Source organism: Psittacula echo (genome assembly GCF_963264785.1).
Source record: "Psittacula echo genome assembly, chromosome: Z".
NCBI classification, from domain to species: Eukaryota; Metazoa; Chordata; class Aves; order Psittaciformes; family Psittacidae; genus Psittacula; species Psittacula echo.
The window spans coordinates 98698400-98842578 of NC_137742.1; the positions used below are offsets into that span (position 1 = coordinate 98698400).

The window sequence follows — 144179 nt, forward strand, 5'->3', positions numbered from 1 at the left end:
TCAGCCATTTGAGCTAGTTGAATAACAAAAGAAGTCTAACCAAAAATCCTTGAGTGATTTGCAGTAAAACCACTGGGGCTTCACGCTTCACATTAAGTATCCTACAAAATTTTACTGACATTTGTTTTGAAATTCAGGAAGTAGTTTCTTACCGCAAAAGACTCATTCTTTATTTAGTTATCCATCTGGGATTTGAGAGCCCAAAGAGCTCCTTTGAGCATAAAAAGAATAGAAGAAAATTTAACTGCTTGTTACTAAAACTGCAGTTCTGCCAGCCCCACATTTACTACTGAGAAATTATTTCCTTGGGCTATCTTTGGATAAAATTCTTCCACAGTTCTTGATGCAGAAAGTAGAGCATGAGTCCCTCCAACCTTGGCAGCCCTCCTAACTGATCTGTGTCATGTTCACGGTCTCAGTCCCTTCCAGATCTGTCTTTAAAGCCATGTAACAAAGCACTCATCAAGACCTGGGTGTCCCAGTGGTCTCTCCTACTGGTCCTGTGTTATACGTGAATACTATTAAAACAGATTTGTATCTACTTTTGTTTTGAATGTAGTGATTGTAAAGAAGTCCTTTACTTCAAATTAAAGATTGCAAATGCATTTATGCCTTGGGTTTTTTTAAGCACAATATTTTAATATAGCTTCCAGTCTGAAAAGGTGTTTCATACATATATATTTATGCTTTGCACTTTTTCTTACAAACCAAAGCCATCGCTCAGTTGTAAAAAGGTATGAAAATATGTTCCAAATTACATTCTCTAACTATGGAATATGTAGTGCTAGCATGAAAGCAAAATGAGTGCCAAGGCTTGTATCAGAACATGAGAATTACTGATACAATATAAAATTAACTAAAGTGGCATACAGTTTAATGTGAGTTGTTAGTCATTCTTTTAGTTCATGTGCAGTGATTCAGCATTTAACATTTCTATATTTTTGAATGCTCAAATAATCTGACTTTTGGTATTTAACATGTGAACATTTAACATTTATATAGATTTGATACAAAAATTGGTATTTAACAATTATAACCATATTGAAAAAATAATTAAAATTATTTAAAAAAGGATATGGTATCTATACTTGTTTACAGCAATGCTGTGTGAGGAAAAAACGTAAAATGCTCATTTCATTTGCAGGAGGTCAGTGTGTACTGCTCAGTTAAACTGAATGTCACTCTCACATAGCTAGAGTTTCTGCAGGGTTGAGGCAGGTATAGTTAGATGAGAATGTAAATATTCAAGAAAGGAATTATTTCTATTCAGCCTGTGCCTAAATCACATATATGAAATAGAAAATCTGGAGATGTTCTTGTCATTGAAGAAAACCCTCACATGAGTGCTAACATGTCAATACGTATGTGATGTATCTACAGTGATTCTATTTTTTTAGTAGGTTGCCATAGCAATGGAGTTTTCACAACAGTACACGTTAAACCATCTCCAGTTAAATAAAAAATAGTTATAGCAAAAAGGATTATTAGATAAGCCCGCTGTCCCTCAAACCTTCTATCTTCCCCAAATGTAATATAAGAAATTAGGGAGACAGAAAAAGGAAACACACTTGTTTGTGATCCCTTGCAGATTTCTGCAGTCAGAATGCTCACTTTGTGGGTGGGATTCTGAGTTTCAACATAAATTTCTTTATGCTTTATAATGTAAATTAAATTTACTGTACCGTTTGGTTGCCTGTTACTTAGTACTTCATATTAAGGTAGGTTTGGTTTAGTTTTCAACATGAAAAGTGCCAGGAAGAAAAGCATCCAAGTAATAATGGACCATTAATGAAGAATAATCATCCTGTTTGTTTGAATCTGCTTCAGGGTAAAGATTGTTCACTGGCTAGCAACAGATTTATTTTTTTGAGCACATTTACCTCTTCTTATCCTGAATTCTGTAATCCTTTAGACTGTCCAGTCGTGACCATTTATTGGCCTATGTCTGTCTTGATCTCCATCTATTATAAAGTATGTTTAGACATACATTGTATTAAGGATATACCTCTATAATTCATCCTGCAGCTGCTGCAGTGCTTGACTGCTAGCACAGCTGTTTTAAAATATGTGCATATCTATTCTTAATAAAGTGCTGGCATCCCCTTTTATGCCTATAGTAAAGTTTAGAACTACTGGTAACAAACAAGAACTATTCGTTAGAGGAAAGCTGAATTTGTCTTTGAGCCCTATGGTAGGTCATAATGCCCCTCCAGAGCACCGGTTAAGAGTCAGTTATCCAGCTGCTGAAATGAACAATTCCAGGCAAAGGAAGGTTTGAAGGATTAAGGACATCTTGATGTAAATCTGTATTCAGATGGATTTGTACATAGAAACAAACACCAGTAGAAAAGGGGTTGACAAATGGGACATTTAAATAGTGTTTATTTTATTCTCTCTTTTAGAAATAATTAATGAAACTATTTTATTTTTCCAATAGTTTAATTGCTGCAAATCTGTAGTTGGCATAAATCACAGTAATTTCACTGACCTTAGCACAGTTGTGCCAAAGGACAAGCTCTGAGGCTTCAGTTTATACTGCACACCTACTTTAACTGATAATGTAAATTATCTCAACTACATTTTGTCTTGCATCTCAAATTCATTATTCATTTCTTAACATTTGCATACAGGTGCTATCAATGGTTCTGCTTAATAAATCAGTACTTTTAAAGAAGCCTAAGTTTGTTTAGAATATTTGTTAGTTCTTAAAATATTAAGGTGTAATTCTAAATTTAAAAGCAACATCTTTTAGATCATCTACAGTATTGACTTGCCAATATTTATGTGAAACAAACTGACTAAAATGGGAGTGCTATAGTTCATTGCCAGGTTTCATGGCTAAAAATGGAAGTCATACAGAATGCATTATTTGTGGATTTCAGCTATTAACTGTTGATTAAAAATGCAGCAACTGATGAATTAATAACAAATGTAAATGAAGGTTCACCAATGCTTGGAAAACTGGGAATGCTGTTAGAAGAAATGAAACTGATGTTGTACACCTGGCATGAAATTTTTACTTAACTTGAAGAAAAGGTGTGTGCAATGGATGGAGCACATTCTCTACAATCATCAGGCTGAAAAAGGATGAAAGACAGCCGATCTGATTGAAACCTTTGTATCTGTGAGAGCCTGTTAAAACCTGGACAGAGTTCTAGAAGGCTGAAAAAAAAGAAAGATTGAGAAAAAAATTAGATTGGTTATTTGGATGTAAGAGCATAAGAGTTCTGTGATTAAGGAACAGAATCTATCATCTGATGAGGGGAAATAGCAGAGGCTATGGTTATATCTCCTTTCCAAGAAGGGAAAAAGACCAAAGGATTAGAAACTTACCTAATGTCAGGGAAGGGACGTGTGTCTGGTGAAAAGAAGGACTGAGCAGTCAGCAGCTCAGCAGAGCACTGCAGGAGGATGGCACTGCCAGGTGCTCCAGGGCAAGCCTTACACTGGCTGCTGTGTTCTGTGGGGCTGCTGGATATGGGGCTACCCAAACAGCATGACTTATAGCTATTTATTTAGAATGGGACTATATTCGAGCATCTCCTCAGCACCACACAACTGACCGCGTACAACTTTCTGGTTTGCTCACATTATGGCATCTGCAATGAGGGGTTTACCAAATAATTCTTCTGGAACTTATTCTAATGTGCTAGAAATAACAGTATTCTTCCAATTCATTCTGTCTGACTATACATTGATGGCTCAGCAACATAGAAAACATCGAAAGCCTGGATTCATGCTGCTTTTCAAGAGCGAATGAACAGCAGATCTCAAATATCCCTAGCCTGCCTGATTTACTCTGTCTTGCCAGTCCGGTATATGGCTGATTAGTGAAGTCATACAAACGGATAACTGGTTTTCTTAAGCCCTAGAAATGAGCAAGAAAAAGTGCTCTGCTAGGAAAAATATTTATCTCAGGTAGAAGTAAAAAATCTGTTCTGAGAACTGCCTTCCAAATACATTCCTGTTACTTAAAACTGTAATACTGATTTAGTTATTAGAATTTGCAGTGGTATTTACTCTAACTTTAACTAAAGATAACTAATTAACACAATAATTTAGGTACTACATAAAAAATTGCTCTGAATTTAAGAGCATCAGTCAACATCAGTCAACTGGAATGCTCCAGTAAAACTTTATTGAGTAGTGCCATTGGTTAGATTCTTCCCAGATAGCCCAGACGGGGGCTTGTATCTAATATTGCTGATCTGCTACCTTTTGATATATCCTTGGTCTTAACTGTCAGTATAGAGGCTTTTTACTCTCCAAGTTGTGTCTTTTATATCTGAACTGGTTATTCACAGATGTCCAAGCTGAAAGGTGAGCATTTTTACTAGCTTATGAGTGTAACATTAAGAAAAAGAAGTGCATTTAGAATTCAAAGAGACAAGCAGGGAAAGATGGAGGATAGTGAATGGGAACAAAATGGGAGAAAAGTTTCTTAGTTGCTTGAACTATTGTTACTATTTATTAATACCTACATTTGTGTCCAGAAGCCTTGCTGAAGACACAAGCATCCTTCTGCTGAATAAAAGCATAGGGAAATGTCCTGCTCTTGAGGTTTGCTTATTTGCAGTATCTGAAGGGGGCCTATAAGGATGCTGGGGAAGGACTCTTCATTAGGGACTGTAGTGATAGAACAAGGGGTAATGGGTTAAAACTTAAACAGGAGAAGTTTTGATTGGATATAAGGAAGAGGTTCTTTACTGTAAGGGTGGTGAGGCACTGGAATGGGTTGCCCAAGGAAGTTGTGAATGCTCCATCCCTGGCAGTGTTCAAGGCCAGGTTGGACAGAGCCTTGGGTGACATGGTTTAGTGTGAGGTGTCCCTGCCCATGGCAGGGGGGTTGGAACTTGATGATCTTAAGGTCCTTTCCAACCCTAACTATTCTATGATTCTATGATTCTATTAAGAAAAGTTAAGTTCAGAAAGTGTCTGGCATCAGAGGACAACCTTGGCTACATCCACAGAGGCAGAAATTCAGCTGTGTACGTTCTGTTGGCCACTTTGCACGTGGCAACTGTGCAGCCTGCAGCCTGATTTCTGTAAATATTAAATATTTCATTTACTTATTAAAAAATAAGGCTTATTAATCAGGACGGACAGATGGTTCACAATTTGGTGTGGTAGGCAGTTGTATGGTTCCCGGAGATGTATTGTGGAGCTCAGGGTATAAAGACATTTCAGTTTCATTTAGGCACTGTGAGTCAGATCTGCAGCTGGTGGAAATTAGTGCAGTTCCAGAGATGCTGTGATTTGTCTGCAGTGTGGAGCTGTCCATTAGAAAAGCAGGCATGGCAAATTCTAACTTTATTCAATACAGAAAATGGGCATCGTTCAAAAGCTTGAAGAAGTTTTCCTTGCATTCAATGAGACTGATCAGATAAACAGGACCAGAGCTCTTGCTGAATTGGTAATCCGAATTTTCTCCAGGGTGCCTGCCAGCATGAGTCCTTTTACACTTGCACAGAATTCAGTGTCTTTCAGCCATCAGGGACTTGGAGTCGTGCGCTACCTTGCAAAGGCAGACAAAGCAGACAAGCACCCAATTCCTTCACACCATCCTGCGCAGCAAAACCAAAACTTCTCACAATTTCTCTTGTAACGTTTCTGAAATTCTTCAAAATAATCATTGATCTTTTATTTCTTCTCTATATAATAAAACCTCATCTGGACTGAATTCCTTTACTTGGCTTTTTTAGGTTACATGCCTGAGAACAACAGACTGAATCCTTAGGCTTCAAGCTTTCACAGTAGTACAATGGGATGATGCACTTTGAAAACAGTCATAACATATGTCTAATCTCTTAAAGTGAGGGTTGTATCTTAACTAAATGCTTAGTTCATCCATCATTCTCTGCTTGAATCTGACAGCCCAGAAATAAGATACTGAAATGTTATCTTTTGAGAATACAGTATTTAAGCTTTATTTGAGGTTTTGGGGATGATTGTTGCTGGGGTTTTGAGGAAGGAGTTGGCACTTACTCTCTATGTATTTTTAAAGCAGGAGAAATATTGAAGGTAGAATTATTTCCTTTTTCAGATTTTTTAAAACAATTTTTTAAAGCAACGCCATGAAAACTCAGAGAGCTAGACTGTTCAAAAATGTCCTGGTTGAATCAAAGAGGACTGGAGAGAAAAAAATCGCCATTAAAAAATTTAGTGTTTAATTTTAGACATGAACTTGTATGCTATTAGAAAAACACCAAGGCCAAGAAGGACAAAAGTAAGTGACCTAAATGCTCTCCTGAAAGAACTCCTATATTACATTATTCAGAAGTCCTATCAGACTCAGTATTGGATAAAATTCACCCCAGTGTAAACTGCTTTGCACAGAATAATGCAAACCAGAAAATGTCCACTTAAGTACCTTCTTAAAATTAAAATACAAACATTCAGTGAACATTTCCCTGGGCTAAATGAGACTCTGTCATAAATATGATGCTTGTTTCAGGATCAAAAATCGGTCTGGGCACAACAATGTGACAGGGCTGAAAATGAGAAAATGATGGCGCTAACAGCTAAAGTCTGTAAGATGCTCTGATAAGACTATGGTCTGTACCTTTGTGCTTTAGCTTGTTACTTCTCATCCATCTTCCTTCTGGTTTATGCCTTCCTTATCTGGGCTCTATTTATTGCTGTAAGTGCCTCACAGTATTTTCTGACAGATAAAATATACAGTAGGTAAGAGAGGGAACATGAAAATAGATCCTTTCCAACATGAAAAAAACCATTGGTGATAGGTGTTTGCAGGTGGATGTTATCTATTTAAAATATATTATATTATATATTAATATATTATATTATATATTAAAATATAAAAATATATTCTATATTTTATATTGCACTTTGGACCTCAACATGCAGTAACCTCAACAACTTTATAATAAGGAACCCTTCTTTTCTATCTGTTCTTTTCCATCTTTTCTATCTGTTCTTTTTCATGGTGCTTTGTGTTTTGAGGGAGGTATTGGAATGATTATTTGTTTCGGAAGCAACATTATATACCTTTTGTAGTGAAGGCAATTAAAACTTAGTTGTGACCTGAGAATTCACTTAGATACGTCAATTATTTCAGAGCCCATAGATTTTTGGTGAGTGGAGCTATCCAAGTAGCTATACTATGTATTTCTAAAGGAGCATTCATTATCAAAACCTCCTGATTCAAAGACAACCTCAGCCTGGCTGTTATGTTTGATTGTCCTAGTTCTTTGTGTAAAAACAGATTTTATTGGCAAGCAGGTGATTCGCTGCACACTATCCAGACCCTTTTTCCTTTAATTGTAGTAGAACTTGAAGCCAGTTCTGGAAAGTTGCCCTCATCAGCCATCCTCAAGGTGAGAATGGGTAGGAGTGAGAAGAAGGGGAAGATGACAGTGACTTGACCTGGATTTCTGCACTGTCAGAAGCAGCTACACTCCTGTAATGGTGCCAGGTGAGGTGCTCAGAAGTGAGCAGTACTGAGTGGTACCTCACATTCCTCATTGCCTAGTTAGGAGGAGAGGAGGAGAGACAAAGGGTTGGGGGACACCTGCATTTGCACATATACTTTAAAAGCTTTGTGCTGGGGTAAAGATGATGCCGCTGCACACAGATATGTTTATTTAGTTGAGTTGTCATGACAACTACTTCATCTAAACTGCTACAGTGTCACTGGCACTTGATGGCTCTACACAAACGGTTATACGCTCCAACAAAATTGGCAAATTCTATTCAGTCTACTTAGAACTAGTTTCTAAAAATGTAGGTTTAATGGCAAAAAAACCCCAAACAACTACTTACTTAATAATTGCTTACTTAATAGGAGGTCACCACAGCTTAATTTTAGTGAGTTCAGCTTCAGGTTGGAAGCAGTCTTCTGGCCCATCCAGAACAGCTGGTATTTCATCTTGTAACCCATAAAATATGAAAAACCAGAATGTTCAGAACCTACAAAATAAGCCAATAAAGAATCGTAAGAGAATGATGATGCTCAGAAGAGCCTCTGAGTATATAATGTTGATGACTGACTGTTCAATGTTGAATACACTGTAACCTGAAGGGAAGATAGACCAGTTTAAATCTGAGTCAAGAAATAAAATTATCATTTTTTCACATGAAGTGAATATTGTTTCATTTACAGGGAGCTAGGATTCATTGTGATAGTGCTTACCACTGAACAAAGCATTTTCCTTTTCCTAGAACAATCTGCCAAGTATTCACAGCTGGAAATCCACATTCCTTGGCACAACTGGCACTTCTGCAGTTAGAGTCCAGAGCTAGAGAGCATGCAAAAAGGGGTGCTCATGGGGATGGTCCTTTTGTTAAGCAAAGTGGCACAAGTCACAGTGATTATTTTCACTTTAGAGTATCCTTGTCTTTGGGAGTGCTCCTTACTGAAGCCTATTCCCTTGAGTTTGAAATCTCAGTATCAATAGATGGACAAGTGCCTGAAAGGTAGAGGAAGAGCTGCAGCATCAGGTTCAGTCCTGGCTAAAGGGTATCTTTGTAACTGCAGAGAGAGGGAAAGTATTTAACAGCAAAGAATCCTGTACCTTTGCTTGTCCTCAGCTTGGCATAGAAGGTGACATTTTATGGAAGAGGGCCTGTGGTATTGTATAGGAAATGAAAAGTTCTGGGTAAGAGATCATTGAGTGAAAAAGTATGGAAATTGTTCTTCTAAGTTCTTCTTGCACTTTTTCTTGCAAACAAATCCACTCTTTCTGGACTAATAATGTGCTCTTTTCCTAACCAGCAGTGAGGTACAGTGTGTTAGGCTGGTTGAAAAAGAGTACCACACAGCTTAGGTGATCTGCGGATGTGCAAAATCCATTACAGCAGCTCAGATGGTAGGAAGTAACACAGCAAGGAAGGATATCAATCACAGGCATAAATCAATAAGAGAAGGACTGGAAGTTGTTACGTACGGGTTGATTTAAGCACTGTCACTGATCAGCAGCATATGCATACATAACATATATAACATACATAACATACATACATAAGATATACAGCAGAAGCACTTTCTTCTTAGATGGCATAATTCAAAAGAGAGCAATGATAAACGGGAGTTACTATCAGGATGTATCATTAAGCATATCCTGTCATTCTGCCAAGGAGCAGATACCTTCAGGATAAGGATATGCTGCTATTAGGCTGGACCAACCCTCTAAGAAGGGCTTTTTCCCGATGAAGGAACCTGCTGTTCTCCATTCTAGCAAAGTAAACCCAGGTTCTGGCTGAGGTGCTTGAGCCTGGCAGGAACCTATTCCTCCAGGCTATTCTGTCTGCTGCACAGCAATACTGGAAGATATGGCTAGATAAGATAAGTCACTGGTTTTGACATTGACATGTCTATGCCACAGTTTCCCAATTAAATGCCTCTTAATTTCTCCTTGTTTTAATGATGAAAGTGACCTCTTCCCTTTTAAATACAGTCATTCAATTTCTGATGTTGCTCACCAGCAGCATGGGTTGTGATCCTTGTAACTGTCCATCAGAATCTTTGCTAAAATTCTTGGCACTTCCTGCCAAAATTTGACAAGGCCTGGCTCTGTATTTTCATATGAGTAGGGCTTTGGTCACAAAACCCACAGCTGCCTGGTGATTCAGGAAGCTTGCTGATAGGTGTTCTGTGCAATTGGTTCTGTACAACTTCTGAAGTCTCCTGCAGAGGTCAGTCTTGGTAGCTGTGGAGCAGGAGCATCACTAAAAGTATTGTTCCATGTCCCTGATGGTCCTCCATGCAGTACCACTGTTCAGACCGCTGAACGCCCCTCCTGCTATGTAAAATATTTCTTGCCTATCTAAAAGGATAGGGTGTGCATTTTCAAGTCACCCATGAAGCGTTTTTGAGCAGCTTCATATGGATTTCTCTTTTGATGTCCTTGCTTCCCATGAAATGATACCAGACTCTTTTGCTTAGGTGTGTCTGTAGGGCACTGCCTTCTCTCTTCATTCCTTCGTGTTCTTATCCAGCCTTCTCTCAAAATACAGAAAGTTCAACACCCACCCCACCACCACCTTGTTAAATGTATTGTAATAAGAGGAAAATCCTACAATTTTTACTTTCTGGAGCACTGTTCATCTTTTCTGAACCTAGCTAATAATTGTAGGTAGGTTCTTGCTCCTCTTTCAACTTGATTAATTCAATCATAGCTTTATCTTTTCTAAACTGGAGAAATTAAACCCTTTAGTTAAAAACCTGAAAGTAGTTTAGGCCTCTTCTATCTTACTACTAAGGAGGTGACTTCAAGGTGACAAGAGGTCAGGTCTCGTACTGGAAAAATTCTTTTTTTCATAGTTTTTGGTGACTGCACATGCACGACAAGCCAAATCCAAGGTCCTGGGGAAATTTGGGCGACATTCAGCAGAAATAATTCTGATGCTGCAGCTTAACTAAGATAGGATTGGTATTTGGATCTGATTTAGTAACACAATCCCCCTTTTCCTCTACCTGAGGTTCCAGATACTAGTCAGCATCTCCACATTTAAAGACAGATGCTGGCTGGTTGCTTACCATGAAAGTACATTGCTTAGCTCATGGTTAAAATATCAAACAGAAAAGTTTCCACTTATTTTTCTTATGCAACAAGAAAAAAAAAAAAAAAAAGAAAAGAAAGCACTTTTACATTTGCACAGTACAAAATACCCATTTCCCTAGAAATCTCAATTTCTTTTCTCCTGACTTCATGCTCCATGTTAGCCCTTCCTGACTTCTATTTTGAGCTGCAGATGTAGGCTGCATTTTGAATTATTTCTTTAAAGAGTAAGGTAAATGCCAGTACTTTTGTAGTCCACCCTGTGCTGTGATTTCACAGAGGGACTCTTGGCTGCTTTCCAAACTCTTGCCTAAAATGGTTTCCAATTTTAATTTAAATCATCTGACATACCGACCAAGACTTTAGATATAAAATCATCTCAAAGTGAGGGGGAATCAAACTGCACGCTCAGGAATTAGTTGTGGTCCTTCCATTTTACCATGAAAGAAAAAGATTTATCCAGAGTGCACAAATTTTCTTGCTTTTTTTTCTTAGTCCAGACCAAAGATCAAGCAAATGATTGTTTACTTGGATATCTAATTGTGTTAGGTCATGCAGGAAGACAGCTTGTATGATTTAAAGCTTCCACATGCAAGATCATTTTGTCAGGACTTTGAAGCCCTTTAACGATGTCTCAAGAAGACAGAAATATTTGAAAGCAGAGTGCTCAGAATCACACCATGCATCATGGTAGTAAGCAGTCCCCCCTAGACCCTTTAGTGGTCTAATATCCACTGTGGCCAAGTCTTACAATTCATGTTTTCAATACTTTCTCTGAACACTTATTCCCGATGGTTCACAAGTTATCAAAATTGGAATCTATCTGCACAGTTTCTAGAAGGAGAACAGTATTTCTAGAGGGAGCAACAATATTTTGCTTCCCTTATGCAACAAGATACGTTGTCTGCCCTGAGTCTACAGCCACGTTCCACCCTGCTACTGTGTCTATTACAGCACAGGCCTAGTGACAGTGTAAGAAGTGTGAGAAAGCTCTAGGAGCTCTCTGCTCCTGATCTTTCTTTCCCCAAAAAGGTTCCAAATGCATTTAAAAAACATGGAGTTTGTTGGACCAGATCTGATTTCTCAGAAGACTGGAGCACTGATGAATCATTTATCTCAGTTGCTATGAAGGTTTGCTATGCAAGATTTACATTAATTTAGTCTCCAGAAATCACCTTTGTCTAACACTTAGATGATTATTATTATCATTGAAAAGCACATTAAAAATTAAGCCAATACTTCTTCAAAGCCCCTAAGAAACAGAACGGCACAGTCAGTCCTCTTCTGTAGCAATACTGGTGTCAGAAAATAGTCCCATTTCAGACTACAACACTTGTTTTTCAGTTATCTTCCCATACTATGAAATACAGCTGCAGACATAATAAGTCATAAAACTAGAACACTTAGTCTAGTGCTATTATAGTGTACAAGGCTCTTATCACTTTTATGAGCTTACCTAAAGTACTTCACTGGTATGCTTAACTGTAGTCTAAGGAACTACTTCTCCAGGTGGAAAAAGCATTAAGATTTTTCAGGTCTGTTTCTTAATTCACCAGCTGACCTGCTAAAATGACTATAAAAAGAAGAGAGCTGTCTTTTTGATTGTGTTGTGGGTTAACTCCAACAGGCAGATAAGCTCCATGCAGCTGCTCAATCTCTTCCCTGCTGTGGGGCAAGGGAGGGGATCTGAGGGTCAAAACAGAGAACTCAAGGTTTGAGATAAAGACATTTTTATAAGTGAAGCAAAGCTTTGCATGCAAGCAAAGCAAAATAAGGAATTTATCCACTGATTCCCAGGCAGGCAGATGTTTAGCTATTTCTGGTAAAGCAGGGCTTCATCACCCTGGATGTCTCCCATCTGTCCTTTCCTCCTGCTTTTATTGCTCAGCAATATGTCATATGGAATAGGATACCCCTTCCATTATCTAGAGGCAGCTTCCCCACCTGTATCGGCTCCCAATTTCTTGTGCCCCCCCCCCAGCCTACTTGCTGCTGGGCCAGCATGGGGAACATGCGAGGCCTTGAGGCTGTGTAAGCACTGCTCCACAACAGCTAAACCACCTGTGTGTCATCAGTGCTGTTGTGGTCACAAATCCAAAACACAGCTGCTGTGAAGAAAATTAACTCAATTCCAGCAAAAAAGAATATAGGTTCTAAACCTTGCCTTCAAACTCATATGTTTTTATTCAGAGAAAATTCATGTTTCTGCCACCCCAGGTGAGACCCAACCTAGCAGCTTTGTAATGAACAGTTCTATTAGCATTTTAGGAGCGCTCAGAGAAAAACAATCTCCTAATAAACTGGCATTTGTAGGTTTTGTTATGGGCCTTTTTTTTCTCCAGAAGGAAAGCAGAAGAGAACACAGCAGCACACTCAGTCGGTTTATTAAAATCAATGAGTTAGAACACAGTAACTAGCTATGGAACTGACGAGAAGAGACCATTAATAGCCCATGATAAAACACCCCATAGGAAATGCAATTATGCTAAAGAGCATCCTGTTCCTTTCTTCAAAAGGCCTATCACAGAGGGCACAGCCAGAGTGGTACTGAATGCTGCACCAAGAGTTTGTGGGGGAAAAAGAGATCTCTTTGCATTGTAAGCCCTACAGAAATTCTGTGCTGTGACAGAGCTCTTCAAGAGCTGCAAATTAATATCATGCCTTCAAATTTAAATTTAAGCTAGAAGCATTGCTGCTTACAGAGCACAACCTTAATGTTGCATGCTGTTGGACTGCAGCTTCAGAAATATGCAAAACAGAGCTCAGCTTAATAAACCTAAAAGCTCACTGTCGTTTTCCTGAGCAGATTCAGGGGCTACCTATATTATGCATATAAATACTTAATGAGAAAAAACAAGAGCCACAAAAAGGTAAAATAGTTTGTAATTTGTATAAGGCAACTTTGTTCAAAGCCACAAATGCATTATTTGGTGTAATTAGTCTCGAATATAACATTCACAGACAAATGTTCCTGATGATATTGTGTGCTGTATAGCAGCAGTGGATAACAGCTGGAGCTAACCAGTATAACTACTGGATATATCCAGTATAACAACTGGATATGCTTTTCAAATTTATTCTCAGTATTTAATTCATTAATTCTTCTTCTTTTGTACACCAGCTCTGCTGTAAAACTCAGAGACATTTTTCGCAAGCTTCTAACAAGTTACTCTGGATCTGTAATTACTGAGATCAAATTGAGTCAAAATGCCAAGCAGGACTATCCTTTCTCAATGCCTGGAGTCACACAGAGTGAGTAAGTACATAAAGCATCATGTGCATCCCCAGATATATAACAGCCTAGTTAGGGACCACAGTACTTTCAACAGGAGATTAACATGTGCAATAGTTCTCTGCACGTTGCATGAATTGCATGAATTGCCTTAAAGAACAAGGTAAGAATAATACCTTGAACCTGTTGGAATTCAGGGATGGCATTTTAATATCCTAAAAAAATCTAAGAGTACTTTGCGCTTGCACAGTACTATAAGTGAACTCTTAAGTAATATGCTCATCTACTGTAATTTTGCTCATTGTGATTTACTATCCATCTCTGTAATTGTTTTCTGGCCTTTTTCTTCATTTCTTAGAGCTGAGTCCAGAAAGAAAACATACAGCTTCAATTTTACTATCAAAAACAATATAAAAGTATTTTCTTTTCAATGTAAAAAATACCCAGAGCTTCCAGAAAACACATGATAAGTGTTAGAATGTGCAAAGAGCAGGTAAAGATGCTGACCAATAATTTTTTTTTATTATATTCCGTTAGCAGAACAAATGGATAGTAAGGCTCTAAAAATAAATATATAAGTGAAGCTTTGTTAAGGGAACTTATTTTGGTCTGCCCATTTTTTATTGATGACTACCATCAGCATGAGGTAAAGATTTCAAATCCATTTAAGTTGTCCTGAATTGTATTATTTCTTGATCAACAACAATGTGATCCATTTATTTAATTTCTATTGTACCCATCACTAAATTATCTGAGCACAATTTCCATGCAAGACAAACAGTAAAGTAATGAAGTAACACAGTAAATGAGCAGTCAATAGGATAACTCATATTGGCATCTTTTGGCTTAGCCAAATCCTCTGTGAATGCTTTGATTTCTTTTGCCCTTTAGTTTAAAACGTAACACACTGTCATTACTCCTGATGATTCTGAGGAGCTTTAAACTGCTTCTGTCTACTGAAGGGAAATGTAGAGTTCTTTTCAGTGTGACAATAAACAGAGAATTGCTTCACTGCTGCTGTAATTCTTATGTAGCTCCCACAGTAGGAGAAAGCCCCTGGCTAAAATAAAATAAAATAAAATAAAATAAAATAAAATAAAGTAAAATAAAATAAAACAAAACAATTATCTCAATGTGAGTTAACCTTAGGAAATAGAGGTCTCCTTTGTTTTTGAAAAGCCCAAATAGACCTAGCATCCTGTACTCTCAGAGATTCCTTTGGAAATGTCTTTGTTTGTTAATACATTCTACACATGGGTATGAAGACGGAAAGTCACTAAAACCGTTTTCCTATTGTTAAGAGATGTTGTGGACTATATGTTATAACAGAGTCTGAAATGGGAATTCTGAACATGCTCTCAAAACATAATACATAGGATGCATCTTCTGTCAAGCAATAGAGATGTTTTATAGCAGACAAATCTGTAGGGGGAAGATGTTGAATAAGATTGAAAAGTTAAGAGAGTCCTGAGGATTTTTCTGTCCCTGCACTAAAAACAATTTTGTAACAGTAGACTGTAAAGAAAACAATGTTTTGGAGCTGAATGTATTAAAAGCTGTCCCGTTTATGTGTTAAAACAGCAAGAACATATATCAATGTGATGTTACTAATGTAATTTGTAACTACTAGAAACATACATCATTTAGCTTTAAAATATTTTTAATACTTTATTCTCTAAGGCAAAATGTGATTTATGCCCCAGAGATTAAAAAAAAAAAAAAAAAAAAAAAAAAAAGCAAGCAAAATTCTCCATTCTAAGGCTTGGTTTTGCCATTTACATGTTACTTCCTTTGAGCAGAGTGATTTGCCATTATACAGGGGCTCAAATGTTGTTCCTGCTAAGACGGAAAACTGATGATACAATGACAAGAAGCCCTTCTTGAACACAAACCTCATTTTTCTTCTTCCAAAAACCCTCCAAATACAGAGTACACAATAAGTATCTAAGGCAGGATAGTTCTTTTCCACAAGGGTCCAAGGCTGGTTTGGTTTGGTTTTTTTCACCCTCGCACAGATTCAAACCTTGCATTTAACTCATCTACTTTAGGTTTTGATTGACCTTTTCCAAGGTCCATGTTTCCAGTAACAACTTCAATTTCTTCAGCTATTGTACTCCAAAAGAATGGCAACGCTACAATTAGATTTACCTTGAACGGCTGCTCCCTCCATGAAGTTCAGGCACGAACCCTCAAAACAATATCTGTGAAAGATGACTGTTTTGTCCCTGATGTAGTCATAGATAGGTTCTTTTGCTGAACAAATTATTATGTTCTGAAAATAAAGGATCTGAATCAGGGAGAGAGATTGTCTGTAAGTGCCAGCATTTATCCATGAGCACATTGTTCCATTTCCCTTCTTTTCTACATAGCATTTTTAAAAATTGCTATTGCAAAGAACAACTGTCACCTACTTGACCCGCAGATAAAGATGGCGACCAAAGAACTCTTCATTCCCTTTCGTTCAGGTTCTCACAGCATGTTCTTTAATATTGTCAGTACTTGACTACACCCATCAAACTTGAGTCCTAGCCCTTCACTTTTGCAATCTAATCCACCAGCATGGAAGTCAGTGGAAAGCCAACACTAGGATGTTTTTAACTGTAGTCTTAAGTTATATGAATGGCCACCCCACAGCCTATTGCTAGAGTGGTTAAATTTACAGCCAACTGTCAGAATAAATCCTGCTTTTACATCTTAGTGTAAGCTTCTGTACTGCATCATCTAATATTCTTAGAGAAGTGGTTATGAATTGAATCAAAATAATGGAATCAGGATTATGCAAAAATATCTGCTACATGTTACTCCAGCTGCCACAACAGATGTATGTAAGTACTGTTCTGCCATAAGCAAGACATTATGTTTCTACAAAATGCCCATCCTTCAGTCATTTTGACTTGCCAACAGTACATGGTTGAATCACTTGGGATAAATTATTTTTGGTTCAAGAGGATTAGAGACAGCTTTAAATCTTTATGGGCAGGGTCAATCACAAGTCTCCCAAGGCATTAGCATAAACAAGCATGACAGTAGCAAACAAACCAACACAAAATCAATGCAGCATAGAGGTCCGAATTCACTTCTTTGGGTTCTCCAGTCTGCTGGAGTGATGGAGTGAGCTGCCCCCCAGCTTTTTCATTACTCTGGATGTCACATAGGTGACACACTCTGTCGGCTTCCCTCTTCCCTCCACACTTTACCAGTCATTTGAGTTAGAACTATAATAAGATGCTAGCTGAGTGAATCATTTGGAGTCAAACGCACGTTACTCTTTATTCAGCTGTTGCCCGCCTGGTCCTGCATTCAAATGGCCACATCTAAAGTGACAGAACTCTGCATTCCCCATTGCAGCACTGAATTAGCCAAGGACAGGGAACAAGGAAGAGAATATTTGTAGTATTACCAGGGGAGCAAGGGAAGAAAAAAGCTTCCTGACCTTTAAAACAGTTAGATAGCTCTGCAAGCTGTTACTTAGAATGAATTGGATAGCATCACTTTAACACATCGCACAGAAAATTCTCAGTGGTGCTTAAGAGCTGGTTTTGAATCTGTGTCCAAAACATACTTTAACAGCAATGTGAGAGGTGTTTGAGGCATCAGACTTCACTTCTGATAAAATCAGTTTGAACTTCTGGAGATAGTAAAGCTAGTGGATGTTCCCTATGGCTAGTACTCCTCCTCTGCTTCTAACCTGTGTTTGTTTACTGCTTCATTTATGACAGGCTTAGACGAAAAATTCTCAGAAACAGGGTTTAAAAAATACTTTGTCTGCACATGTCTTACAGCCTAGACAGAAAATCCCCCAATGTATTACCTACAAAGTACAAAGAAATAAGAAAGCTCTACCCAGTCCTCTATCTCACTTTCTTTGTTAGCGTGAACGAAAATGTTCTACCCCATTACCTATCATAGCTAAGACATTTCCAAGGTTTTTTGCTTCCTGTAAATACAGTGCACTGAATACATAGCCCAACATGAAATAAACACATATTTTAGATGAAATAAATGCATATTGTGAAATTAAGGACTATCGATGAACTCAGACCCCAACAAATCCACAGCCCAAAGAGGTGGTGGTGATAATCCCTACCATAAGTCAGAAAGGTCCTGGAACTTCTGAAGCTGCTGCAGGGGGGTTGGTGAAGGAACTGCATTCACAAAGAGGTCTGCAGGAATGCTCACTAGAGGTGCATGGGATGCTGCAAAAAGTTTTGAAACTCCATATATAGGTGTGTAAAACTCCAATTTTAGGCTTGCAGTAAGGGGATTTATTTAGACCGAGGGGCCACCAGCAAACTGATGCAGGCACCTAATGCTGAAGTCAACAGATAAAGTTTAGACATCCATGGCACCACAACCACCGATCCCGCAAAATCCGCATTCAGCTGCCTGGGTCCTATCACCAGGAAGAAAACTACTGCATAAAGCCTTAGGTGTGCATTAGAGCAGACTTTCAAACTTGGGTCTCTTGCTCACAACTCATTCCCAGTCTGATCATCCTGATGCTGACAGCGTTCACTTAGCTGGCCCCGAGAACAGCTTCAGGACCAGGAATGATCAAGCCCTGATGGCACCTTAAAGTGATGATTTCAGCCACGATGCCATCAGGTGTGGGGAATGGAGGGGACCAGAATGTGTGAGGGAGGCCAGTCCAACGTGACAGCCTTTCATGCGGTCTAGAGTGCACACCGGCTCCGGGCTGTGCCCAGACCTAAGGTGTCAGCGTGTGGGGATTGTCTGGCTGTGCCCTGGCACTAGGGGCGGGTTTCAGCACGGCAGTGGCCCCCGTTGCTCCCTCCGCGAGGGGCGGCGCGGCGCCGGTGCGGCCGCGGCGGATGGTGCTGCGCAGCTAGTCGGTGCATTGCGGCGGCGGGAGGGGACCGCTGTACCGCTCCGCGCCCGCGGCCATTGCTCACCGCGCCTCGCACCGGTGTGGCGGCGGGAGCCAGCGGCACAGCTCGCCATGGCCAAGGAGGGAGCGCAGCGTGCGGAGGAGACGGAGCAGATGATCGAGAAGGAAGGCAGCAAGGAAGCGGGCGAAGGCAGCGCCGCCGGCAGCCTGCGGGCTGCGGACACGAAGGAGATGAGAGCCGTAGTGCTGTCTGCCTTCGGGGGGCTCAACAAGCTCCGCGTGTCCAAGAAAGCCATGCCGGAGCCGCAGGACGGGGAGCTGAAGATCCGCGTCAAAGCCTGGTCCAGTATCACCCCTTGTCCTCTCCTTGGCGCTGGGGGCGGGCGGGGCCGGGGGCTTCTCTCCCTGTGCTGGGGATCGGAGGGGCCGGGTGCGGGGTGATCGCGGGCGGGCGGCTGCTGCGCTACCACCAACTTCCCTCACTCGTGGCTTCCCCTCGGGGGGGAACCCCGCTCCGAGCTGCCTCCGCGGCTGCTGCCCTGGGCCGCCGAGAGCCCGGGTACCGGCTGATGCCCGGGCAGGGACTGGTGCTCGGCGATGGGCTCCGAGCCGCTTGGGCATGGGGCGAAGCCGGGGTTTGGGTCCTGTCAGTAGCGGCTGGGCAGGGAAAGAAATGTAATTGATGTTCACGGTACCAGCAGGTATAAATAGGGAAAACCTGTTTAACTACGCTTAGGGGTTTGTTGTTTTCTCTCTGAGAAATGTGGGAGCCAGCTTGCGTGTGGTGCTCAGCACCCGTCCCTTCCCCTTCTCATACGGGCTGTTATTTTTCTCCTGGGGATCACTCACTTCACTTATAATTTTTCTTCAGCGCTGGTGTGGCGGAGCAGTGGAGCTGGGGGTAACTCTTCAGTGTTGGATGCCTGTGACTGGTTGACAAGTGGTTGGAGATCTGGTAGCATCTTGCAATAAGCTTTCCTAGAAGGCTTATTTTTGTTTTCCCCAGACAATTGGGGCAGACTGTTCTTCCTCGATAGCTGGTTCTTATTGCACTTGTTTCTCATGAAAATAGTGTTGTTTTCACAACTTGATATGTACCAAACCCCAAATTAATCTAGCCTAGGCAGGGAATTACCTTTTGTTGTCCTTTTTCTGCTGTGTGAAAACATGGTGATTCTGGAAGATAAATTTAAAAGTGAAGGCCAAGTTGTTTATTTTGGAAGTAACTTCAGTTAAAAATGATACTGGTATGAGGCAGTGAGCTTGTTTTGAGGTATGTATCTAGTGGACCTTGAAACATCCTGGTAGGTTAATGTAGCCAAATATCTTGGCCTGTTCAGACATTGCACTTTCCATCTTGTACTTAACAGGAATCATAATACTTACACAAGTCACAAATGACCTGTGCAAGTATTTCTCCTCACCCTGAGGTGTTGTCTATAAAAAATGGTGATATCCATCACTCTAAATGAAGACTAATAGAGGTGAGGTGTTTTGCATTCTTATTTGATTATTTTTTTCTGTACTAAGTCCGAATGAGGAATGCAAGAAATTCCATGCTAAGTGAATATAAGCAATAATGATAACACAATAGCTGCTGGGTAGCTCATTTTTCTTTCAAGCGGGGCTCTAATTCCGTTTGAGAATAGACTGTGTTGTTTTCAATGATCTTTTTTCCCAGCTATTGAATTAAAGTTAACATGCAAAATTAAAATGTTCTGAGCACATGGACATATTCCTTTAAATGCGTGGGGGTTTCACAGCACTCTCTAGTACCAGTATGAATTACAGTTTCATCAAAGCAGTAGATAACGTTTGTATCACAAATAGCAAGTTACCCGCAAAAGAACACTTGGCTGTAAAATAGAAATAGTTAGCTGTGGTACAAATACAGTTGCTTTCCCAGGTTGCATTATCACTAGTGAGCTGTGCGAGTTGCACACTTGCTTTTTAGTACCAGCAGACCTGCTTGACTGCTTCATAGTTAACTGCCAGGTTGCAAGATGCCATGTGTGTTTTGGAAGCTCCCTTTCATGCCAGAAGAGCCTGTAGGCTGTATAGCATCTGTTTGCCATTCTATCTGCTTGGCACTCTGGACTGGAGACGGCCGTAGGGCTGAAATGCTATCAGGTCACCAAAGTGTGCTTCTAAACAAGGCAAAATCAATTTGCTGATCTTCTTGACGTGAGTCTGTAAATACGAAAGACTGATCAGGATGATGATGGACTTGCAGTCTGGTCTGGGAGACTGAGTGAGAAAAACAACTGTTGTCTCTGCCCAGTGTAGTGTGCAGTACACATGTAGTTCACATGTATGCACATGCTGAACGTGCAGAGATGGGCTCTGGTAAGCCATATTGATGACAAATAATGTTTTAGTTGAATCAGTTGTGTAGTTGACAGTCATTATAGATAATGATTATTTTTCTCCATTAACTTGTGGGGAAGAATAATCCTAATTACAAGTAAAATATGTTCATCTGTGATAAATAGTATATATGAATGACTAAAGCCCAAGTTTTGTGTGGTCTTTGTGTTCACTAGAGGGTGAAACCAGTTGAATCATATGTATACATTTTGTAGTATGGTACTGTAGATAGAGGAGAGGGAGGCTATGTTGCTATTCACGCTAAGACATGCGATGAATAATTCTTTTGAAGGTCCGGAATATCAATGATCCAACTGAAAATGTGTCAGCTGAGATGAGTCATGTGTTAGCCTCATTCAGTGACTAAGAAATGGAACAGCCATCGATGTCCAAGCTGAGTCACAGCTTCTGCGTATCTCCTGAAATAATTTTTGATTGATAATGATGAAGTAGTCAAAATTGCTGTGTTTGTGTGGTAATTTGCAATCTACAGAACACGGTGCGTAGTTTAAAATACTAAACAAGTAGCTAGAACAAACCACAGTATGTTTCAGGTAGGGGGTGTGAGTAAGGAATGGTGTTCTGTGAGTAAGGAATGGTGTCCTGTAATTAACTCCCTATATTTTTCTTTTCACTGTTCCAGTAGTTTCTTACCTGTGATACTGTATGTGTGCGTCATGAGGAATGAGGCAGAAGCGACCCTGCTGGCTGTGAGATATAGCACTTTAAAAAACTGGTAGTAAATAAAAGAAATCCTAGGTATACTAGAGTAGTGGACAGGTAGTGTATCTATTTTGTTCTTAAAAGCAATCTTGTTCATATACTGTGGATGTTTCTGAATAAAAAGCATGAGATCTGATAATTTTAAACCTTCCCATTTATTTATCTATCTATCTAATCTCTCTCTCTATCTGTCAAAAGATTGGTGGGCAATTTGCTGGCCAGGGGTAAGAGGAAGGATTTTAAGAATGTAAAACTCAGTGGTCCTCTTACTTGCTTTGTTGTGTTCCATTAACTTCAGTAACTAATTTCAGTGGGCTCTTACGGTGAAATAGGACTGATCAAAAGCAGCACCTTTCCAAAACAAAGTGTGGAAAATGGTCTCCCTGATTTGGTAGCTTGCAGTGGAAGATACTGGGCATCCTTGAGTGTGTGGGACAGAGCAAGTTGGACCAAACTGACTGTTGCTGGTCTGATGATGAAACAAGCCTAGAATACAGCTTTCTATCCACAGGACTTTCCACACTTACAGAAAATATAAATACGGCAAAGCTAAACCACAAATATAGAAAAATGATACTCAAGATCCTCAAAATTGGTGTTAGGGTGGAACGCTGCATATTTTGACAGTCTGATTTAAAGATACTTCCGTTTGATAAACTTTGCCTCCAGAGATGCGCAGATAATTCAGTCTGTATTTGTGCTCTCTCACAGAGAGTTTTCTGCAGAACCCCTGTGTCAGTGTATTAATCTTGGTAATTCATATCCTTCCCTATCTTCATTTTCATCTGGCTCATGATTTCGGATTAAAAATACAACTGCAAGAAACTGTGCACTTTTTTGTCACTGGATCTCTTTGCATTTACACTCCTCCTTCTACATATGCCCTTACTTAAAGTTCAGCCAGTTTCCCTGCCTGTGTGCCAGAACAGGCTACTCTGTTTTGTACTGATACAAGAAATAAATTGTGATTATTCTCTAAAACCATCACTCTTCGTGAGATATGTTTTCATGTGATGTTCTGTCCATCTAAATTTCCCTTTTCCTGTGTCAGCTGCAGGTTAAATCTCACTGGAGGACTGGGTAAGGTTAGGTATCTTGGAGATAATTACTGAAGTAGCCATCCATCTTTGAATAACCTCCAGATTATTGAAAGGGAAAAAGAAATAAACTACTGGTTTTGCTATGCAATGTAATTGTGCTTTCAGGTCTATTGGTGTTGATGAGGCTTATTCAAATTTGGAAGGTAAAATAAAACAACTTATTTCTGTCCTTATTTGAAAGGGGAGAAGAATGGAAATAAATGCATGCATGAGAGAAATAGGTGTATGACAACATGTAAACATATAGGAGATAAAAGATGATGTGAATGAGGAAGAAACTCCCTGAAAAGTTGCTGGAAATGATTTGAAATGGTGATCAACACTCTATGCTCCAGCTGGTAATTAAAATGATAAAAAGATATGATTAGGTACATACCTTGTGCAGTGTCTTTTCTTTCCTTATCGCACCTGTTCTAGTATCTAGTCTTGTAAGTTCATTCTGATAGAGATGAGCTCTCTTATTTTGTTTAACACTGCTGCCTTTTATTGAGGATAAAGACAGATGAAAGAGAAATGGAACTAGAATAGACAGAATTGCTAGTATTATGTCATTAGGTGCAAAACTGAGTATGTGCCCTTTCAAAAATTGTCTGGCAAGTTATTTTGCAAGAATGAGTATTTCTAGGAAGAGCATCAGTAATGTATTTGTAATCAAATGTCATTATCAAATGGCTATAGTCTTTTCCATATCCGTCTGTCTGCTTGTTGTCTGCTTGTTACAACATCATGGTTCGTGTTCCTACACAAGTTTTCACATCACAGTTCTGCCTTTGGCTGCCCTTTCTTGCAGGAGTGTAGGAAAAGTTAGCTGTAAAATGTGCGTGGTGTGAAAAGATGCATTAAAAGGATCGTCACTGAAATTAATGTGCACAGACAGTGGTTGCACCATGTATGGTGTGGGGTTTTCGGTTTTTTGCTGTGTTTTTGTTTTGTTCCCAAATGATGACTGCCTAGCAGGCATTTTGTTATTTGGGATTTCTCTTTTGTTATGAACGTTACAGTGGTGATGTAGGAGGTGGTCTTAGCCACTGGATAAGAAGTGACCTTCCTAAAATCATTCCAGAGTTCCCAACTTAATTGTGCCAAAGACCTCCTAACCTCTTATGTGGCTGATGTTACGAGCTCTGTGTATGAGCTTGTTAGGGTTTTTTTTGTTCCATTTGTTTTATTTTTACTTTTTTTCCTGAGTTTGTCAAGCTAGACTGTGCAAATCATCTTTTTCAAATATAATCCATAATCTTGCTTTTACAGAGCTTAGAGTTGTGAGCTCAGGTTGCTCTTAAACCCTCCACCACAATTACAAATATTTACATTTGGTGGAATTTCCTTCCCCCCTCAGTGACCTACATGTTATGAATGCCGTCCTGTCTCTGGGCTTACGTCGTCTGTCTACTCTGTCTTTTTGTTTGTTGGGTCTGTTCAATCTGTTTGCTTCATTAGTATCTGACTAAAGCTCTGTGCACATCAGTAATTTTATGCATCCAAGCAGTTGCCGGTATCATATGCGTGAGTAGGACTAGCTGTGTGCATAGCTTTAGAGAGTCGGGGGAGTTAGTATGCAGCAATTTTGGCTAACAATAAATACAGGGCTGTGTTTTGGAACAATGGATTCATGATAAAGCATTGGCTAGTTAGGAGTTTGAGGAGTTTTAGCTACATATGGCATTTGTGCCAGTAATCAGTACATATATATGTATATATAGAGTAGATAACGGTACCTTTTTTGGTTGTGTTTTTTGTGGCTGCCTAGAAAACAGCAAAATTTTACTTAATAAAGTTGGATGGTATGCATAAGACAAAGCAAAGATGCTTCAAGATTTTTGCAATATGGAGGCTACAGGGAAAGACCTGTGTTTTTTCTGAGCAGGAACTCTGAGGCTCCAAAGACCTAAATAACCTTTGCAAAACTGTGTAAAAGTGATCCAGGAGGAACAGTTTTTAAGCAACAGCCTGTCTAATACTTAATAAGTTCATGTCAAAGTGCGGACTCCTGCCTGGAATGAGCACAAGATTAATTCCTGGAGTCATACCAGAGGTTAGAAGAGTTGCATCAGGTTGCTTTTGGCTCAGAACATCTATAATGCATGATGTTTGGGGTTTTCTTAAATTGCACTGTGTTTACTTGCCAAGTAGTAATGCATTCATAGAAATCATAATGTTTCACTGTATTGACTTTTGAAATGCCCTTTGTGAATCTCTTCAGGTGACTTCTGAACAGTCTTGTAAGCTTTGGGGCTGATGTATGTGTGTTTTTCTTTCCAAGGCCTGTACAGCACAGTGTAAAGTCAGACTGTTCCACACGTGAAGAATGTGAATGCCTGCTGCATCCCTCTTATGCGGTGGAGCCCAGCTTTTTAACGATAGCCTTAAGTCTTCTGTCTTTCTCATCACTCAGATCAAGTTTTCCTCTTATATTATCTGTAACAATAGCGCTGATTTTATTTTTTCTTATATTTTACAGTGGTTTGAACTTTATTGATTTGATGGTGAGACAGGGAAATATTGACAACCCTCCGAAGACACCACTTATTCCTGGGTTTGAATGTTCTGGAATTGTAGAAGCTCTTGGAGATAGCGTGGAAGGATTTGAGGTAATAATTTCTTTCTTTTCAGAGCAAGAAGACTAAATAATCACTGGTTTACTGTGTATGTTGTCCCTAATCCCTTCTGGTCTGCCAGCGACAGCAGCCTTCACCACCCTGTTGAGATTTGAAAGGGCAATTTTTCCTTGCTGCTTCCCAAGCATGAGAATTACCTCTTGATTTAGTCTCTAAAGCTACCACTGTCATTTCCATCAAACAGTTCCTGAAAAATCACTTGTGCCATGTGTATATCTTGATGGAACTGGAAAGCATGACTTACATGCTTTGAGAAAGTAAAAGAAATTGAGTTAACTTGTTAAGTTTTCTCGGCCATGTTTGCTGTCGCTATTGCTCTGTCCCTCAAAGCCCATGTGCTGCTGATTCTAGTTCCTGCTTTTGATCTCGAGTTAACAAGACCGCCATTTACAATTAAATTTACATTAATTAAATTAATTAAATTAATTAAATTAACATTTACAGAATAGTGATAAATGACAAAGAGTTAATTTATGTAATAAAGCTTTCATAACTAGTTTTCATTATGTACTCTTTTGTATCTCTTATTACATATAAACAGCATTCTGTGCTGTCTGCTATTCCGTCATTAATGTTAAACATCTGTATTTCCCCCCAGTCTTGCTTTTTATTTCCTAAGTAGATAGAAAAATATCGAAGTAGAAACTGCACATCAATCCAGTCTTATTTATAGAATCATAGAATCATAGAACAGTTAGGGTTGGAAAGGACCTTAAGATCATCAAGTCCCAACCCCCCTGCCATGGGCAAGGACACCTCACACTAAACCATGTCACCCAAGGCTCTGTCCAACCTGGCCTTGAAAACCACCAGGGATGGAGCATTCACAACCTCCCTGGGCAACCCATTCCAGTGCCTCACCACCCTCTCAGTAAAGAATTTCTTCCTTATATCCAGTCTAAACTTTCCCTGTGTAAGTTTCAAGCTGTTACCCCTTGTTCTATCACTACAGTCCCTAATGAAGAGTCCCTCCCCAGCATCCTTGTAGGCCCCCTTCAGATACTGAAAGGCTGCTCAGGTCTCCACGCAGCCTTCTCTTCTCCAGGCTGAACAGCCCCAACTCTCTCAGCCTATCTTCATACGGGAGGTGCTCCAGTCCCTGATCATCCTCGTGGGCCTCCTCTGGACTTGTTCCAACAGTTCCATGTCCTCTTTATGTTGAGGACACCAGAACTGCACACAATGCTCCAAGTGAGGTCTCACGAGAGCAGAGTAGAGGGGCAGGATCACCTCCTTCGACCTGCTGGTCACGCTCCTCTTGATGCAGCCCAGGATACAGTTGGCTTTCTGGGCTGCGAGCGCACACTGCAGCCGGCTCATGTTCATTTTCTCATCGACCAACACCCCCAAGTCCTTCTCCTCAGGGCTGCTCTGAATCTCTTCTCTGCCCAACCTGTAGCTGTGCCTGGGATTGCTCCGACCCAGGTGTAGGACCTTGCACTTGGCATGGTTAAACTTCATAAGGTTGGCATCAGCCCACCTCACAAGCGTGTCAAGGTCCCTCTGGATGGCATCCCTTCCCTCCGGCGTATCAACCGAACCACGCAGCTTGTTGTCATCGGCAGACTTGCTGAGGGCGCACTCAATCCCACTGTCCATGTCACCGACAAAGATGTTGAACAAGATCGATCCCGACACCGATCCCTGAGGTGTGACACCACTCATTACCGGTCTCCAGGCGGACATTAAGCTGTTGACCACAACTCTTTGCGTGCGGCCATCCAGCCAGTTCTTTATCCACCGAGTGGTCCACCCATCAAATTGATGTCTCTCCAATTTAGAGACAAGGATGTCATGTGGGACAGTGTCGAAGGCTTTGCACAAGTCCAGGTAGATGATGTCAACTGCTCTGCCCCTGTCCATCAGTTTCGTAGCCCCATCATAGAAGGCCACCAAATTGGTCAGGCAGGATTTCCCCTTAGTGAAGCCATGCTGGCTGTCACCAACCACCTCCTTGTTTTTCCATGTGCCTTAGCATGCCTTCCAGGAGAATCTGCTCCAAGATTTTGCCAGGCACAGAGGTGAGACTGACTGCTCTGTAATTCCCCGGGTCATCCATTTTCCTCTTCTTGAAAATGGGGGTTATATTTCCCTTTTTCCAGTCATTGGGAACTTCACCTAACTGCCATGATTTTTCAAATAGGATGGACAGTGGCTTAGCAACTTCATTTGCCAACTCCTTCAGGACCCATGGATGGATTTCATCAGGTCCCATGGACTTGTGTACATTGAGTTTCTTAAGATGATCTCGAACCAGATCCTCTCCTATAGTGAGCCCAAGGTCTTCATTCTCACAGTCTCTGCATCTGCCTTCCAAGACTTGGGTGGTGAGATCAGAGCATTTGCCAGTGAAGACTGAGGCAAAGAAGTCATTAAGAATCTCAGTCTTCTCCAGATCCAGGAATCTGGATTATATAAGTCATGTCATCAAGTAATTGCATTTTCTCAGTTCTTACTGCATCTTAAGTAAGGCCATTGCCTAAAATATTTTTATTTAAGGGTAACATTTTTGCTCTTCTGGAAAAGATATAAAGTTTCTCAGTTGAGTGAAAGTAATGGCCAGTTTAGTTTCTTGTAGGATCTCAGTGATGAGCTCTTCTTAGGACATTTCTCTGTCATCCCCCTCTTGCCTCGTCTCTGCCTTGAAACAAGTCATAATCTTCCAGTAGTTTTTGTGACAAACAATAACTGAACAGTAACTTTGCTGCTTTTAAAACTCTACTGCTTCAGTTGTTCTACTCTAGTATCTGTGCTTTATATTACACTCCATATCAAAGAATTGTATATGAAAGGAGCACAGCCTCTGCTCTAGATCAGCAGTCTCATTTTAAAAGTCCCTGCTATTTTTAAAGGGCATTGTGAGACTATAGCGTGCGGTGCTTTTATGGATAATATTGCACCTGACTGAATATAGTGGATCTCTTTTCAAGTTAGGTCTTTGTTCTGACTGCAGAATGCATTTGTGCTATGAAGTACTCCCTGAAATGGAAACAAGAGTGGTTAGTTTTTTGCATGTAACCTGCGTACCTGTGGTAGTGTTTGAGTGATCTAGAAGAAGGATCAACCCTCAGAATAATTCTGCAGTGATATAAGCCCAGAAGCAGGAGGAAGTGCCACGGAGTAGATGCAAAAATGTTCTGTCAGTTTCTTTATGGATTTATTGCGTGGAATAGGAGCATGCCAGATTCTTGTTGTCTTCTTGACATAAGCTGTTTTCACTGTCCAGAGCAATGGCAGGAATGACAAAGATTGCACCCTACATCTTCTGACTTCCTTTCCCTTTGAAGATCTCTTTCAGTTGAAGCCACATTAAAGTGGGCATTTCATGCTCTGGAAAAATGTGCCTAGCAGGCCCTTAGCCTTTGTTACCTGAAATAGCCTGTAATACCTGAGATATTACCTAAGAGATTGCCAGCCCTTTCTTGTCTTGGTTTGCTGTGATTGTGTTATTGTATGAGAAATGTCAGCATTGAATGACTGTCCATTTTGACAGTGAAAACGTGCCTTCCAATGAAGTAAAGCCTTTTTTTGTGGAAGAATGGTGTAATGCCTATTCCTTTTCCCATGAAAAGGAAAAGCTGATTTCTGCTGAGCTCAACTGTATCAGACCTCGTTTCTCTAGTTGTGGGGATGATTCTCAGGAGCTAAGGCCTAATCTCAGATGATGACTAGGCTCTGTATAGTGTTTGTGGTAAAATAAGGTGTTTATTGTTACTAAGAAATCCCTCAGGAATCACCAAGAGGGACTTCTTTGCGTTCTTTTTGGTAGTCATTTATATTTGTTTGCAAGGATATAGGATGTATTAAAATCTTCACTAATAAATCCTAGCAGACTTTAGATTTTAGACGCTTCTCTAAGAGTAAAAGGGAACCACAGATGGTTACCAGTGAGGCACTACTAATATTTTGTCTTTTTCAAAAGGAGGAGGCATTTTGGTGAAAACTGGAATGTCAACTCTGTTTCAGCATCTTCATTCTGAAAGACACAAACCTTTCAGAACTGTCAGCAGAACCTTAGCTTTTAGCAAACCTGCAATAACCCAAACTAATGACAGGTACTTGGGAGACTAAAATGAGCTTGTGCTATAAATGCGTCTCTGAAAGTAAAAGTGCTGAGCTTTAATCCATTGTTGTGGAATATAGCTGAAGTAGTCCAAGAACAACCTATAGTATTTCTAAAACATTAGTGGGTATTAGTAGAATGTAAGATGCAGAATATCAGGCAGATAAGGTATTTTAAAGGGGCAGCTGCTGTTAGGTGTAGTTAAAACATTAAATACTGCTATGTATGATGCTATTCCTGCGTTATTATTTACACTGTGGCCCCACTGAAGAGCTCCTTTCGTGCTTAAGGATGCTATTTTTGTTGGTGTGTTACAGAAAGGCAAAGAAGTCTAAAATAAGGGAAAAGGTGTACAGGGTCTGCTGGTGACAAGCAGTTACTGAGAGCTTTGCCTGTGAAGGTTTGTGCACTGTGGCTCTCCCTACTATTGCCAGCAGACCAATTTCTGCTTTTACATGAGTTGCTTTCCAAGTCTGATTGTGCCTCTGCAGGAGCCTCACAGCTCCAATTGCTTTGTTATTATTCTTGCCCATCTGTGGGGAGTCACTATCTCCAGTTTAAAAACCTGGAGCTGCGATGAAGGCCATTAGACAAATGTATAGATTTGATGTGCCTGGAGGTTCTGAGAGGTTCCTAGGAGCAACCAACTGTATCTAATATTAACATAAAATCTTTATTTCTCCATAGTGAAATACCCTTTCACTATTATATATTTTCCAAAGAAACTGAGTAATGTCTCAAAAGAAGTATTTCATTGCTCCTTTAAATCCTGTCAGATTCATTTTGTAGGCTTAGTAGTGCCTTGGAATCCACAGCTATATTTTTTGACATTTAAGGTGGCTTATTTGAAGTTGTAGAATCAGATTCTGCTCTGACATGTGACTGGAGAAATTACAGTCATGGAAATGTATTGCTAGAATCAGTTATTAAGGTAATAAAAGTAGAAAGTGGCTACAGATAGTGTTATCTTCTAAATGAGTGGTGTCTGAACCCTTTCATGTACTCTGGTACCTGAGTGCAAGGCCTCCCCTTCTCGATCCACGGAGGGCAAAAGTAGTTCTAAATTACTGTTAAGACTGAGAAAGCAGAGTGAAAATTATCTTTGGTGTAATTTTGTTTATTCCATGCATCTTATAGATAATTAATAACCCTTTTTTCCTGGTTTTGGGGATCCTCTTTTCTGTAAGCAAATTTCCTGGTTATTAGTAAGAATGCTCTTTCCATTGTTTACAGCCACATTTGTTATTTAGGGACTCTGCTAGAAAAAGATAATCTGTGTTGGTGATGATGAAAGTCTGCTCCGTCAGAGAAGCTGTATAGGAAGAGAAGAGGTGGCTTTATTTGGATATTTTTGTTAAATCCAACCTTTTAAATAAATACAATTAAAACATGGCAAAAACCCAGAGCTGAGCTGAACTGCTATTTTCCAAAGATGGGGAGCACTATTAACTTCACAGTCAGTGACCCACAGCTTGAGCAGGAGAGTTGCAGATCTCACAAGTTGCTCTCTACAGTCTCACTCGCAGCCATATCCTCAACCTTTTCTTCCTTGTTTGTAGATTGGGGACCGAGTCATGGCTTTCATAAACTACAGTGCATGGGCTGAAGTGGTTTGTACCCCAGTCGAATTTGTCTACAAGATCCCAGATGACATGAGCTTTTCTGAAGCTGCTGCATTTCCCATGAACTTTGTAACTGCCTACATGATGCTCTTTGAAGTTGCTAACCTAAGGGAAGGCATGTCTGTGCTGGTCCACTCTGCAGGAGGTGGGGTGGTAAGTTGGAACTTTTCTTACTTTCCTGTCACCAGGTAACGGGAGCAGTCTGATACATCTCAGTTTCTGAAATGAGCCAGGCCCTACAGTTTCATTCGAGATCAGACTTCCCTATGGGAGGGATTACAGTGGAACTGCATCTGTTTTCCCTTCAAAACACTGATGCAAATGGTTGATGGGAGCTTTGGGTGAAATAAAAATGTTATGACAATAAACTCTACCCCAAAACCCCCCCCAAACCCCCTGACTGGTTGTCAGAGATCAAGAAGCAAGTGCTGTCCCAAACATCTCACTCCTGAACTTGTAAGAACCACCTTGTAGTTCTGTGTAAAAGAAGGCTGAAAGGAATGAAGAAATAATGAATGCAATAATGAAAGGAATAAATAAATCAATGCCCTGAACACACAGTATTTGTAGGTAACCATTATCCTCCTTGCAGTAAATGACCCTCTTGGAATACTCCTGCAAATGCTGTGTGTGTGTATGAGATGTTTTCTGTGTGAAATTCTTCTTCCGCTTTGTTGTAGAAGGATGGAAAGCAGTGAGAAGCAGTATTGTGCCAATCAATATACAGAAAATACACAGACGCTGAATCTCACTCGGTAATGGCTGCCACATGTCATAGTTTCTATCATTAGTAAGGGATTGCTGTGTTACATGGGCAAAGAAATAGTAGGATGAGTTTGGTGGAATACCTGGCCATGCAATTAAATAAGAAGTCAGCATTTTGTGTTACCAGTTTGTTGAACTATCTTTTACTAAAATCTCTCTCCTTTGGAAAGTACTTAAGCTTGTGCAGACTATCAAGATACTGTCAGGGGAGTTTGTTTATGTTTGAAATTATGCAGTGCTTTTCCATAAAGCAGCTTTCACAACCTGAGAACATTAGCAGATCTCAGCCTTCCAAACTGCAGTACCTCTTCTCTTTTCCTGTTATGCCTTATTTACACTACGTTGATATTCTGTTGTCTCTTGAGGTCTGGTGAGCAGCCCAAACACCTTATCCCTACTTGTATGCCCTTAGACCTTTTTTCGGGTTCTCATGTAAAAGAAGGCTGTAATCAAAGGAATAAATTCATGAGTTCCCGGTACAAAGTATTTTTAGCTAACAGTAATCCTACTTGCCGTAAATGGTCCTCTTGGAATACTTCTGTAAATGAATGGAATTTATAATCGTATTATGCTTTGGCACAGTACAACCTAGAGCATTATGGCTGACTATCGTTCCTTAATATTAAATCTTCTTATGTGGAATTTAGGGCTGTTGAAACAAGAGGCCACACAATCCTTGCTTTTGGCTGTTCTGTAGATATATATATGCATGTACCTACAGAAAATGAACTCCTCCTTATTGAGATAAAGTATCCTTGCTAAATGTCTTTATTTCTTTCTCTCTTCCTCTTTCTAACATAACTCACCTCTGTTATTTCTTCTTTCTCTTTCCTGAGCACTGTTAATGCTCTACCAACTCTCATGTAGGTGCCTTCACTAGTGCTCAGCCTCTGTGCTGGGCTGTGTCTGTAAGGAGCAGCTAGCTTCCTCTCTTCTATCACAGATGCTTAATGAGCAGTTTTTGACTGGTCCTCTGCTGTGACTGCTTGTGGATATTCTCTGAAAGAAGATGCAGAAGGATGAAGGATGCATCCTGTTTGGCTGCCAGGAGAACAAGGGTAACCAGATCCATCACATGCTAAATAGCTAAATAAAACAGAGTTTCCAAGGGAAGAGTACAGGAAGAACAGCCAAGTTGGCCAATATCTGATAAAGGTCTGTGTACGATCCATCAGAGGGAGACAAGGCTGGCTAGCCTGCAGGATGCCATGGTGGAGAGTGCCTCATGCAGGCTGTTGTTCCTTTTAAAGGAAGAGCATGTATAGCTAGAATTGAAAAGGAAGAACTTTGCCCATTGCTTGACAGGTCTTACATGTAAAATATCACTCCGGAGATGCATGGAATGTTTTCCTTTCTACTAACGAGACATAAAGATTTCAGAGGGGTCTGTGTTGCTCTTTAAACCTCTATAATAATCTGTGTGCTAATCCTTTGAAAAATCTAACAGCCTCAGATGAACAGTTCACTCTCACAAAGTTCTTAGTTAATAAAACAGAAAACTGGCGCTGAAATTTCTATGGGAAGAAGTGGGTTTTGTGCTATTGCTTTTAGTAGATTGAAGGCCTATTCCTACTTCAGCAAGTGGGAAACCTGTCCAGTTTGTTTCTAAATGTCATAGAAATTCCAGAACACTTTAAAGAAACAATAGGCTCCCTGTGGGACTAGAAGTTTGTAATTGTTCCTTTCTCATTATGCAAGATCATTATTTTAGCTCCTTCAGGCAGTTTATGAAAAAGAACTTAATGCTTCTAAAAGTGTTTGTGAGGTTCTTTGTCCTGGCTCATTCTCCTCTTCAGGAGGATCCTGCAGCTTTTTCAGTAGGTCAGGGGAAATTCTCTGGGACCTTTACTTATGTCTTGCCTCAGTTTATTTTTGTGGCTTTATTTTTTGTTTTAAATATTTTTAGTAGTTAGATAACTATAGCAATTGTCTTCCCATCTGTGCCTGGGGTAGGATTAGCATGTGATGGTAACCCTTAATGTCTGACAGGATGCTTTAGATAGGTCATTTTGCTTACTTACAGAAGTTCCAGGGGACACGATGTAGAGAAAAAGGAAATGTACCAAAATAACTTATCTTGATAAAAGTCTTACGTATCTGTCTCTCTTACAGAAACTTGAATCTTGCTCCATAAACCAAATGAGAACCACTCAGCTGAAAGGTCAGGGCATCATGTAGTCTTCCCTCTTCATGGTAGGAAATGTGGCTGCCTGTAAGGAAGCACCTTGTCTCTCTGAACCAGGATGTGGATGCTCACAAACTCTGCTTTCTGGCACTGTTAGTATATTCTAGCCTTCCATCTGAAGGGTAGGACTAGCTGCAGTGCTTAGAAGGGGGTTTGAAAAGAGAGACTGTATTTGCTTTCATTTCCTAGGGCTTACTTGTTGATTTGAATTGTTTGGAGGCTGCTTTGGGGGTTGGTTTGTTTTCCTATCTCTCTTTCCCTCTTGAGACAGGGGCAGTTAAGAAAGACTGACTTGTGAAGTAGGCTGGAGAAATTCTAGGTGCCTTCTAGGAAAGCAAGGTGCAGGCTCACAGTTGCATTGCATGGTTCAGTCAGATTTTGACAAGACCTTAATACCTTGCAAAGCATTCTGTTGTTATTTCTTGAGCTGCTACTGACCAGGATTGTACAAGGACAGTAGCTGTCGTATGCTCCCTTCAGGCTTCTACTTGGCAGGGTGCTTAACACGTCTCTTTAATCCATTACATGGAGTTGCAGGGCAGTTTGATAATTAACAAAAGATATAACTGTGTAATGCAAATAGAGCTTAAATACTTAATGCTACAGAAATGTCTGAGTGTTCTTCTGAACCGATACCTAAATTGTGGAGAAAGTCAGCTAACGCTGAACTTCAAACACTTCCTATTATACATACATAGAAATTAATGCTTAGAAATACGATTTTTGCAAGAACATATGACTTACTGTAGCACATACATTGGCCTGTCTTCACTGTACAACCCTGCAATTAGTGTTTGAAATGACTGTAAGACAATTGTGGAGTAACTCCCTTCGCAAATATACTCCTAGATCTTTCTTTTCAAGTGAAGCAAAGTGGCAACTGAAGAAAATACACTGAGAAGACTGAGCAGTAGCGTGCACCCCGCTGGGACTGGTGAAGCAATTAGTTCTTTAAAATGAAAACAGTTTTAAATCAGTACATTCAGTGAAGGTCACAGCAGAGACTTGTGTGAGATTATAAAGTTGTTCTTGAAAGTTTTTAATGTAAACTTCTAAACTGTATCCTGGATTAGTTATTGAATTAGTATTAATATAGGATTGTTGTATCAAAAAACCCCCCAAATAACCAAAATCCCAAACAACAAAAAAACCAAAAGCAAAAAGAATCTTTGGGCTCTTCTCTTTTGGATTTATCAAATCCAGTCTCTATCTCTGATATCTACCTGGAAAATTAATTCTTTCAGGGGTTTTGATTTGTGAAAGACAGCCGTTATGCTCATTTGCTTATTTGTTTGCTGTTTATGTACTTCCTATTCTGAATATTTAGAGCACAAAAATTTGGTCATTTACCAAGGTTGTGTAAATGCTTCAGTTTCATCATGTAATCCCTCTGATGCAAGGCAGAATTATTAGCCAATTCTTTAGCATTTTGATCTTACAGATGCTAAAATTAAGCTGCTTTAACACAGAGGCGTCAATTACTCTCCTGAAGCTGTGATTTGACCTTCCCTTTCAGACTTAGCAGCCAAGGAAGTGCAAGCAGAGTAAGTTACAGATGCAGTTTTCAGGTGTGAATTTGAAGGGTAAATCTGACTTGGCAACAGATTTAGGTCATCCTGGCAGGATTGGTTACTGCTTGGCAGGAACCTTCTTTTTTATTGTTTCCCCTGCATAAATTGCAAATATTTGAGGACGCGTTCCAAACTGAATCTCTGAAGTGGTGATATTGTATCTGACAAAAATCTGGCACTTCTTAGTAAATCTAGTCACCCACTGTCACAGGCAGCATATAGGAACCCTTTCAAGAGAATTGTCAAATTTCTTCTTAAAAACCCTACATATGTTTATCCCTCCAAATCCTCTCTGCTCTTTCTTGCTCAGTGAGAAGTCTTTCTCAATGTCCAGACTTTATTTGTGGGCAGTTAATGTGTCTTTATGGTGCTGTGTATTAGTTAAAATCAGCTATTCTTTGCTCTTGGGGCACCTTTCAAGTGTTTCTGGTAAGGCCGTATATGTGTTTATGGCTAGGACAAGCTCAGAACCAAATCTCTATTATTAGCCTGTATTTTTCAGGCTGAAAGTGAATTTGTTTGTTCATACTCCTGTTTTGAAAGATCAGATGTCTGTTTCCTTGGTCATCCTATAGACACTGTTCCAGGCAGATACATAGTTGGGAGAAAAGCAGGAGTAAGCTGGCATGAAAGGCAGAGCCTTATAATGCAGGCCTCAGAGCATCCCTGATGCTTTTAAACATTGTACGAGCAGACTGAATTTAGGTCTGTCTGCACCTAGCAGGTAGGAACACTTTAAATAGCACTCTGGTGTTTGAGTCAGTACTTCCTGAATGTGAATAATTAGAATTTAGTCCTCTCTTCTGATGGCACTAGCCAGCACACTGTACACTGGCATTAGTGCTTTCTGCTTTGCTGCAGTCTTTACCCAGTATCTCTCAGGACTGCATTTGCTATTTTCATATTTGCAGTTCATAGCATTTGATGAAATGCTTTCCTCTTATTTCATCTCCAGCCTCAAGGAGGGGAATAAATCAGCTCACACAGAGCTCTGTGTAACCATGTCCAGGCTGCTTTAAGTAACGAAGCTATCTCACTTAAAGCCAGATGGGGTATCTCAACACTGAGCCACTGTGTACCGCCGAGTGCCTCTGAAGCAATGGATGTGCTCCCTCAGCAGCTCAGGAGAGTCCTAGTGCCATGCCTGAGTCTATTTCCAGACACTACCTCAGAGCATGATGTGTTAATCAAACACAAAAGCCTGGCAGTCATACGCAGAAACCAATTTTCCTGACCAAAGCAGGCTGCAGTCTCTGAAAGCCTTTCTTGTTGCCTCTGAAGCCCTGTGCTCCGCAGAGGACACGTGTCCTTTCCCTTAATCACTGACTGGGTCAGGTCAGAGACAGGCAGTGCTTAACTCTTCCTTGTCTGTTTTACCTTTTCAGACAGAGTTTATACCTTCTGGGCAAGGATCATGGCTGGGATGTGTTGTATCTCCACTAAACTGAAGAGGATTTACACCAGATGGAGGTTCAGCACTGGGTTTGGGATGCACCTCAGCTGCACGGTTTTTTATAAGGGAGTAGGAAGAAACCCACGCTGCTATTTGTTGTAGAGAATAAGAGATTCTGAGGGTAAAAGGGGTCATTATCTGATGGTGACTCTCTTCCCCTCCTTCTGCTCCAAAACTTTCTTGTGGTGCTCTGAGTGTAGCAAGTGCTGCCTTAGGCTTGTTCAAGAGTCACATTTCAGTTTGTTCACCCTGCAGTGTTCACCTTAGTGTTTGGTTTCCAATTTCCGTGGCTGTAATTGGAAAAACGACACCTTCAGGAGATGGAATGTTGTAAATCTGACTTCTGACATCAGAGAAAAGTTTTCCTTGATGCCAGGAGATCAGTAGATGTCTTCTCTTGCAATTTTCTTACTATGTTTGTGTACTTTGTACCACCTTCAGATATGGTTATGTTGCATCCAGGCATTCTGGAAATGTGAATTCTCCTCATGTTCAGTTCCAGACCAGTTTCTTGCACAAGATTGAGTCTGAATAATTTGTTTTTGAAATGCTGTAGCATCTTTGGGCTGCAAAATATATCATAGAAGTGATATTTCTGACTGGTTCTAATAGATGTATTTTCGCAGGGTGGCATCTTTTAGATGATTTTTTCTGTCTTGCTATAAAGGTGGCCTCAGTTTATATAACAGCAAAAAAGGTACTTTCCTGAAAGTATACTGATGTTTAACTCCTGTAATTCAGTGCACAGCTTGCACATCAGGCTGAGGTCTGGCTGGTGTCATTAGGTCCAGACCTGTCAGAGATCCAGTCCTTTATTTCTATTTCATCCAGCATTAACTCAGTATTATTAACCTAATTAGATTAGGAAGTTTTCTTCTGTTCGTGCTTTCTACATTGACTTTTAAATGTCAATGACATTCTTTTAATATTTTGAAATTGTTTAAATGCACAGAACAGCCATTACATTTTTACTTCTTAAGGATCTACTTTTTTGTTCTTTTATGTGATTATCTCAGTAGGAGAAGTTTCCAGTCCTGCAGATTTAAAGTTTGGTTTTAAAGCAAAGGACTGTAAAGGAATCTCAGATCTTTTTACTGGATCTAAAACTACCATTTATAATAAATTCTGTAATATTAATATGTGTAGATTAGGTTTGTCATACTGGTTTTATAAATTGCCAGGACACCTTGAAAAGGAATCCATCAAACAGACTTTGAAGCTAAAGAGACACAAGACTTCTGTGCCAAATCCAGTATTAGGAGATGTGCTTCATTTCCACAGAACACTTAAATCCAAGTCGTTCATTTCTTTGAGGACTCACCATGTAGAGTTCTGCATTATAAGTAGCATATAAATTATGCATATTTTAAAGAAATTAATTCAATTTTAAGGGAATATTTTGTAACCGTATCTGTTCCTTCAGAACAATAATAATTTTTTTTTTTCAAAGACTGCTAAATGCTCCTAAAGGTAAAATTAATTGTCCAAGTGAGAATATTTTTTGCCACTTACTAATTTTCTGAGGTTTGCAAAGCAAGAATCCAGTCAGTACTTATATATAGAAATTTGCATCCTATATGAAAATTGGATAGGCGAAGAGTTTTCATTTTTCAAAGCATGAAGAATGCTTTCAGAGTTCATACACTGTTTCTGATTTCAGAGTTCAGACGCTATTTCTGATAACATGGTGCTTGCTTCTATATCTGTGTGGTCTCCACGCTGAAAGCTGGTAGCAGATGATGTGGTTTTCTGTGGACAGGGAGGAGACAAAAGCCTTCTTTTCTGTGTCAACCACAAAGCACATTTTAGGAGGGGAATGGGTCTGGAAACTGAAAGACAGGACAAGGCTTGTGTGCCCCTGTGACCAAAGGGTGCTGCCTGATGAGTGTGCTGGGGGCAGGAGCCAGCATGGATACCTTGCCTGCCCCTCCACCACCCTGGGAAGAGGATGTTCTTCCTTCGAGCTGCAACCTGCTTTGTGCATACTTCATTTGTGAACTATGGCCATTCTGAATGCTGGGGCCTCACATACTTGCGATTAGAATGTATAGCCCTCTAAACAGTAGCTGCTAATCCAGAGGTAGCTAGATGATTTGAGGGATTAGAAAAGAGACTTAAGTGTGACTTGTGTAGCCACAGTACTCTTTTGGAGCTTAGCCGAATTCCACAGGAATTAGTGAAACGTTTGGGTTCACAGGTTGAGTTCAGTTCTTCTATTTTAATGCAGAAAGCATGAAAAGTCCAGTATCAGTCTTTATTCCTAAATTTCTGAGATACAAATCGTAAGAATACTTTGCACAAAAATAAGTACGAATCAATGTAAAATTAAGATCTTCAGAAAGCTGTTGAAGAATGTTTTGTGGAATGGCCTCAAAATACTTAAGGGATGTTTTTCATCCAATTATAAAAGTACTGGTCATATGAGTCAGTTTTAGGCTTTAAATATCTACAGAAAGCTGGGAAGTATTCTAATCTGGGATTTTAGATAATCTTATCTCAGTGGTGGGAGCAACGGGTGTACTAACAAGTTCGAGTTAGGAGGAAAATAGGTTACAGGCATCCTGGGGTTTTTGTGCATTTCTCCTATTCACCTGACTGTCAGTTTGTTAAATGTTAATCGTCTTCTGCAGGATAAAAATCAACGTGTTTTCTACTCCAATATTTGACCTTTTAAATATTCAGTGTTCCCATTCTCATCTTCCCAAGTTAGATTGAAAATGCAGAAAACTAATTAGAGAGTAGATCAATAATGTCAGAATTCCATTCAACTGGCATACATTATAACATACTGACTTATCTATATCACTGTTGGTGATGGCTTTCTGGGAGACACAGAAAGTGAGAAAAGAGGATTGTTAGTGAAAATGACTGAGAAAAGGAGAGATACAAAATCCAGATTACTTTTTTTTATTGTGATTTTATGTTACAATATTTGTGGAGGCTAAAACCTGGGCTTAAGAATGAGACGGTAAGTAATAGAGAAATGAAGTATGAGAAGAGTGAAATGCTTGCTGCTCCCTGAAGACATGACATCTTGGGAGATAGGGCCCCTCAGGAACAGATTTTCCTGTGATTTCTAAGAGATTAGGGATGCCAACCCAAGAAAATGGTGGAGGATTTTAAACAGAAAAGATCACTTTTGTTTGGTATTGGATTACCATGCTACGAATCAGCTTTCATACCTGGGTCCTGATATAAGTTTCTCTGAGCTGTTGGCCAGGTTGTTCAATTTGCTGTACTAGTCCATTCCTCATCAGTAAAGTAAGAATGAGAGTACATTCCTTCTCCTGCTGTCCTTTCCATATCTGTTGGTACCTGTCCAAAAGATCACATACTTGCTGTGTAGTTCTTCACTGACTAATCCAGTAGGAAACCAATCTGACACTCCTGGATGCCACCATATATAAATAATAATGTCCTCTCTTGCCATGTTCAGCTCAGAGGATTGTCACTACCAATTATATTCAGCATTACATGTGAGGATGCCAAAGCCCCCGGGATATGCAGGGTTATGTAATTGTTATGTAAATAAAACCCAAGCACTGATTGCTGGTATTTACATACTAATAATAAGGATTTCTGGTTGGCATGAACAGAAATGTGTTTATCCATGGATGATCATACTGGTCAGGCATACAGTTTACAATTGACAATCTTTTGGCTGTAAATGGAAGTAAGAATCTGCTGAATGTCAGACATTTTTAGAATGATAGTGCCATATCTGGCTTCTGGGCGTATCCGTGTAACTGTGCTAGCTCCAGTGGAACAATGTGGTTAGAACAAGAGACAGAATGTGACTACCAAATGCTTGTCTTCCAGTTCTTAGTGTGTTAAGAGTAAAACAAAACCCAGGGTTGTAAAGGACGACCTGTTAGGATCTTTTTGAAATCTGGATGGCTCAACATTTATGCAGTGCTTCTCTTCTTCTCTCATCCTCATGAAATTAGAGGTTAAAACTTAGAGAAGTTAAAGCCTTCTGGGACCTAAAGCCAGAAAGTAAACCTCTCCGGGCTTTTATCGTTTGCCAGGGATTGATACCAGAAAGTAGAAGTACAGATGTTTGAAGGCACGAATTCTCTAATGCTCCAAGTCCTGCCTAAACACTGACATAGCATCTGATTGACTTCGCAGGATTTCTGCCCACATGCGGGAGGGATGCACTAGGAAAATGATTTTCCTATAAATGCTCTAGGCCATTTTGACTCATTTGCTACTTGCATTCTGTATTCATTTCCCCCAGAGCTGACATTACCTAAGGGACTCAGGGGGAGATGCACACCGGGTACAAGCAGCAAATGAGAAACATTTCTCTAGCACTCTGTGAGTAATTTTTGGTTGTCCTTGTAAATTAATGCCATTTTGCTTAAATTACACTGCCTTTGTTAAAAGATCAAGAACTCTTCTCCGCTGCATTTTTTGATACATTAAATTACTTTTATCCCGGCAGTTGCTTTGTCTTCAGCATAACCTTTCGATTTAAAAATATATTTTTCTTGTGGCTGAACTGCGTTGCACTTTCAAGAAATTGGTTTGGGAAGTCCTTGCACATGTCTTGGATTTTGCTGTGTCATAAGCGCATTGGGTGCTGCAAACTCTGTCAACCAGTTTCCATGTCAGTGAATTAACATAAAGATGTGTTTGCAGGGTCAAGCTGTTGCTCAGCTATGTTCAACTGTTCCCAATGTCACTGTTTTCGGAACAGCTTCATCTTTCAAACATGAAGCAATCAAGGACTCGGTAACTCACCTGTTTGACAGAAATGCGGATTATGTCCAAGAAGTAAAAAGGTAATCTTCTTTTCCTGAGTAAGGGTTGTATACTACTGTGAGGGACACAAGGCTGGTCATACTTATGGGAAAAAGTTACGTTTGTGAGTTTGGGAACTGTAGTTTATTCCATGTATTCCTTCTGTCCACTATAAGGGCTAAGAAAGCCAGTGTAAGCTTTGTTAGTCCATGTTCATTCTTGCACAGCTGTTGCAAGCAAAGTAAATTAAGTGAAAAAGAATAAAGGTTTTAACAGAAGGAGGTGCTTTACAATTATCTGCATATGTAGTAGCCCACTGTAATGCACAGAGTAAGATATTTTCAGTGGATCTGTAAGTTATCCAGGTTTTGGAGTTCTCTGGTGTGTTTCTGTCTGTCCGTCTTTTTATCCTCTGCCAGGGATTGATATCAGAGCACATGATGCCTGTTTTAAGTTCAGATCCTTAGATTTTGTTTGTTTGCATTCAGATTAGAATCATCCTGTTGCCTTTTGAAGCCATCATGTGTTTCTATTGAAGCCATCATGTGTTTCTATTGAAGCCATCATGTGTTTCTGTTGAAGTCATCATGTGTTTCTATTTGTATACTTTCAAATAGTTTGTTTTACAGTTTTTCTCGCTGTTTTTGATATGGATGTTGATTCAGGTGGCAAAACTTTAGAATTTATGAGAAAATCTTAGTAAGAAATGTCTTTTTTATTTTACTTGTCAGATAAGAGTAATGTTTTCCCTTCATCTTGTATCTGTCAAAATACTAGATTATGTAGCTGGGCATAAAGCAAGAAATTTCTCAAAGGGGCACGCCAACATAATGCAGTTGACAGGCTTCCTGTCAAACTTATGCATTCCTCAGAGTGACATGCAAAGTCTCAGAAGGTCTCAGAAGTCTCAGAAGCACGAGGGTCACTAGCCCTTAGAGACCCTTCAGTGCATAGCAGACTTCTGCCTGGGCTGTTGGCAGTCCAAACTGGTGTTGGAAGAAAAAAGGACGTCTTGCAACTGTTTCTGGACCGCTCCCAAGGGCTTATGAAAACATTTGAAATGGTCCATAACAAAAGATGTTTTATATCAAAAGAAATTTTTTTCCATATGGGAAGTTTCACCAAAATAAGATAGAACTCGTCTAGCAGATGACACCCCTACCACTTCCTTACAGCTCACAACTGCAGCACATTTCTTCAGCCCTTTGATAGCCTTTCTCTTGGCGAAGTGTACATAGCTAAGTGTTTTGCTGCCCCTGGAAAATTGCTGTAGTGAGCTGAAGACTGAATTCTGCCAATCCTCACTTTGAAGCATTAATTCAGCAGGAAAGAACACTTGACAAAATTAATCGGCTTTCAGCTCCAACCTTAGTCCTAACTCCTGGTGGGGCAGCAGAGCAATCTCCCCCGAAACTCCAAACAAAATGAACAAGCAAACAAACAAACACCCAGAGGTGATAGAAACATTTCCACATTCATAGGGGATGAGGAATCAGTTCAACCATAGAAGCCACTGAAAGCTGTTTGGTTGCAAAGTCATTATTTATTTACAGTGAAAGCTCATCCAGTGGCCTGAATATAAGCAATTTATAACCCCACATGTGGCAGCAGTACCAAAAAGTAAAGTTGTTTGATTTTGTTCATGTTTGTAACCAGTGGATGCCTGAGCATCACCTTTGTTTTGTGAGAAAATGGAAAGATTACAAGCCATAAAGCTTTCTCTCTTTCCTGACTTCTAATTCAGTTATACTGCGGCAGAAAGCATTCACAAAGCTATTTACTGGAAAATTATAAATATGCAAGCTACTGAAATGGTATAAATACTTTCTTCTTTCTATAATATGGCATGATTGCATCCTTAGAGCCAGGTTTCTATCTCTTGGTGACTTTATGCTTGATTTAACTCTTTGCTGATGTCTAGTTGATACAAAGTTGGAAGCAGAAGGCTTTTTAAATAATTATACAAGGACCTCATTTTATCAGAGAAGAACTAAGATAAGATGATGTTTTGTTATGAATTCAGAAAAAGAATATAAGATGTGAATAACAGAAATGTCCTTTTCCTTTATGACATTCATTTACTAAAAAAAAAAGACATTTTCTGACATTTACATGCGCTCAAGAACTTTACATCTATCACCTATTTTTTGATAACATAATTTTACTGAAAGCCCTCAAAAAGAGGAGATAAGATGGTTTTCCACTTTTCTAAGCCTGAAAGGCGTGGGTTGGCTAGCCCAACAAACTCACTTCATTCCAGCACTGAATTAATTTGATTTATCTTTTGACGACAAGACAGTTTTCATGTAGTCAAAGCCTCAGCCATAGAGTTCTTTCTAAAGTACCTTGAAAATGTTAGTAGTATTTTAACAATCAGCCTGTGTCGTGCTGGCTGACCAGTCCTGTGTATCTAATTGCCAAGTGAGATTTCTTCCTTGCTTTCTAGAATCTCGGCTGATGGAGTAGATATTGTTTTGGACTGTCTTTGTGGAGAAAACACTGGGAAAGGCCTCAGTCTTCTCAAACCGCTTGGGACTTACATTTTATATGGTGAGTGGAAAAAGCCAAGTATGTATTTTAAACCTAAAGCTTTGCAAAGCTTAAAATCCCTTAAAATCATCCATGCCACTCCTTCCAGAACTGAGGCCACCATGTTATGCTTTCTCAATTTGACCATTTCTGATCAAGGAATTTAGTGAAGTTGAGAGTGGGCTAAATTATTTAGAAAAAATGGGTAATACAGAGAAACTCTTAAATTAATAAAAATCCCAAAGTAAAACTGGATATGTGTTTCAGATTGTTAAAACACCATTGGGTGATACAGAAGTGTAGGAGAAAGCTTGGATCTCTCATTCTACACACCATAGGAATCATAGTGTGGCCAAGGAAACTGTAATATTGTTCTTGTAGGAGGGAAGATTGGAGGAAGATTTCAGGAGGAATGCTGTCAGATTTACTTGACGTGACTTTGACGAATTGAAGCTTAGGCTTCTGTTCACAGATATCCATCCATGTCCATGGACTGTTCTACATACCGAGCAAATGTGCCTTCCCTGCAGTTCTGCCAGGTTGCCATGTTGTGTGTTGGTAAAACAGGCCAAGCTTGTGTAGGAGGACAGCTGAAGGGATTGCTAAACTTTCGAAATGAAGAATACATCTGTATGGAAGTGGAAGGTGCAGTGGCATCATGGTTGAGCATGCCTGCTTCCTTGGGCTTTCATCTAGCTGGCAGAGTGGCAATAACAAACACATTGCCACTCAGGTACCCACTTGGGCTGTACAAACCAACCTGTTTGCACGTTTGTAATGGAGTCCCTGCCAGTGAATTGTCATTACATTTGCTGACATATTGTAGTGTACAACATTTGTATGTTCACACATGTAGTGGTCAGATAAATATATCTACAGATACAGAGAAAGGACAAGTGCGTGATGATTGCTGCTAAATAATAGTCTGTCAGAGACAAATGGCTTTTAGCTGCAGAGAAGTAAAGAGACATAGAAGAGCTTTGGTGTCAACAGGCTTAGTCACATTTAACTTGTTCCTGGTTTTGGATGATAGATTATTTTTGTCATCTCAGAATACCTACAGACTTGTAGGGTTCAGTCACCTTGGCCTCTTTGTTATTTATTCCCAAAGTATAAGGATGTCTACTAATCCCTTTTAAGCCTGGGAAAATGTTTGGGGTTTTTTTACTTATATATGAACCATGGAAATGATTTCACATAAACGGTCTGCTTGTCAGCATGTAGTAAGTTGTGTATGAATGTACTTATCTTTTACAGGTTCATCTAACATGGTTACTGGGGAGACCAAAAGCTTCTTCAGTTTTGCAAAATCAGTAAGTGTGCCAGTGCTGCAATTATTCTTTTCACTCTAACTTTAGTGTTTTCTGTAGCATTTTCATCTTTATCATTCTCATTTACCTCTACTAAGTTACTACATCTGATGTTGCTAAAAAGACTGCTCTCTGTGGTGTGATCTGACATGTTTTCTTCTCATGAGACACCTGGACAGGAATTGGATCTGTGTACAATGCATATTTAAATTCTTGGCTATCAGACATATATCTCTTATGCGGTGAAGTTTGAAGTTACACTTCACTATTTATTGGCTTCAGGCAAAATATCATATCCATGGTTATGGATAAGTGTACCCTATATCTGAAGTATACCTCATATCTGAAAACCATGCCAAGTGCAAGGTGCTACACCTGTGTTGGAGCAATCCCAGGCACAACTACAGGTTGGGCAGAGAAGAGATTCAGAGCAGCCCTGCAGAGAAGGACTTGGGGGTGTTGGTCAATGAGAAAATGAACATGAGCCGGCTTCAGTGTGCGCTCGCAGCCCAGAAAGCAACCGTATCCTGGGCTGCATCAAGAGGAGCGTGACCAGCAGGTCAAAGGAGGTGATCCTGCCCCTCTACTCTGCTCTCGTGAGACCTCACTTGGAGCATTGTGTGCAGTTCTGGTGTCCTGAACATAAAAAGGACATGGAACTGTTGGAACAAGTCCAGAGGAGGCCACGAGGATGATCAGGGGACTGGAGCACCTCCCGTATGAAGAGAGGCTGAGAAAGTTGGGGCTGTTCAGCCTGGAGAAGAGAAGGCTGCGTGGAGACCTCAGAGCAGCCTTCCAGTATCTGAGGGGGCCTGCAAGGATGCTGGGGAGGGACTCTTCATCAGGAACTGTAGTGACAGGACAAGGGGTAATGGGTTCAAACTTAAACAGGGGAAGTTTAGATTGGATATAAGGAAGAAATTCTTTACTGAGAGGGTGGTGAGGCACTGGAATGGGTTGCCCAGGGAGGTTGTGAGTGCTCCATCCTTGGGAGTGCTCAAGGCCAGGTGGAATGAGACCTTGGGTGGCATGGTTTAGTGTGAGGTGTCCTTGCCCATGGCAGGGGGGTTGGAACTAGATGATCTCAAGGTCCTTTCCAACCCTAACTATTCTATGATAATATTCTATGATTCTGTGATTATTAAGTTTAGATTGGATAAAAGGAAGAAATTCTTTACTGTAAGGGTGGTGAGGCACTGGAATGGGTTGCCCAGGGAAGTTGTGAATGCTCCATCCCTGGCATTGTTCAAGGCCAGGTTGGATGAGGCCTTGGGTGACATGGTTTAGTGTGGGGTGTCCCTGCCCATGGCAGGAGAGTTGGAACTTGATTATCTTAAGGTCCTTTCCAACCCTAAATATTCTATGATTCTGTGGTTCTGTGATTCTAAAACACTGTCAGGACAGTGCAGTGAATTAAAGGAGGTACTGAAGAAGATGTATCTCTTAAGATGGGACTTAAGTGTCCAGTCATTTCCAGCTTTTCACAAGTTACTTCCATACAGAGATGCAGCTCTCCATGTTAGTGTCAAGTGACATCAGAGAGATGTTGCATTTGTTTCCTTATTGATGATGTCAACAGATGCAAAATTCAAACATTAGATGTTTTTCTTCATCTTGCTACAACAACAAAAATCTGCTCAGAAATCCCTGAGATTGAAGAAGGGACAAATATATCAAATAAACTGCTAACGAGAAATGAGTTAACCTGGAGTGAGAGTGGTTTCTTGAGACAAGAAAAACAGAAGGAGAAATCTTGACTGAAGATCTATCGTATGTTATTTCTGCCAAGAGCTGATTTACAGCTTCCAGTAACAGCCCCTTCCCAGGAGAAATTGGGTTCAAAGTCTTAATGTAGTTGCAAACAAGATAACTCAAAGCCCATAGCTTTTCTTTGCCTCATGCATTTTTTTAATGGATGCTGTGGCATGATCTTTGTTACTGTCATACAATTATGAACTAAACAAGATAATCCTTACTATGCAGCCTTTTTACTGTTAATAAAACATCTCCAGTTGCATAGAATTTGTAGGGTAGGTTGGCCCAATGAAATCAATTTCAACTGAAATGTTTTTCAGATAGTATTGGTATGTATTGACTGGATAAATATGAATAAATTAAGTTAATAAAAAACATACCAAATTCTGTATGAAAGTGTAACCAGTTTCTTTTAATTATACTGCAAAATTAAGTCATCAAAATTACATGAAAATTTTAATTAGATATTGACCCATTTAAATGAAACTTGCTAGGAAGTGGGATCTCATTCTCAAGGGTGCTCTTCTGCTAAATAACGTAAGTTATTATGATGCTTGCTCAAATATCACGAACATAATAATGGGTGACAAGTAAATGGAAGCTGATAAGCAATGCATGATTTCCTCTATTTGAGAGAAGAGTAATAATCAAGAGATGCTTGCAGACATTTGGGAAGCTGGCATGGCTCTCCTGAGATAACAGAAGGATAGCAGAAGTAGTAAGGCAGGTCCAAATTCCTTACTTTTAGATCCACTTCCTAAAGCCAGATCTGTTCACTGTTCGAACACCCTAATCTCATGCCACACAAGTCTGTTTTATTTCCTCATTGTCAGTCAGCTTTTGTGCCTTTTCCTTAAATAAAATCCTTACAGGTTCTCTTGGCTGCTGCTTCAGATCTGAGAGATGAGTCATGTACCACATCTGCCCAGACAGATTTCTTGTGAACTTCCCTGTGCATTTCTTGGAAACTGTTTTTCTAACCCTGCTGTTGTTTATTGCTTTCCAGTGGTGGCAGGTTGAGAAAGTAAATCCTATCAAACTGTATGAGGAGAACAAAGTCATTGCTGGATTTTCCCTGTTGAATCTGCTCTTCAAACAAAATCGAGGTGGTCTGATCAAGGGTGTGATGGACAAACTCCTAGATCTGTATAACAGGAAGAAGATCAAGCCTGTGGTTGATTCATTATGGGCTTTGGAAGAGGTAGGAGCAAAATTTATTTCCTCATGTTGGTGTTTCTGAAATACATGCATTTTTAGATGTAAAATCAATTTTAAATGTGTTTTTAATGTATTCTGCTTTCTTAATTTGTGCACAAGTTGTTTCCAAAGCCCCCATTATTCAGAACTTCGTGATCCAGAGTTGTCCACACATTTCTATAATAAATATGTCTTCAGTTTCAAAGTCTCTGGGGAGAGTTGAAGATACTATGAAGAAATGTGGTTTTACAGTCTCAGAAAATAGTCTTCTAAGTGCATGAAGCATGAAGCTAACAAGTCTGATGTCAAATGCAAACATAATTAAAACCAACTTAAATCTCTTAAATCTGTTCTGAGGAAGAGATCTAACATATAAGCTTTGGTTTCAGTGTTATATTTTTGCTAGCAAATGTAAGCTTGGAAGTTTCAGAAAAATACTGAAAATGTATTGCAGGCAGTCAAATGAGAAATCACATTTAATGTAAGACACATCTATGGGGTGTGAGGGTTTTGGTTCTTTTTTTCCTTCTAATTGCTCAGCTCCCCTTAAAGACACGTAAGGAAACTAATCTGATCGTAGCCTGCTCAATTATAAGCTGCTTGACTATAAGCACTATTTCTGAGACCTTTATACTTAAGATGCTGATAAATGGGCATAAGTATTTTTGGAGGTGTGCACACACATTAACATGTAAAGAAAGAGCATAATTATAGTAGTACTGCCACATTAGTATTTGTGATTTATATGTTTGTGAAGGCACTGATTCCAGCATACGACTAAAGATGCATGATCTATCTGTAAGAGGTCTGCTGAATGTTGGTTGTGGTTGCTATTCAGAAGGTGCTACGACAAAACTCTGTGTCTGAACATACCAGCTGATATTACCTTGCATCCAAGAGAGAATAGTAACCATTAGACTTAATAAATAAATACTGTTGTATCTTACTAAGATTTTGAATGCCCTATGGGCAGGGTTTTGAGCCAACATGTTGGTCATTATTCCAGTGGCATTACAGCACCACCGCTGTCATGGACACAGGTAAGATACCTTGAGTTGTGTCCTGCCTATTTCAGTTCTTGGAGCAGGATGCATTGAATGTTCACTGGGGCTGGTATGTGTCGGAGCCAGCTTATATGGCAAGGCATGTACTGTCTTCAGGTTGTGCTAATGTGGGAACTGTATGTCTCTTCATGCCATCACTACATCTGCCCCCGTGTACACCAACATGCCACTTTTGTGGTACAGCAGATGCAAATGATCTGACAGGATATGGGCTCTCTTCCTCTCCAGCAAAACAGATAGGAATGACAGCTTCCCCGGGAATGTTTTCCTGTTTCTCTAAAATGTCTATCTTGTGCCACGCTGTCCCTCAGTAGCACTGGGGGTTTTAGCAGCCAGCAGCATGGCAGTGGCTAATTCTCACTATGGAACTGATTAAGGAAAATCAGATGTTGTGATAAAGAGCTGCTTACTCAGGCAAGACAAAATCCTCTGCTATTGTTTGAAAAGGAAAGAGAGCCCTTTGAAGAGAAGTGTAAAATAGAAGTGGAATGAGATTCTGGTCTTTGATGTGGGTTTTTAATTTAATTACTAAATAAGCCTATGAAGTATTTAAAAAATGTAAGTGGCACAAGTGTTTAGGCATTCTGTAATTTCTGTGTTCATGTACTTCTCATGTATTGGTGAGTAAGAGAAGAATTAAAATAGTAACGATAGCTTAAAAAATCTTCATCGAGAACATGAAAAATTACACGTGGTAGGATTGTAATAGTCAACATGATGGGAATTTGTTGGAAGACTTCTGTTTGATAACATTTCATCTAACATTTGGCAGTCACACGCACCATCCCTACCGGTAGATTGAGAAATGTGTAAATACATCTGTTATAAAGCATGATCTAGAAAACTACAGCTCATTTATCACGGCTGCTCACTTTCCACTAGTGATCTGGTAATTTACAAAGGAAATGTCTGGCTAGTATTTTCAGGGACATTATAGTGGTAGAGGTATCTTTAGTTGATTGCAAAGTATTACTGAAATATTATTCGTATCATTTTTGGGACATATTTTTGTGCATCTAAAAATAACTTATGGCTGACTCTCAAGTTAATATGATACATAGAAAAATGTGTCACAGCTGAGGACTAAATGGAACCATACTGAAGAAAGGTTGCTATGTGGTTTTGTTCTGTTTTGGGAGGTTTCTTTTTTTAACTCCATAGCTCTAACGTCTTCCCCCTTCAGAGTATGACTTTTTATTTCTTTTCGCTTCCTTTTAAGCTTGATTTTTCTCCCAGGGTCCATTTTCATTTCACTATTCTCAGTAGTCTTCATGAAAGAATAGACCAATTATGACCAGTTTATACTGATGATGTTTCTTGAGGAGGAAATTTCCTGACCCATAAGAGCATGTTTTAACTGAAAATGTTGTAACTAGAATGTGGCAGAAAGGTTGACTCCATGCATGGCATTTGAAAATGAATGATTGAATAGGTTTCTATGGAAGAATATCACCCTCTCCAGAGGCTCATGGGAGAATCTGTCCTCTGACTAGTAATTCTGCTGTAGAGTTGAGTATGAATCTAGTAAGTTACATTCAAGATGAAAATCTTATAAGGAAAAATACTGGAGGAGCCTTAACCATGGGACGAATGTTCAATGTTGAATACCTGAGTGTATCATCTGGATGGAAATTTAGAAGTGACTTCATTTTCTTCAGTGCATTGAGTTATTGCTGACATAAGGGAGACCAGGATCTAGAGTATTGACTACTTCTGTGGAGAAAACTGCTTGCATTGCTGTATTATCTGTTGGTGTTGGCTTGGAAAGGGTAATTTTTATCTCAAATTTACCTCCATAAAACCTAGTAAAGTCAAAACTGTTCTCAAGTAAGCCATTAGAGCCATTTTATGATATTAATGTAAGAAAGATTAACTAAGAGAGACTAACAAAATCCATAGATCCTTCAAAATAGAACTCTAACTGGGGAATTACTCATCATGAGATGAGTGAAATCATACAATAAATTAGCTGCTGTTGAGATGTCTCACTATTTTGCAGCTATTTGTTTATGCATTCAAGTGTTTAGAAGATGAGATAATTTGTAGGTGGTACATGCTTAAAAAACTGTTCCGTAGTAAAAAGCTGATTGGTAAGATGGCATTTCATTACAAATGATAGAGTTTAAAATAGAACTAGTATTCAGTGAATATTTGTTGAGCTTTCTGGTTGTTTCTTTGTTACTACTTGTCTAATCTTTAATTTGCAGTTTCTCACTCTTCTTCATTCTGATTAATTTGCAGTGTGCATTTATGCATTAGCATTCTCCTGAGGGTCTGTGAAACTTTGGCTTTACATAGTAGGCAATTCTAGATTATTAAGCAAGATGAAAACTGAAGGTTCTCAGAAGATAGAGTGTGTTGAATAAAAATGTACATGCTGCAGTTTTCAAATAAAATTCTGCTTTCTTAAGTTTATTATAATTGCAGAAGAAAATGCACACTCCAGGTAGGAAGGGTTATTGACATGGAAGTCATATGCACCTTCTTTGGTGATTTACAGCAGTTGAAAGTAGCATTGATGGCTTGTAAACCAAAACTCAGAAATTCTTGTGCATGAATTGCCAGTCAGTAAAATGACAGTGCAAAATACGGTTCACATCGTCAAACTATCTGTAGGCCCTTTTCACTCAGGCTCTACCTGTTCTAAAGCCATGGCTTTAACATCTCAGTTGTCAAAGTTTTCAGATTTGGGCTATGTTGGTCGTTATGTGTGATCAGTGAGTTTTGGGAAAAAACATCCTGACTACAGATCTGTGTTGTGTACCAAGAGATTCGTTGCATTCTTGTCTTTCAAGTGATTTCAAGGAGTGCACTGTTAGATAGTAATAATGGTATTAAAGACCTGTACTGCCCTAGGGCCAGTAAGAATGATGAAGATACTGAAACCTGTGGAATAGAATTGCTACTTAACTCTTAAAAAGTGAAAGGATAATCTCATAACATTAAAAGATCAGACCTTATAGCAGGCACTGAATGTCACCCCACGTCATTGTTTTGTGGTGATAATGCAATAATGTCTTTAGTAACTCCTTCGTTAGGAAATAGTAATGCAAGAACTGTATGTAGCCCAGATCCAGGAATATACAGTGGCACTCAGCTGTGATTGAAATCATTGGAATCAAGGCATTAAATGCACTTATGGATCAAGCCCTGCGGATCTTGATATGACTATCAGAGGACTCTCAACAACTATATGTCATGGGCAGTGCATGGAATATTTCTGACTGGAAAGAGCTGTGCACCTTAATTTGGTTTGTTAACTATCAGTTGCTCTTTTTTTTTTTTTCTGAATAATTTTGAGAGATGCTGCAGGTGTAGTTGTAAGTGCAGTTTTTATATATGAGATTTCCTTGGCTTGAAGCCAGAGCCTTTCTCCGTAGTAAATTGCTGAGGAAAACCTGAGAACCTTAACCTAAAGGAGTGCAGTGCAACTGATCACATTATAGTAACATTATAGAATACCTGCTGACACAGTAATGTCCTTTAAAAGAAACATTTTCTCCTATGTTGCTGTTCTCCCAAACTTTTCTATTCTCTGCCTTAGCTTTCAGTGTTAATAGTTATGAAGGAAAACAGTAGAAACTAAGATCACAGCCTTATGAAACGGCAGTTCGGTGACGAGAACTGGACAAAAGAACACCCTCCCTACAGAATTTGTACCATGTTTTGGGGAGAGCAAAGCCATCATAATGTGTCTGGTTTTAGCACTGCTTTGTGACTGCAAAGGGTACAGGTACTATAAACCGCCAAACTCATCCTGTCATATAAATTACCATCTCCATGCATGCTTTTAGATATCAATGATAGGAACATTATTCAGGACAGGGGGATGGGAAATCTCGAACTCATGATAGCAGAATAATAAGTGAACCCCCTAAAGCAGAGGGGGTTTAATTTCTTCAGAAGCTATTTATGCACATCACTGATTTTAGCTTTAGGGCAAAAGGCCTTTCATGTATCACTATAGTAAGACACAGAGAAAATCTTACCATAGTAAGAGGGCAATCTAATAATACCAGATCAGGCTGGTACCTTGTTATGAATACTAAATGCCATCTCGTGCATGTCTGGGTGTTTTGTGGTTGTTTTTTTTTGCTGATAATATAATAATGACGTGCAGGTTTTTGTCTTTGCTGCTTGATGAAGACAGATCCTTCAGCTGAGCAAACTACACCTGTTTTTTGAAGTCAAGGACTTTTGTAGCATTTAGAATCTGTATTTGTTCGTCAAGGTATGCAGAATTATCTAGAGTAAAATGGTAAAAGTGAAAGTTCATTTATAACCAAAATAATAACCCACCCTGAAATACAGAAAATAATTACTTTATTCTCATTAGCATAAAACAATTTACAGCATTATATTGTATAAAGGGAGAAATGTAACTCATTCTGTGAAAGCTCCCACAGGCATATTGGTGTTTCCTTTGCTATGGTTGGTCATCAAGCACTATGGTGCAGAGCCTGCTTGTTTTGATGCTGTGAATATTTCTCTGACAGTACTTCATTTGCGGTTGTTCATAAACTGCTTTCCTGATTCACAGGTCTTAGCTCTGCATACATACTGAACTGTGATAATGCCTTAGAACTCTTTGCTCTTCTTGTGTGTGAGATTCTATTCCCTTTGAACTGCAGCGCTTATTTTATACAGTCAAAGTAAATTTAAATGTTTTATCTGTTCCTCACTGTTGTTTCTTTGCATACAAGCAATTCTAACACAAGTTTAATATAAGACTCATGCAGATATCAAAGCATACAAAAATGCAAGGAGCTATGGGTTACTGATGTAACAGGTTTCAAAACAGATACAGGGAAAGCAGACTGAGAAGCAAACCCCACGTAACTCAGGGTAGCTTGTTTCTGCATTCATGGTCAGATTATACACAGTTGAAGGCCAAAATGTCATTCAAAACTTGGGGAAAATAAGGGGGAAGCTATTCCACTTGAGTTCTACTTTGCTGACATTAGATGTAATGAATACAAGTTCTAAATGAATGAAAATTGAGCCATGAGTTAGGAGACTTTTTAATAAAGACTTTGCAATGGAGTTTTCCCAAGATGCTTAGCTGAAGTAAATATTAATTAAAACTCCAAATTATTTCAATGCTATATGCTTAGAGGAATAAAACATACCTTGAAAGTACAAGAGATTAATTAAGTATTGCAATTTTTTTTCTGTCTAAAAATTGTGTATACCTGATTATGTGATCCTCCCTGCTCTTATATGAATTAATTTCCTACCAAATGCCTATGTAATTTCATTTACATTTCTTCTCCATTTAAGGCTGCTTAACATGACTTTGTATTACTTCATAATTCATTCTACCCTTCCTACCTGTATCAGCAAGTGATGGTGTAACCCAGTCGTCTTTTTTTAGGGAACTCAGACTTCATTTGTTAAGTCTGTTTAGTATGTGAGCAAAACTCAATTATTTTCAATTGCTATATATTATTCATTAACACTGCATGAAATTCAAGCTACACAAATAGAATTTAATTAAACAAGTATTTTATTTCAGCTCTGTGCTTTCTTTTGTTTTCTTTACAGCTTCTGAAATGTAGCTTGTTTTGTCTAGCCTGCCAGTTGAATACGTATTTAAACAATTTTGCCATCTAGAGTCTTCAGAATGTTCCTTTGTGCATGCTGAGAATATTCATGCTACAGCACTCATTTAATAGATAAATAACAAAAGAGACGGGGGATATCTTCACTCGCTCAGTGCCATACAGCATCTTAGTGAAAAGGTCGTGGTTCAGCCTAAAAAGCTCTAATTTTGAGTTCTGGCCTCTAACAGCCAAGCCCCTGGGCTGTATCTCAGCATCTCTGTGAGCTTTTGTGACTCAGTCCATTTACTGGGGGCTCTAATCTCAGAATGATATGTGTTCTATCAAATTTCAATAAGCTGTTTCATTTCAGGGGAATGGTATCTTAATGTTTTTGAATCAAGTATCAGACATGGGAAAGTATTTTGGCAATATATCTGATGAACATTGATTCTCTGTTCAAATGTTGCTGTTACAAAGGTTAGAAGCTGACTAGTGTGAGACTAAACCTCTCAATTAACATAAATACAGCCTGGAGCTACAGCATTTTTCTGATCTACTTAGTAAGCACTCTGCTAAGAATTAATTAATTATGGAGATACACAGGCAGAAAATACCTTTTTAGAGGACATGAGACATTGGAAGTTGAAAGTGCAGTGGTGAGTCATGATACATGTTTCTGGGTCAGGACAGACTGTCATTTCTATTTGCCCTTGCGTGCCACAGAGATAATAGCTTTTTGTAACTGCAGGCCAAAGGAAAATAACATGTAGACTTGGTTCCAGATGATGACGGTGAGGGGAAAGTAGGCAGAAAAATAATAGAGGAAGCATTGGTAGATTCCACTCAAATGTGCACTATTAAAGATAAGCTAGTCACATGCTTCCAGTTAATTAAATTAGGGACAAGAGGTCGGATATGGGAAAAACTGGTTTGTCACTTATTGGAAAAATAAGAACAAAGCTATTATATGGAGCAAGCTGGTGAGTAATTACTGTGAAGAAGCCATATTTTACATGAGTAGTCTGCTTCCTGAAATGTATTAGTTAGGTTTTAAGTAATGGATTGGCACACATTCCTTATATATTGAACAGGTATGGTGATACTGTATCCATGCAAGAAAATAACCAGTTAGGGAAAGCTTTGCCAAAGCAGAAGGGATATACTTTAGACATCAAGGACGCCTTTAAAAACACCAATGTGTATGCATAACTCCAGGAGTATATTTGTTCTATGTTTATCTTGAATGTTTGACTCAACACATTTGTATTACACTTCATTTTCACAGCTTGTGTCATAGAATTTAAGCTGTTCTCAAGAATCAGGAAAATAGGATTTCAAGGAGTCATTTGCCTATTCAAAAACAATGTATAAATTCTTCATGAAGTATTAGAGAACAAAAGATACTTGCTTTTATAGTCTAGATCCGAATGTATCAATCTGTTCCTTTTTATTTCTACCTGCTAATGCCATCAAACATCTGCCTTTGCTTCTCCCAGTCTTGCATGCAGGTTGATTAAATATATGCCAGTACACTACGTCAACCAGCAGAAATAATTTTAAATGGATTCTAGCAGAAAGATTACTTCTATCTCCTGTTTCAGGGAGTTATTAGTACCACTGACTGGCAAGGAACTCTTTTAAGATTTGGAACAGTGAGCGTTTTCTGTCACTCAGAGAAGTAACTATTGAATGCCATAAATGAAAACAACTACATACATAACAGGTACTAAAGCGAAAACATTAGAAACTAAGTTTTTCGAAGACACATTTAGATGCTATTTGATTGTTGTGCCGCGTGCTGTTAGTGTGTGTACTTCAAGTCACAGAGCCTGTGAATGAAACCTAGGATTTTCCTCTCTGTCAGAAAATTCCACTCACACTTCTTTGTTAATTAGTTGACTGGTTTGGAAAGAAAACTTTCAATTGTTCAAGTTGAACTGGTGGGGGCTGCAAATGTGACAAATTCAGCTTTTCTCCCAGGATATCATGAAGGGGAATTCTGAGGTTTGTGTTAAAACAGTTCCTAGGGATTTTCGTTCTCTCAGAAACGTTTTAGTCTCAGTTCCAATTTTAAAAGACCTATTTTCCCAGGTGCTAAACACCTAAAAAATACCTGAGACAGAATTAATGAAGATTACCTGGTGATGCTGAGAGAGCTGAGATGTCATCCTTATATGTGTGGAACAATACAGAATGCAAATAATTGCTTCATACTGCCTTTGAAACCTTCTCATTTTCAGACTGGGAAGAGATCCCTAATGATTTTGGATGACATTTTGGCCTCTGATTTGCAAAAAATCTGACTAGTTATTTTGACTGGGTATAATTTTTGACTTCATTAATCAATGAATGCCTAGCAAGCCATCTAAGTGAAAAGAATCAAAAGGGAGTGGGAGATGAGACTAAGGAAAATCTCTCTCTCTATTTAAGTGTGGTAAGTCTGTTTTGTCTAAATGATGCTGCATTGGCAGCATTGGTACCTGTGGTTGTCTTCCGTGACTGACAGTGAACAGAGAGGTTCATAGAGCAGAAGGGAGTGAGATGCTTTTTTCAGAGACTGAAAAGTAAGAAATATCAGTAGATGTTTTGCCTTCAGCATTTCTGCTGTATATTCTAGATACCATTTTTCTGCTTCTGGAGATTTTATGTTCTTGGTCTATAAAGAGATAATGTTGACATAAGCTTTTAGCTATATTAGAAAGACGTTTAGTTGTTAGTAACAAGTAACATCTGACACAAAACTCTGGTAAATGAAATTAATTGGGTCTTTTTAGTTTTAGAAATGCCTTTTTAAAGTGAATATTCTAGTTCTTCTCCTGGGTTGTGCTTATCAGTGTATCTGTGTAACAGTAGCCAAAGAAAAAGTGAATTATTAGTTCTGGCAACAAAACCAAGTTTGTGTCTCAGCAACTAATTGTGTTGATGGCTAGTTTTGGCAGACTAATACAATTTTTGAAATCTCATGATCAGTAGCACAAAATTCATCTCCTGGGCTGTTGTTTTCATAATTTTTCTTTTCAGTTTCGTAGTAAGAGTCTGATTAGGTTACTAGATTCTCTTTATTGTAAAGAAGGCACACATTTTATGTTCTATTTCAACCAGCTTTGCCGATATCCCCAAAAAAAGGACTTACTACTGTCTTACCTGCAAGATTTGTCAAGAAGATAATTTTGTACATGTAATATGTAGATAATCTTCTACATATTAACCATGTGATCCATTGCTGATATTGATTGTAATTAGGAAGGACAATTGAATATTAAACTGAATGAGTCAGTGTATTCCAGTGCTTGAGTCCTTACACACCTTGAGATTCATCATGAATAGACTAATTCATTATGCCCTAGAGAGCAAGAGAATAAATATCCCAGTCAGTGGAAACAAGCATCTTCCAGGTTGTACTTTCAGCCCACTGTTGGGGTTCACCAGGAGCGTTATGCGGGTTCCCCAATGTCGTGGTTTAAGCCCAGGCCGTAAATCAGAATCACGAAGTCCACTTCCCCCCCCCCACCTTTCTTCCCTCCGCTTCTGGAGGGACGGGGAGGAGAATCAAAAGAATGCAGCTCCCATGGGTTGAGATAAGAACAGTTTAATAACTAAGGTATAACACAAATCACTACTGCTACCACCAATAATAATAATGATAAAGGAAATAACAAGGAAGAGAATACAACCGCTCACCAACCGGTACCTCACCCCCACCCCGCAGTCATCCATCCCTTCCGGGAACTCTCCGTTCTACATCCTGGGCATGACGTGCTGTGGTATGGAATACCTCTTTGGCTAGTTTGGATCAGGTGTCCTGTCCCTGCTTCCTCCCGGCTTCTCCTCCTCTCTGGCAGAGCATGAGACTCACAAAGTCCTTGGTCAGGGTAAACATCTGTGTTATCAGCTCCGTTCCCAGGCCGAAAGTCAAAAACACAGTGCTGCAACAGCTACTAAGAAGAAGAAAAAATGACTGCTGCTGCTGAACCCAGGACAGTATCCACCCCTTATTCCATACCATTCACGTCATGCTCAGATCCCACATTTTCAATATACCATCACTTTCATCTCAGTGCACTCTTATCTTAGTGCACGAACCAATCCCTATAAAGCTGCTGAGTCCATTTGGTCCATGATGGTGGGCTCCATCTCTTGTAACAGTCTTTCAGAGCAGGAGAGGCCCATTGCAAAGTCCACCCCTCGATCATGAGTCCATCTCTATGTTGCATCTCTGCCCTGATGGCCTGAAGTGTCATGGGCCCATCAGGCTCAAAAGAATTCACCCTCCCCTGCAGCAGTCTCTGCAACTTGTCGTCGGGGACTCCACACAGCTGCCTTCCATCTCCGATGCTTCCAAAGCACTGGAGGGGCCCAGTGGATTAGATACTGGTCCATACTGTCCCACACACCGTGACACTCATGGCTGTCCAGCCTTGGGGAAAACCTCTCGGTCCCCCTGTATTGTCTAAACCCAGACAAGACCCAAACCTGACTCTGCTTGACTCTTGGGATCAGACAAAATGGCCGTGGGTAGAACACACTCTGTGTGTGTGCCAACATGGTGATCCCCATCACAATCAGCAGGCAGGTCCCAAGGGTACCCAAAGGCTATTCAAAACCTTCAGAACTCTCAAATGATGCTGCTGTACTTGTCACTGGGGCTGCTGTAGCTGTTGTGCTTGAAGGCTCTCTCACCACCAGCTCTACTTTTTCCGAGTCCAGATCTTCCTCCTCTGCCTTGCTGGAAAGCACTGCGGGGTCTCCTGCATCCTCCTGGGGCTCAGGCTCACGGGGCTCGGCAGGCTGCTGCTGGGGAATGCTCTCGGCCGCCGCGGGGCTGGGCTCGGCCGTGGGGCTCGGCTCCTCCGCCGCCTCCTCCCGCTGCTCGGCAGCCGCCTCCTTCCCGGCCTCCGGCCCCGCTCCCGCCGCCGCTTGGTCCCCGGGGCCGCTCTCCCGGGCTGCTTCGGCCGCCGCCGGCTCCCGGGGCCGCTCCCCCTCGGCTCCCCGCAGCCTCACAAAGACGGAGGCGAGGACGAGGGCCAGGACAGTGAAGAGCAGCGGGACAGCCAGGTACAAGTCCACGGCCACGTCCATCCTGCCCTGCTGCCGGGGCCCCCCCGAATCGCAAGCCATTACCATAAAGTACAGTGAAACAAGAACCTTAGCCCAAGGCCCACACTTGATAAACACTAACACAGCAAATACCGGCTCTAAGTAAGCTACAGCATACTGAAACTGTGGCATCAAGAGAAACAACTTTGAGAGCCAATAAATCAGCATTGTGCCTTGGTCAGATCTGTTGTTATCTCAACCCTTCGTGCCCCACGTTGGGCGCCAAAAAGAACTGTCGTGGTTTAAGCCCAGGCTGTAAATCAGAACCACGAAGTCCACTTCCCCCCCCACCTTTCTTCCCTCCGCTTCTGGAGGGACGGGGAGGAGAATCAAAAGAATGCAGCTCCCACGGGTTGAGATAAGAACAGTTTAATAACTAAGGTATAACACAAACCACTACTGCTACCACCAATAATAATAATGATAAAGGAAATAACAAGGAAGAGAATACAACCGCTCACCGACCGGTACCTCACCCCCACCCCGCAGTCATCCATCCCTTCCGGGAACTCTCCGTTCTACATCCTGGGCATGACGTGCTGTGGTATGGAATACCTCTTTGGCTAGTTTGGGTCAGGTGTCCTGTCCCTGCTTCATCCCGGCTTCTCCTCCTCTCTGGCAGAGCATGAGACTCACAAAGTCCTTGATCAGTCTAAACATCAGTGTTATCAGCTCCGTTCCCAGGCCGAAAGTCAAAAACACAGTGCTGCAACAGCTACTAAGAAGAAGAAAAAATGACTGCTGCTGCTGAACCCAGGACACCCAAAGGCTGTGAAAGTTGGTCATGGGCATTTACTCAGCAGTAATAGCAGCAGCGCACACTATATACAACTCTGTTCTAATGCCATTTAGTTATTAGACTGTTCTGATTTGTTTGGGTTTTGTTAATTATTATTATGCAGAATTCCCTGTCACGTGATTTTTAAAGTCTTAAAGCTTTAAGATTTTGTAACCTCTTACAACATTGATGTGTACTATGTTTAAATTTTCCTGTTCTAAGTATAGAGGGGAACTTTAGTTGGAAGGAAGCTTGCTTTCCTGGTTTATATAATTTTACCCCGAACAAAATGCAACGATTGTATCCCAAATTACACTTTATCTTAGTGCATAACAATCATCAATCAAGGTAAATGTTCTCACCTAATGAAAATGGCTCATATATTCTTTCCAATCGTTTTAAACACAGATGAGTTTTAAAAGCAAAATTACTCTTGGGCATAAAGACATCTCTTAGCATAATATAATCCAAATTTAATGTGATAATGGAATTTTAGGTAGTATTGCAGTTTAATAATAATAGTATTACTCATTACAGATAATATAAATTAACACCAGGGCAGCAGAACAGATAAATTGTCAACACTAAAAGGTTCTTACGTGTACTAGCCTGCTGTGAATGACTGAACACGAAGATGTTTTGTAGGGCAATTTTTTGTTATGATCACTGATTTAGAGAAAACAATACCAAAAGGAAGCAACGTAATTTTAAGATTTTCAAGTGAGCAACTGATTTTCCAGTGTTTTGATTTTACTGACTGTGCTAGTTTGAATATCAAAGTTCAGGCTTTGAATGTGGTATTGGAAGTGCACACATCTGAAAATGTAGACAGTATCTCTAAGAAATAAAGCCTCACACATCAGACAGCTCCAAATATGTGTTCAGTTTAGTAGAATAAAGGTTGTGTAAAAGTGAATTCCTTACCACCACCAAATACCAACAACCTTGAGAAGAACCTAAATTCTTTTGTATTATATGATATGGTTAGATCCTGGGTAAAACATCTTCACGATCTTAAACCTTCCTGAGGAAAAAGGTTTGAATTCTTTAGCAGGAATAACAGAATGCTGTATTTTTTTCTTCAATTCAAAAGAAACATCCAGCATCATTCTAGGAGTCCCTACAGTTAAGCCTGCGGTAGCATAGAACTAGCAAAATGTATTATTAAAGTTCTTGCCTATTTTCCTGAATTATTGTAGCTGGTATATGTGCCTTTTCCTTTTTTTTTTTTGTGCATCTACACATGCAAGTTTAATTGAATTAGATTAGAAACTGTTGTGTGGTGACGTTCTACCACATGAACACTTCTGCTTTGGCTCCCTGCTAGCAATTACAGAGCAATTTGATTTCAGTCGATCCAGTGTAATGCTGAGCTGAATGAGAATTCATACATGAGCATTAAACTTCTTGTAAACTAAACCGATTTTTATAGCAATCATGTTGGTACAATATTTATGTGGCATTAAGATCTTTCATATTGGCTTAGAATGAGACATGTTTTAACAGTGCCAGGAGAAATACTAAGTAATAAAGCAAATAGACTGCAAAATATATTGTAAAAATGTCAACTGGCAAACAAGATAAATTCAGATATCTTTCCTCTCACCTAGATAAATGATTTCAGTCCTACTGATGTAAACTGATGTAGCTCAAACTAAGGATAAGCACGAATCCTCTCTAACATTATAATTGTATTACAATTTAATATATCAGTGGATTTTTGGTTTGTTTAAATACAACTTTAATGAAGTTATGGAGTGGCACCGAGTGGTAGACTCTGACTTCGAAAGCTTTTGGAATAATCTAAAAACACAATGATGACTTATGAATAATTAGATTTGCAATCCTCATGGGACCACTTTCTGGAACAAACAAAACAAAATATACCAGAAATCGAAGGAGAAATATTTTCTCATTTGGATCTTTAGAGACCTTTGGGATTTACCTTGATGAGTTTCAGAAATTTACATAATTGGCTTACTGATTAGGGATGGAGGTGAGGGGAAAGGAAACTACTGTCATGCAGGTTGCAGTACTTTAAGTCTGGGTTTAAAAGTGTTGGTGAGAAATACTGCAATTTAACTATGTAAGTGTTGCATGTTGTTGTAAACACAAAGAAACCAAAGCATGTAATTCAAATGTTTTGCACGCAGCCATACAGTGAAGCAGTGTTAAATCCACAAGTAATATCCACAGGTGCTATCAGTGCAAAGGTTCAACACTGTCATTAATGTAAAATCTGCTGTGCCCAGAACCTCGGCAATCAGGACCCTATAGTCCCAAGTGTCACTCAGATGAAGCAGAGTCCCTGGAGAAAAGAGCAGAGTCTTTGGTGTTTCATTTATATTCTGGTGTAACTGCACACGTGTACAAAATGTGGTAGAGTCGGCACTGGTTCTTGATAAATGCATGTTCAGGAATCTCCTAATATTTTGCAAGCTGGTTTGTTGGGCTCCCCCTGACCCCCCAAGTGACAATGTTTGTGCCATTTGCCCATAGGCAGAGCTAAGACCTGGATTGACTTGGAACACCTTGAAGCTAGTTAGCTCAGAGGCAATTCAGAACATGGTGTCAAAGCAGAAATTCTTGTGTCTTTAAGTAGTGTACTGCAAGTGTCTAGACAGTCTGTGTGAAAAGCCATGGTCCTGGAAATATTTCAGATTTGAGTTCTTGTGTGGCTATGAAACAGCATAGTTCCAGAAGAGCTGTCTGATCTTCCACTTGTGTGTGAAGAGGGAGCTCTGTTTGCCAGATTTCTCCAGAGAAGTAACCAGACAGAACTGCTGCTGCAGAGGAGATCAGCAACATTCACCTTCTACAGCCTAGGCATTATAATTGGAAAGACAACAATACAATACTAATCAAACCAATATGCTTATAATTAAATCTGCATGTTCTGGGAGTGTAAGAGGGGGAAAGTTTAATGACACTAAACTATTAGAGCATGCTCATATGAAAGAGAACAAATGAGACATACTTGTGGGTTGGTGCAGTTTTTCTCCAAATGTTTTTTTCAAGGAGATCACAAGGCAACATTGCTGAGGCAAGAGTTTAAAAAATTGATGTCATGGAGCAGTAACAACATAAAATGTCTTTTTTCTTTTTTAATGCATAGTGTTGAATGTAATAAACTTTATTTCCTGACATAAATTGTTACAACAGATTGTGATGGAATACAGGAATACACCAAACTGAACATTATATATGAATTCAATTTAGGCAGGAGATTGCTGCATCTTAACCAAATGCAGAGGGCCTGTTTCTTTTGCTTGTGACTGCCAAAACTCCTTTGCAGCCAAAGGAATTTTGCCCAGTATAAGGGCTGCTGGTGCAGATGAAGCCAGACTCACTGGAGTGGGATCTGAACCACTACGCTTTTGAATACCCTAAAGTTCTGGAGTGTTTGGGTATCCCTGTGCGCACAGTGGGCTGCAACTTACTATGAGATGCATTATTGCTTAGAATGGAGAAATGTGCTGTAAATGTTCTGACCTCCTCTACTCATGGCTTTGATGGGCTTAAAGACATCTTCCCAGTATAGACTAGGACCAGTATAAACTGAGTCCCTGCTGCTGTAATTCCTACCAGCAATCCCGAAGTCTCAGACAGCAGTTGCAAGTCAGTGCCTCACAGGCATATAGTATCACCATTAAGTGTGATGTAGGAGATAATCTGCTTTGGTCAGTGGATTTGAGGAACTATCTAGCTTTATCTCAGTAGTTTTGTATCTCTCCCACACAACGCTGTGCTACTCTTTAGGGTGGGTAATCTCAGTATAGTCAGTAAGTCTGTTGACTAGTCAGACTGCTGCGGAAGATTTGGGCCTGGGAGTTCTGGTTTTGTTGTGCTCTAGGAGAAATTCCAGTGTAGGATCCTTAAAGCTTCATCCTGATTCACAAGATGCAGCTTTTCTACTTGAGTGTGTTGCAGGGATTTCTCCACCAAATCTCTACCCTTCAGAAGCAGCCCTGAACTTTGAGAGTCATAAGGTAAACATTTCCCATATTAATACAGAAGAAAAAAAATTCCCCTTTTTCTTTAAGCTTATGTTAATAACAAATGATAATGGAAAAAGCTGTGCTATGCCAGTGAAGATCAAAAATAGCTTTGCCTCTCACTCCGTGAAGTTTTTTCTGAGATAATACACATAGTCTTTATAGAGATGTTCTTTCTATAGCACTTCTTTGCACTCAAAACATTAGTCTTTAACTATGAAAGTGCTGAATCCCCCTGAGCTATCCTAACTTGCTGGAATTCTCTGTGTTGATGGATCAGTTTTGAAGGCCTCTTCTCTTTCACCATGTAGGAAAGCTCTGACCAAACTTGTAATCGAGGCACTGCTGTTTAGTACTCCTAAATATTTAATTTGATGTTGGTTCTGCCCTTTTTCTACTTTACCCATGTTGACTTCACAAGTAAAAGCTGCCAAGATTTGGCTCAGTTATTCTGTAATTACAGGGCTTTAAATCTCTTTTTTTCTTTGAATTTATTGAGGCAAAACAAGTACACATTGATGTCAGCAGGAGCTTATAGGAATAAGGAAAGAGTGAAAACAGTACAGTGCTGCAGCTGTAGCTCTCCATCTAGAAGATGTATAACTTAATAGATATCTTTGGTAGCCGAGGGGGGACTCAAGAGTCAGAATTCGCTTTTGGCGTCAGTTTTCATTCCTTTGACATTTTTCTCATCCAGGGTCTGGTTTTAGTCTTGCTGCTATGGCAACATACAGTGAAGCTAAAAGGTATTCCAGGGAAAAGGTCTCTCTTCACTGACAGGCAGCAGAAGGGAATAGAGGCCAGAGCTGCTGCTTGCAGCTGTGAATAGCACTGGAGGATTGAAAGGGATTTAAAAAGTATTTTATATTTACATGTACGCAGGCAAAACGTTTGGTGCAAAGGTTGTGTAACAGAGCATTAAACAGGTGAGTTGGATTAAATTGGTTTTGATTTCAGATGAGTACGAGCAGGATGATATGACATGTTAGCTTCCCAGCAAGGGGACTCCATGACCCCTTGTGCTGCTGATCATAGCCAAGCCTGCTACATACTCTGTACTTCTCGTGCCCTAAAGCCCTGGCAAAATCTGTGCAGGATAGTTCACCATCCAACTTCCCTCAGAACTGCCGGCGAGTTAAGAAACTGTTACCCTTGGTTTCTTGAGTTTCCTCCCTTCCACAAACCAAAACTAAACAGACGTAATCCAGAAGACAGACTACGTGATTTTCCTTTGTATGGGGTTCTGTGTTCAGTTTTAAAAGCTGTATATGACAGCGACATGAAAGAAAACTCTTCTCATGGTCTGAGAATTATATGCAGCTCACGAGTCATTACATAGCTTTGTAATAGACCACAGCAGTGAGTCTGATAATAAAAATCATGTTGCCTTTTAGCGCTAATGACAGCTTTAGTGTTAAAGCTTTGCTTATGCAGTATGTCAGCTAGAATAGACTGCAATATGCATCTTTTTCTTCATTACTGCATACAAATGATGCTTAAATATTAGTTATATTAGTGTTTGTAATCCTAATAGAGATGGCTTTGGGCTCGCTGAAATAGCGTCTGTTATGAACAGAAACAGAATAGAACCAGACCTAGAATGAAAAATGGTCAAGTTTTTCAATCAGAGTATTCTTTCATAAACCTGAACAAGATTTGGATCATTACCTGTGGCACTTGGGTTGCCAAAGTAACCTTGACTTGCCAGCTGATGTTTGCATACCACATGACACTATCACCATGGAGATCCTGTCCATGTGATTTTGCAGACATGATGCAGTTGCAGGCTTCTCAGACACATGACAGTGAACAAGAGAGGAATTAATTATTGGTAAGGAATGCTTTTGCAGATAGCTCTTCTTTATGTCAGAGAGAGCTGCATAGAAGTAATGCAGAAGCTGAAGTTCTTTCTTAGAGCTGACCGTAGAGGGTAATAAGAGGAAGCTGTCTCGGCTTTCAGAAGTAAAATACTGAGTTCTGCTAATGGAAAGTTCATGCTCTGCCAAGATTGGAGGAGTACTCAAAGTGCTGACCTGCCTGAAAACCATGTTTGAAGAATAATGTTCCATTACAGAACATATGTTTGAGTAATTGAAGCCTATTGAACACTACTGTTATTCCTTTATCAACTGAGATTTTTATCCTCTCCCAGTACCTGTTTCTGTCATTCACATGCAACCTAGTGATGTCAGGGAAGTTACAGCAGTGGAACAGCGAGTGACATTTGTTCATATACACAGAATATTTCAATTTTTTCTCAAAGAGTAGCTGTCATGCTGTCTGCTTTCCTTTCCAACCTCTACTGAACCTCACAATAGCACTATGACACAGATTCTGGATCTGTTTTGCACAGCACAAGCAAAAGATGACGCTGTTAGATCCCATGAGATAATCTGATTTATTCTTTTTATCTTTTCCAACCTATTTGTGAACCAAGGTTTCTAACTTTAAGTTCTAGCACATGCTAGGAGGGACATAGCTGTAAAAGTAAGACTTTGGGGTGATCTTTGCAGTGCAGTTTATGATGGATGAGGGGATCATTTCATGACTAGAGGGGAACAGTCTTGACGTGCTGGCAGGCTTGGACATTTTCAGTGTGTAAACGGGACAAAAAGGGGTCTTTGAGATGATGTGTGCAGCAGTATTGAACTTAAAAGTGTAGAACTAATGAGGGGGGGAAATTATGGTTGTAGATCATAAACTAAATTGATGCTCTGTTCCACTGTGATCATCTGGAGATGAGGAATGTCTGCTTTATTTGGGTACTGATCACCTTTTTGACAACACATGATGATACATCATTAGAACAATGGGTGGGTTTGACATATTACACTGAGATAATTGAACTGATTTCACTTCTGGCTTGGATTAAATTTGTCATAAGGTTCTTCAGCCTCTCATCTACTGCCTAATTTACCAGACAGGGGGATGAGATACCTTTATTGTAAAGACAAAACTCTTCATATACCTCAGGGAAATGAAGGTAAACCTCATTATCACCAGAGAGACCCAAGAAAAGAAAGTACAAAGTCCTCTGCCACTGTCCAATAAACTTGTCTTAGCTGACAGTGAGGGAGTAAAGAAGTCATCTACAAAAATGAAACTCTACTCTATAGATGGCACTTTGTGCAATAAGCTGCATTCAACCTCATGAAGTTAAAAGAACAGCTACTCTTCTAGTGCACCTGTGTCTTTTAATTATTTTTTTTTTCTGAAATAAATGTATAATTTTACTAAAAACAAAAGATAAAATTCATTATATTACTGAGCTGAACAGCTTCATTTACGATGGTGAAAGCATTAGGTTTTGACATTTCTACTAGGATGTTTTTCCATGGCATGTTGCCTTAATTGTTTCTCTCTACTAAACATTTATATTACTAACATGGGCCTAAAGCCCCTAATGTGTTATATTGGCTTAGCAAGCGGTTTAGTGTTCCAACTTCACAGTCTCTTTATTTTCCTCCTGAGGTGGGCTCCTTACAAGAGCCAAACACAGAAATGGATCATTATGTTTAAAATAATATCCAAAGGCTTGAAAATAGCATCCATTTCTTAGGCAGGCTGCGTTTATCTTTCACACTGTGGAATGGTGCAACAGATAATTTTGCATTTAAATTTTACTGTATTTATAAAGCAGTAGACTGCTTTTGCTATATTCTAACAACAGAATGAACTTCCAGAGACAACTGAATGTCAGCAAGCATTTATGAATGCCTCAGTAGAGATTACTCTTGGCTCTTGGTTTCAAATATAGAACAGCCAACAAACTAGTTTGAAGTAAAATGAGTAAACAATTGGAGGCTTCACTATAGCAATACAAAGTTGGAGTGTAATTGTTTCAGGCATACATTATTTATAAAGGGTCAGACTTATGTCCAGGCAAGCATCTCTGTTCAGAGGCTTCCGTTATTCATGTTCAGGAGCTCAGCTTGTTCTGTAATGATGATCCAAGGTTAAATCATAAGGTGTCTTCTTTAAGGCACGGTTCTCCTCCTTTGTCTCACTTCAGTTGCAGGCTACAGCAAATTAAAGGATCCGTGCCAGTGCTAGCAGGACACTAGAGGTGGGGACCTGAACTGAATGACTTCAGATGAAAAACCAGACAACAAATCTGTCCCAGTTACTCATTTCACCTTGGGAAAACACAGGGCTAAAAACAAACAAGAAAAATCCAAGAACATAGGAAAAACCCTAGTACTAAGGCAGGCATACAAGGTACATTTCAGGGAAAAAAAAAGAAGTCTTTTAGTCAATTTAAAATGGACGGATTTTACACACTTCCATCAAAAGCTGTGGAAAACCAATGTAATCATAAAGTAGCTACAGATAATTCAAATATAATGGCATAATCTGATAGCATATTATGTTACTTGCTGTGTTTGGAATATAGCTGGCTTTCATGATTTTAGATTTGCGGAAACCATTTGAGTAAAAAAATGTGTTGTGGCTGCAATTTTTAATTTCAGTATGAAGATATTTTTTCCCAGTCTGAGTGGTTACAGGTAATAGCATGCTTAATTTTGTGCCTGTTTACATAGTTTTCTCATATAGAAATATATTGCAAATTAGTCAGGAGTGCTGACAGAGCACTTTGTTAAATTTATTAAGTAATTTAATGTAATATAATGTAATTCCTAAAAGGTGGTTTCTTAGTTGCAGTATTAGTACGTAACTAATAGTACTTTGCTATTACTGGTACTTTACTATTTTAGAAATGCTAGTAAGAAACCAAAATAATTTTTGCTTCTCTCTTTTTTTCTTTTATACAAGCTTGCACTTGCAATTTGAACGAATCTTAAAAGAGGGTAAAATAGCCAAACTTCCTGATACTTTTCAGGAGTACCCCAAGAGAGACACTGTGGCAGTGTTGGAGAGGATTCAGTACAGCTGTCAAACTTTATATGTTCATAGAACACAGCTGTTGTGAAATCTCTTTTAGAACATTCTCTGACGGGTAACATGAAGGCATTTCTGCCCTTACTATTCTACCAAGATCTATTGACAGTAATTGTTGCTCTTCCCAGTGTGATGCACAATACAGATGGACAGAAATGGCTTGAATCCAAGAGGAGCTCCGAAATCCCAACTGTAACATCCTCTTAGGAAAATGCACTTAAATTGCTTTTTTCACAACAGGTCAGCTTTGTGATTTTTTTTTTTATCCTGTGTTTGCATCAAGGCTTCTGCAAAGAATTCTGTTGGTAGCATTGGTAGCATAACACCTTTCTAAATGTGCAGATTGTGTTAATAGACTAAAATTTCCCTAGAAATGCTAAAGCTGCTAACTTTTGCTCATAATACTAACACAGTGTGATGGTTCTGTTCATTCCTGATTGAGCTCTTTATATTTTATGTTCCTTGCCTCTCTGCTTGGGTCCAGCAGAGTGGTGTGAGGAAAGAGTTCATTGGAGGCTCAGAAAACCTGCAATACTTGGGGAGTTATGATGAAAAATAAGTATTTGACTATTTCTGACAGGGTAAACATGACTTGTAGAGTACCTAGAGGTTCATTGCTTTTTTCTTTCTCAGATCATATGGTTGTGTTTTACAGATGACCTCATTATTGCATATGTCATCTTAATTTCCAGATTCACTGTCATTGCTGAAAAACATTTGAATGAGGATATGTGATAAAATATCCTTGACTGTGCAGTTTGTAGAGCTGAAAGGGATGGGAGAATATACTTATTCAAAATCTTCAGTTATAAAAGCATGTTCCCTAGAGCAAACACAAATTCTTTCAAACTGAGTTAGAAAGGTCCTTTGCCTGTGTTTGTTACCATTTTCCACTAGGCTGAGCAGATAGGGGAAGATGATTCTGCTCTAGAGTACGACTAAAAGCAGTATGTCACACTAAAATATGAATTAATGCAAGTGGGCTTGAGGGAAAGGGCAAACTTAGGATTAATTTCCTTTCTTCTTTTCCATCGATTGTTTTCCTCCACTGCTGCTTAGGAGTGCCTATGTTGCATTCATCAGACAGTGCATGGCTGTACAGCATTCTGGGTCGGTCGTGGTTTTCCATAACTGGTCTGCCAACTTTCCTTGCATAAATAACATGGATAGTGGAAGAATTTTCCAGTTGCCCACTGATGTATAAAAATCTCACTCCAGTGCAGGGCTCTGTGATACATAATTGTGCCAGTTCTGGGCCTCTTAAGGCTAAAATCTGTAGTTTAGTGTTAATTTAGACACGAAACCTCTAAGGGCTGAGCTATACTGAAAGTGAGAAAAGGCCAACAATTTTTTTGTCCTTTATTCCAGTGGAAACTGTATTAATAAACACTACTTTATACTTGCACTATTTCCAGTGCAAGAGCTTTCTGCTGATGATACTGCAGAATATGAAATTCAGTTAAGTTGTTCATATAAACAAAAGTACATTGGGTCCATTTTCTTGGATTTGAGCTGACAAATGCAAAAAAGCAACCAGTGTAGAATAATTGGGGAAAAGTACTACTCTGTAATAAGAGGGAAACCCTTTTGATCCTTGCTACTGGAAGGGATATTTATTTTGAGTCAAACTTCAACCACTTCTGAGGACCCCCAAATCTCACTGTACTGCCAGTTAAGCCTGGTTTTTATTTTAACCAATTGCACAGTGATTCACTGTCTTCATTGATAACGTGCAAACACTTGGACACAGACTTAAAAGCTCCATACCACGCTCAGTGAGAGCAGAATATATGCAGCACTTAAATGTTCGCAGGAAAAGGAAATAATTTTATATAGTCTGCATAGGACAACTTAAGCCTTAGCCATACTTGCGTAGCAAAGAGGGTTTTTAGTGCTCTCTGCTCTCTATAGCATAAGAGGAAATGGTCTTAATTTTCAGGCCCCTTGGGAAATAAGTAGTTGCAGTCTTCGTTGAATAAGTGGACTGTTAGCAGCCATAAACATAAAAATTACTCATTTATGAAATGGTCTCTTAACTCAGAATGGCATTGCACTAGTACAGAATTTGACTAACTGGTTAGGTAAGTTGCAAATAACACTAAAATATACAGATGTATCCTGGGTTCAGCAGTAGCAGTCATTTTTCTCCTTCTTAGTAGCTGGTACAGTGCTGTGGTTTTGGCTTTCAGCCTGGGAACAGCGCTGGTAACACCGATGGTTTTAGTTGTTGCTCAGTAATGTTTACTCCGACCAAGGACTTTGTGAGTCTCATGCTCTGCCAGGAAGGAGGGGAAGCCAGGAGGAAGCAGGGACAGGACGCCTGACCCAAACTAGCCAAAGAGGTATTCCATACCACAGCACGTCATGCCCCATATATAAACTGGCAACAGTCACCCAGAAGGGCTAGGTCACTGCTTGGTCGAGCTGGTTATCGGTGGGCGAGTGGTGAGTGGTTGTATTCTCTTCCCTTGTTATTTCCCTTATCATTATTATTATTGGTGGTAGCAGTAGTGGTTTTGTGTTATACCTCAGTTACTAGACTGTTCTTACCTCAACCCGTGGGAGTTACATTCTTTCCATTCTCCTCCTCATCCCTCTGGGAGAGGGGAGAGGAAGGCAGGGTGTGAGCGTGCAGCTGTGTGGTTCAGAGTTACCGGCTGGGCTTAAACCACAGCAGTTCTTTGTGGCGCCCAACGTGGGGCACAAAGGGTTGAGATAACGACAGATCTGACCAGAGTGTGTCTAATCATATCTGTGATAAGCATTCATTGTTTTGGATTAATAATCACTCATCACAATGCTGATTTATTTGGTCTCAAAGTTGTTGCTCTTGATCTCAGAGTTTTAGCATGTCGTACCTTACTTACAGCTGGTATTTGCTGTGTTAGTGTTTATTGACTGGGGGCCTTGGGCTAAGGCTCTTCTTTCACTGTACTTCCTGGTAATGACTTGTAATACAATAGACTCATTGATCATGAAACTGATCTAGCTTGCATTCCCAGTGTGGTCACCACTGCTGTACTTTGGGAGGTATATAATGGAAGTGTTTAGCAATTACACATCTTTTAAAAGACAGACTAGGGACAACATGGGCCCTCTCTGGAAGCTATCAGGAGAACTGGCTGCCCTGGATTTGGAGAAGACTGAGATTCTTAATGACTTCTTTGCCTCAGTCTTCACTGGCAAATGCTCTGACCACACCACCCAAGTCTTGGAAGGCAGACGCAGGGACTGTGAGAATGAAGACCTTGGGCCCACTGTAGGAGAGGATCTGGTTTGAGACCATCTTAAGAACCTGAACATGCACAGGTCCATGGGACCTGATGAAATCCATCCATGGGTCCTGGGAAAATGGATGACTCAGGGAACTACAGACCAGTCAGTCTCACCTCTGTGCCTGGCAAAATCTCGGAGAAGATTCTCCTGGAAGGCATGCTAAAGCACATGAAAAACAAGGAGGTGGTTGGTGACAGCCAGCATGGCTTCACTAAGGGGAAATCCTGCCTGACCAATTTGGTGGCCTTCTATGATGGGGCTACGAAACTGATGGACAGGGGTAGAGCAGTTGACGTCATCTACCTGGACTTGTGCAAAGCCTTCGACACTGTCCCACATGACATCCTTGTCTCTAAATTGGAGAGACATCAATTTGATGGGTGGACCACTCGGTGGATAAAGAACTGGCTGGATGGCCGCACGCAAAGAGTTGTGGTCAACAGCTTAATGTCCGCCTGGAGACCGGTAATGAGTGGTGTCACACCTCAGGGATCGGTGTCGGGATCGATCTTGTTCAACATCTTTGTCGGTGACATGGACAGTGGGATTGAGTGCGCCCTCAGCAAGTTTGCCGATGACACCAAGCTGCGTGGTTCGGTTGATACGCTGGAGGGAAGGGATGCCATCCAGAGGGACCTTGACATGCTTGTGAGGTGGGCTGATGCCAGCCTGATGAAGTTTAACCATGCCAAGTGCAAGGTCCTACACCTGGGTCGGAGCAATCCCAGGCACAGCTGCAGGTTGGGCAGAGAAGAGATTCAGAGCAGCCCTGAGGAGAAAGACTTGGGGGTGTTGGTCGATGAGAAAATGAACATGAGCCGGCTGCAATGTGCGCTCGCAGCCCAGAAAGCCAACTGTATCCTGGGCTGCATCAAAAGGAGTGTGACCAGCAGGCCGAAGGAGGTGATCCTGCCCCTCTGCTCTCGTGAGACCTCCCTTGGAGCATTGTGTGCAGTTCTGGTGTCCTCAACATAAAAAGGACATGGAACTGTTGGAACAAGTCCAGAGGAGGCCCACGAGGATGATCAGGGACTGGTGCACCTCCCATATGAAGACAGGCTGAGAAAGTTGGGGCTGTTCAGCCTGGAGAAGAGAAGGCTGCGTGGAGACCTCATAGCAGCCTTTCAGTATCTGAAGGGTGCCTACAAGGGTGCTGGGGATGGACTCTTCATTAGGGACTGTAGTGATAGAACAAGGGGTAACGGGTTCAAACTTAAAACAGGGGAAGTTTAGATTGGATAAAAGGAAGAAGTTCTTTACTGTGAGGGTGGTGAGGCACTGGAATGGGTTGCCCAAGGAAGTTGTGAATGCTCCGTCCTTGGCAGTGTTGAAGGCCAGGCTGGACAGACCCTTGGGTGCCATGGTTTAGTGTGGGGTGTCCCTGCCCATGGCAGGGGGGTTGGAACTTGATCTTAAGGTCCTTTCCAACCCTAACTATTCTGTGATTCTATCATCTTTTGTTTCCTTCCCTGGTGGTCAACCTATGAAGGAGACATTCCCTTACATTTCCAGCTCCCCCACCAGACTATTGGCAGCATCATTTGAGAGTTCTGAAGGTTTTGAATGGCTTTTGGGTACCTTTGAGACCTGCCTACTGATTGTGATGGGGATCAGCATGCTGGCACATGCACAGAGTGTGTTTTACCCATGCCCATTTTGTCTGATCTCAAGAGTTAAGCAGAGTCGGGTTTGGGCCTTATCTAGAGTTAGATGATGATACAGGAGGACCGAGAGATTTTCCCTGAGGCTGGACAGTCATGAGTAACAGGGTGTGTGGGACAGTACGGGCAAGTATCTAGGTCAGTGGGCCCCTCCAGTATCTTGGAACTTCACCACTGAACAAGTGCAAAATCCAGAAAAATTAGTAAAACACTTAAATGAGGTGTGTTGTCATCCTGGTCATACCAGAGGGACAAATCGTGGCAACGTGCTGTGGCTTGGCCTATGCATACAGAGCCGTATTCAACACTATCTGGAACCTTCAAAGGGAAAAAAATGTCTCTGGATCTGATGGCAAAGCAGCTACTCCAACTCCAAATACAGCAGCTACACCAACCCTAGTGACAAGTACAGCAGCTACTCAAACTCTGACTACAACAGATAATGCAGCTACTCCAACTCCAAGTACAGCAATTACACCAACCCCAGTGACAACTACAGCAGCTATTCAAACTCCGAGCGCAACAGACTGTGCAGCTGCTGGTGCTACTCAACCCCCAAGCACAGCGGCTGCACCAACTCTGACAACAGATACTGCAGCTCTCCACCCACAGTGATAATCACTGCAGCTAAACCAAAGGACCAAGTTGTGCCAATTGTCGGTTGCTCCTGTATGGAAGGGGAAAAGCAAAAAAGAGGCAGAAAAAGCAACCTGTGCTGTGAAGAAAGATGCACTTACTATACGGGACAACATCTGATCAGGAGTTATTACATGAATCAGAGGAAGAAGAAGAAGAAGAGGTGACTTCTCAACCCCGGACCTCAACCACGCTACGGAATATGCAAAAAGATTTTACCCGTCAACCAGGGGAGCACATCATCACCTGGTTGCTCCGATGCTGGGACAAGGGGCCAATGGTCACGAACTAGAAGGTAGGGAAGCCAAGCAGCTGGGATCACTTGCTAGGGAAGGGGGAATTGACAAAGGAATTGCAAAAGAGAAGTGGTCCCTCAGCCTTTGGAGGCGGCTCTTGGCAGCTGTGAAAGAAAGGTTTCCATACAAGGACGATGTTATGAGTCGTTCGGCCAAGTGGACTACTTTAGACAAAGGCATCCAGTCTCTGAGGGAATCAGCCATTGTAGAGATGATCTGTCGCAGGCCAGGTGCTGGAAATGCACCCATAGATCTAGATGAAGTCAAATGCACGCAACCCATGTGGCAGAGATTTACACAGAGTGCCCACTCATTGGCAGCAATAACCTGGAATGCTGTAGCACCACCAACAGTGGATGAAATGATTCATAAACTCCAAGAGTTCAAAGACAATCTCACCCCTTCCATCATTTCAACTCTGGAAAAACTGTCTCAGGAGTTCAGACAATTGAGAGACGATCTGTCCTATCTATCCAGCTCCCCATGTGTACCAACACACATCTCAGCTATTAACAAAAGGCGTCCCACTGCTGGACAGAGAAGATATAGGAGGTATATGCCACGGGCCACTCTGTGATGTTTCCTGTGGTATCTTGGAGAAGACATGAGAAAGTGGGATGGAAAACCTACCTCAGCTCTGGAGGAACAGGTGTGTGAATTGAAGAGGAGAACAAAGGTCAAGGGTGATTATCCCATGAAAGCTGCAGCTTCAGTCTCTGGTGAGCAGGTTCCCAGATGGAGCGGAAGAGCTGATTTTACTCCAGCTCCTGTGATAAAGAAGGCTAATCCCTGTCTACAGGATGTAAGCGACCAGTGTTGTGATGACTATTAGAGGGGCCCTGCCCCAGCTGGAGGCAGGGTACGATCGGATTTACTGGACTGTATGGATCAGATGGCCTGGCACATCAGTCCCACAGAAGTATACGGCTGTAGTAGATACCGGTGCCAGTGTACCCTGACGCCATCGAGCTGTCAAGGGCTGGAACCCATTTCTGTTTCTGGAGTGACAGGAGGATCCCAAGAGTTGACTGTACTGGAGGCTGAGATCAGCCTGACTGGAAGGAAATGGCAAAAGCACCCCATTGTGACTGGTCCAGAGGCTCCATGCATCCTCAGCATAGATTACCTCAGGAGACGGTACTTCAAAGACCCAAAAGGGTACCGATGGGCTTTTGGTATTGCTGCTTTGGAGACTGAGGAAATTGAGCAGCTGTCCACCTTGCCTGGTCTCTCAGAGGATCCTTCTGTTGTGGGGTTGCTGAAGGTCGAAGAACAACAAGTGCCAATTGCGACCACAACAGTGCACCGGCGGCAGTATCGCACCAACCGAGACTCCCTGATTCCCATCCATAAACTGATCCGTAGTCTGGAGAGCCAAGCAGTGATCAGCAGGACCCGCTCATCCTTTAATAGCCCCATATGGCCAGTGCGAAAGTCTAACGGAGAGTGGAGACTAAGAGTAGACTATTGTGTCCTGAACGAAGTCACACCACCATTGAGTGCTGCTGTACCGGACATGCTAGAACTTCAGTATGAACTGGAGTCAAAGGCAGCCAAGTGGTATGCCACGACTGATATTGCCAATGCATTCTTCTCAATTCCTTTGGCAGCAGAATGCAGGCCACAGTTTGCTTTTACTTGGAGGGGCGTCCAGTACACTTGGAACCGACTGCCCCAGGGGTGGAAACACAGCCCTACCATCTGCCATGGACTGATCCAGAATGCACTGGAACAGGGGCAAGCTCCAGAACACCTGCAGTACATTGATGACATTATTGTGTGGGGTGATACAGCGGAAGAAGTTTTTGATAAAGAGGGAAATAATCCAAATCCTGCTGAAAGCCGGTTTTGCCATAAAACGGAGTAAGGTCAAGGGACCTGCACAGGAGATTCAGTTTTTGGGAATAAAATGGGAAGATGGACGTCGCCAGATCCCTACAGATGTGATCAACAAAATAACAGCAATGTCTCCACCAACTAATAAGAAAGAAACACAAGCTTTCTTGGGTGCTGTGGGGTTCTGGAGAATGCACATCCCAAATTACAGTTCGATTGTAAGCCCTCTCTATCATGTGACCTGGAAGAAGAATGATTTTAACCGCCAGATGGGTAGAAACATACGTGGTGCCCCACGCCACTGCCCCTAACACTGTCCTGAGCCTTGAGAAACAAATCTTGTGGTGACACGGCACCCCAGAGAGAACTGAGTCAGACAATGGGACTCATTCCCGGAACAAACTTATAGACACTTGGGCCAAAGAACATGGCACTGAGTGTGTATATCACATCCCCTACCATGCCCCAGCCTCTGGGAAAATCGAACGGTACAATGGGCTGTTAAAAACTACATTGAGAGCAATGGGTGGGGGAACTTTCAAGCATTGGGATACACACTTACCAAAGGCCACCTGGTTGGTCAACACCAGAGGATCTGCCAACAGGGCTGGCCCAGCCCAGTCAGAACTTTTGCATATTGTAGAGGGGGACAAAGTTCCTGTGGTGCACATGAAGAATTTGCTGGGGAAGACAGTCTGGGTTATTCCTGCTTCAGGTAAAGGCAAACCCACTCGTGGGATTGCTTTTGCTCAGGGACCCGGATATACTTGGTGGGTAATGTAGGAAGATGGGGAAGTCCGATGCGTACCTCAAGGGGATTTGATTTTAGGGGAAAACAGACAATGAACTCAATTGTATGCTGTTGCCTGCTATGTAGCACTTTTATAGCCCACCAACTAGATGTCTTCAGGTCACCAGCGACTGGCCCTGACTTCCCTCCGAACGTCATCCCAACAAAGAATGAACTTTGACAAAAGCAGACAAGCTCAGCAGTGACCAGACGAGTTCCGTGGAGTCAGCAGCAGGCACCAATCCAACACTGTACACCGTCTCTCCTGCTCTGAAAGACTGTTACAAGAGATGAAGCCTGACATCATGGACCAGATGAACTCAGCAGTTTTATAGGGATTGGCCCATGGACTAAGGAATGATCTCTCTCTCTTTGTGTGTGTGTGGATGTACATATATATATTTGAGATAGGAGTGGTAGAATCATAGAATAGTTAGGGTTGGAAAGGACCTTAAGATCATCTAGTTCCAACTCCCCTGCCATAGGCAGGGATGCCTCGCACTAAACCACGTCACCCAAAGCCTTGAACACTGCCAGGGATGGAGCATTCACAACTTCCCCGGGCAACCCACTCCAGTGCCTCACCACCCTCACAGTAAAGAATTTCTTCCTTATATCCAATCTAAACTTCCGCTGTTTAAGTTTGAACCAGTTACCCCTTGTCCTGTCACAACAGTCCCTAGTGAAAAGTCCCTCTCCAGCATCCCTATAGCCCCCCTTCAGATACTGGAAGGCTAAGGGACACCACTTGTTACAGGTCTCCGGCCAGACATTGAGGCATTGACCACAACTCTTTGTGTGCGGCCATCCAGCCAGTTCCACATACCATAGTGATGGTATATTGAAAAATGTGGGATATGAGCATGACATGAATGGTAAGGAGTAAGGGGTGGATACTGTCCTGGGTTCAGCAGTAGCAGTCATTTTTCTCTTTCTTAGTAGCTGGTGCAGTGTTGTGGTTTTGACTTTCAGCCTGGGAACAGCACTGATAACACCAATGGTTTTAGTTGTTGCTCAGTAATGTTTACTCCGACCAAGGACTTTGTGAGTCTCATACTCTGCCAGGAAGGAGGGGAAGCCGGGAGGAAGCAGAGACAGGACACCTGACCCAAACTAGCCAAAGAGGTATTCCATACCACAGCACATCATGCCCCATATATAAACTGGCGACAGTTACCCAGAAGGGCTAGATCACTGCTTGGGTTGGGCTGGGTATCGGTCGGCAGGTGGTGAGCGGTTGTATTCTCTTCCCTTGTTATTCCCCTTATCATTATTATTATTGGTGGTAGCAGCAGTGGTTTGTGTTATACCTTAGTTACTGGACTGTTCTTACCTCAACCCATGGGAGTTACATTCTTTTGATTCTGCTCCCCGTCCCTCTGGGAGAGGGGGAAGGAAGGGGTTGGGGTAGTGAGCGAGCTGCTGCATGGTTCTGAGTTACCAGCTGGGCTTAAACCACGACAAGATGTTATATCAGCTCTTCAAACTTTTTTTTTAAAATTTAATATATTTTTATAGCTCCCATCTGGATTCCATAGCCACTATTATTGTTGGAAGTTTTATTGTTCCCTTTGCCTCTGCCTGCTGTTTGCATTTGCAAGCTACTTACTAGTGTCCTGGAAGCAACTCCTGAGCCTTTCTCCAGAGTCTTACGTTTGATACTGTGCATATAAAAATGCAGGGAAAGCACATTTTCTTAAATTTGCGTTGCTTAATGTGATATGATACAAATTAAAATTAAAGTTGCATCCCCTGCTTTCCACTTTCAGTGGACAGGCAAGTGTGTTCGCTGATTTCTCCAATAATGTCACATACAGGTTGGTTATTTATGCTGTGCTCTAGACTCCTAAAACCTTGATTTTGGCTAGTAAGAGTAATAAAAAGTAATAGGGCTGCTGCTTCTTCAGAGTCTTTTTTGGATATCCTTAAAAGAATATTGTCCATTGTGCAGAACAAGTCTTACAGAATAGTTAGGTATTGTTTATACTGTAAGGGAACTTCATAAATTAGAGGTCAACATTCTATCCAGTGTCAGACTGTGTTTTCTAAGGTTAATTTACAATAATGCCCTAACTTAGATAGTCACTGTGGTTTCCAATGCATTTTTAATTCTGTTCTAACATTTTTTGTTTTAAGTCAAGTCTGGTGTTTACTAATTGAAGGAACCACTTTGCAAAATTAAGGTTGTAATACTGAGTTCACTGCACTCGACTTTCAAAATCAGGCTAACAGATGGTAAAGACATTTTGTGCGCAGCATCCATTAAATTTAATTGGAAGTTGAAATCTGTGTTTACTTAGTATCTTTAAAAATCTCGTACTTCCTTCTGTGTTAGACATCAGTAATTGTTTTAGGTGTCTGGACCCCAGTTCAGGCTTTTAAATATATTGTGGGACCCACTTGTTCCCAAGTCAGCATATAGTTTCAAACTTCTATACCATTATTCTTAAAATATTCAATGAAACTATGTCACAGATGGTAGATCTTGTTAACATAAAACTGTTTCTTGTCTCAACGTATCCTGTTATGCCAGCAAAAAATAGTGATATGAGACGGTACTTTTTCAGTTCCTGAAGTTTCCCACCATGAAAGTGAGGGAACTCTTGACATCTTCCAGTTTTCAGTGATTTAATGGTGGTCTACATGCTGCACATTGGACGTTCAGTGCAATGCACACACTATTTCAATTCATCAACACTGAGCTCTCATGAGTTTTGAAATGTCATGCATCAAAATAAACTCCTCTCCAGTGCACTAGTAAGAAGTTTTTGTTCCTTTCTCACATGTGCTAATGGCAGCCAGCTGTTAAATGTCTAGTCTTAGCTTTATTTGTGGGACACTACTTATTTAAAATAAAAAAAAAAAAAAAGGTGGAAAAAAGAAGGAAAGAAATACACCATTGCATTGCATTAATCACAGCCACTGCCTGGATATGGCATTCGTTCTATAGAAATGAAAAAGTAATGAACGGGAAAATATCAAAGGTCAATTAGAGAAGCATTTCATACTTTCGGTGAAAGTAGTGTTTGTGGATAAATACTCTGCAAAGAGAAAATCTAATGAGCAACCTCTAAGGATTAACTCGCTGAGCCTGTATTTCTCTCTTCACCTCAGCTGATCATTACTTTCGTACTCCATTAACATCCTATATGTATTATGCTGTTCAGAAACTGTCATCAAGACTCATATCGCATTTTGACAAATACAATGCAAAAATCAGGCCTTACAAATTATCTGAAAAATGTGTAACTATTAATTTTGTTTCAAGCAGCTGATGGAATGAGCTTGCACATAACATGCCTTAAATATTGCTGGGTTTGGAAGGAAGGAGTTCAGGATTCTCTTAGTCTGTGCCTGTAAATTATCAATAGCTTATCTGTCTTTCAGGTGAAGGAAGCCATGCAAAGAATCCATGACCGAGGAAACATAGGGAAACTAATTCTGGACGTGGAGAAAACACCCACTCCTCTGGTGAGTGCAAAGCACTATGTACAAGGTGTACAGTCACAGAGGTTAAAACATGGTAGGGACTTTTGGAGACGTGTCCCGTATGATTTGCTTGTATACTGTTTTCTTCTAAATGCACAGCACCTAAATACAACCAATAATAATAATTTATATACTTAACACAAACTGAAATACAGCTGTAATTCCTAGAGTCCCAGAAGTCACTTTTCTATACTGAATGGTTGTCTGCCTCTGTGAAACCTGTCTGCAAGTGTTAGATAAGGATAAAACTGCCACATCTGTTTCTGTTTCTGTGATAGGAAACAAACAGACATGACATTTCACATAATGCAAAATTCCAGTATTAATAAGTGAATTGAACAGAAAAAGACACAGTCAATATTACTGCAGTGTACGAACGTAGAAGTGCTTTCTGATTCCCTCACAGAAGCCAGAGTATAGCTTTGGTAGGAATGTCTTGTAATTTTTTATAATATATGAAGAAGCACAATATCTAAATACTCCCTTCTAGAAATGTTCTGAAGGAAGATAGTTGTGATGGAGCTCTGATCCACTGCATTTGGAGTACTTGACGTGGCACTGAAACATTAGAGCAGTAGTAAAAGGAAGTCAGACTCATGCCTACACGTTCACTGATGATGTAGGGAAGAACAGTAAAGAAGATACTGAAAATCTGACTTCAGATCAATACTGATGTCTGAAGTTTGCTTTCAGACTTGAGATAGCTTCTGTTTCAAAAGAACAGAAAAGAGCCTGGAATTACAGTTAAGCTCTTAGTTGTGCTTGCTCTGAAACTGGCCCAAGAAATCGTGCAAAATCATTGCAAGGAAAAAGAAAGCTTCTGAAGACCTCACATGTGGAAACTGGGCATTATTTTGCAGCTGAATTGTATCTGGAAACTGTAAACAAGAATCCATAACACAACATTAACACATTTATTCCACCTGTTCTCTTGATACTGTATATTCACAATAGCCATTGGTTAAAAGGTGACACTTATTTCCAGCAGAGACTAGTAATCAAAGAGGAAACATACAATGTCACTACATTTCTCTTTAAAAAGTAGATGGGCCATTTTCTCAGTTGGTTTTGAAACAGTTATAAGCTAATCCAGGAATTTTCTTGTGTCCTAAAAGAGGTAGTGTTGGTGTATAAGAGAATTCAGTCGTACTCATCTATGCTGTTAAACATTACCAGTTTACACCCTGGTTGTGCCTCCAGAGACAGCATGAAGTACAGGAGAGTCTTGCACCTTTACAAGCTTATAATAAATATTCACATGTGAAAAAACATAATGTGCTCCTTAAATACTGTCCTGAACTACAAATTTCTGCCACTGCCTAGAACCTGTACAGGCATCTTCAATAAAACCACAGACATGCAGTTTCTCCCCAGTCCCGTACGATCCAAAATTTGCACTGCCATGGGTATATTGTGCCAGCATCTACAGATCCACTGCTCTGAGTTTTCATGACACTGTGCCTTCATGTGGGGCTAGATCCCATCCATTAGCTGGCATTAAAGAACAGTGTTACTGGAAGAGCAGATACAGGCATTGAAACCAGAGGTCTGACGCATTCTGTGAACTTCCTACACAGTTGTATTTCCTATGCCAAAGCGTCAATATCAATACAAGTGCACAGATCTACTTGTGCAATTGTCCTGCAGAGCAGCTTTCTGTTACGTAAATTCAGCTGTGAGCAGTGAGGGAACAGCTTACAATTTTAGCTGAAAGTGGTGTGGTGGCCAACAAAAGTTTTACACAGGCAGAATGTTTATTTTCATGTTGCAGCCATATCTTCTTTCATTTTTAAAGTCACTCTTTCAAATGAATCAAACTGAAATAAGAATGAATGAAACAGTGTGAAAAGTGCTCTGATGTCCTTCATCTGTCATCCTACAGATGGCCAATGACAGCACAGAGACAAGTGAGGCTGGAGAAGAAGAGGAAGACCACGAAGGGGATAATGAGAACAAAGAGCGCATGCCATTCATCCAGTAACAGCTAGAGGTGGTGGAAGTAGAGTGATTGGGGAAGTAGAAGGGAACAAGTCTGGGAAATTATTCTGTGCATCAGTGAACAAATGCTGTAGTACAGTGTGTGTTGTATTTGTCTGCAGTCAGCTGAGCTATGAGCTGTTGATCATTGTTGTTTTGAACTCAAGTGCCATTCTCATCCAGTGCAGTATTATGACATTCCTGTGTAATACCAATTTCCCTGTAGGAGTCCCATGGATTTTTCTGTTCTGGTTTAAAAGTCTTATAACTTACTGTGTAATTTTAGATGGCCATCCTTCTCATGCAAATTCCAGCATTTTGCGTAAAGTTATTTGGGAAGTTTGGGCTTTTTTTTTCGCAAGTTGGAAAAAGTAACAGGAAGAAATTACCCACTTGCTGTCTGGAAGATTATAGTAACTGGAGGGAGGATTTTATGTTTGAGGATTTTCAGCGTTGAAATAGTTTTCCTTTTATGAACCACAGATGAAAGTTGCAAAAAAGAGGTTTCATTTTCCTCAGTCATGCTTTATAATTTCTTAAGCAATCCTATCTTCATTTTCAGAAATATCTCATTTAGAATTGTGGAATCTGAAATTGGGCAAGAAACCATTAATTGAGAGACTTTAATTCATATTGTGTAATCACGTTAGTCATCAGCACTAGTAATTAAAATACTTCATTCTGAGTGCCAACTCGTCATGCTTTCCTGTTGATCTGAGCTATCACCCCGAACGTTACAGGCAAAGAAAAAGGACAGTCAGCCACTATTTTTAGACCCAGAACTTTAATTGCTTGTAGCGGTTGGTATTGTTATTGACAGATCAACATCTTCTGCCAAGGGCACGCTGACTCTTCTGTGTCCAAAATACAAACCAATTTTAATTCTCATTTTTAAATCATATTGGTAAGGATTACTATCAGTATGGGGAAAGATCTGCTCTGAAATTGCTAATGTGTTGATTAACTATCAAGCTGGAGCTGAGCTCCTACAGAATTAGGAGCTGTTAAAAATGAGTTTTAGGCCTTAATCCCATCAGAAATTATGCACAGGGATAACCTTATCTAGATAAGTAGTTACATCAAAAGCTCTGCTCTATATGTAAGTTATGTTTGTAATTCTTTGCAGGATCAAGTATTCAAAGACCAGCTAGTCTTATCTACCTCCCACTAGTGGAAACTATATCTAATCATGACAAAAGTAAATCTTTTTCCCATGTCTTTCACCTATCAAAGCAGCAGCTACTTAGGTCCTCAATTGTTTTGTTAAAACAATTATTCTAAAATGACTGCAGCCACCTACAGTAGAAACAGGAATGTCAGAGATCTTATTTAATGCCATGTATCTTTCTTAGAATTATTCGTTTTCTTCTTCTTTTTTCAAAAGAAAGTATTTTCCCAGGCACGGTTAGTTGTTCACCTAAATCTACAAGTGTCCTGTAGTGATAGAAGTTAAAAACTAATACAGAAAAGTGGAGCAGGAGGGCTCCTGAGGCTTTTCTCAATATGAAAAGACTTGTGGGTCTGGCTGACTTTTATGTGTGGTTTAAGAAGGCTCTTGTTTTTTCTGTTTGTTTCATCTTCCTGAGTATTAATGTCCATCTTCTTACACTGTACTCATGAAGTTGCTGTTCTAATACCACGTAATTGTGCAGAATGTTCATCCAGAAGGATTTTCCCTTGGGTTAAACTCAGAAATATTGAGAAGAAATAACTGTGGAGAAAAATGCCAAAAGAGCTTTTGAAATATTAACTGAACCAGAACTTTAGTTTTCTCTAGATGTTGATACAGAACTTCACTATAATTGATTTCTTTTCAACCTGAACTTGCTTACACTTCCAGTGCCATATCAGGCCCAAACAGGACTTTATTCACAGAAAAAAATACATAATCATTGAGAGTTTCTGTGTGTTGAGCTTGACAATTGGGCTTTTAAGAAAGACCATTAAGTTTTCATGACTCATAAGCTAACAACAGTAGGAAACATGGCCAATTTTGTTTTGCAGCTAGTGTAATGATGTCCTGCAACAAACCTTAACATAACTAGAAATTTTGATTTGACGCCAAAGTGAGCAATATTGCTGGTGACCTTAGAGCTGGCAGTAAAGTGGCATTCTCAAGGCCTTAAATTAGTAGGGCAAGCAGAATAGCAAATCCATTCTTCTGTTGTAAACCGTGTTATAGTTGGCTCTACACTTAAATTACCCTTCAAGAGAAATAAAGATGGGTGATCTTGGACATGGCCACGAACACCATAGAGACAAGTCAAGTGAAATCATTTTTGCTAGTTCTTTCTGGTTTTGTTAGCAAGGGAAGAATACTCTTCATGCTGTTCCATACCAATGTTAGGGCCATTTTCGGATCAGCAGAATGTCAGGTAATTGCAGTGAGTACAAAGGAATACTTCTGGATCTACCCAAGTGCAACACAGATAAGCACTACCATCATCAACCTAAACTCTACTCTGTCTTTTACTGATATAAATGTGGCATATGTGCAGGTTACTACTGAAATGAATGGAAATTTTCCAGGTATCTGTTTTGGAAGCAGGATTTGTGCTAGCAGAATTTGGCCCACAAGTCCTAAGTACCTTTTAGAATACCACAAACAGTAGTATCGCATCTGAAGTGATAGAGGACACACTATCCAAAATGACGATGCTGAGACTTGTTACTGAGACAGGAAATGAAGGTTTGTGCTTACTACTGACAGTGTTTTTCAACAACTCTTCAGACAATTGGATTGTTTCTTCAAGTGAAACAAATTATTTCTCAATTTGCCTTAAAGGAACTGTGAAAGCTTTTCTTTAACTTAAGCCTGGTTGAAGTGAACTGAAACACTGTTTAATTGTATTTGTTGCTTTAGAGCTTCTGTTATATTGTGCCTACAAAGCAAATTATGTTTACATAAAAATATAAATAAAATATGGAGCATAGCATTACCCTTGTCTTACGTGTTTTATTCTAACATTATGGTCACATTAGGGAACTGACTTGGAATTGGTTGAGAGGAAAATTTGAGGTCTTATTTTCTATTTTTGTCATTGAGGAATATACACATTTTTAGTTGTTTTTGTTACAGAGTACATCAAGGTTAATAAAATGGCTGAGTGTGCTACTTTACAGAACATTATCGATATAAAATGTTGGATGTTACAGTCTAAGAAATTGAAAACATTATATAAGCACCATTCATGAAGAGTTCAGGGAGGTGCATTTTTTTACAGATAGAAACTGTTTTCTAGAATTTGAGCACTCAGATTGTGCTGGAAGATGAGTTCACTCATCAGAGTTACTCCCAGAGAGCCAGTTCCTTGCAGAAATGAAGATACTTTAAGGGAATAATCTTCAAATAGGATCCAAAACAGGCACCATCAAATTAGCTAATAATAGAAAACAGGAGGACATGACTGAATAAAATCCCACTTTCCCTAGGCCTTGATCTTAACTCAGGGACGCAAGGAGGCTTATGCCTTTTCTGTCAAAGAACTGCTTACAGCTGCCAAACCTTACAGTTCATCTCAAGCCCATATTTGAGTACACGGCTTTAGAGGTCTCCCTGCGCGGAGGAAGAAATGATTCAAGGCACTTCAGTTTAATATCTAAACAAAGAGGAAATGTTTGTTTTGGTTCATTCCAGTTAAGCAGGACTTGTTCTAAAGCCTGTGATGTCCCTGGAAAATGTCACTTCAGTAGTCACAGCATCTGCTCTATAATCTAAAAGCTCATATGAACACTTGGTTGATTGTGAAGAGGAGAAGAGTAAATTTCTGACCTCTGTTTTCAAGTCTTAATAAGCAAATAATGATTACTGCAATGCTAATCACAAGGTCAGGATAAGGCTGAAAGGAAACAGCCATAGCCTTTTGCAAACTCTCTGTGATTACCAGTAAAGCTTTGCCTTTTACCAGCTTTCCCACTGGGCCATTTACACTCTACTGTCATACCATCTAACACACACAGGCTGCTACCAGGCAAGCAGGGATGCTGCAGGCTGCCTTCCTGTGGCATCTGACCAGATAAAACACAAAAATCATCCTAGGATTGAAAGTAAACCCGAGTCTCATCTCATCCTCCATTTAGTGCTTCCCTTCTCAATTTCTATGAGTTTAGTGATTAATCCTAGTTGGTTTTTGTCAGGAAAGATTCTTCTAGCGTGTCCATGATTGCCAGCACTCAATATGCTTCAAACCTCCAGCTCCTGGAGAACTCTGCAGGAGTTTATCCACCTGGCAGCACCCAAGTCCCTTAGTGTGAGCTAGTGTTTCGTTTCGCTGCAGAGACAGCCAAAGCAATCAGCACACTATAATTGCTGCCTGAATCAAAGCACCTTTTTTCCAAGTAATTTGTAACATCTAGGCAAAGAACCTGATGTTCTCCTTTGAGAGAACAGGTTAGAGTATAAATGCAAATGTAGCTTTATCTCCTCAGACTGAGCTGTTGTGCTGATCGATTATGCTCGATTGATCCTAACTAAGCCATTCCTTTCCTGTTTACATGGCCTATGTCTGTCACATATCCTGGCAGCAAATGGCATGGTTGTCTATACATTGCCTTAGCCTTTGCTGTTTGCAACAATGCAATGTTGGGCGCTGCACCACCAGTATGCTCTGCAGGAACTAGAAACTGGTGTGAGAACAGTGCAGATGATGAGTTGGAGGACAAAAGTATGAAAAGAAAGGATTCATATCTCTGCCAAAGAGTAACAAGTGAGTAGAATTTGCAGCATGTTGTCTGTTGATTTATTTCTACTCTTGAAGGGGAAGGTGTGGGGTGGTTTGGGGTTTAGTTGCTGCCCAGTCTGTTGCACTCCTGTGTGGCAGCCTGTCATAGTCTGAGCCCAGCTGGCAACTATGTACCACACAGCCCCTGGCTCATTCCACTCTCCAGGGACATGGGGAGGAGAGTCAGAAAAAGGACAAAACCCCATGGGTTGAGATAAAAACACTTAAATAATTGAAATAAAAGTAAAATATAAAAATTATTATAATTATTATTGGAAAGAGATACCTTTCCTATATTATTATAAGAAATAAACTCCTTTTATTATTGTAGGAAAGAGATCACCTAAGTGATGCACAGTATAACTGCTCAATGCCCACTGACCAATGCCCACCCCCAAGCAGTGACATCCATCCCCCCAGCCAACTTCCCCCAGTTTCTATACAGGACATGACATGCTGTGGTATAGAATACCCCTTTGGCTACTTTGGGTCAGCTGTCCTCCCTCCTGGCTTCTTGTGCCCCTCCTCACTGACAAAGCATGAGAGACTGAAAAGTCCTTGATCAGGGTAAGCGTTACTTAGCAACAACTAAAACATCGGTGTGTTATCAGTGTTGTTCTCAAGCTAAATCCAAAACACAACACTGCACCAGCTACGAGGAGGAAAATTAACTCCATCCCAGCCGAAACCATGGCGCAAGCCTATCTATATGACACTTAAAGCCAGTTCCATATAAAACCATTTATATAACTTGCAGTTTAAAAAAATAAATTAACATAAACAATTAAAAAGATGGTGTTTGCATACTTTTATAGGCAAAGTTCAACGTTTAGGAACAGCAGCTGCCAGCTATACAAAGGGGAAGAGGGTGGTGGTTCGGGTGGATGAGGTCTGTGACCCAGGGCGAGCTGCAGGGGTGAGGGCCTCCTTGTCTTTCCTTCTGAGATCAGGAGGGATTTGATCCATCCGGGAAAACTTTTATTGCTTAGTGACCATGCTGAAGTACTACAACTAGCACAAAAGATCTAGGAAAAACAGTGAAGGAAAACCTATTCTGCTGAGGGGCGGGGGAATAGGAGTCGAGTGCATCTCTGGGGGTAGGTTTGCTCTTAACAGCTGCAGCTGTGAAGTATTTGTGCCATCCATACCCGCAGCTCCTGCAAGCTGCTGTGCCCACCAGGCACAGGGGCTCTCTGCTGGTCCTGAGTCCAAGCCCTGTCTGTCATCAATGAGCCTCCTGCTACCTGCAGCCCTGCTGGAAGCAGCATTGCCTCTCCAAGTGCCAGAGCTGGAAATGTGCTACGTTCTGCCAGACATTAGCTGTGTCCCTGCCAAACATCATTTTCCTGATAAGCCGCAGGTTCGTCTACAAATCGTTTTGTACTCTTCTGCTGGGTAATCTTTGTAAATGCATTTCCCACATGGGGAGATGTGTTTCACTATATGGTGCAGCAGTAAATGATGCAGCACCTTAGCTGCCCTAAAAGAACAGAGTGAGACAGCAGATACGTTAGATGCATTATTTATAAGGATTGCTGTACTTTCCCTGAAATGGCTAGCCCTTGGGCTGGCCAGGTGATAAGCTAATACCCTAACAATAGTTGTAAAGGCCGGTGGCCGAAGTTAGCTGCGTGATACAGACATCATGTGGCCTGGGGGACATGTCAGGTAAGTGATGCTTTCCCAAGGCTTTTAGGAGAAAACATTTCTTTTGTTGCCAGCACAGAAGAGAGATGATGACAAGTGAAGTGTTTTTCTTCTCTAAGTTGGTTTGTCTTGGCAGATTATTTTTCTCTTTCTCTGCTGCTGTTTTTTCCCTTCTAGTGTCTGCATTCTAGATTAAGATTATTTTCCCATTGTAAACAAAAAAAAAAAAAACCACACAAAAAAGAATTGAACCGAGTCTCCTGTGACTTGCAAAATATCTCATTGGTTGCATAAACACATCCCTTTGAGTTCCTGGACCATTTCTATTGCAGACAGGAAAAATGAAATTGAGTGACTCGCCATAATACTGCCAATTGGTTTAAGGACTAACAGTTCTCTGGCATTTAATTCTCCACTTACTGAAGGAATCCTGATTAAACTTAGCAGCTGAGCTGGAAGTTCTGTCTCTCAAATCATACCTGCTTCAAAGCAAAGGAGATGCATAGAACCTTATGCTGCATGCCCTCAGCAGAGACCTTGTCAGCAAAGCCCCACAGAAATATATGCAGTTGAGAGACAATAGTCTGGAGTTTTCCTTGCTTTCTCATCAGATGGGGTAGCTCAGAGCCTGAACCAACATTGAATGTGGCCATTATAAGCATTTTCTACGTTTTCTTGATTACCCTCTCCATGCATATCTGAGTAATTGCCTCAGTGCTGTTCCCAGGCTGAAAGTCAAAAACACAGCACTGCACCAGCTACTAAGAAAAGGAAAATGACTGCTGCTGCTGAACCCAGGACATAGGGCATCACAGGAAAAGGAGCAACCTGGATCCCCAAACCCAGCCTTTTCCAGCAAGCAGTGCCTGGATTCAAACGAGACTGCGGATCCAGCTGTTCTGGCTCATCACCACCTCATGGGTGGAAGTGGAATTGCTCCATCTGAGGATCAGATGGGAAAGGGTTTGCAAACTATGCTGTAAAAATAAAGGCCATAATAATGTCTGATTGCCAAGTGGTGTTGGACCCGTACATCAGTGGTGTGTGCATGCGGTGTGTCACAAGAGAGAGGCAGTACTCGGGGACTCAGCACAGGCATGTGACAGGATTTACAAAAGGAATTATCCTTAATATCTCACTTGACTGATAAGTCTGCAACCGCACACCTAAACATATGAGACACCATTGGCTGTGCTGTGAGATGCTTGCTCTAACCAGTTCTCACTGTTCACATATTACATGTTAGTCTCATTTCAGTATTGACTTTCTTGCAGCACACTCCCTGGCATTGTAGGTTAATTTAATAAAGCATACATAATATGATTCATATGAGATTTTTGATCTGCATTTTGTTCAACATGTCAGAGATGTCTGAAGTTATTACACAGTGTTCTGTTTGCTAATCATCAAGCAAAACAGGATAATAAAAGAATAATTGTTGCAAGCTTCCTTCCTTATTCCCATTAAGATGGTAAAACTCAACTCAAACTGGAATCTCACGGGATGTTTACCACTGGCTTTGATAGGGATAGCATGAAACTGATTGGTCCTCTAAATTAAACTAATCTTAGCTGCAGTATTAAAAATTCAGGCAGTAATATTTATTTCCATGTATTAATTTATTTGGTGCTGAAAACCACACAGGATTCTTATTTTTTTCATCTTTACTCAGTTTTCAGTGTTAAAATACACTATATACACTGCCAAACCAAATTATCTTTCTTGAGGGCGCAGTATTGGGTTATGCTGGTTTTACGGACCTACTGGAGCAAGTAAATGAAGAACAAAATGGAAAATCCTTGCTCAGAGAATACAGTTACTCCTCTGCATTTGCAGCTGTGCTGCTTCTGATGCTGCAGGGGACTCTGCCAGTGACAGCATGCAAATGGCAGCCAAACTGCTGCACCTAGTGACAGATTGTATAGCCTTGGATCTGCAAAAGAAGCACTTGTCTTACAGGTTCTCCATTGACAGATGAATTTGCTAGCTTTTCTTTAAAACAGCTGCTTTGTTTCCTGGTCATATTAGATCCCTTGCAAAGGGACTGCCTATTCATTGCTTGCAACCTGGGGAGCAACTATCTCAAGAATCAGTGTGCAGCATCTAATTCCTCAAACTAATGGAGACCCATGCTGTTAAGTCTCTCTAACAGCATGAGGCACTGTGCAAACCTGACAGCTCATATTGGGAAGCAGTCATGCCACCTCAGCAGGCTGACCTCAGATCCACTGCTGCACGAGTATTACTGGCTCACTTGTACATGTCCAGCTTTGGTGACCCCGTATCAGTTTTCTTCTGCATGGGGAGATGGTCCCAGACTGTTTTGCCATTAGTTATCAAAGAAAGAGCAGAGGCTGCTTGCCTTCTGCAGGCAAACGTCTGTTACCTTTAGCAAGGATTTAACTCGCAGAAACTTCCCCGTTTCTGTGGGCTGAGAGCCTTCAGAAACATGAAAGTCAGTTGAGGAAGGGAGAGCATAGGGCTTGATAAAGCCGTAAAAAGGCAGCTGTCTCCATTGTTTGATTGCTCAACACATGTGAGAAGGGAGAAACCATGGCACATGGCTGTAAACAGCCTGAGCTTGACAGCACTGCACTGCACTGCACTGCAGCTGTGGAGGAGAAACACAGGGCAAGGAGGAAAGTAAAACCTAAGACTTGGCAGGTCTGCATTAGCTACAGGCCTCCACGTCAGTGTGGAACCTGGCCCTTCAGGAATGGGTATGATAGCTGAAAACAAGATTGGTCCTGTGACTGCAGAGGCACCAAACATGAACATGGGCAGTGAATGTCAAATCGAGGCAAACCTAACCTGTTCATTCTCCGACTGCAGTAAGATGGTACCAAACACATGTGCTTCTGAGATTTAAAGATCTTCAGAAGATTAATCAGCCAATCTAATCAGTCAGATACCCATGTAACTTGTGAAAACATGTCAATATATTATATGAAGCGGATTTAATCCAGGCAGAGCCCACAGCATTATTTTAGGACGCAAAATTGACAAAGCCAGGACAAAAAAAAATCTCCCATTTCTTTTGAAACCCCAGTTGTACAAGAATGTTTGACTTGGTGGATGTGCATCTGCAACTGCTCTTCCTACAGTAATGAAGCATCTAGAAAATGTATAATCAGGCTGAACCTGATCCTCTACTGGGTAACACTGATGTAAGACCATACAGCAGTGTGGATTTCCTGTCCTGGATTCAGCAGTAGCAGTCATTTTTCTCCTTCTTAGTAGCTGGTGCAGTGCTGTGGTTTTGACTTTCAGCCTGGGAGCAACGTTGATAACACTGATGTTTCTAGTTGTTGCTAAGTAATGTTTACCCCAATCAAGGACTTTTCAGTCTCATGCTCTGCCAGGGAGGAAGGGAAGCCAGGAGGAAGCAGAGATAGGACACCTGACCCAAACTAGCCAAAGAGGTATTCCATACCATAGCACGTCATGCCCAGTATAGAAACTGGGGGTACATGACAGTTTACCCTGAGTATTAAGCAAACAGAGCCTTGTCTTTTCTCTTTTACTTTGATGGATAAACAATATAAAATCAAAGCTCTCCTAATCATTCCTAGGGCACTTAAGACATCTGCTGGAAATGAGAATAAACTGCAGTAAGAACATACATGACAGAATGAATAATGAAATAAAGACAAATTCTCTGCAGTTTATGTTTACAGTGTTTAAATTACTTGGCAAATGTCAGAATATTTTCCATTTGAAAGTATTATTTGAAAATATTTGAATAAATAGCCTGTTTATTCCTGCTGGTCTGGTTGCCAGGAATCAAATTTGAGTCTCAAAAATCTTCAAGTCTGAATGCAGCCTTTGAACTTTCTTCCTCCCTGGTGTGTAATATCATGCAACAGACATACATGCACAATATGTAGCATCACGTGCTGGGCCAGGTTTCAGGCTTTGCGTGAATGTAAGCATCAGCTGCGTTTGTAGCTGGGTACAGGGGATCACACAAATCTCTCCCTCTTTCCCTCACAAATCTTGTTTACAAATGTCTTGCTTACTAACCACATTGTGACTCTCTGTCCTCCTTAAAGACCTTATCAGAACACTGTGTATTTTGTCACTGCACGTGGCCCTGCCACTTGCAATTCCCCAACTGCTTAATCCCACACTATAAACCCATGGCTCAGGTTCTCTGGCTGCACCTGGCTTGTGGAGTTGTGGCACAGGGAGATGATGCTGCATTGGGCTGGAAACACATGGACGGTATGGACAGTGATCCAAGAGCACGACCTGAGGTTCACACATAGCCCAGGCACTACACAGAGAGGTGCAATGTACAAGAGTATCCTCTATCTGCACCAGAGGAGTCTCATTTTTCAGGAAGAAAAGAAGGTGAAAATTGGGGATTTATATCCCCCTTTTCATGACCAACAGCTACCTTTAGCTGTTAGAATGTTACAATGTGAATTCCCCCAGTTCTGAAGGATACTATGTCCAGACCCATAATCCCTACTTCTGAAGTCTCTCTAAAATGCAGATAAGCCCACTGTCTCAGATTTAACTTTAGCCACCTTCTTCCTGACTCCTTTAGCTTTTCATTTGAAACCTCTGGGGTTCTGTCACACATGTAGAGCAGGAGCTGGAACATGCCGTTTCTGAAATGGACTAATCCTGCCCATTAAATATTGCCAGGATCTCAGCCAGGGTCTGTCTGCGCTGTAGACAGTGCAGTGAGTACATTTTATAGACAATGACAAGCTGTATTTATACCAGATAGCTTGAGTGCTAATAGCAAACAAACTACAAAGCACATCAGAAAAGATAGGTGACTGTATGTTTTGGTGCTCTGCACTGGAGGCCATACTAGTCTGGCTACAACACTCACCCATTACGTGTACAAGGATTTCAAATCCTTACAGCTATGAGTGAAGGTAGCTGCTCTGCTACCTTCCATGGTTCTTCTGCCAAAGCTATAATTCAGCAGGGAAAAGCTACCAAGAGTTCAAAAAAGCCCTCACAAATTCCTGTGTTGTAATCGGGAAAATTATGGGGACAAGGTTTGAAGCAACGTCTAACACAGTAGCAGCATGTAACTCACCTGTGTGTCATCAACACGAAGCCTTAAGGGTAGGAGAGCTGGTGAGAGACGATGTTATACCACTGACCCTTCACAAGAGGGCAGCATGGCCGGAGACTAACCTTATTTCTCAGTTAACATGTTCGGCTGTTAGTGAAAATTGCATTGAAATAGGTTATGTTTTCTTTTCTGCTCTTGGCATCCGCGTGTGAGCATCTCCTGGTTGGTGATGGGTGGTTTGCACTTCCATCCCATCATGGGGTCAGGGAGATGCATACTATACAGCGTAGGGCTTGTTGCAGTATATGTTTGCCCCCAACAGCCCCTTCCCCAGACTCCAGCAAGGCAGGGCCACTTCCCACTCCTCACTGCTAGAGTATGCCTGCAGAGACAAACAGACCTCTCTCAAGCATTTATATTTAGGTATTATTTTTCCTTCCTGACCAGGCAGCTAAAAACTTCCATTTTAAAGAACGTGTTTTATTTGGACTACATCACATGTTTTCCAACCCCGGGGCCTGGTGCATGAGCTGATTATGCCTGTGCATGGGGTCGTATTGCTTCTAATATGCAGTAAAACAGGGTCAGCTGTTTACAGATCCTGTGACAGCCTTGAACTGCAGAGCTGTGATTTGGCTTCTTGCCTCTGGCCAGGCTGGCAGTCCCCAGCTGAAGCATCTCCTTGTCAATGGGCAGTCACACTGGCTGGGTGGGAGCAGCAGCACAGGGATTGCCTCTGAGAGCGCCTCTGTAAAAGGGCTGTGGTCTAGGATTTAGGGACCTCAAAAGTCATATGGACCCACATGAGGCGGGAGCTTGAGTTCCTGGGTTGTCAAAGCAGATGGCCTCAGTCCTTGAGCAGAACCTTCAAGTGCCCAGTGAAAGAGACACCAAAGAGAGACATGAGCACACTCTTGAGAAGGTTTGATTTTCCATCGGGTATAGGAAAATCCTACAAACATCTACATGAGCCAAAGTATAATCCTCACTCTGACTGGCCCTACTGGCTGTGTGCAAAGCTGCTCTGTTGGTAACCTGCTATGAACCTATGAATGTCTAATTCAGGCTGTCTAGAGAGCTAAACCAAGGCTTTGTCCAAATTGTTTTGTCTGACACACATAAAGATGAGCAGAACCTATTAAGACCATGCTAATGTGAAGCTGGAAAACTTCATATTAGGGAAACTATGATGATCAAAACTTAAATATTTAAAGGGAGAAATTAAACTCTCAGGATGTTTTCAGATCATTTCCAGGGAGGAAAAAAGGCAGCACACATTACAGGAGAAAAATTAACACAACAGGTAATTTGTGTTTGCAAAAGAAAAAGAGAAACACATTCTCACACACATCCCGAGGGCTAAACAAGCTGAGCTGCTGCCAGTAATTCCCAACATGGAATGTTTGCCAAGTCCACAGGAGTAGCCTTTTAAAAGACCCCATTCAACTCTCCTATTTGCATCCAGACTACACAGAAACCTTGCAGTTTCTTGGCTTTAGATTTTCTCCTGAAGTCCTTTATCATTAGAGATGACACAGAATCAGTCACTCTGTAAAAAGTCTCTGTTTTGAGGGGGATTATTATTTGCTCTCTTTGCACATTTTACACAGCCATCAAAACATTCATCTCTAAACAATCAGCTATTTCTTTGGCGTCCTTTTTGCTTAAAGAAATAGGCAATGACAGCTATCAAAACACTCAGCACCTACTTATTTTTGTATGTAAGGCCTGAAGTAAAAAGGATTTAGCAACTGCCACCCCTTGTTGATATCTGAACACTGTAAGAAAGCAACTGTATCAGTGAAGAGTAGCATCGGGTTGGTAACCATAAAGAGTGCAATGGCCTTGATAACATTGCTTCTCATAGATCTGGTGAATCTCTTCTCGATTCTGAACCTGTTCTGACTTTGATAATTAGTATTTTCTCAGCTTTACAACCTATCAACTATATTCACTGCATTACAAGAGAATGAAAGGAGTGCAGGTGAGATAGTTTGGTCACATTGACAAGATAATGATATTTGCCTTAAATATGAACGACAGATGGAAGACAAGTCTTTCTACTGCCTTTTGCAAGTTGTTTACCCTCCTCTCTCCTTGCAAAGACCCAGCTGTGAGATGCTTTGTGACAAAGACCCCAAATAAGAGATACAAAATGCACTCATTCCTGAAGCTCAAAATACTTCCCTGATTCATCTTGTCAGTACACACACATTATTTAGATCTCAAGTGTCTTAATTTTTTGAAGCTTTTATTTGCAGCATAGGAAAGTGAAAAGCAGCAGACCTCTAGGTAAGAAGAGCTAGCTCTGGAACTAGAAAATACCACATCGAGAAGCCTATTTATTGATCCCCTTAGCAGTGTCACAGTGCCAAAGTGAGGCATGATGATAGCAGCATCACATGGCTAAAATGGACATGAATGTCCCCATCTGAACACTTCTTGACATTCAGTGCAGGTCATTAGTGGGTGTCCTGGCTTTGCAATAAGCCTGAAACCTCATTTAATTCTAATAGAGAGAGCAGATCACATGTAGCCAGAACATTTCCTTTCAAAACAGCAAATTAGTGTGACAGGAAAAAAATTGAACTGATTGCAGAAGTCCAAAATATCATTAATGAGTTTCACAAAACTTCACATACCATAAGGTTAGCCCTTCCTTTTTCTAATTGCACAGTGTGTCTGTACAGATCTCTTGAAAATAACTTTGGGTTTGGGATGTCAACCATAATCCTGCCTCATTCCTGGTTGGATGGAGATCAAATCCTTAAGAAAGACTTTTCAAGGCCAAAGGAACCAAGCATACGGTAATTTTCCAAGCACGACATAATCCATGACTAGCAGAGTTTGAAAAATGTGTTGCATTAAATTGAAACAAATAAAAATCCACCAGTGGATCCCATTTACCACTGAGACAGACATAAACTGCCCTGGGAGGTGATAAACCTCTTACTAATTTTTGCGTTATCTATTTCTGTTGTCTATACTAGCTCTTTGGATTGTCCCACTTGAAATTCTTTAGCCTGGCAACATCCCTGATCAGTTTTCAATTTGCCTTCATACTCTGAGCAGAAGGGGCAAATAATTGCCCCCATACAAGCTTCTTATCCACCACCCAAATCCTATGCTGAGCTGAATTTTCTGCACCTGAAATGCTGAAAAAAACAAACAGAACGTTTGCTATGATTTCAACAGATACAGCCCATCAATTTCCCAAACATGCCACAACACAATTAGCTCTGAAGCATGGAGGAGACTGTAGATCTCAGTAAAATAAGGCCAATCTAACAGCAATATGTAGCACTTCATTTTTCAGCCTCTTGAAGCATGAATTTTCTTTAAAGTTATATTTTATGAGTAGTGTTTTAATTGTACCTCTACTGACTCAGGACATAAGTAAAGTACCATGATTCCCATACATAGAATCTTACTTCACACAACAGGAAATAGCTTCTGTAGCCAAACCTATTTCAGGACCCCAGCCCAGCATCCAGTCCTCATCTCACACCAGCTTCGCATATTCTGTGCCCAATTGCATGTTCTTTCCACAAACCTAGTGATGGCTGAGAATGGAGAGGAAAAAACAGCTGTATGAAGAGTTTTTCTGAGCCAGTTTGCTGAAGCATATAAAGGTATAACTGTCTCTGAGGGGAATAGACTTTTTACCTTGAAGAACCTCTGTGGAGAAACTGAAATAAACCCTGTACCAAAGGATACTTAAGCTCTGAATGGTTTAGTTGTCTGAAAGTGAACAGAATGAGATGGGGAGACAGGAGCCAAAACCTCAGGTGCTTGTGTAGTACAGCATCTGTGTCATTTGCAAGATGTTTCTTATCAAAGAGAGTACTTCAAGACTGCTTTGAAGTGAATTAAGCATTTCAAGAGAGACTACGATTTTATCTATATGGAGAATTTCTTCTATACTGGTGTAAATAAAAAAGTGCAATCTCATCCTCATCTGGATGCAGCTTTATAAAGCTATGAGGCTATTTATATTTGTATAGCATGTTCTGTTATGGAAAGAGGAATAATTTGTCCCAGGAAATATTACCTCTATACATACATAACTGTGTTCACTCTCTGGGCTGTATTATATTACTATAACTACGCTAGTAAAAGAAAAATTACAACTCTAAATTACATTGTAATGTTGGTTTCAAGACCATACATGGACCAGGTACTACTTCAATAAGGCTCTATGTGGTTCCATTTCCTGTTTTCTCACAGTAGCAGTGGGAACTTACATCATCACAGCAACATCTTTTGACTTTTCTCTTTCTCTCCTGCCCATATACTGTGTACAAGAAGTTAAACTTGTCTTCTCGTTTTCTATAGATTAGTCATAAGTGTGAAATCTGTTTCTCAGGTACTTTACACAAATCCTAGACAAATGAGCCCCTATACCCTTGTGCAAAGACAGCTTGGTAATTCAGGTTTTAGGAGCTAAGTCCAGCTGAGCTACTTGCAGACTGGTAAAGCAGTCAGACAGACTACTGAACCAGAGGGATGAAGCTTTCAAAACAGAGTTTCAGTCTGTTTTTAAAAGGATATGATATGGCATACTCAAAAAAAGCACAGGTTTTCACTCAGGCGCCTGGCCAAGGACTCTCAGAATACCAAATCTGTGTCTTCTTTATACCCCCATTTTTAGTGATTTGTGTTCTTGCCTTAGTAGAGTACAAATCTTTTTCTGTCAGACTCATTTCAGAGAAAGAAAAGAAAAGAAAGCCTCTGTTAGAAAACTGAAGTTTCTAGGTGCAGGAATAAACACATTCTGGTAGTGAGTCAGTGAACATGCAGGCTAAAGTGCTTGTTGACCCCAGCTATTGGTCCTGCCTCTCTCAAAGCCTGTGGGACAGCTTAGCTCCACATAAAACAGCTCCAGGGGTTTACAGCTCCTTTATCAAGGTAACCCCAAATTAACATCAGTTTAATATGTCAGGCTACAAACTGCAGTGGTTCAGGATCAGCTTCATGTGCAATTCCACAGCTCCTGAGAAGGCACTGAGTGAAAAACTAACCGGAGGCAGTTATTGATTCAGCTGTCTGCCCTTAATTAACTTATATTGATGCCCAACATCACTGGGATAAAATATGGATCAACCCTGAACCCAGGGTTAGTTCTAAATGACAGATTAAATCTTGAACTAGACCCTTGCAAAGCTCCCTGTTTTCCTGTCTAACAGCTCACATTTCGGTTTCTGGTGTGCTGGTTGGAATGACAGCCCTTTCCACATTTAACTGAACTGAAACACGAAGCTGTGTGAGGGATTTTTTAGACAGTTCTGAGTGAGCGGGGCCCTGTAAGAGCCGTCTCTGGTGTGCGATGCTCCATAATAGCACTGAGGACATAGCAGTGCTGATCCAAAGGTTTCCCCACAGTGTAATATACTTCAATATTTTGAAGCAGGACCACTGAAACTAAGTTTTATCATATCAGGATGCATTTATGAAAATTTTATTAATGATTAAAAGACTTTTACTAGTAACAGATTATTAGAATACAGCTAGCTGTTTGAAGGTATCTAAAACAGATGTTGGAGGTGTGGTTTACATTATAAGTACTGAAGTGCTTTTAGACTGTACGTGGGGATTGGAAAAAGCCAGTATGCACTCATGTAAGTATAACAGCATGTCTCTAAATCTCAGCTTTCATTTAATAGAGTAATGAGTTTCTTGCACTTACAGTTATGAAAAAAACTGGCAATATGAGCAGAATGTAACCAAGGCAGAAGTGGCAAAGAGATGTCTAGAACAACAGCCCTGAAGGGCAGTAGCTGTGCCTGCCAGCATCCCATCACCCAGTGATGGCTTTAGTTCAACAATTTAAGAAAAAGCGTGATAGATAGACACATTATTGTGACAATTTAATTTCTCCAACAAAGTCAGTGAGAGGTTTTACCACTTACAGCAATCCCAGGTTAAGAAGCTGCCCCACAAAACTCAGAGCCCAACAACAAATAAAAGAGATCCAAAAACAGAGAGCTCTCCAGATTCCAGAGAGACACTGTCCAGCTTCAAGCATCTTGTGCTTTACTCTTTCTCTGACCATATAGTCAGGATGTGGAAACCTCTGGAGGAGTATCACTGCCTTTTTTTTCCCCAGCTTACAACACACACTGTTCTTAATCAGAAATGCAGTCATATCTATTAGGCACTTATTAACTCTTAATGAAATAATAAATGCAGTCCTCACATAATGTGATCTTAATGTATATATACTCTGTGTGTGTGAAGCTGCAGCATTTGTATTTACTCAGGAGGCAGTGTTCTTTTTTTGTTTTGGTGTAAGTAGGATCTTGACCATTGTCATGACTTAACCAGCTCGGGACCATGTCACATTTGTAGAGGTTGTTTACCCTTCCTTGAAGCTGGCATTGCACAAGGTGCAGGCTGTTTTCCATACATTTTAGCTTCAAAGTTAAAACGGGAGATAGGGTGCTTATTAGCGGCAATCAGTGCACTGTTCAGTGCTGGTATAGCCTCTGTAAAAGCAACCTGTCCCGGCTGAACTCAAAATGGAAATAGGAATTTCAGATGAGATGTGAGAACAAGGGGGTGCCTTATGCTACAGCCAGCTTAAGTATTAAACACATTTCGTAAGCAAGGAGTACAGCCAACCCTATCACCACACTTTTATAAAACTGACCTCAGTCAGTCCCTACTGAGATGGGTCTGTGTGACTTTCTCTCGTAGCTGCTGAAGAGAATCTCTTGAAGATTCTTGTTAAATTCTTTTAAAGAGAAATGGCACAAACTGGACTTAGGATTCTTCTACTCATAAGCATACTGCTGCTGGACCAGACCATCAGCCAGGCTTCCAAATTCAAAGCCAGGAAGCACAGCAAACGTAGAGTGAAAGGTACTGGGTTTTAACTGGGAGGAGGGATAGAAGCTTACAGACTGTGCAACTTTACTATATACTTAAGTAACATTGCATGAACCAGAAACTAATGTTATACAAATGCTTATTAGCAAAGGACATTTGAGTCTATCTTATATCAGTCTTAAAATATTTTTATGTGAATTAGCAAAGCCAAGACTAGGGTTCAAGAAAGAGTTACAGAAATTGAGCTGTATAACAGTTGTAAATATTTTGCTCTGTTATGCCTATTCATCTCTGTCAACATTATTTAGGACTCACAGGTACAGTTCAGAAAGGACTCTGGATGATCATTTTTAGTTACAGAGTTATAGTGACTAAGATCAGAAGAATGGAAATTCATATACATGTGGTAGAAAAGAGCAGAATAAAATATTCAGTCTCCAAGGGTTATTGTTCAGATTTTTGTACCCTTTCCTAATTTTGACAGAATGTGTCTCTAATATTTGTGGAATATAACGTTACCTGTGTGAAAAGTACTGTGAAATGGCAAGTCAAACTAATGAAAACGAATTAGCAGAAAACAATAAAGCATAAATTCCCAGAGCAAAGCTTTCAGAGCAAATAGAAAAGAGCTGAATGTTGTTTGAAAATGTCTGTGTATTTAATTTAAAGACTTATTTCTAATAAAAAAGGGTATGATGGAGGCTACACCAATGGCAAATATTTAAGCTCCTAGTCAATGAAAAAATCCACAGCTTTGATAAAGCCATCGTACAATGTACAGCATGATTACAGAACTCTGGAGCTATACAGTTACATACACTTCTGCTGTTGAATCTGTATGGTTTTAAGATTGGTGTCCTAAGGACAGGCTGTTTATACATTTTTTTTTACCAGCACATTTGCTTCGCCAGCACATTTAACCTTCCACTAAGAAGTTTTGATCTGGAAAAAATTTGGCAGGAGAATGGAGATACTGAGGCTAATTTTCCCAGTATTTTTGGGGGGATGAGAAGAGGTCTGCATTAGTGTCCCACTGTGAAATGTTTGCACCAGGAGCTCAGCTTGTGCTGGTTTTGTCTCTTTTCAAACAAAGGAACATGGAAGGACTCTTGTGAACTGGGACTTGCAGGGAGTAGCACTGACTGGGGAACTGGGAGTCCTGCCCTGGGGAACCAAGGAATCATGAAGGACAGCTGGGGTTATTCCCAAAGCCAGTAGGGAATATGGATATGAGCTTTCTGGGGTGCAGCTGGAGGATTAGATGATGGAACACAGATCTGTAGGAACTGTGGTTTTGTTAGTTCTGCTATGTGTGAAAGAGCTTATTTATTCCTCATGTTCATTACTGTGGCTTCTGAAAGGTCTGGTTACTGCTGCAATCAAATTGTCATTTTGTGCAATGGGAACATGCCTGCTAGTTGTTTGATGGTGATAGAAAATTATAATGATTAAGAAAAAAGAATGGAAAAGATGACATGAAAATAGAGTTATGTGCAAATTAGCTTCTTTTCTTGTCTCACCATCTTCCTGATGCTTTTGTAAGTGCTACAAAATGGTGATTCAGACTACATTTGTGTGACTTAAGTCACCAAGCCCTCTCTGTACTCATGAAGAGAGAAAGGCTCCTCCTGGGAAGGAGAAATTGCAGCTCAGCAAGCTTGTCTGCATACATTCGAACTGTGAAGTTTGGTTATATTAGCTGTTCACTTTGTTCAAACAAGAGTTGTGTGAAACTTCCACCCTTTCAGAAGTAACATTTCTTTGAATAAAAACACCTTGTGTCCTGCTATGATTTGTGTTATATATATACACCATGGGGTACAAGTTCAAACTGAAATAGGCAAATTTTGCCATAAATTATATATTGGCATGCTAAATAAAAATTAGCTGCAAAAATCCACGGTTTTCAAACAGCTACCAGGGTAAAGTTCAGCTGAAAATGAGATTTAAATTATGAGAGTAAAACGTGAAGGTGAGGTCCTCATGTTTTTTGATAGGAACCCTACAGGTATCATTTCATTAAATAGAAATCTTTAACAGAAATCAAAACATATCTCAGCAATGCAAAAATATTATCATATTATGAAACAGCTTTTAACAAACTTTTTTTTAAATATTCTCTGTGTACATATCTGTTCTCTATATTTCTTTTATTTAAGAAAAAGATGACCTAAAGACCCAGATTGACAAATTGTGGCGGGAAGTAAATGCTCTGAAAGAAATGCAAGCACTTCAGACAGGTAAAGCAACTTACATGGTCAATGGCTTCCGCAAGTTGCAGCTGCCTTTCCTCTCTCCTTCACTCCCGTCCTTCTCTTTAATGGGGATTTGTGACTGAGAAATATAACTCCTTAAGAGCATGGTGTACCATAGATGTAATGGTGAGACAAATGTTGAAGTAAGCAGTCAAGTAAAGTCTGAACTAAAGGCGTACAAGTGATAATTCTTAACTAAGAGCAAGAATTAATCTGGAGCAAGAACTAATCTGGAGCAAGAACTATGATAATCTTTGCTATGCACAACCCCAAGGTGTGATTTTTAGGTATATTTAGACAAAGATAACACAATGAGGGTTACTGGGTTTGAGATTTTAGATGGTCAGTGAGCTAGGTCCCCTTGGATACGAATACAGGCTAACTAGCAAGGTGAAAATATTCATGGAAATGGCTGAGAATACCCCCAAAAGAAGCTAAAAGGACTGAGCCTTTTTAAAGTGTGGAGTTTGCAACATTCAAATGTGAATGTTACCATAAAACTTCACAGTAATACCCACTGTGAGTTCAGAAATATCCTGTATCAATGTGCAGACTCCTTTAAGCATTTAAATAGCCAGATGGAAATTTCCAAACAAAATAAGAAGGGTAAATACACATGCACCTACTGGACGGTTGTGCTTTTTCACAGCTGTTGACACAGAACTTGGCAATTAAGCATGTACAGGAGGACACTACAGAGGAAATGACATAATTCACATGAAACAGAACTTATTTTCCTTAAGGATGGTAATATCTGGGTTGTTCTGTTTCATGTCTTGGGTTACATGAAGCTTTTTGAGCTTTACAAAATATTTGTACTTTAAATGCCTTATAAGAACATTTCAGAAGTGTCTTAAAAGAGAGAGCCTGTGCTAGACAAGTAACTCTTGTTTAAAAGTAATTCTTGTATTGCTTCCAGAAGGAACTTGACAGTAAGCATGCAGTGGCTTAGAAATGAAACCAGAGCCAGGAGATTTTCTATCCTCAAAACTTATTTTGAGCTATATTCTAAATTCAGAACCCACACTGCTCAACTGGATTCCAAATCTGGCAAAAAGAGATCTATCACCCCTCTAGCTTTGACTGTGTTTATTAATGGCTTTTTGATACTTGAAAAAGGGGATGCTTTTTCAGCTTATGGACATTTCCAAGATATACATTACAATCTGATTTCTTCTTTGCTCAAATTTCCTACGTCTCCTTTCTTCGTACCATCAAATATTGCCATACACCATTTAGAAGCACATACTTTCTCCCTAAAAAGGGCCAGTCTCCATTATTACTGCAGTTGCTGAAGTAGATAAAGCCTTTCTGATCTTTCCCATGAATATAAATTTGTCAAAGAACTCGACATTTAGCAAATATGTTCATTACTTTTCTTTGGCCATTAGCAGTTGGAAAGGTTAAAATTTGAAAGATAAGCCCTAGTATAAAATGGTGACCCTGAAAAATGCTGCTAAGGAGCTCAATGAATACTACAACTGGAAGTACTAAAAAACTCAGACATAGGATATGACTCAAAGTAGATTTCCATATCCTGTTGATCATATACATAATTACTTTTTCTACAAGAACAGATGACAGGAATTAGAAACAGATTATAGAAGACATCAGGATAGAAGATGGTCATATTTTTTCACGACATTTCTAATATAAGCACAAGATGAGTTTAAGCAATAAATGAAATAATCTGGAAGTAGTCACATGCAGGATTCTAAAAATAATTGTTGCAGGATTGTATTCAAGGCCTTTGCTAACTTCCTCAGCTCAGAAGGAACACTCCTTCAAGGATGGTTCTCTTCTTGTGTTTTTCTTCGTAAAATCAGTTTTTCACACTGTGTATTAGGACAGCAGGAAAGCAAAGTTTAAGGACTCACTCCTGCAAGCCTGCTCACACAGACCCTGGGCTGGAACAACTTTGACAACAGTTCTGCAAGGCAATTCCAGCTACAGAGGGTATGCCAAATTAATGTTCTAGTATATTTGGACTTTACATAAAGACTTCCCTGATATGTTCCAGTAGAACTAAAAGCAAACAGATTTATAAATGCAAATGTTTAGATTATTAAGTTCAGATTGTCACGCAAGCTCAGTAATAAGTGTACATTTTTTAAACATGTTTATAGATTTAAGTCACCTTACCTCATTTAGTGTTTGAAGGGACAGACTTTGCTGGAAAGACCAGACTTTAAGAACTAAAGAGGTGAATTTGTACTCTTCTACAGGTGGAAATACACGCTTATCAATCACCCAGAGATTTACATTCTGAATTTGAAATCAAAATTTATTATTTCTGGTGAGCAGGACACATTTAAAATACCACTCTTCTGTCCTGCCTGTGTTTGCTAAGAGCTAAGCTTCGTTAATGCACAAAATTTATTTTTCTTTGGCACCTAAACGTAAATGTGAAAAGACCATTAGATCTGCCGCTTTACTAGTAAGTCAAGTATAGATTTCGTGATGACCAGTTTGTACCTGGCAACAATGTAAACATCCGTGTCTCATCCATTCCATCTTTAAGACTGATGAATTAAAGTGAAAATGTGTGAAAGCAGGACTATTTGGTAAAAAAAAAAAAGACGTAAGGCACATCTACAACAGGCCTGGGTTATATTTTAGTGTTCTGAAACAGCAAAATAGAAAATCCTTGAGAGAATTACATTTTTGGAGGGAATTCTGGGGCTCAAGACCATGCCTGAGGTTTTCCGGAATAAATACGGGAAAGATTCTCCAAAGCACATTATGGTGTTAAGATGGCAGCTATGTCTGTCCTTCCTCTTAAGTACTTCTTCTCTGGAGCAGCTTTTGGCCACCGCTTGTAGTCCAAGGTGCTCTGCAGATCACCTGTGAGCAGTCTGTTCAGACTTCCCAACAGCATGCTAACATGCTGGCTGCATACCAGGCCCTACATAAACAAACAGAAGAGCAGGTAAGTCCAATCTTACTACCACTTCCTGGACCACTCTGTGGTGGCAGGAGCTTTTCACTTGCTGAGCGACTTGTCTGCTTAATTCTCACCTTTATGAAAATTATCACTTATAAGAAACATTATTCAAAGCTATAGCCCAAGCTTTTACTGACAATGCAAACCAATATCTATTCACAGTCTGCCTTCGTGGGACAAAGGCCCATAAGAAGTGCTACCTTGTGTCAGAAAGCACCAAACATTTTCATGAAGCCAACGAAGACTGCATAGCCAAGGGAGGAACACTGGCTATCCCAAGGAATAATGATGAAACAAACACTCTTCGAGATTATGGCAAGAAAAGTATGCCTAGAGTGTCTGAGTTTTGGTTGGGTATCAATGACTTGATCAATGAAGGGAAATTTGTTGATGTCAATGGCATGGTTCTACAGTACTTCAACTGGGATCGTGCCCAACCAAGCGGGGGGAAGCGTGAAAACTGTGTCTTTTTTTCCCAGTCATCACAAGGCAAGTGGGCGGACGAAGTCTGCCGTACTGCCAAAAGATATATTTGTGAATTTCTGATCCCATAATTACATTTACAAATGACCATGACCACGTTTTGGGTTATTAACATGCAGTTTTGCTTCTGAGCAGCCCCTCCTACTTTGACATTGGAGAGTTAAATATATCCATCCTCTGCATTGTACTCATTCTTTCCTGAAGCAGAAGTTCTCTCTCTATTAATTTATTTTCTATTCACATGCTAAAAATGTTATTTTTAGTGAGTGCTCTCTTTATGTACAAGAATATATATTGCATTTTGACCTACATTATACCATATTTTGGCATATTATTTCAGCCTGATGTTCTGGTTCTTAGCATTCACCTCCTATTTCTATACTTTTTATATCCATGGTAGGTTAGCATTTGCTTGAATTCTACACTCCAGTGAATTTATTGAAAGTTTACAAAAGATTGCTGCATGGTGACATGTGCCAGTGTGAGGTGTAAGGATCCTTTCGGTTCCAGTGTTTAAGAGGGACCTTGGGATTATGTGGGCTCCTGTGAAAAATGATCATTATCCTCATGGAGTTTAAAAGGATGGATCTGTGATCAACAGTTTTTACCCGTGAGTTAAAAAAGCCCAATTAAACAGAAAAATCTGATGTTAATTTTTAAACTACATTTAGTTAAAAGTGATACACTGCTAGAAAATGGGAGAAGTGCCTGTTCTAAAACATCAGTTAGTCTAAACATACTTGCTTCTAAATGTCTCAATTATGGTTAAATATTAGATGTCATTTGGAACATTCTCATAGAAGAAACCAACGTGCGACTAGATCCCACCTCCACTGTGTAATGCCTTAACAAAATCTGCAAAAGCCTTCTTTCCAGCAGGATCAGAAAAAGGCATTACAATACACACATTAACAGTGCCTGAAAGCACAAGAAGAGAGGAAGGATTCTCTTTCTGGGCATGATACTGCTCATTCACCTCCCTTTGCATGGCAGACAGCACACTCATTTGGCACAAAAAAGTGAGGCCAAACTGCAACTCATCTGGCCACACACAAATTTTCCCAATTTACACCGAATATTTGAAAATGAAGTAAAATGTATTAGTTATTCTTTGCTGTTCTTAACCTCACAATAGAGATTTGCCTTCATGTTATAAATAGCAGTTTCTTTCTTGTGTAAAGGAATTTCATTTAAATATTTAAATATGTTGCTGCTTGGAGGCTAATTCCTACATTTACCTCTTTTCGTTGCACAAGATTTTCTTAAATTATGCAATAAATTTGTGATAACTGGTATTTAGTTGTAGTGGTATTTTTGGCAGCTAATGCATCCACGTGAAGTCCATTCCTTCCTAGGACTTGGGGATTCAAAAGGGGCACCATGTTTGGGCACATTATGCTATACTTCTTTTTTATTAGTGTACCTACATGCCACAGGACAAAATTTGGATCCGTGCTTGCCTAACAGCTGTATGAAATGCAACTGTTCAATATACCACTGTCGTATTATATATAATTCCATTGTCCTACACTTTATGTATTTGTAAAACAGGCTTGATTCTGAATTCTCTCACCTGGCTCCGGAGTTTAAACAAAGGAACAGAAAGTCCCCCCGGTTTCCCTTCAAATCCCTTTAATTTTCTTTAAAAATCTCCCAACCTTTGCTAAGGTTGGGATCAATATTCCTTTTACCTACATTTTAACATGATTGAAAGTCTGCAGTGATTTTGTATGGCTCATTTACCTCTGGCTTGTCTGACATGTCAGTATGCCAGCATATCCCTACAGCTACAGTCAGATTGAACATTCACCCCAAATTTCAGAACTTATTTACCTTTGAGGAGTTTATAAATTTATAAACTTTAAAATCTATTAAAAAAAAATTATGCAAAAAAATGATATTGAAAAAAGTTTATAAATTTATAAACCCTATTCAATCTATTTCAGCCAAGTTTCTAAAGCTGTAGTCAGGAATGGAAAATGTGTGTAGATACTATAGGTGGATGTTTATCAGCTGGTGGATGCAGATACCAGGGACAGAAATAACTATTTGTTTAGTAGTTATTTACTGTACAAAGACAAAAACTCAATGAAATTGGTAATCAATTTGAAGATTCCCAGCAAAATGCTCAGTTAAGAAATAGCAAATGAACATAAACTGAACAGGTAAAATGGAGTGAAACTCAGGTGGGTAGAGTTGGAGAGAGATGGTAGAAGGATGAAAAACTCCTCAAGAAATGCCTGCAATGGGGACAAGACAGAGAGAAAACAAAGTAGAAAGATAGCAGGGAGGCAAACTTTGCCCTATAAAATTAACTGCCCTTATCTTTCGTTTCAATGACTGAATGTACCCGTGTGAAGTGAGCTCAGAGTGAGGGTGAGTAATTGCTGCCTGATGGGCCTGCTCTGCCAGGCTGCTGCATCAGTTCTCCCCAGACCTTTACTCCCTACCTTTCCTCTCTTCTGTTAAGCACGTGGTAAGCCCATCTTTTCCATTCAAGCAGAACAGGCTCCCTTTTTTGCATCACTCTTCTTCAATTAGTTTCTGAAATCCCCTGCCATCTCCCAGTGACATTGTCCCTTCAAATTCCAACTCTGGGCTCCTTATCTATGCAAAAGGCACACAAAACTGAATCAGGGACCCTTGCTCCCCAGTACATGCAACTCGTAAAGGAGATGTAGAAGCCAGAGTTTTGCATTCCTGTAGAGCATTCTTCTCTGAAGACGGGTACTGTGTCATGGAGTAGGCAGTCACTTAGCAATTTCTCATTTGCACACTGGGTAGTCGTCAGGGTTCAGCTGGAAATTGCTCGAGTGACTCTGAATTCAACAGCACACACGACAGCATTTTTGCTCTCATTACCGCAGTGCCAACACAGAAAAAAGCTCCAACACTCCCACCTAGTGGTATAACGGGAGAATGCAGAGTTGAAGTGACTTAAATGCGGTTACTGTAACAAACACTTTCTAGTTGCTCTCTGACGGAAAAAGATCCAATGTAACACGTCCAAACACCTACAGTACCTTTGACAGAAAATAGAAAATGTCATTTTTTTTGAAGACTTGATACTAATTTTCAAGAGCTTATCATTGCCTCCTCCTTTGTCTCACCTCAAGGGAGATCCCGTTTTACTACCTTCCTGCCCTAAAGGAAGACAAAGCTGGCTGTGGGTATCTGCCCACAGCGAGCTCCCTCCCCAGCATTTACAACCTGATAAAAAAAGATGTTCACAGGCAGATTACCACATAGGGTGGCACAGGATTAGGCTGCTATTCTCTGCTCCCTCCCCAGGCAACTCTTCTTTTATTAGAGCAAGAAGCTATCCCTTTTAGCATTCATCTCTTTCTGCTTCTGCCTCACTATGTGTTTCGCCAGTAATTTATTTCTAGCAGAAGAGCTGGTAGTTACAAGAGGTGGTCAGAAGGAGAAACTCTTTTGTCTTGTTCATTAAACATGACACACACCCAGTAATATTTGGTATGGCTTCAGCTGCGCTACATTTCACAGCAGTTTAAACAACACAGCTCCATTTCTTCCTCTCTCTTTTTGACCATCTCAGCCTTGTGTATATTAAACCAGGCCAATCTTCCTCCTAGTAAGCCTACTGACACTGTCCAACAGCAAGGGGAGTCAGCGTTGGAATAAAGACTGCCAGCAACAATGTCCAGCTGAGAGCTTAGTTGTACTACAGTTACTGTCCTTAATAACTGAAGGACAAGCTCTGATATTAGCCAAAAGGTGCTCAGGAGCATTTCACAAGCTTTTCAAACTGTACAGCAGAGCCAAGGCTTGCTGATGTGTCCCTGATCTTCATAAGAGAGCTTAAGGGGGAGTATAAAGCTCAACATAGAGCATTTTAGAGTGGAAGATACAGTTCAAAGCCAACCCCAGAGGTGGCCTGACACACAAGAATGTATGCACAGTGCTTTTAGTTACTGTTATTTTCAGCTTTCTCTCTTTTACTCCTTCCATTTTTTTTTTTTTTTTTCTCCAGGTGTTCTTTTCCATAGCCTTCATGCATACACATAAACCCCCCTGGGAAGGGCAATTTTCTGGGAGTACAGAAGTTTGCTTCTGTAGCTAGGTCTAGAATTTAAAATACTTTAAAGACCTATTATTGAGTATTCACCCTAGTACCAGTGCAAAATTCAACCCTGTTAAACTCCTCCTGTCCATCAGCAATGCCCTAGTACCTTGTGGGCCACTCAGTATTTCTGAGGTATTGTTGTTGTCCCAGTAAGCTCAGAACAGCTACAAGGTCACCTATTGCTATGTCACAGGAGCACATGATTTGTCTGAATCATACAATGCAACTGCCTAAATCTGAAAGACAGGAATTGCATTTGTGAATAACATGAAACAGCAACAGAGACCCTTATCTTTGAAGGGTAAGAGGAATTCCTTTGTAGAGACTCTGCTCATATTTAAGCTCAGCCCAAGCTTATTGGCATACATCAAGCACCCATCCCCACTTCAATGCTTGGGTTTCAGTGAAAAGTTCTCAGCTGTGCTTGAGGCACAAGTGTTCTGATGGGTTAATGTGTGCTCTGGATTTCAGCAGCAGAAGCTTTAAAAATGCAAAATAATCAAATGTTTACCACATAAAAAATAACTAGAAATCCATTAAAATGTTGGAAAACAGTTTCAAATTTCAGCTTTCCTTGTCTTAATTTCCAATTTGATGCTTCTTCTGGAATTAAGCCAGCTCCATAGAGCACAAAGATGTCTGTGCTATTGAGAAAGCTATGTAACTTTCACTTTTGTTTATAAAAGGAGAAGTCCTCTCAGACCAGATTCCAAGATAAGGGTTTGGAGGATGTAATTCCAAATAAAATGCCTGCATCCCAGATACAAGCACCTTTCTGCGCTCAGTGGATAAGGCATATGTGTATCCAGGTGAGCCCAAAGCCTTCAGTAGGAGATGCATTAGCCCCCTGGAAGGAGGAGGTAGCTACTCAGCACAGGTTACAGATGGGGTTACATGCTCAGTCATGACCTGTTTATGAAAAGCCTGTTTACTTGCATCACACACATGTAGTTTCCTGCCTTGAAACCTGAGGAGAAAGGTGCTATGCAGAACAAAAGTACTGTAGGGGTTTTGCTGTGCCTCATTTGAACTGCATGAGAATTTTGTTATTAGTACAAGCCTTGACCCTCCACCTTTGGAAAGAGGCAAACAATCTGCTTCAAGGAGTTCTAAATCCTCTTCTCCGCTATCAACACATGAAAAAGGAATAACTGCTGTGAATCAGACTAGCCTTACTGGTGACCAAGTAACTTGCAGATATGCTGTCGAAAACATGAGCTGTTTCCACCCTGCTTTCGTGTTTTCCTCGTGCACTGTGGCAGCACCCACAAACCACCCAATGGCATCTCCCAGGGCATGGGGGTATCTATGGATCTGGGACACATACAGCTCCCCAATGGCCAGCTCGACACTGGCTGGTTTTGAGGGCTTATTTCCCAGATGGCTTTTCCTGTCTCCCAGGGCCAGCAGCGATGAAGCCGTGGCCATGCCGGACACTGGCGCTCCGGCTCCCAATAATCCCGCTGCCCTACCGGAAAGGCCCTGCTGCACGGAGCGCTGTCCGCCGCGCCTGGTGCTGAAGCGGCCCGCAGCCGCCCCTGGGGGTGAGGAGGGCTTCCCCGCCGAGTCACCCGCTGGGGGCGCGCCTTTCCCCTGTGACTGCCGCAAAGAGGACCCCAAAGCGGGGAAGGGTCCCGCTGCCTGCACTGTAGAGAGTCGGTGGCATTCCCTTCCCAGCCCCGGCTCTATGCACCTCCTTTGAGTAAGGGCTACATCTCCTGCGTGGTACTTGTTGACAACAGGTCCTCACTTTGTGAAATTTGTACAGTTTTAGGATATATTCTTAAAGCTACATTTTGTGGGTATCTTTTGGCAATTTTTTGTTGAGCTGGGGTTAGTGTGCAATATCAGGAGTATTGCTCTGCTCTGAGATGTTGTTCAAAACATCCAGAAAATCAGCTGAAGTATGGTTTTGATCACACTTTGTCAAGACAAAAAGATATTTATCATGTATTAAATACGTTGGTAGGAAAATGTATTCCTGCTAGTCCTGTGCTCTACTTTTTGAGGAATGGAGAGCAAAAAGAGCATGAGAAGGAATAAAAAGAGGAATTGTTGGGCTCTTGAGAAAGAAGAGGTAAGTATTAAAGAATCAGTCTGTTTTCTTAGGGCAGAATCAGCTTTAACCAGAAGTGCCCAGCAGCTGCAGAACTAGCATTTGCAAAAGTTGACTGATGCTATTTTTTTATATATGCAATCAGAGTTACTTATTCTAACTTAAAATACTAGCATGTCCTGTGTTCAGGGTCTTCTTGTGCACATAGAATCAGAGAATCATAGAATGGTTTAGGTTGGAAGGGACCTTAAAGCCCATCTAGTTCTACAACCCTGCCATCGGCCCGGACATCTTCCACTGAACCAGGCTGCTTAAAACCCCGGCCAACCTGGCCTTGTACACTGACAGCTTCCCCTGGCAACCTATTTCAATGAAGCAGAGCATGTTTCAATGAAAGTGCTGGTTCCTAAAAGTTTACAGTCCAGATAGACAGAAGAAGACTATTATTCCCATTTTACTAAGGGGAAGCTGAAACATTAAGAAATTAAGGAATAAAATAAAGCATCATTGAGCAAGGAGCAGAAAATGAAATCTTCTGGACCCAGCAGCTCAGCTACTAGGTTATCTTTCTTTCCCAAGAGTCAGATCTGGGGTGTGCGATGAATTACAGCACATGTGTACCTCCATCCCAAGCAGAGCTGTTGAGGGTACATGCAAGGAAGTACCACAGGGACTGACGAGGCTGAAGGATCTGGGTGCCAGGTGACAAAGACAGCAGCTGGAAGAGTGAGGAGGCAAGGACTGTTCCTGCCAGAACTGCCCTGTCCTCTAATAAAGACCATCAATTTCCCTCCTATGAAAAAGGCCATACCAAATTAACTTTATTTTTTACTTTATTTTTGACTGTTGGGACAGGTAACATTATGCCAAGCATTCAATTCATAAATATTATATTTCATATTTACTCCAGTACATCTAGAATAATAATGTTAGTGTGTTCTACGTGATTAGTGTAGCCAATAATGGGTTGCTGTTGAATTGCTCTATAAATCTAACACGTTGTTAAACTAATTACCATCTTATATATTTGGCTGAGCAATCAGTCTAAGCTAGCTAAAGCCATGTGAAAAATATCAAGATTAAAAGCATGAAACAAACTGTGGCTAGCATCTAATTAAGCAGGGAACAATATGGTGAAGTACAAACATGGATACTGCAGGCAAATTCATTTTAGGAAACCTGTCCAAGTTGGAGAAGGCACTAATTCGATTAATTTCACTCTAGTCTGCTGACGATTAAGATATTTGTCCAGGTTCAAATATGTATTGTATATTGATAATGTTGCAATTTTAACTGGTTAGAGAAATAGAAAGAAAACTACTTCTGTTCCTATTGCAAATATATTTCATACATGCTGCACGATTTTAAACCATTTCCTATAAAAATACGGCTAAAGCAAAGATTTAAGGCAATGTAGTCTGTAGTCTCTAGGCATAATTATGTTGGTATACTAAATGAGGAACAGCTTCCTCTCTTCCATGCACCAAGGTCAGAGGTTCAAACGTTATCTTCAAAGATGTTTACACATGCCTAACTTTGTCTTGGCTCTGGAGTTATTGATATTATCAATCCATTCTTACAATAAATTATCATATGAATTACCTGCAACCATCATGTTTGTTTTTTGCTGATTAAAACGCAATATTTGCTGAGAATTTTCCTTACTAGGAATCATGGTAACCATTTTGGAACATTATAAGAGATAGTCAAAGACATTGCTAAGAAGCGTCTTGACCACCTTGGCCTGCAATATGGTTTCTCTCTCTTAAAAGAAAATGGCCTCACATACAATCCTATGCACATGACCAAATCATCAAAGCAAAATAAAAAGAGGCATGTTAATATGAATAATAAAATATAATAAATTCACATGAAACACATTATGGCAGTGATGCACACATTGCTCCGTTTCTACAGGACTAGGCAGTCAGGGTTTTTTTCAGGATAGTAGGTGGCCTTTTGTTTTTAGAAAAGTTGAGGAGTACTCTAAGCACATCAGAAGAGCTTTTACAGTTACAAGCAATTTATTGGTTGGCTGGTCCATGTAATAGCTGTTTATTAAGGCATACATTAAGCACTGTAACCTTTAACAAATTACTTATAAGTGTTAATTAATGAAAAACATCTTTTTTGTTAGCATGCTGCCAGCATTATTAATTTGTTCTCAACATCATGAAAGGCAGATACCCCCAACAGTCTCATTGCCGTTTCTTGGCAAGTAGGAATAACTAGGAATGAATAAGCAAGGTTACATATGAAACATTGATTAGAAGGAAATGATTACCATATGAATTGGGCAATTCTACTGAACTATTAAGGGAAGGTAGTAAGAACAGAATGTTCTGGAGACTCTGCTAGTTTCATTTCCCATGCATTGCATTAGTAGTATTTGAGTGTTAATCCATACAGTCACTGGAAGGAAAGAGGAAAAGGCCATTGGTGAATAGGCAGGGAAATGTCAAGTTTTACACAAGATGCAGATGTTCTTCATTATGAAGGGTACAAAAACTCTGAGAAAGGAGCTCATTAGTAGAGCTGGGTGAATAATGGTTTGTCCGGTTTTGTGTTTAAACCAAAACACCGGAAGGGGAAAAATGATCAAACTAAGCAGAAAATTTTAAAGTTTGGTTTTTTTTTTTTCTTAGAGGGAAGAACCAAGATCAGATAGTGAGGTGGACTGCGAACTGGCTGAAGGAGAGAAGCCAGAGAGTTGTAGTCTATGGGGCAGAGTCTAGTTGGAGGCCTGTATCTAGTGGAGTGCCTCAAGGGTCAGTATTGGGACCAGTATTATTTAATATATTCATCAATGATTTAGATGAGGGAATTGAGTGTACTATCAGCAAGTTTGCTGATGACACTAAGCTGGGAGGAGTGGCTGACACGCCAGAAGGCTGTGCTGCCATCCCGCGGGACCTGGACAGGCTGGAGAGTTGAGCAGGGAGTAACTTGATGAAATATAACAAGGGAAAGTGTAGAGTCCTGCATCTGGGCAGGAGCAACCCCAGGTTCCAATATAGGTTGGGGAATGACCTGTTAGAGAGTAGTGTAGGGGAGAGGGACCTGGGGGTCCTAGTGGATGGCAGGATGACCATGAGCCAACACTGTGCCCTTGTGGCCAAGAAGGCCAATGGCATCCTGGGGTGTATTAGAAGGGGGGTGGTCAGTAGGTTGAGAGAGGTTCTCCTTCCCCTCTACTCTGCCCTGGTGAGACCGCATCTGGAATATTGTGTCCAGTTCTGGGCCCCTCAGTTCAAGAAGGACAGGGACCTGCTGGAGAGAGTCCAGCGCAGGGCAACTAAGGAGTGGAGCATCTCCCTTATGAGGAAAGGCTGAGGGAGCTGGGTCTCTATAGTTTGGAAAAGAGGAGACTGAGGGGGGACCTTATTAGTGTATATAAATATATAAAGAGGGAGTGTCACGAGGATGGAGCCAGGCTCTTCTCAGTGGCAAACAATGATAGGACAAGGGGTAATGGGTGTAAACTGGAACACAAGAGGTTCCACTTAAACTTCAGAAGAAACTTTTTCTCAGTGAGGGTGACGGAACACTGGAACAGGCTGCCCAGGGGGGTTGTGGAGTCTCCTTCTCTGGAGACATTCAAAACCCGCCTGGACACATTCCTGTGTAACCTTATCTAGGTATTCCTGCTCCGGCAGGAGGACTGGACTAGATGATCTTTTGAGGTCCCTTCTAATCTCTAACATACTGTGATACTGTGATAATTGAATATGGACAAGGGAGATAGGGAGAAAGGATCCAAAAGAATGAAAACCTTATCTCTGATCAGCTTTATGTGGTAGCAACTATACAAGTTCACCTCTCTGAAACAGCTGATGAGAACAGGTACTTTTCAGGATAGAATGAACAGGTTATGCCTACAGTCTCAAATCTTCTAAGTTACATGTCCTGAGACAGCTAGAAGGTGAGTTTCCTTTCTGGAAGCTATGTAGTCACTAAGCAAGGAGCTGAGAAGCTCTGCAGACAACAGCTGTCTACTTCAGATGCTACAGGTGCACCTTTTGTCTTTAAACTCAATCCTGAGAAAGCAAAAGCAGACCAGCTGCCATAATGTATGACTGTTTCACAGGTCTTCCTTAGCTGCTGTGTCAACAAGGCAGTATTAAAAGATTATTTCAATAGTTTTTGTTGATACAGTAAACTTTACTGGAAACATCTTGGTAAGGCAAGAACATCAGCTTCTCTTACTTATGCTTCTTTCCACCTTCTTGCTTAAGTGGTATGCATACTACATTGGCATCTTTGCTTTCCTCCCTTGTGTCCGGAACTAGGACAGGCTCTCACATTCGCCGAATGGTTAAAGTTGGAAAGGACCTTAAGGTCATCTAATTCCAACCCCCGCCATGGGCTGGGATGCCCAAGGCCATGTCCAACCTGGCATGGAACGCTGTCAGGGGTGGAGCAATTACCACTTCTTTGGGCAACCTGTTCCAATGCCTCATCATCCTCATAGTAAAGAACTTCTTCCTTAACCTTAAATTCTTCCTAACCTGAACTTCCCCTCTTTTAGTGTGAACCCATTACCCCTTGTCTTATCGCTATAGTCCCTGATGAAGAATCCCTCTCCAGCATTCATTCTTCTGTAAGATCAAGGCACAATTGACTTTTATTGAGGAAAAAGTTAAATAGCATGTTATCAAGCTGTGCTCCCAAAGGCATCACACTTGTTATTAGAAGCTAATGAATAATGTGAAAAACATTCAGGAATACGATCTTTGGCTGAGAGGACTGAGATCTGCTTTTTAATACTGTCATATGCTACATTTGAGTATTCCAAACACTTGTTGAATATCTGTAGCAGAAGATCCCCATTAGAGTCTTGTGTCTGGCTTAGGCATAAAAAAGTGTGTTTGAAGATTTTTATTAATATATTTGAGGGTTTCATTTTACCCTGAAATTGTAATTTGTAATTGTGAAGAGTTTTGTGAGTTTGATCAGAGATTTGAAATGCTGGATTCTCTTCAACTCCAGAATATAGACTCCAGCATGGAAATGCTTCGTGCCAAGAAAAGCAATTTAAACTTGAGTAATGAGGGCACATTGTTAACCATTACTCTTTAGAGATGTATTTGTCATTTTTAAAGGCTGTAGAAGCACAGACTATTTTTGGAAGTAACTTTCCCTTTGGTCCTTCTTCAAAACCACAGAACATATATTCTCATTCAGTAAGGAAAGGTGAATACCTTAATTCAAATATCTTGTACAGTAAAAGCTAGACTTTCAAGGGAACTCATGACCAGATTTCTAAGAGTATATTCAGACTGAGACCCAAGGTTCAACAGCATTCAGCTCTCAATAACTTAAGCCTTTTTGAAAATCCAGACTTGATGCCAACATGAGATTTTAGCCATTTGAAATTTTTTATCCAATGGGGACATATCATTCAGTGAAATGCAGTGTGTTTGCCAGGCCACTATGTAATATTTGAAATGAAATCCAATGTGTTCATCCATTTGCACTTTCATAAAAAATGCTTTTGTTCTGATTAGATCATCTTAACACTAAGTTAGTAGATTAAGCAACTGCGACTGCTTTTTTGTTACTGAATTACAGAATCAGTAGATGTCAGGAATATAAATGAATGTACTGCTAGCCCTTTACTGAATTCAAATTGATTTTCAGGCAGAACAAAAACTGTCTGAAGGACCATAAACAGAAGATAATAGACCACTGAGAAGAAATACCCAGTGAAATGTCTCAGGGACATGCAATAGGCCTCACACTAATTTATTTTATTTAGATGACAAAGCTGACTCTACAGGACACATTTTCAGCTCTGTGAGACTGTACAACATTTAACTTCAAATAAAGAAACAGGATTAATGATTAATGCAGAAGTTTTACAAAACCAAGGTGTTTGTCACTAGTTTGTGCTGCCAGGCTTCTCTCTATCCCTTCTCACATGCAGTAAGTCTTATACAAGGAGCCTTTTTCTATTGTGTCTAAACCTACTGCCTGGTCTGTCACAACCCGCACATGCCCTAAGAACTGTTTTGCCATTGTTTTGTTGCTATATATGGCCTTACACCAAGATTTGAATGATATAGGTCATGTTGCATAATAAGAACAATATCTTCAGAGAAGATGATCAGATATTGGAACAGGCTGCTCAGGAAAGTAGTTAAATCACCATCCCTGGAAGTGTTCAAAAATAGAGTAAATGAGGCCCTCAGTGATGGTCTTGGCAGTCTTGGAGTAATGGTTGGACTTGATGATCTTAAAGCTCTTTTCCAGCCTAGTTGATTCTATGATTTTATGATTCTATGTGCAATGTGAGTGAGATCCAGATGAATTTAGACATTTTGTCCCTTTTCCTTGCATTCATTAATTTTTTTCTAAGAGGTACAGTGTCATTCACACCAAGCAGGATAGCCTGAGCTACCTGGTGAAGCACCTTTAGAATCAAGTTCTGTCTGACAGCTTGAAACGCCGTTACAGGATTGCATGTAACACTCATTGAGGAAGAATTCCCAGAGTCTTACCAAGGAAATAGTTATTACCACAAGCCAGATGTGATGTGCTTCACTGGTATGACCAGTAGAGATTCAGAGAGAGAAGGAAACAAAAGCAAGATATTTAAACAGATAAACAGTGTACGGTCATCCAAAGGTAACTGAGAGGGGGGTGTAGAAGAACTTGCAACACTTCTTCATGCAAATGCATCACACAGTAACGTTCCTTTAAAATATAAGTTGGATTCATATCTTTCATAAGTGAAATGTCACTGTCAGTTATCAATAGTTAAAGCAAGATAAATTTACTGCAGTCCATATTGCACTAACTTCTCTGATAAATAAGTCCTGTTTTGTCTTGACATAATTCAGCAGTCAGCCCATGAAAAAAAATCCACTGCAATATTTTTGAAAATTTATCAAAAATACCATTTTTATTTGTAGCAATTCTGTTCTTCTTCTGGCAGTTTGATATGGATTAGAATACTTTGGTTAGTGGAGATAAAATCTTTTCTATTTGATCTTCTTGATCCTATATCTAAATACCTTTTCTTTTATAGTGCTGTAAAGTGATTGCATATTATCGGTGCTCATACTTATGTCTAATGAGTTGCTTTCATAAATAAGAGAGTCCTGGTCACTAGCCTGCAAGATCAAGGAGCAAGCATGCAGTTATTTAGTTACTATGGGCTATTGTACTGAAATAATTTCAGAAGAGAACAATTTTTCTAAGAAAAATGCTAGAGTTTAGTTCAAACAACAACTGTGTTTGAACTGTATTAATTGGGTGTGCACTGCATTGATTGTTATGAGTGTGAGGAAGCTCGTTAAAAGTGATATTAATCAGAAGTGACAACTAATTTGATTAAGAAAGGGTGCTGGTGATTAATATTTATAAACAGTTATAATGATTCTTGTATTTTCTTTTAGTCATGCTCCATCTCTTTGAATTCTCTTGAGTAATTACAGACAAACCATCTGAATGGTTTTAAATCTCTCAGAATGAAAACTTTTTCATGTCTGTGGTCAAATATCAACTCTCATCTTCATTTTAGAATGTACTGGTGATTCCCCTTCTTCTTCCAGTAATTTTGCATAGGCATAATCTAGCTTTCTCACCATTGCTTCAGATAGCAGATGTACTAACAAAAACAAAATGAACCAGATATTCTGCTAGACCTTCCAGGTCTGATGCTGCAAACATTACCATGTTTAACCTCAGATGTGTGGGTAGTATCCCTGAACTCAGAGAAAGATTGTAAAACCAAAAGTGGATTAAAGTGTTCATTGCACTGAGGTATAAGAACTCTACCATTAATCTGTTGTCCCACTAATTACTTTCTTGTTTGTGCAAAGCAATTAAAGCCAAATGTTTAAAGGAGTTTAGATAGCTGACTTCCACTTCCTTTTTTTTCCCTAGCTTATCAGTGTCCAATTTTGCAGCCTGGAAGATGAATAATTACTTAGTAGGTGTGAGTAAATACTGCTCTGTATGTTCAAATATGGCGTTTGTACCTAGCGAGGCTTGACTGTTGTTTGTTCATTTTTTTATTTTTTTTTTTAACCAGCTTATAAAGAATATTTCATCAATCTCTCAATACCTCCAAGATGGGTATAGAATCCAGGGTGAACGAACTAACTTTGTGTCACATCCAGTGTAAGAGACTAACTGAGATATGGTATCTCACAGGAGGTTTATACCTGCTATCAATGAGGGGATCAATGTCATTGCAGAAGAAGGTGGCAGAATGGTGAATCTTGACATTGCTAAGTTTTGAATTTATCTTGCAGGCTTTTTTTCATGCCAATGTACATATAAAGATATGGAAAAAAAAGAAACCTCTTGATCATGCAACATGCAAGAAAGGAAATCCTTTATTATCAGTGTGTTTTTCCTTGTCAGTGCCATTACTGGTGGAACCAGAGCACTCAAGGCTAAGGATACTCAAAGCTTAGACAGAAACAAGCAGCATGAAAAAATATCAGTCTATAAGGCAAAAACTTATAAGTTCTTGAAAAAAAAACAGATACATGAGCTGAAAGTTTGGCTGAACTCTGCCTTATCTTTTTGACTATTTGACTTTTACTATTTTGCAGTGGTAAAGGTTTGCTTCTGGAGAGTGACAGAAAGTTCTTTCCTGAATAATGAACAAAAAGGCAAACTCTTGCTCTTCATGGTATTTTTACCAAAGAGCTTAAATGTAGCTTCCTACCATTAGTTTTTTAATCATGTTGAACAAGTTTAATATTTCTATTAATAATATATCAGAATTTGAATGTAAGGACATCTAGTGTCACCCTACGCATTAATTTCCACAAATGAATATTAAATTAAATAGTAAATGTGGACTTAACAATATTCAAATATGGCCTATCTGAGGTTGCTTCAAGGCACAGTTCTATTCCACAGGGTTTTTTTGCATCTTGTTATTATATTGGTTTTTTTTGGAAATATAACAATAAAAAAAAAAAGACACAAACATTTATTAATGGGATTTGAATTCTGCAGTTGCTACAGAGGTTTAATAGATAGATTCCATATGCCAGATGTTCTTTATGTTGCTTTCAGAGGAAACAAGAAAATCATCAACAACAATGTTTATTTGAATCCAATTAACTTTGCAAGTGTGTTGAAAATGGTGTTATTATTTGTAAGGAAGGACGGTAAAATTATAGATATTTCTAAAAATAAACTTGGGTAAAAAAATCAGGGATTTAAAGAGTTTACACAGTTTTTAAAAGTTGAAAGAAAGTCAGAAGTGACCTTGTAAACGTTTTAATGGAAAGCTGAGTTTAACTCCACCAAAAAAAAAAAAAAAAAAAAAAAAAAAAAAAAAAAAAAAAAAAAAAAAAAAAATTAATTTGTTCACTTGAAGGATATGGCACATTCACACTAGGCAGTAGCTCAAACATTCATTTATCATGTCCCAGTGGATTAAAATCATAGCCTTATAAGACTACACTGCTTGCATGTAATGCTGAGGTAAGAAAGGCATGAGTCACGGAGACAGAATTTTCACCTGAAAAGAATCAGCTGTAGTCTATGTAAACATGTTTTGGCAGCTGCTGAAAAATTATGAACAGAGGGCTGCTCAGATTTTTGTCATATTCCTGAATCATGACTTATAACAATTAGACACATACTCTATTAAAGGGTCGAATCGACTTTTTGCTGTGTCATCTGGATGCTTTTGCAATGTTACAATTATTTTTCTCTTCTTACATAATTGTTAGTGCCCGAATTCTTGTCAGGTAAATCAGTACTGAGATTGTTGACAGACAACAGCCATGATTCAGCAAAGCATATAAGCCTGTGACTAATGTTAAAGAAATGTTAAGGTTTTGCTGCCTTAGGCTTGCCAGTATAATTATATGACCAAATTTGTCAATGTTTCTTATGGAGAAGCTAAACAAATACATTTGATTTTGATGGTATAAAGTATAGCTAACAAAAAATGAGATTAGGATTCTAATTGACATTTATGTTATTGTGAAATCAACAACCATTTCTAAACATCTTCTCATTTCAATTTATCCGCTTTCTGGCAGCTGTGGAATTAATCTTGGTCTCTGAGGCTTAGAACCATCAGAAGAATTAATTTACAGGATTGCTGCAGCAATGGATTGGAATTATATCTTTGAAACACTATTTGCAAAATACAACTCTGAAAAGAAGTGACAGAAGATTTTAAGCAGAATGGATTATTTACTACCCTGCCTGAATGAACATGATGGCTGAGGTCCCTGAAATAATACAGAGATCCATCCTTTTTCCGCAGTGCAATAAGATAGTAATTTTACACAACAGCTACTACCAAAAGACCAACCAAAACCCCAAGCAAACCCACACAAACAGCCAGAAAAATGGGCATACTGTATACCTTAAAGATAAGTGCGTACACCCAGTCAGTTTATATATGATTTCTTGCTTTCCTAACAGACAGCTGATGGGGAAGAAATTATAAGAAGGAAGACTCTGTTAATCCTATAATTTTAAGATCTGAAAAAAGTGCTTTAATTTGTGGCAAAACTGTTACAGGCCTCTGTCTCCCGTCCTAAAGTTACAGTCCTGCTTTTGCAGAAATCATGGCCATTGCTTTCTGCCATTTAAGAAACCTAACAGAACTAGTTCTGCAACTTAGTACAACCGGACAGAAACCTGAACTTGTGTAGATGCTCACTGAAATCATACCTTAATCTCATACGTCCACATGAAGATCCTTGATTTGGATTAAGTGGTAAGATACATAGATAATTGATGTAAAAACTTGGAAAGATGGGTAAAGATTTATCTGACCTCTGAAAGAGAGTAAGTCTTCCATTTAAAATTGAAATACCTGGTTTAATTTTAACATTCTTTGAAACAATTAAGTAAAAAACAGAAGTCACCAAATTGTCAAAAGTTGTGAGTTTCCTCCCCTCCTTCCCTCCCTCCCAGTAGAAACTTCTTGAAAAGAGGGAAGTGGTTAAAAGTAGAGGGGAAGAAATATTTGTGAAACTATAGATCATAACTGTTAGAGTCTCAATTGAGCATGAATTTTCAGAGGGAAGTGTAGGGGTACTTAGATATTTTTGTAAAAACTGAAACTGCACTGAAAACAACATAAACCTATAGGACATGTGGTTTCATATTATTCTAGTACTGTCAGACAAATGATTTCCACATTCTCACTAAACGCAAGTCACGAACGCTGGAGACTGAATACTAACAGACTGCAACAGGAAGATAACTAACAACTACCTTCTCCTACAGTATTACTGCTGGATAAATGCTCCTTTTCTGCACTTCAAATATTGACCTAATCAATTTATTTTCTTGAGACATGGCACATCTCTCCACTTGGTCAATTATGGAGTATTCCAGCAGCTCCCTGGACTAGAAATGAGCACGTCACTGGAGTTTCCTATACCACATGTTTACCCAAGAAAGTATGGTCATAGCCTTTTTAAAATACTCCCAGTAATACTCTAATGAAAACTGGCTGTTGATGATGCATGAGGTTTTATTTCTAGAAGGAGATAATTTAATAGGTGTAATTCCTCAGAGGAACATGCAAAACGGATGGGAACAGCAAGGCAGAAAAAAGCACAGGCTGCTTTTCCAAGAGACAGATATGCATGCCATTAGTAGGGAGTGAGTGAGCCATATAGGTCAGTGTCTCAAACAGTGCATGAAAATGTTACCCAAAGGAGTCAGAGCGCTCTACTGCATACGTGGGCTTGCACTGCCACCTGGTGTAGTACTCAGTGATTACAGGCTCTGCCCAGCACAGCTTAAAACACCTGCCGAAGCACTACGATGGGAAGATGCTATCACAAATGCCAAGAGCCGGTTTGGTTATATAAATAAATACGAGTATGTTTAGCAAACAAGTACGGTACCAAAAGCACTAAGGTAGGTCAGGTGTATACTTTGTCAGATGAGTAATGGTAACACACGAGGTACTTCATCTGTCACAGTTGCACGGTGGACTGACCGGGCTTCAGAGGCCAGGCCAGGATTCAGTGCGGGTTACTGGAAGCTTACTGACCTGGGACACCTCAGTCTTTGTATTTGGCTGTGTTTATGTGTCCAGATGACATAGGTTCTGCCAGGGGCAGGTGAAGCAGCCTGCAGCCTCCCACCGCTGTGAGGTACCTCTCTCTAGTCATGTCTTTCTTCAACCAGCAAAGCAGACACCGAGGAGCTCTGTCTAACATGGCTATGAAGGAGAGTCTCATCCCAGAGACCAGGAGGTGACAACTATTGCTTAAAGAACAGTTCTTTTCTCATCACTTCCTGGGCCTCACGGTGTTCATAGAGGCTGGGAACATGAGATTCTTGTGCCACCCGTGACGATGTCAACACAGCCCTGCACTTGTTAGTAGTTAAAACCTCAGAGAAACAGGTAAACCCCGCGGTTGCTCCAGCCTGAGGCCACGGCCTCAGGCCCCCTTAAGGACTACACTTCCCATGATGCCCCGGGGCCACCGCGCTGCACCATTGGCTGGGCCCACCGGAAGGGGCGGTACGGCACAAGGCCGCGGGCAGGCGGCGTGGGTGTGCGCGGGGTTCCCGTCCCAATGGCGGCGCTGAAGTACGCGGGGCTGGAGGACACCGACAGTGAGGAGGAGCTGCCGCCGGGCTGGGAGGAGCGCACCACCCGCGACGGCTGGGTCTACTACGCCAAGTAAGGGAGCGGGGCGAGCTGGCCTTAGCCCTCTGACCGCCCGCGCCTTCCCCCTGGAGCAGCATCCGTGCAGCCGCCGCTGCTGCCCCTCAGCGTGGGGGCCGGAGGGGCAGGAGCCGTCATTTCCCGCGCTGTACCACAGCGGCGAGCTGGGGCTAAGGCAGGGGCAGGGCTGGGTGGCGGGACCGGTCTCCGTGTGACTCGGTTTCCGCGTACGGAGGTCACTCCTGGCTCCAGGGAACGCTGACTGTGGGCTGGGCTCTCCCAGCGCCGTCCTCCCGGGCGGAACCCCACGGGTGCCCGCCGAAGGAGCTGAGGGGAGCGGACAGGAGGGCCTGTGCCATGCTGACCGCCGCCGAACAGAGCCACAGCATCCCCTTCCTCCTGTTGGGAACACTGCTGGAGCGGCTCTGGCCTCTCCTGGTGCAGCAGCGAGCTGTCACACGGCTGCTGCTGTTGCACTTCGCTAAGTGGTTCCGTGGGTAATCACAGAATGGTTTGGGTTGAAAAGGATCTTAAGATTATCTATTCCTAGCCCCCTGCCATGGGCGGGGGCGCCTCACACTAGACCATGCAGTCCAAGACTCCGTCCAACCTGACCTTGAAGGCTGCCAGGAATGGGGCAGCCACAACTTCCTTGGGCAACCTGTTCCAGTGCCTCACCACCCTCACAATGAAGAACTTCCTTATATCTACATGAACTTCCCCTGTTTAAGTTTAAACCCATTCCTCCTTGTCTTGTCACTGCAGTCCCTGATTGATGAATCTTTATACATATGGGAGGTTGAGACTTGCACGATATTGTAGCTTGCTTAGTTTTCCTCCTCATAGGAATAGAGGAAAGACAGGTATGGTGGAAGTTAAAAGCTATATATGCTCTCCTCCAGCTCTTTAGTATACCACACCTTTGACAAGAGATAAAAAATTGTGTTTATCACCATCTGCTTGTGCCACTCTGAAAATGACTGCATCCCCAGTGATAACAGAAGGGAATGGACCATAAGGCTGACTAAATTAGTGGAATATATATATATATTTTTTTTTTTTTTCTTTTCTTTTGTAGTTTCCATAGCTGTGTTCCTCTTGAAATTTGTTTGAGTCTCTCTAAAGTTGCAGGATTTATTCCATCCCACAAGAAGGGGGAAAAGTGTAGTGCTTTCTGACCTGTGATGGGTTGGCATCTTCCTCCTAAGTTCTGCTTTACAAGCACTGGACAGAATGTTTTAGTTTACCTGAACTTTGTAAACACTGCAGATTAGCTCTAGAGGTTTGTTTTCCTCAGGTCAAACTTCTCTATATTTCCTTGACTCCAAAAGCTGTTTCAGAAAACAATCACTTGTTGAAAGTAGCAAACCTACAAAATAATAATGCTACCGTGAGTACTTTTTACAGAAGCAATTAGTTCAATAGGTCTGTTTTTTAACTGTTATGAAACTTATTCAATTTAATGTAATGACATGACGTTAATATGTCTTTACTGCCTGACAGTCTTGCCCAATGTGTCTGAAAAATACTTGACACAAAGAGGTGTTATGCTGCTGCTACCTTTAAAATGAGCTCTGTATCTTTGATACCTCTGCATATTCTGGATACTTTTTTTTAATCCTTATCAACAATATGAGCTTTGAACCTAGCTGGAATAGGATTACTTTGGTTTAAGACTTTTCAAGGTCTTTGAGTGAAGTGTGCATACAGTCAAGTACTGAAAGTGGCTGGGAGTGCATTTGTCAAGCTATGGTAGTTTGGTATCTCTCGTCAGACAGGAGTAATTTAGGATCTTGTGTCTTTAGCATATGAGTGTCCTGAAGTTCAGGTGCCACTGCAGGTCACACATGTATACTTATTTAACCTCAGCCCATCAGCTAATTCTTGTAATACAGTATACTGTCACTGTGGGCTAACTATGTGGTTATTATAAGAAGGAAAATTTGCTTATGTTGTGTGCAAATTGCTGGTACTATATCTGTAGTTAATCAATAATGCTGTCAGTATATATTTCATACTTAGGCAGCTGTTAATTTGGACACTTCTCAAATAATGCCTGATTTTTGGTTATTTTAAAATATTTAATAAAAGATAATATCCAACCTGATTTCAGCACTTTGAGTATTTTAAGACCTTGTTTATGTGTACATCACTTTATTAGCCTGTAGTGCAGAAAACCTTATGACAGAGTATATTAATTCTCTTAGAGTGATGTAAGTGAATAAAATCTCAAAATTATAAGAGATTATGCCATTATCGCCCATTTTAAATGAATAGTCAAGGCCTTTGGATAAACTTGTTTGTCTAAAGCTGCAGTTGTTCATGTAGAAATCCAGACTTGTTTACTTCATAGCTTGCAATTCAGTATTATTAGACAAAACTTGTAGAAAGGTGCTTTTGTGATTTGAAAAATTTCTGATATTTCTACTAATTTCTGATAATTTTTTTTTTTCTTCCTTTTTCCTGTCAAGGATCACCATCTGTTTAAGAAATTTTCTGAGTCTGTTGATGTTATTCTTTGTTGATGCTATTCTTGAATGACTTTTGGGGTTCTTTCTTATCAAGCAACAAAACTTAGATTGGAAGTCAGACATTCATTTGAATTTTTATAGACTCCTATGCTCTCTTGTTAGTTATTTTCAGAACTGTGGCAATATGGAAGCCTGATGACTTCTAACTGCAGTTTTGACCTTTCTTAAACGAGAGATTGACATGTTTCTTTTTTTGTGGCAGACAAGCCAAGTATTTTAAAAAAATAGTTAATGTTCACAGTATGAAAAGAAAGCCTTTGTATTACGTCAGAAGAATTATTAGGCAATTTTTTAATATCTTAAACTTTCCTTTTCCTACAGCCATCTGGAAGAAAAAACACAATGGGAACATCCCAAGTCTGGGAAGAGGAAGCGTGTTGCAGGAGGTTTGTGTTAAGCTTTTGTAACAAACTGAAGTTATGTTACAAATGTCAGTTGGCGTTTGTGCAGGAACTAGGTCTCATTTTGATCTAGTTGACACTCATCACCTAGGCAAACTGAGCTTGTAAAATACAGCAAAATGACTTCAGTGGGGTTTTACCTGTGTGATAATGTCTGTGTAGAGTGATCATTTTGCAATTTTATGGCTTTCTTGTATTGCTCCATAAAGCCGAAGTACTAATTCCAGGATAAAAGGATTGTTTTACTGTGGCATGTAAAGCATTGACTATATGAGGGTGGGATTCTCTGATTGCATTCTGATTTCCTGGTGTCCATCAGGTAATATTTATAGTTGGATTATAGTCATCAAAGAATATTTCTGGCACAGAAGAAAGTCACATTAGTTTAATTTTATTTATTTTCCCCAACTCAACTGAAAGCTTGTGCCAGATGAGGAGACAGCCAGTGTTGCAGGACAGTTCCAAAGGTAAATGACTTCTAAAGGGCCTTTGATCAGTGCCTTAAATTAGATCTTCCCAGAAGCATTTGTATGGTGTATGTAGGTGTATTATAATGTTGGCAAACCATACTTCTTTTGGCATTGGTAATGTGACTATAACTGAAATGTTTTCACTAGATTTTGAGCCAACTGAATTACAAATGAATACTTTTCAGCCAGGATTAGAAATACTGGGAATGCTGTTTGTAAAGTACTTCTGTAAGGTCTTATATATATAAGAATTTATTTTGTGAAGATCTGTCATTTTTTTCTTTTATCTGTCCTTGCAACTTCATAGATTCATAGAATCATTTAGCTTTGATTTAACTTGTCCCATACCCACTTGAGAGTTCTGATCTTCCAGCTACTGGTATGTGTTACACATAACTTTTTCTACACTTAGTTCAGTGTTTTTGCAATTTACTTTCAGGGGTAGCTAAACTGTATGCAGTATAGACATGTGTATGTAGTAGGAAGCAAGTTTACATTTTGCTGGTTTGTGCTATAACATGGAATAATGTTTATAAATAATTTTTAGATTATACTTCATATTCTAGTTATTACAGTTGTACCAGACCTCCTGTATGTTGTACTTTTATTAGAGAGCAATTGTGCATGATTAGGGAAGCAATCCTTCTTTCAAGTGACAATATTCAAGTGCAGCAGGTAGTTGCATTACCTACAGAAATAATGCAGAATTTTGCCACATCTGTCCAAAAATCACTTCAAATCTGAATATACCTGAAAAAGTTAATATTTTATGCTTCCTAGGTCTGCCATATGGATGGGAGCAGGAGACTGATGAAAACGGACAAGTCTATTTTGTAGAGTAAGTATGTGTCAAAATGTAGAACGTGGACAAATAGCAGAAGTGTGTTTCATGTTGGGTAGCCTTTTGGAGTTACCACTGACTATCAGCTGGAAAGACAAAGAAGTTAATAAATATAATTTTATAATCCATATGAAGAAATTACAGTTGTTGCAGTGTCTAAACACTCATTGGTGTTTTTCTGAATTCTCTCAGGTGCATAGAATTACTAATGTGGGGGGCTGGAGTGAAGCAACTTGGGTATCCACATCTCAAAATGTGAGCTAGTCACTGTTTATGTGGGCTTATTTGGTTTGTATACCTTTATGGATAAACTCTGTGCTAACCTTAAAAACATATCTGGAACTTAATGACTGATTATTAACATTGCGGTAGTGCTTTAAAATACAAGATGAAAAGAAAATTGCTGCAACTCTGACTCACTTGTGATGTAAAGCACAGAAAGGAAGGAAGACAAGGATTGAGCTAGCAAAGATGTTTAGAAAGGAAAGGTCACAGAAGAAGAAAGAGAATTCTGGGAATGTTTCCTTCTCTATCAGTGGCAGGGTCAAACTGGGGTAGTTATCTTAAACTGGCTTGGCAGAATGAAGAATATTCTCAGGCTAAAATAGTAAGTGTAGTCCTTCTGTACTATAATTAAAGGCTGAAAGTTGTGGCTTAGTGTCTTTTTCTGACAATTGTCTAAAGAAAAACGAAAACTCTGTTTCAGAAAGGTGAGCCTGACCTAAATTGTGCCATTTGCTAAGCTGATGTGAAGCTATTTGGTTTTGGTTGCTTGAGGAAGAAGTACTAAGCTACATTTCTCATTGGTATATTGTTTCAAGGAAGTAGTGTAGGTCCCTTTTACAGAGCTCCTAAGAGAACATGATCTTTCTCAATATAATGAGATTTTTCCCTTGACAAAATTCTGCTTTCTCTGTCATGGGTTCATATGGAGTTCAGAACAGCGTTGTGAAGTATGTGAATACAATTATTAATGGACACCTTATAACTGGGAGAATATGATGATAAAAAAACCAATTGGGATCATTTTAACAAAAGGATTTTTGGGAATTTAAGAAATCCACTGGGATTGTACAGAACAGTGGTTGAAATACATTTAAAATCTCAGTGCAGAGTACAGAAGGGTCCAAGCAGTTGAATTTTTATGTTCTTTTGCAGCCACATAAACAAACGAACTACCTACCTTGACCCAAGACTGGCCTTTACAGTTGAAGATACTCCAATAAAACCTACTACTAGACAAAAATATGATGGAAACAGCACTGCAATGGAAATACTCCAGGGCCGTGATTTGAGTGGAAAAGTGGTTATAATCACGGGAGCAAATTCAGGAATAGGTAGGTTAAGATTACATAAGGTAAATATAGCAATCTTTATCTTTCAGGCTACTTTGTTTAGATAGCTGTGTACTTCTGATGTTCAAACTTGGTTTGCATTATTTCCATATGAACCGTCTAGTTAGAAAACTTCAGGTTTTTGTACTGCTTTTTAAGAAAGTGTGGAGAATTTGGAGCTTCGAGGAGAGCTACAGGGAAGACATCATGTTCTGAAATGATTGATTCTTGTCTAGACAAGTATTGATGGAGGCATTTTACATTACCTAAATATGTAAAGGATGCCTGTGAAAGGGACAGGAAGTTTCTTTTTATGGCCCCGGTGTCTAGGACAAGCAGTAATATTTGAATGGCTGCACGGGAGTTTAGATAAAGTATTCAGAAAAAACTTTTTAATGGCAGGAAGTAAACTCAGGTAGAGATTTTCCAAGGAGGCCTCGGAATTTTATCTCCAAAAGTATTTCCAGGTCAACTTGATGATGAGCTTGTGTCAGAGTGTCATACTCAGTGGTCCTTCTGGGCAAAAACATTCGTTTATGACCTTTTGAAATCCCCGTTAGTTGTATTTTCCAGTGTGTTCACAAATCTTTTTAGATGCTCAGCTTGTTTAGGTATCTGTTACATAGTATTACTTCTACAGTAGGTGAGAAATTCTAATTAGCTGCTTTTGTTATGCTTTATAGTAAAGCTTTAGTGCTTACATGCTCTGCCTTTCTTCTCAGAAGACAGGATTTCTTCTCCAGCTTAATTTTCTAGGCTGTTTGAAGTTTTAGTCAGCAGCCTGCACAGGATAGGTCTTTTTCTGTGGCTTAGATTTGTGGAGGAGCCACAAATATCATAACACTGGTGTGGTTTGGTGTTAAATTTGAACTTTTTTTTTGTAAATGAGGGGATCTACCTTAATCTTAGGTAGCTGTTATTGTTGTGTTCCCTTTTGTGCTTTTGGTTTTTCTTTGTGGTAGAATTATATCAATATTGAAAGAGTCCTTATGCAAAATATTTGGGGTCTTTTTAGTGCAGGATCTTGACTTAAGTGCATTTATAAGGACATAGGAAAAACTTGGAGACATTCTGGAAAAGGGGTTAATAGCAGGACTTACCACTCCAAATCCTCTTGGTCTTTCCCTCTCAATTATTTTAAGGAGTGTTATCGCACCAAAGTCAGATGAAAAACTTACAGCTTTATTGTGGCTTGGTATTTAGGCATTAAAAGCATGCGTCCTGCTGTCATTGCATGATATGCTACTACAGATTGGTGTTACAGTTAGGGCAGCAAGTGTTGTACTTACCTGTCTCAATGAGGAATTTGTGTTTTCTTGTAAGGTGCACGTTCCAAATTCTTGGTACAGGATGTCTTTACGTTGCATCCAGCAGGACAATTTGCTTTGTATGCAACTGTGTAGTCTCAGCACACATAAGAATTACCTGGACTCAAATGATTTGCTTTCAGCAGGAGAAGAGCTGCCATTCAGACTTGCTGAGTGAACTGAAAGTGTTTCATAAATGGCAAAAAATTATTCCAAGATGTATAATTCTTTTGTCAAGATTTCCTCCTCCCCCTGTTTCTCCCTTAGTTTATAATCTGGATGGATCATAAGTGAGAAAGCAATATCCTTGCACCAGATAATCTTTGCTTGTGACCTATATGCACAGACATATGTATACATGCACATGTATACTTTCTTGATTTCTGTTAGTAGGTGAGGGCAGGATATCACTCATGGTCAGAAGCGTGCTAAAAAGAGTGGGAGCACTAGTGAAATAAGACTTGGGTTTGTGCATAAGGAATCCAAAATGATGAAGATGGTAGCAAATACGTGATGAAGGTGGTATTGCTATAGTCCCAGGCTTTGTGTCTGATACTAATTGCCATGGAGTGTGAATTAAGGAGAATGCAATTGTAGGGTTTATGTTTCTGATATATGCTATGCCCTTTTCTGTCCTAGCTCAAAGGGTTTCTGACAGAGGATATAATGAGAGCTGAGCTTGTCTCAGTTGGGACTTCTGATTGACATGCTTGATGGAGAAAAACAAGGTTCAGACTCCTTGGTGTTTTTTTTGAGGGAATACTCCTTCTTTGGGGTCAGATAATAGTCTTCTTGTCCCATTAATTGGCAGAATTTCAAGTTTGCTTGGAACTCTGTTGTCTGAGTCCTTAAAATGTATCAGGCTTAGCTTTCTTAACCGTGCTTTGTGACTCTTGGCAAACTGACTTGAACATGTCAGTGTCATGTAATGGATTGCAATGTAGAGATCCCTGTGAACTTTAATATGTCTACACAATTCTTTGGGACACTGTGGAAATACTAATTAGCTAGCTTAAGTGTAGTCTTACCAGTTTTGGAGCTGATGCCCCAGTTATTTTAGGAGTGTTCCACTTTGTGTAGTTCATAGCTCAAAAATACACAGATTGATTAAAAGCACTAATAATTCCTTCCCTGAGTATTTTGAGAGGTAAAGAATTACTGTGTTTTCAGGAAACTTAACATGCTTTCTTCAGGAATCACGTGTAAATATTTCCCAGGAAATATTGCTGTCCAGTAAGTAGGGAGTTATTGAAAAAGAAAGTATTAGTTGTTGAGCATTTGTGCTTAATAATGTAAGAAAAATAATTGCCCAACCCTTTAATGGTTTAATGGTTGTCAAAATTGGTTTCAATAACATACTTGAAACTAACTTTATGGTATCTATTTTTTATCCTTTTTTTTTGTTGTTTGGTTTTTTGTTGACAGATTTTCTGTTTCAAGATGGGTAGGATAGAGATCAAGGTGTAAGTTGGTAGACTGTGGTCTATCAAAATGCAGAAATGCTTAAGTTAAAGTTTGGAAAATGCTGAGAATCCATTGAAAGATGGATGAACAGTTTTGCTTTTTGTTGGGTTTTTTTTTTTTTTTCAATTCATCTACATACACTGCTTTAAGATAGCAAAGTTAAAACCAGATCAATGAAGATGGAATGATACGTTAATTTACTTCATTTGTGAATCTAATACAGGGAATCCAGCATATCTTGCCAGCTGAAAAATCTCAATTTCTGAAAAATAGAGATGCTTACTTAATTTCAGAGGCAATGCTTTGGATGACTTCAGTAGTGATTGAGTTCTGGTGGTATCACACCTACTGGCCTCTCCATTGTTACTTCATTGCCATTAATTCTCTTAACATGTCTGTAGAATGGGGAAACTATCTGCCATGTGGTGTTTTTTTGGGTTTTTTTTTTTTTCATTTTTGATTAGGCATATGAACTGTAAGAATCTCTCAGATTATATACCCACTTTCTTAACTCAGTCCTTAAAATTGCTGCAAAAAGCATGTGTGTGAGGAAAGCAAGTACTAAAAAAACCCCTATTTATAAACACTTCATTAGTTTTCATTAGCAACTTGGAAAAGGTTAATGAATTATTCTGTTCTTAAAATGTAAAGAGATCATAGCAGATCAAGAATGATTCATAAAACCATTTTTTTTTTTCTTTATTTTAGAAGCTTTTTCTTCTGACAGTGCAGTCCAGCTGTTCTTTGGATCTTTTTCTCATCTACTTTTTTAAGCTCAATCAAAATTTTAGTCTGAGAATCACAGTAGAAGTTGAGATAACTCTCATTCACAGTACAGGAGCAAGTAAAAAGAAGCAAGACAGACTTACTGCACAGTTTAGTTGTATTGTGTGAATCCCTCTGGTTTTAAAAACTCATTGTTCTGTCTACATTTAAACATGAGTAGTGTAAATTGTCAGTTTGTTCACTTCAAGTCGGAAAGACTTAGTCCACTGTGAGGAGCTGAAGATAGTGTGCAATTTTCGTGATCATTGTTTTTCTGTTTTAAAGGTCTCAATGTCAGGTTAGAGTGAAAATACTTTCCTAGCATACTTGTGTGAATGAAGTCTTATATTCTAATGTTTCCACTAGAGGGCTGTGTTGCTCTTTGAATACACTAAACAAAAGAGACCTGGTGCTTTTCCTGGTTTTAGTAAATTCTCCTGTAATTTTGTTGTTTGTGTTCTTAATTGTTAGGGCTAGAATTCAAAATTTTTAAAAGCACGTCATCTGTTCATCTAGGTATAATTTTATAAAGAGATGTAGTGTTTTCAAAAGCATGTGTAAGCAATCTCCTCAAGTCAATTGTAAAAAAATTTATTACTTGTTTTTAATATTAAGGAGACAGATGTGTAGCTAATGTGATTTTGTATGACTTGTTTAAATATTGCTATCTGTTTTTAAGATTCCTACATCTATATGACCTTGAAACTACAGTGTGTTCTGTCTTCTGTGTCTGGTGCAGTTGCATCTAACCTATTGTGACTGGTAGACTATGCATGAGTAGCAAAATGTAAGTAGTATTGCAGTACATTATGGAAGGGCAAAATGTGTATGTTTTGTGCAGTCAGGCAGATTCCACAAAGTGGGCTTTTTCTTAAGACTTTTCCAAGATTTTATCACAAAATTGTATTGATAATCACAACTAAATCATTGCTCAAACTGGAATTCTAATTTTTATGCTGCATGAAGGTCAAAAGAAATCTGTTAATAGCTTCTATAAGGGATGCCCTGAACAAACAGCTTAATTTTTTTGATACTGAATGAAACCCAGAAGCTTCAGCCATAACGTGGCTTTTTATTTTGCTTTTTTTGTTTAGGTTTTTCAGAGTGAAGCATGTAATCTTATAATTATGAAAAGTTTCAGATTATTTCTTCAAAATAATTGTTGATGAATGTTTGGTTAGGTTGAATTCTCTATTTTTTTCAGGTACTTTTACTGTTATACAAATGAAGAGGTCTTAGTCAGAAGGAAAGTGGAAAATTATGTACTGTTAATCAGTACTTAAAAGACAAGTCACTGCTTCAGTGAGCTTTTGGTCTGTGTATACTTTTTGTAGTGTTTTTTTATTTCTTGTGCAGAACTTCAGTATTAAAACTTCTGTCATACTGATGCAGAAGGTTGGAAAACATGCTTATAATTTATCATAAACATCTGCTTTATGATTGTAAAAAGTTGTTTTGAATAACTGTCCTTTTAATTTATAAATTATGAACAGAAATGTTCTAGTTTATTCCTTTCATAGCTTTTTTTTTTTTTTCTTCCTCTTTATGACTCTTAGTATATTGTTTTCAGTGTGAAAGCTAGCTCGACATAGTAAGAAGAAATGGTGTAAGTTAGACTGTAAAATATCAGGTTTTTGAACTCTGCGAGTCTGATTAAGTTACAACTAAAAAATGATTAGTAAATCTTAGCAGAAGGTGACATGTTTTATTAAAATGGGTTTTTACAAAGCAAGGAAATGCAAAGCAACCTCCTTTTTTCTTCTTAATTACTAAAATACAGTTAGCAGCTAAATTCTTTCCTTTTTTCTTTTTGAACTGATTTATGCTGTGCCCATGGCTGATTTGCATCCCCTTAAACTAATGCAGGCAGTACTTCAGGATCAGGTAAATGAAATCACAGAAAGAGAGCTAAAACTCTGTTTTAAGCTTTTGAAATACATTGTATATTTAATGAGCTGTATTCCTAGTACCAAATGTCATAGATGCTTGTGGTGAGGGTTTATACACATATGGAAACATAACTGAACATTGCAAAACTGTACAAGGTAACGTTTTGACAACGGGTAACTTCATAATTTGCTTTGTATTAATCATCATGGTAACATGTAGATGATTAGATTTTGTTCACACATGGTGGTGCTTTCATGATAAATACAAATTACGTAGCTCTGCAATTTATCATGTTCCTTTCACTGGATCATCTGCACCTAATTCAGAAATCTCTCTCATATGGGACATTATTTGAATACTTTACATCTGTGAGCAATGTAGAATGGCTACCCCTCTTCAATCATGCTGTTCTCAAAATACTAGAAAATACTGTCTCCCTTAATGGAAAAAACCAGTAATGTTTTAGGGGTCTGGGATGTGGGATTAACTGTGTTAATTCTGGGATCAGTAGCATCTAAGATCTGATATCAGGGTGGAGATAGAACTTGAAACTATTGAAAAGCTAGGAGCCTCTCAGTAACTGTACAGTGCTTGCATTAGTTCAGAAAGATCCCAAGACTTCCTTATTTTTTTCCTGTCATAATTTTATTATTTTAAAAAATAAGGGGTTTTTTTTTGTAATTTTTTTCCTTTTTCTCTATTTCAAAGGAGCATAAAAATATACGTAAACTTGCACATGAACAGTATAATACATGTGCAGACTGCTGTGCTCTGACTACGTGCTTTTGTTCTTCATGCTGGCAGAAGCTAGTGAAAAATTGTTTTATTCTGGGAGTATGGAGAGATGTTGTGGGATGTATTATTGCATAGCTTCAAAATTTCTGAATTCCTGATTTCTGAGCTATGGTTTCTGTATGATGTGAAGTAGTTTTTGAGCACTTCTTGTATGAGTTTTGTTGTGACTCTTTCTTGCAGTTAAAAAGCAGACTCTTATCTTCAGAGCAGGTGTGGTTAACCTTTATTATATTTCTTATGCCAATTGAGTAATAACTATTTGAGTAATAGCTATTTAAGCTACTGTCCATAAGGGGAGCAAAATTAAACTTTTAAAAATTATCTAAATTTCTTGTGAAGACCATTTAATGTCTCTAATGGGTGCTGGCTAGCTTTCACCACTGTGCCCTAAATCTGTTGGCAATAGACGGATAGCAAAAGTATGGTGAAAAAGAACACCTTGACTTCTTAAGAAATCAAAAATGGATTGCTTTGTACTTGCAGAAAAGAGAATTTTGTGAAAATGGGGAACCATTTTAGTTCCAGAAGTTACTGAGATTACTTGTGGGTAACGTAGCATTTTTCCCGAGGCTGGCTTTATTGGCCTTCACAGGGAAGGTAGCATTTGCTGAATCCTAATTAGACCAGTGAATGGTCTCATTTAAGTCAAACTCAGATCGTATGGGAGGAATAAAACAGACCCTTACAAATACCATTGAGGTCTTTCATTTTAATAGTATTAGTCTGACTGTCTTAAATATGTTCATTGTCTTTCACTGGATTGCATGGAGTGTGGTGGTCTACGCCCACAGATGTTTGTCTGAATCTGTCAGTAAGGAATTGTTCGGCTCCATTTTTGAGCTAGATGGCAAATTTTCCTTGAAAAATGTGCTCATTTTTCTTTGAAAGCATGAAGCTTATTTTCTAATTTCTCTCTACTGTTTTGAGATGAAAGAGTATTTAAAGGTTATACAACTGACATCACTTAAGGAAGTGCTCAATATAGTCCTCTGTTTCAGATTCACTTTATGATAATCTTGAATGATCTTGGAATTTTTCTTATGCCATAACACCTGAATTTTGTCAGCCTTGAAAAATAATCTGTCTGGGTTTGCTGGATAGTTAGTTTTGGAGAAAATAATCTTTAATAGAAAATACATCTGCCTGCTTTTGGTCTGCTTTTTTTTTTTTTTTCCCCTCAATTCTATTAATCTGTTAAATTTTCTCAAAGATTTTTAAGTGTAAGCTTCTTTTTGGTGTGTTTTATTATGATGAATAAAAACTAACATGTTTGCTTTCCAATAATTGTCTCCTATTTACATCACTTGTTATTATGAGAGCAGAAAGAAGGGATGCAACACGGGCGAACAAGATTGTGACAATGCTTCTTGAATAGTCTTTCACTTCTATCTAAGCATTTTCCCCAATTTAGTGAAGAGTTTGTTGGCTGAATCAAAATTAGTGTTCAAAAATGCATGAATTCCTGGGGATTAATAAGTTGAAACTTTTGCATGTTGTTATTCAGAAGAATTCCTGTCTGTAATTATATTGTAGCTCGATGGTGCAGGGAGAAGGGAAATAACTGGGGTTTTGCTAAGGAGATGCTTCTTATGTTCTTGCTAAACCTGCATAACTTGTGGTGAATGAACTCTTACAGCCTTTGCCTGGTTGTATGTTTTCATGCTGGAAGTGTTTCACATGTGGAGAACTGAAGTGGATATTATTTATGGAGGTTTGGGTTCAAAGCTTATTGTGGGGCAGACAGAAAGATCAGCAGTATATAACCTTGGATTATTTTTCTTGGCCAAGTCCTAGCTGTCCCAGAGATTGTTTTCATGAGATACTTCTGTATTTATTGGGCTTTTAAAAGCATGAAAGAGTTGTTCCTTGATGGATATAGAGATATATATATATTTTTTTTTTGTGAGTTCTAGGCTCCGTGTAACACATGTTCCACTATTATAAGCAGCACAGTATATTGGCAGAAAAGCACAGCTGGCCTGGATACAGTCAATGTGTGTATGGCTTGCCCTGGTAGAATAAAATAATCTCTCATGAGAGAAATAAGTTACCCAATAAAAACATCATTTTGCAGATGCAAGTTTTACAGCAGGGTCTTCTGCCAGCGCAGTTGTGTTGTTTAGGGACTGTTTTCTTGCCATCCTTCGCCAGTGAAACAGTGGCAATGAAGGTTTGGTTTTTGTTGGGTTGGGAAGGTGAAGGGGAAGAAATGACTATCCTTCAGCTGATACAGTTTGGTATTGTGTATATTCAGCTGTGTATTGCAGTTTCATGTTGTTACTCTGGCTTCAACAGACATTTATTCTCCTCAGGGAAAAACTGCTTGCTTGCTGAAGAATTCATGGGAAAAGTAATGTTGAGAAATTAAATGCTGAATTTTTTAATTCCTGTAATCTACATGCTGTGGACCAAACTTGGCATGCATTGCCTGAAACCACAAGTAGCCCTACCATAAAAGTATTGGTGTCTGTATAGGAGTTTTGTTCGCTTAAACACACCTTAGAAACCAAACTTCCACTTCACTATTTTTTATTTTTTTCTCCAGGTATTTTCTTTGTGGAAGTCTAAAACTTTGCGTCAGGCATGAATTTTGTTGTACCAGTGGTTTTGGGGAATTGGGGGTACAGAGCTTTTCCAGGAGAGCCTAGATTTCACAGGAAGTATATTTTTGGCCAGGGTATGTTATGTGGGTAATTTGTGTAGAAAAGCAGTTAGTGAAGGGGAATGTGACTGTGGGGTGGAACTTTTAACTCATCCTGTTGGAGGAGCGTAGTAGCTGTCAGTCAGGAATTAAGTTCTGATGTATTTTGAACAATTCAAAAACTACTAAAAGCTATTATTTTCAAACTGTGAATAATGTTAATAGAAAAAGCTTCTCTTTACTTTTCAGTGCTGTATTCTGAAAATTTATGGTAGGTCATAATGATCGAGTTTTCCATGAGTGCCATTGCTCTTTTGTAACTCTGACTTAATACCGTGGAATAGTAATATCGCTCTGCTTTTTACGCAAGTCTCCACTGTCTACTTGTTACATATTGTAAATATTAAAAGGTCCTTTTGGACTTCTGTAGTTTATTTGTCTTATTGAGTAAGCTGAAAATGATGTCAGATGTTCATACTGCTTTTTCATGTCCATTTTGATGAATCTATTTATTACTTCTGTAATGAGTAGTACACATGGTTGGTTAGCCAAGTTATTGAACTTCATCAACCTTGGCGGAAATTCATAATGCATGTGAAACTTGTTGTAACTTGTAAGAAATTACATCTGGAGTAAAAGGTTCAATAATGATTACTACTTATAATGGAATCTTTTCATAAGGGATGGGATTGAGCTATATGCCTGTGTTGTACTTTCTGGTACTCTTTTGCAGGGAATAATGTATTTATAGAACAGGAACCTTCATATGTGGTGCTTACTTTCTTGTCTGTTACTTGAAAGTTGAAAAGACTTTCAGTGGGCTGCTACATAACTTCGTTGCTTTCTGTCTTTTGGAATATTTAATTTCATAAAGGTTTTTGTTATGTGATGCGTATTTCATGATCCAGAGATGAAAAGACCTCCATGATTCAGTCTGTCTCACTGCTACACAAAACTGACTCACTGCATCATCTTGTGTCTTCGTGTTTTGAAAGCTAATTGTGCTGCAAGAGTTCTATGAGTAGTTTCGTCTGTACATTTGTATTGTTTTTTTTTGAATGCTTATTTAATGATGAGGACAGAAGATTTTTATAAATGTATACTGTTTTCTAGTGACAGTATCTTCTGAGATTTAATGACTTCTTTAGGTACTGTCAACTCTACTTACAGCCTAAAGGTGTGTGGTAATGGCCATGGTGTTTTTGGCTTACCAGCAAAAAAGTTTATAGTGACTATACCCATGCGAAGCAGTAGGGTCACAAGAAGAAATTATTTCAGTACCTTATGTCCCTTTTAAACTCTATAAGCGTAATTCTGTCAGGGATTTATAAGGTTTTGATGCTCAAGTCTGAACAGTAAATCGCTATCAAGATGGAAGTGAAAGGAGGCAAGCAAGAACCTGGAAAGATAAATATCAAAATCCTGACCTGATTAACAGGAGTCTTGCTACCATCTTCAGAAAAAGTGAGGCCAGAATTTGGCTGAATTATAGAATAGGAGTAGTACTATGAGAAAGAAATTGATTTTTATATTCATCCTGAAGTCTAAGATGTGCAAACCTTTCTAAAAGACAATATGTGACTTAAGAAAATAAATACATAAAATACCACATTCTTTTAATAATTCTCAAGGGAAGATCATCAAAAGGCAAAGTAGTTTTGTATTACATGATTTATTTTTTTCTTTTAATTAATGATATCTGCAGTTCTTAGCTCTGTTATTGACCACACACTAAGTCTTATGCCTTCCTGTTGTTTTTATTTTTCTTCTGCCAGTGAAAGATTTGTTTCTTCTTCTTCCTTTTCTTCTATAGGCTTTTCTTTTTAATACATGAGATCTTTGTAGCCTCCTATTCAGCTATACAGCCTCAGTTTTTCTGTTCCTGTAACATCTAGCTGCTTTTGATTTCTTGCTGTAGTTCTACATGGTGGCTTTTAGTACTTTTATCTGTTGCTTCAGAAAGCGCCCTACAAACTGGCTGTCTTCAGATCCGAATGGTTGTGTAGTACTACACATTAAATTTCCTCTCCTTCATTTAAGTATAGTTACCTTGGTCACTGTTTCAAAGTTCCTGTTCTTAGTTAGTGTTTCCTTCATACTGAAAAGCTAGTGAAGTTAGGTTTTCTGGCTGTTATCGTAATTTCTTGAGAGTAATAATATCCGTGTGAACAAGGAATTGCCACAGTTCAGTGTTGGATGTATTTATTTAGATACTTTGCTTGTACTGTGACTTGAGGCTCAGCAAAAGTGAATGTTGCTGAGAAACTTTTTAGTTTTCCAGGTTATGTTATCTTTGTAGAAGGTGCGTTTGCCTTATTATTTATTCTTTATATAAGCAGCTTTATCAGCACATTCTCTATTGGCTTTGCTTTATTTTTGATATCTAAATTCAAGTTCATAAAACCTGTGGGGCACTTTCCTCTTGTGATTAGTCAAAATGCCTTTGTAAAAAATTAACCTTTTCTTTAAAAGCTTGTGAAGAGGATCTCTAATTCTCTTCTAATGTAACCAAATTGAAGAAAACAATGTTATATTGTGTATTCAAAGATCCATGAACTGTGAAACATCCTGATTAAGTTCTTTGGCCGTTAGCAAGCATAAGCAGCATTTCTCACTTCTATACTTTTTCATGTTACAGACATTATGCTATATTTTTTGAGAAATTTGTGGTTAGCCTTATTTTGCTTACAGAGCAACATACAATTGCAGTAACTGACCTAAATTTACAGATTATGTCCATATTCCAGTTTAAAGTGGGAGATGGATTGTTCTGTTGCAGGATAAAAAGTATACTCCTCTGAAAGCTGTTCTAATTCGTTAGCAGAAGGAGTAATTAAAATATATTAAGAGGAGAAAATATGGCAACTTAGAAATTTGTGAAGAAAACTTTTCAATTTGTTTGGGTCTGTGTCCAGCTGCAAGCAGTTGCTGGGATATAAATCTTCTTCTTTTGGAAGCTTTTGTAACTCTGAAAGTAAATTTGGACTATTTTGTGCCTAGGTAGGCAATGGGTACATAAAAATGTTCATGACCTACTTGGCAGCACACTTTTGTCATCCTGAGTGACTGAATGTGATCTGTGAGAAAGGTCTGTTCCTGTATCTGTTTCTGAAT

General features: G+C 39.8%; 3 protein-coding genes across 3 annotated transcripts in view; all 3 read left to right on the forward strand.

Annotated features, from left to right (window-relative positions):
* Window positions 1–18712: 18712 nt before the first annotated feature.
* VAT1L (vesicle amine transport 1 like) lies at window positions 18713–83946 on the forward strand (the record flags this gene model as incomplete). Its single annotated transcript, XM_080637131.1, has 9 exons — window positions 18713–18942; window positions 25253–25382; window positions 31032–31247; window positions 41713–41855; window positions 44261–44364; window positions 45601–45656; window positions 48415–48609; window positions 81864–81947; window positions 83848–83946. 9 exons carry the CDS (start codon window positions 18713–18715, stop codon window positions 83944–83946), a joined length of 1257 nt encoding a protein of 418 aa, XP_080493257.1.
* An 18148-nt stretch (window positions 83947–102094) lies between these two features.
* Window positions 102095–107929, forward strand: CLEC3A (C-type lectin domain family 3 member A; the record flags this gene model as incomplete). The annotated part of the gene is made up of 3 exons (XM_080637488.1): window positions 102095–102209; window positions 104336–104416; window positions 107538–107929. The coding sequence occupies 3 exons, from the start codon at window positions 102095–102097 to the stop codon at window positions 107927–107929; spliced, it is 588 nt and encodes a 195-aa protein (XP_080493614.1).
* Window positions 107930–126534: 18605 nt separating this feature from the next.
* The window catches only part of WWOX (WW domain containing oxidoreductase), a gene marked incomplete at both ends in the record, with an annotated part of 524546 nt that continues 506901 nt past the window's right edge, over window positions 126535–144179 (forward strand). Inside the window, 4 exons of the mRNA XM_080638636.1 lie at window positions 126535–126641; window positions 129479–129543; window positions 130809–130866; window positions 132028–132206. Of these exons, the coding sequence (XP_080494762.1) occupies window positions 126535–126641; window positions 129479–129543; window positions 130809–130866; window positions 132028–132206 (409 nt within the window). The remainder of the gene's footprint in view (window positions 126642–129478; window positions 129544–130808; window positions 130867–132027; window positions 132207–144179) is intronic.